The sequence below is a fragment of the Lissotriton helveticus genome, chromosome 4_1 (genome assembly GCF_964261635.1).
Source record: "Lissotriton helveticus chromosome 4_1, aLisHel1.1, whole genome shotgun sequence".
NCBI classification, from domain to species: Eukaryota; Metazoa; Chordata; class Amphibia; order Caudata; family Salamandridae; genus Lissotriton; species Lissotriton helveticus.
In genome coordinates, this window is record NC_136063.1 from 2072165367 (window position 1) to 2072309545 (window position 144179).

Here is a 144179-nt window from a genome sequence, read left to right on the forward strand (position 1 = left end):
CTCTCCCTGCCAGCCCCGCCCCCTGAGCACCGGACGACGGAAAAAGCGCACCTCTGCCGATGTGGAGTGGGATCCCTTGAGCTCTGAGCTGTTAAGCGCCTGCTGGAGTGTTTGCTGAGATTCTGGACCTTTAATCCACTTTCTTTCGACGACTCACGGTACCCGCTTCGCGGGTCCCGCTTCGTGGCAAGGACAGGGCGCCACCTTAAGAAACCTACTGGGGTGTTGAAGGGCAAAGCAGGGCTGCGAGCAGGAGCAAGGACTCGATGTTCCAGGAGTCCTTGCTGGCCAATTAAGACACCAGGCCCGCTCTCCCTGCCAGCCCCGCCCCCTGAGCACCGGACGACGGAAAAAGCACACCTTTAACTGACCTAACTGCTACTTAAGTAAGTTACTCTACCGCTGCGCGGGAGCGCCCGGGGCTAAGCCCGGGCAAAGGGCGGGCCCTCTGAGGCCCTCAGAGGCCTGAGGAGACTGGACTGGGCACTAGATGCTGGTGCTCTTGGGACTTGGGTCTCTTGATAGCCAGGTACTTTCAATGACAACTACTGTTACATATATTTAGGACAAGGGCGTAGGCGCTGAGTCCTGTAGCTTTGTTGTCTTGTTTTGATATTATTATTCATTTTAACTATTTGTAATATTGTTTCAGAATCTGTATAATTTTAAGCTAGTAAAATGTATAAAGAGAAATTAGACAAAGGGCCTATGGATAATTATCTAATTCAAAAAATTACCCAAATTAACTCTAATAGACGTGCCTCTCTTGGTCAGGGGAATCTTTCTCTGACCCAGGAGGAGGCGCTCCTAATTGATATATCTTCGCCTAAAAAACCTCCCATTCCCTGTGGTAAAGTAGTTACTGCGACAGCACAGGTCCATGTTATAAAATTATCCGATTATCCAGATATCGTGGAAAAACAAAAACATACCCCACCTGTAAGAATATTTAAAAAGACAAAAACACGAAAGAGAAGGGGGAAGCAAACGCACAAAGTACAAGTACCCAAAAAAAGCACACAAGTAGTTAATATGATAAATAAAAGTACTTGTGCGGGCTATATAGGGTTAGCCCCATCGGTATCACATATACATAGCAATGTGGAAGAAATTAGGTCTTCCAACTTAGGAGACAGGGAGGATAAAGTTGGAGTATCAGATTATTCCACAACCGAGATCTCCATTTTAACAACTCCTGTTAGTCTGAAACCACACCACATGAGTCTATGTAGTACCTATGTTGATGAAGGGCTATCAGATTCCCCCAGATTTTCTCCTGCACCACTTACTAATTCAACCCAGATGTCACAGCTGAAAACTACTACTGATATTACTAAAAAAAGAGGGGGATGTCCCATGACGACTAGGGAAGCTAAACTACAGAAGAGGAGTTTGACTCCAGTAGTGACTGATGCGGCTACCTTACCATCCCTCCCAATTTTACCTCAAACGATAACTGATCCTTGTCCTTGGGGTGAGACTGGTTTATTAGTAAAACTAGAAAGTTTGTTAAAAGGGCTAATTCAGCCCCTGTTGGAAAAAATTAATTTGTGTAATACCAGACTTGATCAGCTAGATAAAAAAGTAGGGAAAAATACGCAATTACTAGCTGATCTGATACAGGGGGTGAATCTCATGAAATCTAGTGGTTTATCGTGCCAATGACGACTGCTCCCAAACTAGCATCACCTTGCCCAGTCCCTTCTACAAAAATTGCCCAAGAAGGGATAAAATTGACTGGCCCTATATCAAAAAGCGTACCACCTGTATCTCTGCTAAAAAAGAAGCCTGACATTAAACCTGTGAATACAGTAGGCGGCCAAGGCGGGGAAAAAATGTTGGTAGAAGAAAGGCCACAGATACTCCAATCTAAGGCCAATAAGGAGAATGGTACAGCAAATTCTTATAACAGAAAACGGTACCAACCAATGTTCCCTCTAATATTTTTCCTCTGTGTGCGGCAGTGTAAGGTCTATGTGCGCTGCAACCAAGGCTATGTGCGCCAGTAACCAGACCGCACGTGTGGGTGCAGTGCCAAATATCACTCCAAACTTGCTTAAAAAAGTGAAAAGAGGGGCATTTTCTCAAGAACAGATCCAAGTGAATGTTGTTACGGCAGGTTTGAAACCGTCCCACATGTCAATTTGAAACCTTGGCAGCTATGTTGCTGCCTTTCTTTTCTTAATAGAGCTGGGCTGTGGGTTGATTGTGTGCATTTGTTCAAGTTTTCATGTTAATTTCAGCTCATGATGGGCGCTGCGATTAACATGAAAACTTTAACAAATGCAGTTTCAGGGCTGGGTTAGGGTAGGGCCGCATCAGGCTTTCGACTAACGCATTTTAATGCTAGTGTCCACATCACAGCATTAAAATGCATTAGTCCTGTATTCTAGCACCCCTCTGACAATACTGCAATTGAGGTACACTGCCAATGAAGCAGCACCAGTACGCTAAAATTGTCTAACATATATGTATGTAAGTGCGCCTTCAAATTTAGACTACTATGCATCAGAGATAGAATATTCATGAACAGCGCTGAGCAGGCCTGGCCGCTAGCAGTTTTAGGCAACAATAAAAATGTCATGATAACTCTGGTGATTAATGTTCTTCCTAAAGATAGATGGAGTTTTGTCAAGTGAAAGTTTTGACTCATGGAAAGGTAGCGCAGAGGGCTAATTTGCCTGCTGCAAATAACATGTACCATCCAGATCACAAAGTGCACATAATGTAAATGGGTCAGTGGGTCACTGCTTTTGTCAGTGAGATCCTTTCTATACGGGTAGTTTATAAGTCAAAATCAGCATTTCTGAGGCCTGCTCCGCATTCCAGGCATTCCTTTGCCGCGGTATTATGGGAGCTGGCGAGCAGGCCGCCCTTGCTGCAGTGAAGTCGCGAACAAACGGGCAATTATACACAGAAAATACAAAAAGAACTAAAACGAAATGCTTTATCCAAAGAAAGGCTCCTTGGCTTTTAATAAAAGAAGCTAGTGGTGCAAGGAAAAAAAATAAGAGCAGACAAGACGCAAGTATATAATGGTTTGCAGTTTCAAATATCCATAGCTAGCACAGATGTATGAGCTTAATTATTTATAATAAGTGTTATAAAGTTCCACATGTCGCCTAGGGCCCTCCAGATCATTTGTCAAAAGATAATACTGAAATGGTGGAATGAGAGGAGTTGAAACAGAGGGACTTGGAGCACAGCAGGGGGCCTAAGGTGTGCCCCTATCGACCAACCATTTGTTAATCCTTCTGCTGAGTTTGTGAATTTGCTTCAGAATTCGTCTGAAAAGTTCGGGTTTGAGGACTTCCTTAATTGGAAATCATTAATTACGTTTTGAAACAACCAGGATGAGTGAATGTAAGATTGCTTCCACATTGTCCCATTAACCACCACTCTTTCTGTAAATAGTCAGCAAGATGCAACATTTCAAAATTCGACATTTTAAATCTGAATGTAGTCCATAGTGCATCACATACCATAAAATTAACATGTCTCCCCCCACCATCTCAAGATCCCTCCCCTCACGATGGTCCCAAATCTCTGTTCTCAATGACCACTGTGTATTAATAGCCACGTTCATTGAGTGTGTGCCATTTAGAAATTAAGAAAATAAAATACATTATCTTGAAGCAGCGAGAAAAGCTTTGCCTCTCCAAGCAGTGGGACCAGACACACCACCATAAGAACGTAAAGCCTCTCCGGGAACTGCTATGGTGAGATGAGGCAGCTCTGAAACACGAGAGTAATGTTCCCAAATAACCATCCACAACTTCGTGACAACTGTCCTCGTGAAGACACTAAACAGAGACATTTCAATACTCAACGGCTATGTCAAACTAAAAGGTTTTCTCCTCTTCAGACACTGAAATCTTTAAAATTTACACTGGTCTCATACTGCTTTCTCACATATTCATAGCTGCAACAATGACATCCATGCTCTAATTTATTTTTTATGCGGTTGCATGTACAGCTAAAATGGCAGTCCATGATTTAGCTATCTCCTCCCTGGATTTTGGAAACTCAGTTGTGGAATGGATCACAGCTCCCATAAAACCTGCACCCATCTCCCATTCCTTTCCCTGGCATTCAATGGTGACTTTAAAGTTACATCCCATGTGAGTGGTTGAAAGTATAAACCAACCCATTCACATCTATACACATATGAAATGGGGTACAATGAGAAAAGAGATGAGAGCTAGAGGTTTTCATTGGAAAGGTTCACGTCATAAAGTTAACAAAGATTACTCATTCTGATGGGTCTAAAGATGGTGGATCGATCAGATGAAAGACTTACAAACAGCACCCAAAATGCACAGTGACATTTTCTATCCTTTCCATCTCCATTAGTGTATTGCAGCATCCCAAACACGGATCAACCAAGCATAAAATCTGTATTTGTAGATCACGGAAATTAACGATTAACTTTTATAGTGGCAATAATAAATCATTTTACCCAGCATTTCCTGTGACTAAACACGATTGGTAAGGTGGGGAAAGATCCATGTTAAACGTTTTTCATAGACTTCTCATGGGGAGAAATATTTTAATGCCTACAATTCATACATCAAATATATGCAAGTATTTAATATGGCAATCGCTGTAGTAAACTCCTGGCCACCAGCCCTAATAATGATACGAGATTTGCAATAGATTGCCGCGTGTAGCAATATGCAAATATTATGTCCAGCACTAACCAGTCTCATCAATGACCAGCACTAATTTCGCCATTTCAGGCGCTCGGCATCCACGTTTGTATTCCAACTAGATGCCAACAATTTCAAAATACCCACCCAATGGCTTCCTGCATGTCTTATTGTATGGTATGGTAATTGCATTTATATAGCGCTTACTACCCCTGACGAGGCATCAAAGTGCTTTTTCGGCGAGTAGCACGCTACTCCGGGACACATAGAGGATTAGTGTTGAATTAGTATAGTGAAACATGCAAGTACATTTTAAGTGGTTGATAGGTTAGTCAGTTATTTGGATTTGGAATGATAGCAGAAGGATAGAAGAGGACAAAGGTTTGTACTTATATAGCGCTTGTTGACGCACGCTATTCAGGAAGCCTACAAAGGATTAGTGGTGAATTAATATGGTGAAATATGAAGTCATTTCAGTGGTAGATATTAGTCAGTTACTTGGAGTGAGAAGGATAGCGGATGGATAAAAGGGGAAGAAAGATTTGCATTCTTAAAGCACTTGTTACCCCTGATGGTTGTTGAAGCGCTTTTCTGGCGAGTAGCACGCCACTTCGGAACCCATAAAGAATTAGTGTTGAAAATTAGTATAGTAAAAAATATTAAGTAATTTGACTAGTGGATATGTTATTCAGTTATCTGGGTAGTGTATTAGTATAGTTTAATATGGAATTTAAGAAGTGAACATGTTAGTCTGTTACTTTCGATTGAAAAGGATAGTGGAGGGAGAAAAGTGAAGGTTTTTTTTTTTAGGTCTTAGCAGTAGTAGGAAGAGGCTTTTGGATGAGTAAAAAGGAGTTTTGGAGGGGGGGCTCAGAGGGAAGAGATTTAGAATGGTTTGTTTTAGGGGATCGGTAAAGTAAAAGGTGTCAGCTGATGCAAGGAGGGGTAGAGCAGGAGGGAGTCTTAGAAAGGGTTATTTTGACAATCATAGCAGTGGTATGGGGTTTGGGATAAATGAGAGAGTGGATGTAGATATATTGATAGATATATAGGGTTAGAGATAGGGCAGTGCATTGGAAGGAGTAGTAGAAAGAAGTTTGTGAAGTGTCAGAAGGTTGGGCTAGAAGAAATATTGAGCAAAGTATAGGCTGAGAAATAGGACAGTGCATTGGAAATGCTACATTAGAAGAAAGTGATAAATATATAGATCCATAATTACATTGAAAGTATATAGATACATAAAGGAGGTAAGTATACGTAGATTAAATATATTGATAGAGGCACAGGATGAGAAATAGGTTAGTGTATTGGATATGCTTTTTCAGGAGAAAAGTAACAGACACATCTTCATGCCACTGTTTGTCCAAACCGAGCAGCATTTCTTCCTGGCCAAGAGTGCACAAGGAGGATTTAGCTACCACCCCTTCCTACTGGCTAGGATTTCATAATTGGTGCTTGCTTTAGTGTTCTAGGTTGCACTGAATAAAATGCATCTGCTCCTTATGTCAGCCTCACCGGAATTAATTTACGCTCCTATCCTGATGCAAGCCATTTTGAATTCCAGATTCAACACAGTCCTGAGAAGTATGTTCTGTGTACTTGCTTCCTAAAGTTACAGTCATTATGTAAGCTTGTTCCGTCTTCGTTTCAGTTCGTCACATCCTCCGTGCACTACTTGTCTATGGCGTTCTATATCTTGCAGCCATTCATACCAGAGCACTTGCTTAAAGTAATACTAAATTGAACTCTTACTACAAACTCAAATGCACAGCTGCTTTCATTTCTAAAATGTTTAACTATTTCGCTGTATTAAAAGTCTATAAAGCATAATGTGTCACTGAAGGCACCTTCAGGACTCCTGGACAGCAGAACAGAGTACATAAAACAACTGACAGCTGAAGCCATCACAGAAGAAACATACAAGTTGAAAAGTAAATAAAACAGCATAGATGGAAAGGGCACAAAGTTCAGACAATGTATAGCGTAGGAGACAAGAATTGTTTTGCAAGTTCTTTACTAAGTACATGAGTGACTTTTCGCAAACTGAAAATAATGTCATTTATTTTCTTCATTCCCGGCGATAGACGTTTCTAACAGATATATGCTGCAGACAAATTTAGGCTGGTTCTCTTTTCATTTATCTTGGCCTGGCTGCTTTCCAGGTACAGACTTTGTGTACTGTTGTTCCTCATAACAGGGTCTCCACCCGGAAGCACCCAGAAAAGAGGCGCTAAGTGGTGTGATGTGTCAGCACATCCCAGTCATCAGCCAGAGCCCAGACTGAAAGTGTGATCAGCAAAGATAAAAGGCTGGGCTCACCTAAAAGGCACCCTTTAACATGCACAGACTCTGCAGTTCCACCACCTCTACCTACCAAACGGCAGCGCTTCAGGAACTCTGATCAGCTGTCCATTGCTAACAAGGCTTTATCAAATGTTTTTTAGGAAGCCCGTCACCTCAGTTTCTGGAGCTCCAACCAGAGAAATGCAGCAACATTGCCACTGTCGGGGAAGCTGATCTCCCCCTTCACCATATCAAACCACAGACATCCTAAACAGATCCCACGGTGCTTTATAACAAACCAACACTGAGCCACGTTTGAGGACATACTATCTAGCATGTTCAGAATCTCTTTTCAAATGTTTGCATCCAGCAGTCACTTTGCACTTCCAAACCCTAAACTGATTAGCGGTGCTTTAACTGTGATCTAGCTGTAACTTAGCAGTGGACAGACACAGCGTTTGCTTTTAGGTGATTCTAAAAGCACACGCTGTGTTTGGTGCTGCATTTGTTTTGTTCTCCAGAGTGTGGCTGAAGGGCATATTGTGTGCTTTTGTTTAAATCATTTATGTTAATTGCAGCTCGTGATGGGCTCTGCAATTAACACGTATGCTTTAAACAAAAGCACACAAGGAAGCCCACAGTCACACTCTCGAAAACTAAAGGAATTTGCCGTTTTTTCGCGCTGCTTCGGTGGCGCGAATGCTCTCGGAGATGTGTGTGCGCGCCACACACAAAGCAGTGCGCGCTCGGGGGCATTGATGTGCGCGGGCGCCCAGGCGCGCGGGTTCCAGGGAACACTGGTACCAACAGAGAACTGTTGACCTACCGCCTGAAGCTGCCCCTTACACAATAGTCATGGCAGGTGTCCCCGAGTTACTTATGGACGCTAGGGAAGATCACCATGCATTAAGAAATAAAGTAATACACTGGCTATACAATAATAGACCCTTGCCAGCGCATATTAATGGAGAAATCCTGACTGTGAGGCGATCAGTTTGGGTGGGTTCTAGACCCAAAGACAAGAAAGGGGATGTTATCATTGTAAATTTCAAAGACCATAGAGCGGTCCGCCATATAGGAGATTGGTATGAGTCAAAAGGCAGCGACTCTATCAAAACTCACTATCTTAGTTACTTTTATCCGTATTGCCCAGGGCAAAACCCTGGAGATAGGGATAAAGTAAGGTATCCTGTAGATTGGTTTTCCTCAAATCAGCGTGGATATGGTATGATTCCATTATCCCAAACTGGGAGACAGTTTGGTATTAATCGGAGGCAATTTTTTCCAACAACGCCTGGATTAGATTATAGGAATAATAACCTTCTTTGGGAGAATAGGGATTTTTCCCGTCCAGCCTATAATCTACCAACCTACAATAGATTCGATGTATTTTCGGGCCTTGATTATGTCGATTGACAAAAAAAGGTTGCCGAGCGAACAAACACTCAGAGTCTAGAAGAGGTGGCTGTTCCTAAAAAGAACCCCATAACGTCCACCTTAGGGGAGGGATGTCAAACAATTCTATCTTCAGAATCGACCCTAAATATAAACTTTGGTGACGTTGATGAGCCTCCTTCTAATATTGTCATCATCCAGAAGGTAGAGGTTGGGGATAATAGTGGAAGAGTAAGTCCCCCATGTAAGGAGACAGCTTGTGATACCTCCACGGTAGAAGAGGAAGTAAGTAACAAAAAAGGGAATTCCTGTACATTCCTATCCTGGAATGTAGCAGGTTTAAAGAACAAGATAAATAATCCATCCTGGGAGTTAATTCTAAATGAGCGGGATGTCGTGGTCCTTCAAGAAACTTGGACCAAGGAACCGGTGTATTTAAGTGGGTACAGAACCTTCTTCACTTCAGCTGAAGGGGGTCAACATGGACGTGCGAAGGGAGGCCTAATAACACTTCTTTCCAATAAGCTTAAATACGAGAAAGTATGTTTTAAATCTAATTCGAATTATTACCAACTAATACCCATAAGCATAAAGGGAATTATTGTAATTTTGATTAATTTTTACAATAACATCCTGAAAGATGAAATATTGAATACCTTAACAATACTTAGGGAAAATATACAACATGAAATAGATAAATCAAATCAGGAAATGGTAATTTTATGGGGGGGAGATTTTAACTGTCCACTCTGTACAAAGGGAAAAAAGGGGATTTGTGGCCTAATGTTAGAACAAGATATAAGTCTAACACACTTTGATCACTCCTTGATCGGGGATTTACTTAATGAACTAATATTTATGTATGATTTGGGTTTTCGCAAATGAAATAGCTCAGAACCCCACTCCTTTTCAACCTACATTTATTGGCAGAGGAGCCATGTCCACTATTGACTTTATTCTTGTATCAAATAGTTATAGTCATAGGATCAATAGCTTAGAGATTTTAGAGTTACCCCTAAGTGATCACTTGCCCTTATCATTAGAGGTTGAGAATCCTTTTTATGAACATTCTGAACATACTCTCACCCCATATATAGCCTCTGATTTGATTCTGGGAAGGCAAAATGGGTATACACTAAAATGGGGCAAGGTCACGCCAGAAATGTTTCCTGCAAAGCTGTTAAATACTTGTTGAGATAGTTTCTCTATTTACCTAGGGGAGACGTCTTGCTCCAATCAGATCTTAGAGCATTTTGATAGAATAGCTCTTCATATTAAGAAAAGTCTGTGGGTGGAGCTAAAAAATAAGACTAGGCGTACTAAAAGCTGGTTTGATACCGCCTGTACCAGGGCATTAAGTGATTTGAAATATGCTATCCATAGTTCTCCCCGGGATCTCTTAGCAATAAGAGGGTTAAGGAAAACCTATAATAAGGCCTTGAAAAATAGGAAAAATGCCATAAAAAAGGAGGCCCTTGAGGCACTCTGCGAGGCTGCACAGTCTAAGGATGCATCCGCTTTTTGGAGGGCAGTTAACACCCCCTTCCTCTTTGATGGTCATAAGGCTCGTATAGAGACGGCGATTACCGAATAGGAATGGGTGGAAAATTTTTCAACTTTATATAGCTCGCAGGATGCTCCTTACTCTACAAATGCTTTTAAATCTGTGAACGGTGTAATGGGTGAGGAAAAGTTGGTGATATCCCTGGAGGAAGTTTTAATCGTGTTGACTGCAACGAAGGGTGGCAAGGCTGCTGGCCCAGATGGGATCCCTGCAGATTTATATAAAGCAAACATAGAGATTTGGGGTCCCATGTTGGTACAGCTTTTTAATGCCGCTCTTGCTAATGGCCTGCATTCATCCTGGTTTACCTCGATAATTGTGCCGATTTACAAGAAGGGTGAGAGACAAAATTGTGCTTGTTATAGGCCAATCTCCCTTCTTGATTCATCTGTAAAAATTCTCGGTAGAATAATTTTGGCAAGACTCCAGACCTGGGCAGAGTAAAATGAAATAATGAGCGACCTACAGTACGGTTTCCAGAAAGGTATGGGTACCGTCGAACAATGTTTAAATTTAATGATTATCCAACAAAAATATACTAGGGTTAAAGGGGAACGGTTATATCTTATGTTCGTTGATTTGTCTTCGGCATTTGATTGTGTATCGCATGCTAAATTGTGGGATATTTTGAAAGGACTAGGCGTCGATGATGCCATAATTCGCTTCCTGAGAGATTTATACTCAGGTGCCACAGCATCAGTTCGATACGGCCGTGGGGGAGAATGTACTAGAAGATTTGGAGTGGGACGCGGAGTACGCCAGGGCTGTGTTCTGGCCCCGTTTCTATTTCTTCTTTACATTAATGGACTTGAACATCATCTCCTGCAGGAGTGCAGGGATGTGCCTAGAGTGGGGAAGAGGTCGATCCCTGGGCTCATGTACGCGGACGATGCTGTTCTAATGGCTCGAACCCCCTTGGCCTTACAGAAATTGTTATTATCCTTTGAAAAGTTCATGTTGAGTTTAGACCTGAAAATTAACTGTGGTAAAACATACTCTGAACTGCGGTACAAAATCTGGAAAAAAGTTGAAAAGTATGTTCTTAAATAACGTTCCCTTGGAAAATATTTCGTTTTTCCCCTATTTGGGTATTTTGTTTCATGAACGGGGGGGATGGTTAAGTGCTATAAAGGCTAGAACTCTTTTGTTCCAAAAAACTATAATGGCCCTTAAGACTTTTTTGAAAAAGTTGGGAAATAAACCAATAAAAGAAATCCTGACCATATACAACGCCACATGTACATCCGTTGCCCTTTATGGTGCCGGACTTTGGGGCTTTTCTAATATTGACCCACTACAAATTGTTGAAAACAAATTCATGCGGGATCTTTTAGCTGTACCGCAGAGTGTTCCAACTTATATTTGCCATATGGAGCTGGGTAACCCCATGTATTAGACTTAATTAGAATACAGCCCATTCTCTTGTGGCACAGGGTATGGACTACTAATGAATGTGTAGTTAATGGGGCTGTGATACAGGATATATTGAATATGGAAAATACGGGCACTGTCGAATGGCTAGCATACATTAAGCAATTTATGTTTGATATTGGACACTGCGAATATTATGAGGATCCATTATCTATGGGAACTATACCCAGAAGATCTTTGAAAAAACTGAGTTTGGAATACCTCAAGGATAAAAGAAGAAGAGCAGAAGCCAGTAAAAAGACAGTTGCTTCGCATAATTTAATATTGACTGGAGTAAAAGTACAGCCCTATCTGACCCTGTTGATGTCAAATTATGATCGATTTCTTTTAACCCGCTTTAGATTGAATCTTGTTTTTAGACTTCTGTCCTTCCCAAAAATTAACTTATGGTCGCAAAATTTATCAACCTGCCCCTGTGATGATTCCTCGTCCCAATCCAATATTCACATTTTATTCTTTTGTAAATTTTATATTACTCCTCGCCGAAAATTCTTAATCCCCTTTCTTAAAGACATTAATTTAAACAGATGCCGTCTAGCTTTCCTAGAATGTCAGAGAATGGATACTGTTTTTACTGTTGTGGTACTTTTAAGCTATTTTAAACATGTTCTGAAATTACGGAAAACTATTACTGTAAATGAAATATAATGATAATGTATGTTTTAAGTTACCTTTTGTATATAGTGTATTGTTCATGTTGTTGTTACTTTCATGGTTAATGATTTTTAACCGAATAAAGTACTTTCTGATTGTGATTCTGATTCAGTGCAGATAAGTTTAAAGTGACGTTAGTAGAAACACAACCATTCTTAGCCAATGACCGGAATCTGGGATCCTTAAATTACACCAAATGCATTGGTACAGAGGTAGAGCAGATGGCGTCTATTAAATCTCGAAAGTGTGATAAAAGGAAACCCATTGCTCTTTGGTACTCTGATAAATTAGGATCTCAAAAGCAGTTTTGCCATAGACAGGAACAAAAGTGGAGAAAAAACTATGATCCTGGTGAGAGAGATATATGTAAGCAATGTGTCAGGGACTGTAACATTATGAATTTAACTTAAAAACCAACATATTAAACCAGAAAAATTGATTCAGCTAAAGATTCTGCTAGAGAACTTTTTCGAACAGTTAATACACTGGCAAATCTTATTGTCATATCTGGACTGAATCAATCTTTTTACGAGGAACTTGCCTATTACTTTCAAACAAATGTTAATGAGGATTATATTTAGTTTTCTTCTAAATCTCAAACGAATCATTCTGACAAGAAATATGAAAATAATTCCATGGTGACCACGATGCTCAATGAATTAAGGGCCATATGTATCATACCAAATTACGATCGCAAACACCGACATTAGCAGAATGTTGGCTTTTGCGATCGCAATTTGGCTCAGTGGAATGTATGAAATAAAAACTGCCTCGCAAAATAAGGAATTGCAAAATTTGAGATTCCTTATTTTGCGATTGCATTTAAGGAATCACAAATTGCTATTCCTTAAATGCAATGTAAGAAGCACAGAAAAAGTGCAATTTGGCCTCAAGGAATCGCAAATTTCCACCAACTTCAAGTCGGTGGTAATTTGCGATTTCTCTGAAAAATGCACTTTTTTGCATTTTTCAAAGTGCCATATGGCGCATATGTGTGCTACATGTGCACACATGCACATTTCAGGGATGCAACAGGGTGTCCTTTTGATCCCCTGGCACCCTTGAAATTGCATTCTCAATTTGCGATTCTCTTATTGAGAATCGCAAATTGAGAATGTATTCCAATTCATTCCTATGGGCCTCTAGGCCCATAAGAATGAATGGGGAGGTATTCCTTAATTGCGAATCACAATTCGCAATTAAGAAATATGTAGGATTTGCAAATGTATTTGCAAATTCTACATACATAGCGTTTTGCGATTCCCAAATAGCGATTCGCAAAAAATTGCTATTTGAGAATTGCAAAACCAAAGTCTCATACATATGGCCCTTACTCCTTTAGCAGTTGTGCAGGTAACACATCATATTGATTCATTCAAACCAGGTCCTCTTCAGATCCGTGTCCATATAGAGTACTTCACTTAGTACTCGAGAAAGTAGCCATGCATCTCACAATGCTCCTAAACAGAATGTTTACATCTGGATATTTTCCCAGACTCTTGACATAGGCTTCAATATTGCCTCTAGCAAAGAAACCTGTGCTGAATCCACTAGAAGTCTCAAGCTCCCATTTCCAGACTACCCATTCCAGCTAAAATAGTGCAAAGACTATGAACATGGAGCTCTCCTAATTTTTAAACACCAACAATTTACTTGACCCCGATCAATTCGGTTTCAGATGCAGTCACAGTACACAATCTGCCTCGGATGGAGTTAGAGTAGCTGTGAATAGAGGTGGCAAGGAAGCGCTCATCCTGTTAGATTTGTCGGCTGCGTTGCACATGGTTAATCACTCAGTGCTTTTAACCTGTCTTGAGGGTATAGGGATTAAGGACTCTGCTTTGCCTTTATTCAGTTTCTGTCTCTCAGATAGGGAACAGTCAGCTGCTCTTGGGGACTATAATTCTATTAGGTTCTTCGATGCCCAGATTGTGGTTTTCATTGCAAATGATCACTCTGAGGTTGCTGTAGGTTCCACAATTGCTTTTTGGAATTTGGAAGATGGATAAAAAAGAACTGCCTCAATCTTGATTTTTCGGTAATATTGAGGTTTTGTTGTTTGGTAATGATGCATCCTTTTGGTCCCCTTGATGGTGACCTCAGCATTTCGGAATTCTTCCATTCCCCTTCCAAAAAGGTCAAGTATCTAGGAGTAATGTTCGATGATAAGTTGACTTTCTCAGATCAAATCAATCATGTAACTTCATCATGTTTCTATATCCTTAGTATGCTTAAGAAAGTCTTTCCTTGTCTTCCGCTTATCCTCCACAAAACAGGTATAGTTGCCTTCGTTTTGTCACAAACTGATTACTGCAATACTCTCTATGTCAATATTAAACCTAGATTGTAAATAAACTCCAAATCCCTCAGAATGCTGCTGCACGCATTCTTTTGGGGATTCCAAAGTTTCAGTCCATCTCGAAGTCACTTCCTAAACTCCACTGGCTACCGGGTAAGAAGTGGATTGCTTGCAAAGTCCTGTGTATTGCCCATCAGGCTCTTCGTGATGGTGGTCCGAAATATGTAAAGCACAGTATTCAGTGGGCTGTCCCCACACTTTGCTCCACCTTTATGAATAATTTTATGGAAGTTTTATCTTCTCTACAGTAAATCTGTGTAATATTCTTCCACTGTATCTAATAACTCAAAACAGCCTCATTCCTTTTCAGAAATTGCTTAAAACCTGGCTTTTTTCAAATTCCAAAATTTAGTTGACAACGTGCAACAGACGTATTTCAGTCGCTTGTCGCCTACCTCCTTGTTGTCTATTAGCGCAAAGATGCCTATGGGCATTTCTGCCCATTATAAAATTTCATTAATTTCATTCACATAATATGCTTATACATGTGAGTAAATGCATGCACAAATACACACAAACGATGCTGCATCACAAGCTTAGAGAATAAAGAACAGGACGCAAACACAGGAGGCGGAGAAAATTGCAGCTTTTTAAAGAGCATGGCACAAATAGTCTTTGCACATGAGTAATTGTTTGTGTTTCCATCTGTTGGTCCATTAAACCCAGACAAATTGACTTTCACATTGCTTGTTATTCCACTGGGATCTGGTTGAATTTGTGACTATGCCCCACGTAGAGCTTACGTGGAGTGTGCCCCAATATAATTTGAAGCTAGGCTCTATTAATAACCTCAAGAACACTCAACGGAGGCCTCCCTCATACTCTGAATGGTGTGCATGGATTTGGTAAACTATAATGTTAAGCTCTATCGCACAAAAGAGGTTATAAGTAGACCCTGCATGTTGATATGTTTACCTTTATATCTACAGCAAGAGCATTGCTTTGAAACTAAGCTGTAGTTTCCTCAGTGTTGTTGCTGGAAGAAGCCAGAGTGGCTGAATGTAATTGTTAAGGCTTGTGGCCTGCTGTCAGCTATGCTCAAAATCACATCACACGGTGTGGCAAGTCAGCAGGAATTGGAAGCTGCAAATACTTAGGCTCAACTTGGGGATGCTGTAGTGCAGAGGTCTTTAAATGTTTTTGCTCTGAGGCCTCCTAAGCAAAATATTTTGAAGTTGGGCTCACCCCTCTGAAATATTGTGGCAAGGATTGGGTAGCAGAAGATGTGGGGATGGGCATATGAGATGATTTTACGGGTACATTTTCTACAGACCATAGTCCACATTAAATGTGAGACATAAAACGAACAAAAGCATCAAACAAAAACTGGCCAAAAAACACGGCCTTCCATCACTGGGGTGATATGAGCCCCTCACACTTCTGGGTCCCAATGCAACTGCACCCGGTGCACTAATGATAGCTGTGCCCCTGAGTAGCAGGCTGTCTCCTGTACCTCTTTCACTCCGACCATGTATGGCCATCACTCCAAATCTTGAAACAGTCTCTCTGTCCCTTTCAGAAAAGAAAATAGCTTCCCCATCTTGCTTCTTGAAAAACAATCATATCTGGTTTGTTAATGCAAACCATGAGGTGCTGCTGGTTGAAAATGACAAGGGTGTTGTGTCCCCTGTGCTATGAACCTGAGAGAGGGACAGAGAGGTAAAGAAACATCCTCACCAGAGTGTCTACTGCCTGAAAAAAACATAAATATGTGGAACTGGTTAATCACCAAATGCTGCTTTAGAATCTATTTACACTTTAATGTATGGAGTAATCAAAGCTTAATGATGCCAAAGATATCTTCTTCTTGAGAGGTAATGTAAGGTGGTATCAGCAATGTTTTCGTTTTAATGGACACTTATACACATGTTTGCACTAGGTACATGCTGAGTAGCTATTTCTAAAATGTATACTTTAAAATAAATTGTTGTAGCTTAAAAACTAAATCATTGTGCCACAGCCTATCCTATGCTGTGTGTAATACAGTTGAAACATGAGGACTTACAGGAACACAATGCTTTCTGTTAGAGGCTGGGACCTCGCAGCACTATAAATACATAGGGTGACCACACATCCGTAATTTTCACAGACTGTCCATAAATTAACCCTAACGTCCATTGTCCGCAATTGATGTCTTAACGGACGCCATTTGTCTGTAATCTTAGCCTCTCAGCTAAAGGTAAAAAAGTTAATTCCCTCATTTGAGATTCTCCAGCAGAAGGGTGGGAATCTTGTATGTTGCTTTTCAGAGGGAGGGGTGTAATGATGTACGTTCTCTCCCAATAAGGACATGAGCCGTTGGTGCCTTTAAGTAACTTTATTCTATTATAGGCATCAGAGAGCGCCGAGCCGCAAGTCTTGCCGGCTCCGACACTCGTGCTCTTTTTCCCTGGGCTGTGCGCGCATCCCATGCTGGCCGCGGGCGTGCCGCGTCATCACGCTGCTTGCGCCGGCTAGAGCGCCAACTCTACATATCTCCCCCTTTTCCACATACAACAAAACTAGAACTATTGTCCATCACCCATGTCATAGTCCTGGAACCTGGACGGTCTCACCACTGCTCTCCCCCCTCGGGTGCGTCTTACCGGGGTCGCGGTGTCCTCTCTCTCCTGGTTAGCTCCATTACCTTCACCTTGGTCAGGTTCAGCTGGGCTCCCCGTAAATCGCCTTGTGCTCCTCTCCGCTTCCACTTGGTGGTTGACTCTGCTGCCTTGACCCTCGTTCGTTCCTCCTGCATCTGTGTCCACCCCCGAGCTGGAGAGTTCCATATCCTGTTCACACTCCACTGTTCCTTCCTGATCATGCTCATCGGCGTCCCATCTCACTATCCTGTTGCACCTCGCCATCCTATCTTGGGACCATATGTTTCCGTCACTTAATAAGGCAGCTCTGTCGTATACCTCCTTGACTTGGAGTGGTCTGCTGTACTTGCTGTCCCCCTTTCTTTGTAACGTCGCCAGCTTGACTCTTACCCATTCGCCTTTCTCCAGTTCTGTGTCTCTCGCATTCCTTCGTGCGTTGTAGTGTTTGGCATACACAACTTGCACTCTCTCCAGGTTGGCATGCACTACAGCAGGGGACCATTGACTGGTCACTGTTTTTTCCTTCCACACTCTGTTGTCTCTCGTGAATGGGTCTCGACCCCTCAATATCTGAAAGGGGCTGTATCCTGTCCCCATGGATGTAATTCGGTAGGCCCACATCATTTTCCATATTTCCTTCTCCCAATCTTTCTCACTCATGATGGCCGCCTGCACCGACCCCATCCCCACTCTATTGAAACGTTCTACTAAGCCATTCCCAGCCGGGTGGTAAATAGACGTGTGTTTGGACAGGATTCCATTTCTCTTCATGAAGTTGGTCCACTTCTCTGACGTGAACTGAGGCCCATTGTCACTTAGTATGGTTTTGGGAATGCCTTCTCTTACGAATGTGTCGCTCAGGAACCCTACAACTGTCTCCGTGTCCATCACTTCTGCCACTTTCATTTCTGGCCACTTAGAGTACCTGTCTATGAGGACACATACGTACTTCTGGATCCCCTGTCCATCCAAAATCAGGCCTAAGACATCAATGGACAGTTCTTCCCACGGGTTCCTTGGGGACTCGAATTTTCCTAATGCTGGCCTCAAGGGTTTAAGTGTTTTGTCCGCTTCTTGGCATTGCGTACACTCCCTGACGTACCGCTCAGCTTGGGCATCCACGCCCGGCCACCAGTACCCTTGCTTGGTCCGTAATTTCATCTTTCCAATCCCCAGATGACCCTCGTGGAGTATCGCTAGTAATCTCGGGACAATTCCTGCCGGGGGGATGACCTTGTCTCCTCTGTATATGAACATTCCCTTGTCGCCAACTGATAGTTCTTCCCGGATTTCGTAATACTTCCTTAGATTTTCATCCATATGTCTTTTCTCAGGCCACCCCTTCACTATGCATTCCTTCACGTCCTGTATGTCTTTGTCCTCTTGATAGGCTTCGTGCCATTCTTGGTTACTGATGACTCTTTCCTGGTCCTCCGTCAGTGCCACCATTTCTCCTCCGACTTCTCCGTCTTCTGCTTCCGTCTCCATTGCTGCTGCTCTACTCAGATAGTCAACTACTTTGTTCCGACTGCCCGGGATATACTCCACATCATATCTGTACTCCAGCAGCTTCAACGTCATATTAGCTATCCTGGGTGTGGCGCTGGCATGACCACTTGAGGTTAATACCTTTACTAATGGTTTGTGGTCCGTTTTCAGCTGGAAGCGTGTGCCCCATAGAAATTGTCGGAATCTTGCCATTGCCCACACCATGGCCAGCATCTCCTTTTCTATGACGCTGAATTTCTTTTCTGTGTCACTCAGTGTGCGTGATGCAAAGCTCAAAGTTTCCACCACTCCTTGGCCTCTGTCCTGCATTAGCACTGCACCCAGCCCTTTGTCGCTGGCGTCTGTCGTGAGTACCGTTAGGCCTTGGGGGTCGTATCCTTGTAGGGGCACTGCCTTCACCACATCTCTCTTTACACTCGCAAACTCCTGTTGTGTTTCCTCCGTCCAGCTGAACGGCGTTTTCTCCCTTGTCAGTTGCCGCATGTGGTGGGTCTTCGTTGCGAAATGTTGGACGAACTTACTATAGTATTCCGCCATACCTAAGAAGGACCTGACATCCTCTCTGTTGGCAGGGGGCGGTGCGTCACAAATCGCTCTCACTTTTTCAGTTTTTGGTTTGATTCCTTGTACTCCTATCTCATGCCCCAGGTAGGTTACTGACTCCATGCCCAGGCGACATTTATTCCACTCTGCCGTCAGGCCCTTTTCCTCCAGTACGCTCAGTACCTTTGTCAGCTTTGCATCATGGTCTAGTCTGTCTCGCCCGATCACCAGGATATCATCCTGAAAATATTGGATGCCATCCATGTTCTTGAAAAGTTGGTGCATCAGTTTTTGGAACACCGCCGCAGCCGATGCCAGTCCGAACGGCATGCGGCAGTACTGGTAGCACCCAAAGGGGGTGATGAAGGACGTCAGTCTCTTGCTCTCAGGATGTAATGTAATCTGGTGGTAGGCGGACGTCAAGTCTATCGTGGAATACCATTTTATCCCCCGGGTCTTTGCTAGCATCTCCTCGATGCGGGGTAAGGGAAACTTTTCCACTACAATGCTCTTGTTGAGCTCGCGGAGGTCAACACACAGCCTGACCTTCCCACTGGGTTTCATTACTACCAACAGTGGTGCCAACCATTCAGTGCAGGTGATGGGTTCGATTATGCCCTTGTTCTCTAGCTCCTGTAGCTCTTCCTGGACTGCCTCTCTTATGGCCAGGGGTATGTTCCTCACCTTGTGCGATGCCGGTACCGCTCCCTCCTTGAGTACTATCTTGTGCGTAAACTTCTCAAGTCTCCCCACCTTGCCTCCGAACACCTTGGGGTACTCCTTCTTCCACTAGTCTAAGTTCGGCCAACTGTCAGGTTCGGTGAGCAGTATCTGGACCTTTCCCCCCCGGGTCTAGTTTAATACCCAGGTCCCCTTGATCCAACCAGCCCAAGACTGAGGGTCCCTTCTCCGAGACATACAATTTGCAGATGGCTGTGCGCCCCCTGAATTCGAACTTCAATGGCCTGAACCCTGCCATCGGTATGCGGTCTCCATTGTACGTGACCGGACGAATGTCTAGACGCTCCAGATCCGGGCCCAGTGACGGCCTAAATGTCTCGTTCCATACCGCCCTCTGGACTATTGTGTATGGGTAGCCTGTGTCTGCCACTATGCTGATTGGTACTCCTCCTATTGTCATATCCAGCACTGGTTTGGTTGATCTCTTGTTGTCGACGCAGAGTATCTGGTCGTAGATCACAGCACGGTGTCGTCTTCTTCATAGTTGTCTTCCCCTTGGTCTTCCTGCTCTTGTTCTACAAACCTCACCATGGTCTTGGCTGATTTCCTGCGGCACACCTTCTCATAGTGTCCTACGATCCTGCAGAACAGGCATTTGGCGCGGAATGCCGGGCACTTCCGGTCGTGAGCCTCATGCGCCATGCTCCCGCATCTATAACAGCTCCGTTTGTTGGTTCCCGCCTGTTTCCCTGGGGGTCCTGGATTGCCTTGCCATCTGTTGGGATTCTTCTGCACTGTGCCTTTGTACTTGCCTTCTTTCCGGGGCGCTTCGTCCTCTATCCTGTTCACCATTGGTCTGGCTTCCGGCTCCTTCCTTGCCGCCTCAGCACAACGTTTCACGAGTTCCGCCTTCTTGACCGTCACCATGACCTCCTTCAGCGTGGTGTCTCCGCTTGCCCATAGCTTCTCCTGCACAGCTTTGCTCGTGGTGTGCACCACAATCTGATCCTTGATGAACTCATCCTGGAACGCAGCATACCTGCACGTGGAGGCCAATTTCCTCAATGCCGCTACATATTCTTCAACTGATTCACCTGCCTCTTGTTTCCTATGTTGGAAATTGTATCTGTCGATTGAGACGCAGACCGCTGGGCGAAAGTGTTCATTTAATTCCTCGATGGCATGGGCGTAGACATCGTCGTCCGTGCTTGCCCGTTGCTTGGGTACCAAGTTCTTGAAGACCCTGAGTCCTTCTGGGCCTAAGTTAAGTAGCAGTATTCGTCTCTTCCTCTGGCTTGTGAATTTCTCCTCATTTTCATCCTCCAGGACTTCTATAAAGTTGTCTATGTATTCTCTCCAATCCTCCCACCGCATGAGGGGTTCCCCTGGTTTGGGCAGGAATGGAACCGGTGCCATAGCTGAAGACGTCTGGGCACACATCCTCTCGCGCTTTTCTGGGGGGCTGGTCCCACTGTGGTGTGTGGGGCTGCCTGGGGAGTCGTCCTCCTCCTGTTTCGTCGGTTGTCTCTGGGGGCTTTTATTGTCTTCCCCTTCGTCTTTCCCTGGGGTCGCCAGCTCTCCAGCCCTTGGGGTGTGGGGTTAGTGGGGTCCTGTGCCTTCTTGCCCCCTTCTTCCGAGCCCTCTCACCTCCTGTGGCAGCTGTGTGGCTCCTTCGCGCGTGGGTGGGCTCTGCCACGCTCTCTGATGTCCTTGTCCCGTGGTGGTGGGTGAGTTTGACGAGCACTCAGTGTCGTTCAGGTCGTGCTCCTGCCCGGGGCTCAGTGGTCGATATTGCCTGTGGTCCGTTTTTTCACCATTTTTCGATTTTTTTTTTCCATCACCTCCTCGTCGCCATTGTAATGATGTACGTTCTCTCCCAATAAGGACATGAGCCGTTGGTGCCTTTAAGTAACTTTATTCTATTATAGGCATCAGAGAGCGCCGAGCCGCAAGTCTTGCCGGCTCCGACACTCGCGCTCTTTTTCCCTGGGCTGCGCGCGCATCCCATGCTGGCCGCGGGCGTGCCGCGTCATCACGCTGCTTGCGCCGGCTAGAGCGCCAACTGTACAAGGGGCAGACAGCTGAAAAGAAATAAGTCTCCTTGTCATAGTGTCTGCTTCCCCAAAGATATGCGAATGTGTGCAATTGGTTCATCAGCAAATGTAAAGGCTGCTTGAGAGGCATTAATTAATGGAGTCACTTGAAGCTTCCTGATGACAAGATATTTTCTTTTTGAGAGGGTACTGTAAGGGTGTTCCAAGCTATTAATGGACAGTCGATGTTGAAAGACTGCCCTAGTTCTGCCTAAACCAAGGACGCTAGTTATTCCAGCACTGTGGAATATAGTGATCTATTTTTAAAGTTTTAATTGTTTTAAATTGTTTGCTCCTCACCTGCTGCTGTATTTGCACATTGCACGCCGCACTTCAAACACCTAGGCAGCTTGTCCCCAGTCACCCCGGTCCGTCACGGCAAGTGCCGGTTGTACGGAGGGTGCAGAGTGGATTGAAAGCTGTCATACTTCCGATCAGGGGCATTTCCGGGGTGGAGCGGTCTAGACGCTCAGGCTGAATTCTCCACCCCTTACTTAAGATGAGATTAGCCTACCCGTAATATATTTGGTTCTTACAATTACTAAAAGCAAAATAGATAAACACGTTTCTTCTGTTTACCATGGAAATTTAATTATCAATCCATTCATTATTTTCTTTTTTTGAAAGTGTATTCATATGTGGAAAAAGGTTAACGTTGTCATTTCAACTTTAACCCACATCGCAAAATACTGTGATTAATTAAAAATAAATTATATCAATAAAGGACATAAATCATAATCATAAACATTTTCCTACAAAAGTGAAGTGATATTTGTCAAAACACATATACAAATTGATCAAAGATTAATTCAAAAACATGACATGAAAAAAAAAACCACTGCATCGGCCACGCTACCTCCTGATTCACCCGGGTCTCCTCCATCTGGAACCCGTGGCTCTCTCCCATCTGGCGCCGTCGCGGGGCTCTCCCCTCTGCATGGGAGCTCCGCATCACTACTCATACCGGCCTCTTCCTGTTAGGTGGCAGACCCCGTCCGCGTCCCGGGCGGGCCTGCCTTACTTCCGGTTTTCGGCAAGGGCCACGTCGGTGATTCTCCCGGCTGCCAGAGGGGTAGGCTCCCTCCAAGATAAGGGTAGAAGCAGGGTGGGCACCCGTGGTAATTTAAATACATATATGGGCAAAGTCGCGGGGGGGACCCCCCCAGGCTCTCCCTTGCTGGGGGAGAATCCAAGAAATAAAGCAAAGTGCTCACAGGGTGCTAGGGCAGCCTAATGTTCATTAGGCTAGCAGAAGGGAAGCACAAAAAGGATCCAAGAAGTCCTGGAGCATCACTATGGAGCAAAACAGCTCCCAGCAAAGAAAAGCCCTACAGGCATCCAGGGGCAGGGCAGGGCCCAGGGAGGCAAGCCTTCCCCTGGGCCCCAGCAGCAGCACGCCCCTGGTAGTTTCAAGTGAAAAACAAGAACCTTTACTTGGGGGTTACAGCCCCTTATTTATACAGCTAAATCCTTTGTCTCAAAGGTGCAGGCAAGGGGAGAACCAGCTACAACTGGTTCAGGGGAACTCCTGAGCACTTTGTTTTGCTCAGCCCCTCTCTCCTATTCACAAGACAGGCCACGGACATCAGACGCACCACAGGGGGTGGAACCAGCATTGTGGAGGGAAGGCACAGCCCTATTCAGGTCCCAGGTGCAACTCTTCCCTCCCATCTACATGCAGATCTTCCTATTCACCACCGGGCAGACCCATCCTGGCTCCTGGAGCCAAGCACACCAGCCAGCCCCTGTCAATCACAAGCCAGACATACAATTCACATCAGGCAGGCAGACACTGCCCACAGAAATGCCAACTTCTAAAAGTGGCACTTCTCCAGTAGCCACAATCAATCCGTGCACACCATTGCGCAGCATTTATTCTCACGAGTTCGCACATACCAAACTCCCCCCAGCACTCCTCTCAAATCAGGAACTATCATGGACACACATATCCCCCATGCATTCCTATGGGAGGACAGGCCAGTCTCACCACACATACACAGAGAGCGCACGCACTTTACACTGGGCCACAGTGCTAAAGTGCGCAGAGGCCTAAAATCACGAACACCAGGTTACAGAATAAAAAAGGCTAGGAGAACGCAAAAAGTTTCGGGGTGAACCTGCCAAAAGGGCCAAGTCCAAAAGTGATTTTAACTTACATCTAGAAAAATGCTCAGACAGAAATATAATTACATTAACTGATGCAATGTCTAACCTTTCCATGGAGCAGATTATTAAGTAAGACACGCATGTGGCGGACACAACCTAGATGGAATCTTCACCTCAAACACTAACATCGAGTTGATGGATATACTGCCAGTCACTTGGTCAGACCATGAAGTAATAACATTTACTTTATAGCTATAGCAGGTCGCAGATACAACAGCTCCCCAGCCTAGGTACGTCACTATCCAGGACTGGTCTAAGATTGACACTCCTAAATTTCAGGAGCAACTCTCCACGACCATTCCGGAACTAGAGTTAGACAGCAATCAAGCAGTCAATCAGATTTTCAGTTGGGTGAACTCAGCAGTTAAGTTAGCAGTCCCCCTGAGAAAAATCTCTGTAAGGAGAAAAAACCCATCACAACCATATTTCTCTGACAAATTAAAGGCACAAAAACAAAATTGTAGAAGGGTGGAAAGAAAATGGAGTCAGCTATGAACAAACATGGAAAGTAGAATACAGAACCTCTCTAGCAACTTATAAAAAACTAATCTTAGAAGAAAAAAGTAAGTACTTTATAGAATATTTAATGAGGCCATGAATTCCAGCAAGGAATTATTTCCCACGGTAAAAAAACTAACAACCCTTAACTCTAACAAACAGATAGAGGGCAGCACTAAACTATGCAACAGTCTACGTCAGTTTTTCGTAGACAGTCAGCTCCGTCTAAGAGTCCTTTAAAATATCCGACAAGTCCGCGGCCCCACAATCATGCATAGACCGCAAACAGGGACCGGACACTGGGATCCGCAATCCGTGGTTCAATTTTACGCCCCCATCAGCTGAACAGATTAAACAGGCGGTAATGACTACTAGGTCTGGGGGCCTATCGGACCCGTGTCCCCCTAAGATGATGCACTTGGTTCCGGACCTACTAAGTGAACAACTAACTCTTGTCTTTACAAACATAATTAAATCTAATTGTTTCCCAGAGGCCTGGAAAACAGCCACAGTTCTGCCCGTTGCTGAAAAAGCCAAATTTAGACCCGCAGGAACTTGGAAACTACAGACCAATAGCAAAAATTCCCTTCGCAGCCAAAATACTGGAAAAGTTAATGAATAAAAAATTATCACAATTTTTAACATCTGTAAATGCACTGGATCACTCACAATATGGGTTTAGAGAGGAACATGGAACAGAAATGGCACTGCTTATGGCAGTAGAGGAACTCAGGAGTGTATTGGATCCTGGCGGGAAGGCCGCCTTGATCTTATTAGATCTCTCGGCGGCGTTCGACACAGTAAACCACGATACACTCCTGACCAGACTAGCCGAAGTAGGAGTCCATGATATGGTGCTCAAGCTGCTAGCCTCTTATCTAACCGAGAGAACCTTTATAGTCAAACTAGGTGAGGCTACATCCAAACCATTTAATTCACCTTGCGGCGTACCACAGGGGTCCTCCTTAAGCCCTACCCTTTTTAATGTCTATGTGGCCCCATTGGCAGCTATAATAAGGAACTGTGGTTTTCTGCCAGATTCCCATGCAGACGACACCCAAATAGTGGTGTTGGTACCAGACTGTTCGGAAGAAACAGCAGGCAGATTCAACAACTGTATGAGACAGATTAATCATTAGAGGCAGTGTAACTGCTTAAAACTAAACGGTGAAAAAACCCAAGATCATGCTGTAGGGGACAGACGCTAAAATCTGGTCCCTGAAATGGTGGCCAGACACTCTAGGAGACTGCCCCTCTCCTGTGAACAAAGTCAGAAATTTGGAAATAATAATGGATAACAAACTATCCTTTGACGCCCAGACTAACAAATTATCCTCCGCGGTCTGGTATGTCCTCAAAATGATAAAAAAACTACTGCCGTTTATTCCTCAGGACTCATGTAAAACTCTGGTAACAGCATTGGGCTTATCCAGGCTAGATTATGGGAATGCGCTATATGCAGGGTTACAGAGCCAATATTAGTCAAATACAACGCTTACAAATCGCCGCAGCAAGGCCGGTGTTGAACATCCCAAAATTTTAGCCAATAGCTCATATATTAGGAGCCCTCCACTCGCTACCCATTGGAACGAGAATAACGTTCAAGACAGTCTGTCTGGCCTATAAAGCCCTCCATGGTTCGGGATCCCATTTTCTAAAACCTCATCTGAAACAATACAAGCCATCTAGAAACCTGAGATAGAGCCAGGCAAATCCGATCCAGGTTCCGAAATTTAGGCAAGTTAGATGGGGAGGAAGAAGCTTCCTGCTCCAGGCGGCCAAGACCTGGAACCTTCTCCCCATTACAATTAAAAACAGTATATCTCTACTAACATTTAGGAAAGAGGTCAAAACCTGGTTGTTCACCGCTTATGTAGTGCTTGGTACCCGGCAGTCCATCGACTTAGCGCCAAGACGCCCATGTGCAATCGTGTGCTTTATAAATTCACAAATCAAATCAAATCAAGTTATCAAAAATGTTGCAATAGGCATAATCTGCATATTATTGAAATCTATACTTTAGAAGCACTTTTTATCTTTAACCTACATATATATGTGCATTTAGTGGCAGCTTATATTATACTGTGTATAACACACATTTAAAATAATGACAAACATTTACACTGCTTTCAGGGACCTCCCAGCACTAAAAAGATACAAGTTATTTTTTCTTGCTGCACCAAACAAGATTCAATTTACCTAAATCATAAATCTTAAGCAGGGCAGCTGCGATTTATCCTTTGTTCCTAATTCAACTATGTACAAATCAGAAAGGAAATGGGTATTTTTCTTTCGTTATGTTAAGGCTTTCTTCTGTGTGCATTTCTCTGCAGTTTTAATATAGTGTGAACCAGATCCAAAGGTATTGGAGCACTTTACATGAGCACCTCTTACATTACACAAGGTCACATTCATTGTTTATAGGCATGGTGAGATTAAGTGGTTTGCCCCTGAATCACAGGATATTGATTTGATGTAGAGACTTGAACTTGGTACCCCAGTTCCAAAGCCGGCAGCGCTGACCTTAATCCCACATCCTGGGTCGAGGGAAGGAGGCAGGCAGAAGCCACATGAAAACTCAGCTCTTTATGGGCTTAACCCCTTCCCGCTCATGATGAGCTCAGCTCGTCATGAGTGACAACGCTCGTACGCTCACGACGAGCTGAGCTCGTCATGTAACGCGGTTTTTAAAAAAACGCAGCGCGCAGCGGGAAAACCGCTAGCGCGCATGCGGTTAATGTTCCAACGGGACCTTAAGCTGAGCCAGGCTTCAGGCTCTGCCTGGCTCAAGCTTACAGTGGCACACCCACCTCTAGAATAAATATATAATGTCTAAAAAGTCAGTGATATTAGCATATGGTGTCCTCAATGGCATAACATAAGCCCCCGCAGCCCCCACGGTGCGGATCCTGAACTCCATGGGGCGCCTCAGCAAAAGTGGCAGGCTGTGGGCCAGGTAAGTGGGGCTTCCTCTGTGTACTTTGCAGGGGGGGCCACCTCAAGTTCCGTTATGCCACTGGACATCCTGCCTTCCCCTACCTTCATTATGGACCTTTTTTTTAGATATTGTGTCAGATTAACCTGGGATCTGTATTTTTTTAACCCAGTATACTATTTATCTTACCGAACTGTAACACTGTTTTCTGGTTTTAAAGGGGATTAAGAAAAAGCAAAGTAATCTAGTCAGTGGCATACGTGCACTATGTGTGACCAGGACAGTAAGTCTGGGTTCAAATCCCAGATTCCTGCCTGGCTAAATTGTATGATCTTAGTCAAATCAATTTACTTCATGTGTCTAATTTACTTGATAGAGATATTTGAGAGCACTTTCAAGCAAATCAGCATCCAATTACATACAACTAGAACATGCAGCTGCAGCTCCCGGGTATACTCCGTTAATTCTGGCAGATGTAAGGTAGGCTCAGTTCAGATTAATAAATTGAACATAAATTGAATATTAAATTGAATAAACTTAAAACGGGGGCTGTGGGACACTCTGTGAGGATACTTTAATATTTTAGCTCAGTCTGCATCGTGCAGAGTTTTGGCCATGTCAGTCTCCTAGTTAGTACAGAGAGAAGCCCTATAGTGGTGGCCATGTTGAAGGAAAGTGATGTACAGGACATGAAATAGGGCATTAAATAATTGTTTAAGGTGTTCGTAGGAAGAATATTTAACCAGGGTGACTAGTCTGCCATAAGGGTTTTGAAATCTAGAAACTCAACGTCAATAAACAAATACCCCAATTTAGAGAGGCGTGCAGCATACCACTGATGGACTTGCACTGAGCGAAGCTGTCTAGATAAGGTATTGCAGGAGCATAGGGTTTCTTTATGTTAGTGACTTTACGGGTTCTAGTAAGATAATAAAAGCCGGGTCGAATAACCCTGGGTGGTGTTGGTTAGGAAGGTCCATAGGAAACAATGAGTAGTGCAGTAAGCTCTCCATAAAGTCTTTACAAGTAAACCCTGTCTTATGCAGGGGGTGGCTAGAAAGACAGAACAACACTGGTTTGAGCTGTGCAGCGAAATAATGGTGGGCTAATCAACCCCCAGCCATGTGTAGGTTTAGAGGGGAAAGAGCTACCTAGCAGCTCCCCAGTCTCCAAATCAGACATGGTCCCATGTCTGATTTGGAGACTGGGGAGCTGCTGGGTAGCTCTTTCCACTCTAAAGCCCTCAGGTGGGAGAGGTCAGGTGAAGCACGACTCCGGGCTACTGCCATCTTGAGGATGGGGAGCCCCACCCACTCACAGCTAGGCTCCTGCCCCCTCCCACAGGAGAGGAGCAGGTTAGGGGGTGTACCCACCCCAGGACAGGGACCTATTGGTCCCTGCCCTCACCCTACCTGTAACTCTCCTAAATTTAGTATTTAGGGGCACCCTGAACCTTTCTACCTCAGATTCAAATTACGAAACAAGAAAGAAGAATGAGGAACAAGAAGACCTGCTGTGCAGCTCCTAAAAAGAGGAAGACACCAACTGATTTGGCCCCAACCCTTCAGGCCTGTCGACCCTCGAACCAGCTCCTGCTAAACCCTGGCGTCTCCAGTGGTCAGCAACCTCAAAAACCCCAGAGGACCTGACTGCCTTGTGACTCTGACTACTTTGGTCCCCCAGGAGCAGTGGTACTGCTCAAAGCAGGTAACAAGCCTTGGCATCCGCCAGGAACTGCGAACCCTGCACACTCTGCACCCGCCAAGCCTGGTTTGTGCATCAATACCCTGAGGACGTGCCCCTGGCGATTCTGACCTGAAATCCAGTGCCCAAGGACCCTCCTCGATGACCCCGATGACGCCTTCAGCCTCAGGACAAGGGACCCCTCCAATCGCGACCAGCAGGAGGTAAGATTTCCCAACCTCAAAAGACACCCATGCACCCGGCGCCCCATGGCCCCGTGTGCACAACTCCTGGGTGCCTACCTATCCACCAAGATCCCAACTTACCCCACAAAGTGTTGGTCACTCTGATAGAGCGTGCAGGTCACCCGACTCATTATTTACCATATATGTATCGGGCCCATAGAAATTCAATTTCACCATAATCATAAATCAGGTAACCTTAAGCTCTACTACCAGTATCCCTGTTCCTTCCTATTTTATTTCCAGTGTACCCGACTTACCACTCCACTGCTACGGGTACCTAATGACCACAATGGATCAGGGAGCTAGCTGTAAAGAAAGGCAGACACCATAATACCTATTTTATATTCTATTTGTACTTTTATAATAACCACAAACTGAGGAAGTTTTGAAAACCTTTATCTAAATTTCATCAGTTTCATTGAACATTAGGTTTACAACTAATAAACTGTCAATAACTAAGATTAAAAAGAGCACGTAACCATATAGGAAATAAATCAGGCCAACCATTTAGAATTCTAAAGGAAAGGTAAAATTGGGAATATACTATTAAACAGTTTCAGAGTTCAGACTTAATCAAGAGTGACTAAAGGACGGGAAAATAAGGAGCATGCTAGAATAACATTCATAAAGTATGACCTTTTCAAATAGCAAATGCGGAAAGCATGGAAAATCAAATATGCAAGAATATGACTTTATTAAAGCAAAAGAAAGGAAAATATAGAAGATGCAGAGTAGACTTTCAGCAATATATTTACCTAGTATGGTGTGAAGACTAACCCCAGCCACAGGTCAGTTTAGGACAGGAGGAACCCCAAGGAAGGACAGTCGCCAGTAGGCCAGCAGATGCAGATTGGACACCCCAGGACAGGACAAGACAGGAAACCCAGATTAGGATCAGGACAGGACCACCAAGGAAAGACCAGCACCCGCAGTTCAGTAGCAACGCCTGCGCTACACCCTCTCTGCAGCTATCAGTCAGAACCCCGAATGGGTTATCGAATTCTCCAGCAAAGTGCTCCGCCAGCACTTAAGGTTCTCAAAAACCCCTGCTTGGGTTTGTGGGAATTACGGACAGAGGGCTCCGCAGCTCTCTGTATCAGTCACCTATTGAGTGCTTTGGGTCAGTGACAGGTCAGCTATTCGGACAAGTCGGACACATTCTCTAGCTAAACCTAGGCTAGTTATACTGTTTTCGGGTCAGTGTACCACCCTCCAAATGTTGCAAGTGTAAGAATCCCCAATTTCGATTGGTCCACAAGTAGGATAGGTCATCACACCAACCACATTTCACTTTTACAAGACTTCATTAGCATACTCTGGGACCGCCTATTGAATTTAGGGTTCCCATGACATAAATCTTAACATTACAATAGCGCATCTATGAATTATGATACATTTAGAACAGTTCAGCTTCTTCTGCTAGGCGAAGGTGCATCTTCCCAGGCACATCTTGGCTGGGACTTCGGGTTGGCAGGGTTTCAATGCCACCGGCAGAAGACTGTCATGCGCAGAAGGGCTGTTCAATATGGAATCACGAGTGTTCCTCAGGCCCCAAAGAATGCAATACATGAAAAATAAGCGAAAACAATTTAGAAATACAGGCAAAAATGAATACACTGTATACCATGAATAGCTACTCTATACCCCTTACTTTATAATAACTATAGCGTTAGGGTGAGTGCATAACAAGTACCTTTGCAATAGCAGCTTTGCAAGCACGGAGCATATGAGGAGACAAAGCGGCCATATTAGCAGTATTGCGCATGAGCAAACTTTTCCCACCAGAACTGCAAGTGCGTCACATCACGTGAATATGACCGACGCATGCGCAGACTAAATTCCCGCGAAGCAGCGGCCATTTTAATAGCAAGCGTTATTACTGTTTAGTACACATAGGCAAGCGTCTCTGGGACACCCCGTATAGTGTAAAAGTGCAATATTAGTAAGACAAACATTTTGATTAGATTATTAACATTATTCGAGGTTCATGAGTACAAGCAAGTCGCGTAACATGCGAATCCTTGCTCCATCAATCCCCTCTTTGATGATATTTACTATCATCACTATTAATGGAACCAGATGCCAACTTCTCACAGCTTTCCGAGTTCTATTTCTTCAATCATTCGATTCAATTTCTCTTTCACTTCTTTGTTAGGGTGAGAATTCTTCACCCTTTTGTAAATTTGATTATTCAGTTCCTCCAATTCTAGTTCATCCACATTCCGTTTCACACCTCTTTTATTCATAACATATTTCTTTTTGTGTTTTCGACATTTGCAGCAGATTACGACAATTAGCGCAAATAAGCCTATACCTGCTATTGGCATCAGTATTTTACTCACAAAACTTTTACCTATGTTAGAAAACCAATGACCTACAGAGGAGAGACCATCAGTTAGTCACTTCCAGGCACTGTCAACCTCCAGTGGTTTGAGCTCTTTTTCCAAATTTGTAATGTTCCTCACATACCTTTTGATTTCAACACTTTTGTCAAGTATGTAAGTGCAACAATGTTGCGCTTTCAACATTCTACAGACTCCGCCCTCTTTTGCTAATAAGGTGTCAAGAGCAAGTCTGTTCTGCAAAACCATAGATCTGATCGCAACCATTTCGGTATTGACCATCAGGAAACCTGCAGCAGTGTCAGTAGATAACCGATCCACTACTGTTGACAATTTGCAAATTCTGAGTGTGTTCAGAGCCACTCCCACTGCTGGTATCAATGCACCAAAGATATCACCTAGTATTTCTCCTACGCTTTCTCTTTTACTACGCACTAATTCATTAGTGTTTTCATCGCTTCCAGCAATTTCATTCACATGGTATATTTTTGGGAAGACAATTCCAAAATAGCAGCTTCCATACCAGTGATCCGGCAATTTGAAATAAGCCTTTGTAGTGTAGTTCCTATAGTCCCAATAGGCTCTGCGCATTGGAATAATATATTCAGTAGTGTAGACGTAGGACTGAGGTTATCTAGGTCTTTACTGACTATATTAGGCTTACGTTTTTTGCCAGCTAGCTCAGAGTTCACTAGAAACTTTCTCGAATAAGCGAGGAGGAGTTTAACCTCCCTGGATAGACAAGAAGGGATTTAGTTTCTGACAACCATAAAACATGACTACTTTGCTCTCCCTGAATAAGAGTATATCTCTAGAGTCGTGTGAAAACAAAAGACAGCTATTTCACTCAGTCAAAGGTGCGTACTTAGTTTCACCAGATTGCAGAGAAAAAGAGAGAGACGGGCGTTTTCAATAAAAGGTGTTATTTATTGAGCAGTCTCTTTCCTCATACAAGAGAAATGAATTGCTACAATTGCAATACTTACAGTTAAGTAAAGTGCATACAGTAAAAGCAGGATTATGAAATAATACTGTAAAAGCATTGATATGGTTTCTTAGCCATATGATACTTTAAAATGGATAAAATAGATACATACATATATACATTGACTAATCGTACTAAACTGGTGCTTCTAACTACGCCTACCCCGGTGTACCTGACCTAAGCCTAATACGTGGGAGGGAGTAAGTAAGTAGCAGTTTAAGTTAAGTTTGGTTTGCCAAGAATCTGACTCAAGAATTCTCTGTAAGGGTTTAATCAGTTCAGTAGGCAGGAGGGCTGGTATCTCTCTCTCAGGACTCGGTATCCCAGTCACCCGCAAGGGTAAGCTGGAAACGCCAGAGGCTGGATTTCTCGGCAAGAGAAAAGACAGCGTCTTTCTCAGCGCATCAAAAGGGAGGGGCAGCGTCCGTGGGCTCTCGCATCAGCTGGGCTCTTCGGAAGTAGTAGCTGCTCTGCTCCAGGATTACCACTGTGTGTTTGCTTAAGGCAGCATCGGTATATTTATACCTGAAAGGTGCCGGGGTTGACGTAAGGATGGACATAAGACGTCAATAAAGATGTCACTAAGAACTGGTCGTTCTTACAGTGCTTTACAGGAGTTCTCGGACAAAATCAAAACAATAGCAGCGGGGATTTCCCCGGTTGCTGGAGGCTTGGATTTGTTTAAGAACTCGGTGTGCTTTCTAGGGGGCTGGAGGAATAGGCTTGCTTAATGTGACAGCATGCGCTATGACCGAATTATGAAAAAAGGGTTTCTATGCCGTTGCAGGGATATTATTGATTTATAACCGGACAAGGGCAAGGAATAGAATATTGATTCAGGTACCTAAATAAAACACACTACACCCACTCCACGAATTCATGTCCATAATTACTAAACTAAGCAATAGTAAACATATCTAATGGTGCATGTGTATAACGATCCACCCCAAAATACATTAATTTGCATCTGAAATGGCATATGCGAAATACACGAAAATGAGTATAGGTACTGTATGCTTTTAAGCGGTGTAATCATTCATTTAAAAAGGATGCACATATATCTCAGCATGAATGATTTGCGAAAATTACACATGAAATGGCTCTTAATACAGAAAAGAAAAGTGCGAGACAATTCCATCACATATAAATACAATCTTTTGTAAATATGCTAGAGGCTGAGGTAATATATTGTCTCTAGAGTTCCTAAAAATAGAAACTCTGTTCTCTAAGAATGGTTCTACTTTAAGCAGATGATGAGTGCCAAAAAAAAGTTAATATTTTGGAATTGGGGAAAAATTGTTTCGTTTTCAAGGGAAGAAGTCAAAACAGTTCCAAATATTTTCAGAAGCTTTTGTTTTTCAAAGCTGAAGGCCAAATTCAGAGTTCAGGGAATGCTGAGTGCTCGTTTGCTTAAAAGTTTATTCTTTCTGTTTGCGCGAGAACATCATTTCAGACAGACTTTCAAAAAAGCAGTTTACCGCTTCAGGTGAAAGTTCGACCAAGTTGGAAAATGCCGCAACTGTGCAATCGTGAGCATGATTGCTATCATTGATGACAGGATCAGCAGTGCTCACAGAGGGTCGTACCTGGTTGATGCTGCTCTCATCTTGCACTTCACTACCCTTCAATCGCAGTGGTGAAGTCTCAACGAATGCCGTCATCAGGATGGGTAACCGCTAGGGACAACACGATGCATGAGCCTTTACTGGGTTCAGCAAAGTATCTGTATCCAATGGTACTTCTGATTGTAGTGTAAGACAGACGTCTAACACGCATTCTTCTCCGCACAGCATACATCTTAACACAGGTAAGATACAGTTTTGCCAGATGGGTCTGAATGAAAGAAACCAGGTCATATTCAGATCTCTTAGCCGGGCCAATCCAAGGACTTTAGTTATGCGGTCCCGATAGCGTATAGCTAGGAACGTTTCTTCCATTGTTGCTGGAGTCTTGTCTGTGACATGGCTTGCCATAACGAAGCAGGATAGTCAAAAATAAAATGCCTGCTACGAGTCCCAACAGGAGTGGAAGGCGGCCAAAGAGTGAATGGACAAAATTAGGAAAGATGCCCAGGACTGCTTTGAAAGGTGTCAACAGTCCCGAAAAAATTGACTTAAATACACTCGTGATACCATTCGTATCAGAAATGTTTAAGATTTCATTTAGCATTTCTGCGAAGTGTAGGGGGCAATTTGTTGATAAAAGGTTATGAATCTCTGCCGTTGTCCTTGCAACTTGGAGATCATACGTTTCTTTTGATGACGTCAAGTGCACTGGCGTCTGTAGAAGAACAGACTTCATTCTGCTTAAAGTATCAATTTGAATAGAAGAGATTTTCAGACTGGGCCAAATTTTTCCCTCCCTGTCTGGAGTGTCGTTGGGATACAATACTTGCTCACAGCAAGTGACCCTGGACGTTACGCTCACGAGATAAGCTTTTCCTGGCACCAGGCCACAACATCTGTGGTCCACTATTAGAATGTAAGAACACAAAACCTGGGCACACATATAATTACTGACAGTTCACAAAGTAATACAAGAATATGGTCAACACCGGATGTATATCTTGTAGCTTTAATGCGTGTAGAAAAACATAGACAAACGCCAGCCGACACGTGTTTCGTCAAAGGACAATGCCAGTGACTCTTCAGGGCTTTACGAACGTCACGATAGGAATCGGTCGTCCGGTGATAATTCCAACCCGGATGCGGGTAAAAGAAAGTGGATGACTGGGTGTGGAAAGTGGTCAGACGGGCGGGTGGGTCCGAGACCACGGAGAAATCTGAAAAAGCAGCACTTCTCCTGTCAGCGTCTTGTCGGAACGGGTAACTCCGACTATTAGAATGTAGCTCCCGTTAGAAAGCCGTCTAAAGAATGGCTCTATTCGAGTTGCAGGTGTGCCAAGCTGGTGACATGAAAGGTTATTTGAAGTCCCCTCACAGGCCCCATGCAAATGTATGCCCTGACACAGAAGTATACCACTTAGTGATTTTTCACAATTATCACCACTAAGAAATACATTCTGTCCTTTTTCACTATAACATGTGTGAGTGTAAGGTAATTTCCATGATGACTTGATGTATCCTTTACCCAACCCTTCATACTGGCCTGCCTGTATATACTGTTGGCAGTATCGAAATTGGAAAGTCGTTATCGGAATAGTTATTATCCCGTGTATTATCCATTCAATGACAGGTCGTTCTGACATTGTCAATGGTAATCTCTCAAGTTTTTCAATGCTCAGAATTGTATATTCTGCTCCCTTTTGTGCCAAGCTGATTTGTATATCAGTAAGGTTAAAGATAGAGAATAATGACGTTGTGTTGATTAAACGCCAAGGCACGTAGCCTGAACGCAGATTTTGTAACGTCCAGCCAAGCTGTACAATAGAACGCAATTGGGACTGACCATGTTGTAACATTAGCATGTCCTGTTCTATTATATCGATTATAGATGATACAATACTGTCCAGTGAATATATTCTGGAAGACAGAGTCATTAACCCATTGTCCACAACAGAAAGTGATTTTTCCAAATTAATACGGTCAATTTCCCGTATTGTCTCTGCTGTTTTAATTTGAGTTACTTTCCAAGCTTCGTTATAAGCTGCATATATAGAGGCCGCTATGAAACGTTTTTGACGCTGTTTGCGTGGTCCCGTAATGAAATCACGCAAGTCAGCACCTTCTTTAAGTAAAGTCAAGTGTTGCTTAATTTCTGCCAGTGTGGATGTATGTAGCCATTCGAGGCATAGTTTACCCACACTGTATGTTGTTACAATCCCTGGATGTTGCCGCTGGGAGTATCTAGGGTCTGGCCTGGTCAATTTGAACCCCTGTATTTTGTTCAGGAATCTATCTTGACAGTTATTTGTGTCTGTGGGCCAGATCAACCATTTCTTCCAATCAGGATGTGTTCTGTTTTGGTTAAAAATATGGGCTACGTCTATTTCAACATCTGTAGTGTTATTGCTGTCAGGTGTTGGCTTTGGAATAGACGGTTTGTTTAAGTCTTTAATTTTGGCTAGGCCAAGACAGGTTGTTTGTTGAATTGTGTCATTCAAAAATATAATTTGTTCTGGGATCATGCAGGCTCTGAATAATGATTCTATACCTTGGACTTGCAAGTCTTTAGTACCCCAGATTGTTTTTGTTTCAATGTTATTATTCCAAAAATCAAAACCAAATGTATTCATTTTTTCATAAAATGATTCTGAATAGATTAATTTTGTATTTGTTAGCATGGTTTTCATTCCTGTCTTATTTAACAGTTTGAAATAAAATGTTTCTGCTTCACTTGTGTTAAACCCTGAGAAGTATGGAAATTTCTCATAGAATGTTTTTGAACTACCTTTTGGTGGAGTTGCACAATGTTCCCATTGATTATAATTTAAAACATTTCTAGGCTGAGCAGATTTATGCAAATAATGGTTACCATAGTGGTTGTAGCAGTACATCTGATCATAATTTGATGAACCCTGTAAATAATCATGTTCTGTAAATTTTGCTGACATAACTAAGTCTCACATCATATCATTAATACTTTCAAAGTCCCAATCATCAGAGAATGTACTCGGTTTTACAAAGTCACTTAATGAAACCTTAAATTGGTGAGGATACTTCAAGAGCTCGACCGGGCCATATATATTGTAATCTGTTTTGTCCCATGCTACCCCACCGGGTAATGGATTGGCTGTGAAGTTTACTGAGGAAAGTTCTCTTTTCTCGATGTGTGAAGACTTGTGTGGCTTTAGGACCAGGTTGATGTTCTGGCTTGCTGTGTCCATTGTAACATATTTTCCCTCAATGAAGTGTCCCAAGCATAGTACCATGATGAGCCAAAGCAGGAAGAAAAAAACACCTAGCACCACCCAAAATTCAATCCATGGGGAAATCAGATAGGTCTCCTTTAGTTGATGAAAGAGTTTTTTAGCCTTGTCTTTAAAAGTTGTTGTTGATGTTGGCTGTTCCTCAGGTTCGCTCGGATCCTCAGAAAAGTCATCGAAGTTGATGAAGTAGCCTGACGCAGTTCTGTCAATTATTGGAATTGCTTCTGGATTTTTCTTTGTTTTATTAGTATAGTCTGTGGCTACATCGTTGTAGACAGGTGTTTCTTGACGAATTGCTGTAATTTGGGTTTCAAGAGGCATAAGTTCCATGGCTTTGTTGCATAGTCCTTGTTGATTCACTGTAGGTTTATCAAATGTGATTAGTCTCTCAGTTTGAACCTCTTGATTTGTAGCAAACTTTGGTGTTCTGCTACTTCTTGGGAGTCCACTTGGCCTACTACTTATTATTGGCCACATGATTGTGGTTTAACCAGGTCGATTGATACAACTCCGTTCTCCTTTTTACCAGCAAGGGGCAGTAGTACAACTGATCTTGTTCCGTTGACAGCTAAGACAGGTACTGCTTTTCTGTAAGAAGGCCCAAATTCCTTCTTCACCGCGATTTTCTCTCTGACCAGATCCCCAATCTTTGGAATCCAGACAGGCCTTGCTGGGACAGGTGGTTTCTCTTCAGTGGCTGTTGGCTGTTGTTTCAATTTTATGTTGCTCAGGTCTTTTCTTGTTTCATTCAAGTCCTGTAAAATAGCCAAACGATCTTTGATATCAAAGCATTTTCTTTCTACCACTGAAGTTTGACTATCGAGGTCCTGGATATGCATTCTAGTCCCGAACAATAGTTCGTACGGACTGAAACCTTTTAGAGAATTTCTTGGCAGATTATTAAGACTACGTTGGACACTTATTAAATGTTTGACCCACCCAACACCCGAACCTAATACCTTTGCCGTTATAGATTGCTTTATGTCTCGTTTTTTTCTTTCCACCATCCCATTTCCCTCAGGAAGGAAGTGATAAGATTCCCGCAATGCAATGCCCATGCTGGTCACGGCCTCCTTATAAGCTCGAGAGCTAAAAGCAGGACCCTGGTCAGAATGTAGCATGCCAATTGCGTCTATGCCGCTATAGACTCGCAAATCTTTTTATAACAGTTCAGACGTCAGCCGAGTGCTGGGGTCTACATTTTTAAGTGAATTTAGTCTGAAATGATATACAATGGGACGCATGTTTCCTGTTTAATCATGCATATAGATCGCCTTATGCTTTCTATTAGGTGTTCTGGCACTATGTAGGCCGGTTCGCCACTGCGATCTCTGTTGCAGTTCTCACAATTTTTTGCAAATTTGTGATTATCCACGCTCATTTCCGGCCACCAGTATTCTGATTTTAATTCTGTCAGAGATTCCTTGATCATCTGATGCCTTAGACCTAATCCCATATGTGCTTCTTGTATTAAGAAGCCTCTCCTGTTCGTGTTTGGAATCACTCTATCCCCCACTCCAGGGATTTGAGCAAAAGGAACGGAGTTTGCATCGATTATGTATGTATAATTGAGTGGATAGTTGACGGGTAGCGCTGAACAGTCGCCTTTTGATGACGTTTTTACTGCCAGCTTCGTTTCCCCGTCTACGTATTTTCCTGAACGCTTTTTTGTAGCTACGGAAGCCGGCTTACTTGCTTCTGCTGTGGCTGTCTCAGCCAATGAATTCCCTGAAACGTGAACGCCATCACGTTCATGACTCAATTAATGTATCACGTGAGTCTTTGGTAGTTCTTTCTGTAAAAGAACTACTTGTTCCCAAAGCGATTTTTGCTTTATTGTGGCACCTGTGTCATCTTTGTAACCGTTTTGAACCCATTTCTGCAAGTTGTTATTGTATGATTTGACGCAGTAATACGAATCGCACACTATTAGTGTCGGGAATTCGCGATCGGCATTATCTAGCGACATTTTTAACGCTATTATTTCAGTTTGCTTATCTGAATTATTTTCTACAGAGTGTGATTTTGTTACCAGAGGTCTCAATTTACCTCTGCGCCACACGTATTTAACAATCTCGCATGTGGCGTTATAGGCTTGTTTTCCCCAAACTGAGGGTTGTGCATGTCCGTCTGTATATATTACACAGGCGTTCTGTCGTATGGGCAGAATGTCGATTGGCAGAGGATATTCTCTTTCATATTCTAGATTTTTTAGTTTTTTCATTTCCGGGTCAAAATAGTATTTTACTTTGTCTGTAGCAAGAGAATTTTCCCATTGTATCCATTTTGGATTTAATGCCACAGTAGGTAAATTACATGGGCTTGTTAGTGCCTCAAAGGCTGATTCTGCTGTTCTAACAGTAATCTGCCTGCCGTCAGCTAGGTCTTTTTCTTTTGCTACAGCTGTTTGAACCGCATGAACAATATTTTCCTTAATGCTGAATGTTTTTTCAGCTTCTGTGTACAAATGTGATTTGTATGCTATTGGTACTTTTTCTCCCTCATTAGAGGTCAGGTATGTGAATCCGCATCTTCCTGGGATGACCCGGATCACAAGGTTGCGAGTGTTATCGCGTGTTTGCATTTTTGTTTTAGCTAACATGTCTGTTTGCAATGATCTCAAAATTTCTGTGTGTTTTTGAGTCCAATTGATTGTTTTAAAATCTGGTTTTATTAGTTCATAGAGAGGTTTAACCCTCTCTGCATAATTTAGAATGTAAGTTCTTCCGAAATTCAGGAAGCCTAGAATTGATTGTAAGTTTTTCAGCGTTCTTGGTGCTTGGATTACAGCACATTTCTCTAAGAAATTGTCTGCCAGGCTTTTGCCTTCACTTGATAATTCATATCCTAAAAACAGGACAGTTAGATGGGCAATTCGTGACTTTTTAAAGTTGAATTTGTAACCCTCTGCTGCTAACCCAAGTATTATGGTGTTCACTCTTTTCAAGTGAGTGTCCAAGTCATCATCTGTTAGATAGATGTCATCGACATAAGATAATGCCTTATCATCATACATTTGTAGTAACTCTGTTACTCTTGCTGAGAATAATCCTGGGCTGTTCTTGAACCCCTGTGGGAGTCGACAGAATTTTTTCTGCGAGCCCATTATTGAGAAAGCGGTCAAATACCTACTTTCAGGTGCTATGTTTTGACAAAAGAATCCATTAGAGATGTCTAATGTTGTTTTGTATTTTTTGCGCACGATGTTATTCATTAGTGCTGCACTATGTGAGTTTTGTACTGCAAAAGTTTTGCAACATGAGTTAAGGTGTCTGTAGTCCAAAACTAGACGATATGAATCGTCTGGCTTGGAGACAGGAAACAAAGGGTTATTCATTTGTGAGGTGCATGTTTCAATCACCCCCTGGTATTCAAGTTGATTTAAGATCTCCCTGACCTGTTTTTTTAGCTTCTTGCTTAATTGGGTACTGCCTTTGTGCAGTTGGTTGATTTTTTAACTGTGAGGAGGAGAGTCCTCATCCCATCCAACATGGTTTTTATATAATGCAGGAGCTTGTGCTACTGCCCACTTTCTTGCAAGTGTATATTTTTTATGAATTGGAATGTGATTTGAGAAGGCAGGCATAATCATTTCTTCGCCATGAGGGCACTCCCTGACAAACTCCGGTGGCCAGTCTTTTTCAGCTAAAATGATGTCAACGCCTTTGAAGAGGTTATCCCAAAATAGACCCCTTATTTTCCTAGTCTTATCTCCCTCTATACGTAATGTTATTTCGTATATTTTATGAGGTTTGCTAACTCTGGTGTCTGCAGTTTCCACCTGAATGTATTCATTCGTGTCCACTGTCTCCAGATGATTCATTAGGATCTTGCGAGCTATGCTCACTTCTGCTGCGCTGTCTAGCATTGTCTGACCCCACTCTCCATTTTTCAACTGTGTCCTCAGGATCCTCGGCATGTTTGATTATTTTAATGCTGGCTACCTTCTTTTTTGGAAATTGTAGTTTTTTACTTTGATGAGCAGGTTCCTTGTCTTTGGACTTGACGTGCTCTTCCCTGTGTTCTGACCGTCCTCTTCTTTCTGATTTCTGCGAGGAAGTCTGAAAAGATCGAGAGCGACGTGTATCAATATCTTGATATATATCAGGTTTTTTTTAAATTATCCCTATTTCTAAGGTTGTATATTTTTTCAGAGGGCTCCCTCTGGGGAGACCTGTGTCCTTGGTCCGGAGATCTTTCTCTCCGCCGAGGAGACTTTCCTCTGGACTGGAATCTTTTTTCTTTGGGAGTGGATTGTTTATTTCCATCCCAGCTCTTTTTTGGAGTGTTTGAATTATTTTTAATAAATATTTTTTCAGTTAGTTGGGGTTTTACTGGTTTCCCACCCAAACTATCTCTTCCTAGTTCTTCATAAGATTTTCTATGATTCTGGCAAGTTCAAATGGTTGTTCTGCTATATCTGTTTCTTTCAATTTCTGGCGGATCGCCACAGATGCTGCTTCTTTTTTTATGTTAGATAATAATAAAGCTGAGACCTGCTTGAAGTCTTTCAGTAATTTCATACCCAGAGTTAAAGCAGGTTCTGGACCGTATTCATTTTGAATCTGTCTTAGCACATCGGGTATTACCGCCATGGACGGAACACCATGTGTTTTTGTGTAAATAGAAGCAAAGACTGTGCCCCAAGTGTCACAGTCCTCCACATGTGGTGTGATCCCCATTGGAAGACAGATAGTCAGAATTCTGTGTTTCTCAGTAGGGGTAGTATCCGGAAATACTGCCTCTATTTGAGTGATTTTTTGTGCTAACCAGAATGGAATTTGTTCCCGTTTTGCGGGTACTTTACCCAGACATGACTGTATGTTCTGTGGTGTTATTTTATTTGTATTCCCCTGATGAGGGGTCAGCTGTGGAATGTTAATAGCTGGTTGGATTGTTGAAGTCCGAATTACATATTGGACTAATTGTCTATGTATTTTAATCAGTTGTTTTAACTGTACCAAAAGTTCTGGTATTGACATTTTTTCAATGTCTGGATGTGGTGTGTAGCTGGCTAGAACCGGCCACGTTGCTCCTGGTCTACCTAGTGGACCGAGCCTGGTGATGTGATTATTATGTTTTAGGGCGCCTTTAAACCAGAGCAGGTGCTCTTGGTATTTTAATGGGATTTCCACCTCCTCGAAAGGGGTGTACTCTTCCGGAGGTTCCTCTGCTTTGTAATAGTGGAACTCATGTGTGACAGCGTTTGCTGCTGGAAAGTTTATCCATGAATAGAATACCTCTGTCTGCCGATATTCATGTGCCTCAATTACGAATATGACTGTACCACCTCTCGATGTTAGTCCATTCTCTATTAGTTTAAGAGTTATAGTTTTTCTCATGCTGACCGGGATGAGTATTGCATCCGGGTCTTGCTGTAGGAGACTATTGTCTTCCTCTAGGAGACGAGCTGCTATTCTAGCTGTTTCCCTATCTCCTTCACCGTCTGACATTTTACTGACAGGAAGGTTTTTTGTTGCAGATCAAGTTTTCAAGGAAACAAAGATTAGGTGCACAATATTTTGGAACACTGTATCCTTCAACGTTGAATAAACCAAAAACTATACATAGAAATCTCTTCCTACTAAGTTCCGGCGAATTTTTAACCTTTGACCCACTCCAGACGTCTTTGGAGTATTTACGGGAGAAAGGGTCTGTGTGAAAAAGTACGACTGAGTTACTCTTACATCTTGCGTTAGATTTATCGCCTTACCAAACGTTGGGCGCCATGTAGTGTAGTTCCTATAGTCCCAATAGGCTCTGCGCATTGGAATAATATATTCAGTAGTGTAGACGTAGGACTGAGGTAATCTAGGTCTTTACTGACTATATTAGACTTAAGTTTTTTGCCAGCTAGCTCAGAGTTCACTAGAAACTTTCTCGAATAAGCGAGGAGGAGTTTAACCTCCCTGGATAGACAATAAGGGATTTAGTTTCTGACAACCATAAAACATGACAACTTTGCTCTCCCTGAATAAGAGTATATCTCTAGAGTCGTGTGAAAACAAAAGACAGCTATTTCACTCAGTCAAAGGTGCGTACTTAGTTTCACCAGATTGCAGAGAAAAAGAGAGAGAGGGGCGTTTTCAATAAAAGGTGTTATTTATTGAGCAGTTTCTTTCCTCATACAAGAGAAATGAATTGCTACAATTGCAATACTTATAGTTAAGTAAAGTGCATACAGTAAAAGCAGGATTATGAAATAATACTGTAAAAGCATTGATATGGTTTCTTAGCCACATGATACTTTAAAATGGATAAAATAGATACATACATATATACATTGACTAATCGTACTCAACTGGTGCTTCTAACTACGCCTACCCCGGTGTACCTGACCTAAGCCTAATACGTGGGAGGGAGTAAGTAAGTAGCAGTTTAAGTTAAGTTTGGTTTGCCAAGAATCTGACTCAAGAATTCTCTGTAAGGGTTTAGTCAGTTCAGTACCTGGGTATTAGAAGGCAGGAGGGCTGGTATCTCTCTCTCAGGACTCGGTATCCCAGTCACCCGCAAGGGTAAGCTGGAAACGCCGGAGGCTGGATTTCTCGGCAAGAGAAAAGACAGCGTCTTCCTCAGCGCGTCAAAAGGGAGGGGCAGCGTCCGTGGGCTCTCGCATCAGCTGGGCTCTTCGGAAGTAGTAGCTGCTCTGCTCCAGGATTACCACTGTGTGTTTGCTTAAGGCAGCATCGGTATATTTATACCTGAAAGGTGCCGGGGTAGACGTAAGGATGGACATAAGACGTCAATAAAGATGTCACTAAGAACTGGTCGTTCTTACAGTGCTTTACAGGAGTTCTCGGACGAAATCAAAACAATAGCAGCGGGGATTTCCCCGGTTGCTGGAGGCTTGGATTTGTTTAAGAACTCGGTGTGCTTTCTGGGGGGCTGGAGGAATAGGCTTGCTTAATGTGACAGCATGCGCTATGACCGAATTATGAAAAAAGGGTTTCTATGCCGTTGCAGGGATATTATTGATTTATAACCGGACAAGGGCAAGGAATAGAATATTGATTCAGGTACCTAGATAAAACACACTACACCTTGTTTCCACATATGTAATAAATTCCGGGAAACACAGGTTCTGACCCATTTTTGAAACCCCAACCTCCAATTACCTTGTAATTGTGTTCACATTGACTGGAACCAATGAAAATGTTATTATAATAACTAGTCTTTTGTCTGTGAAGACAGAGTTTCCCCTTCTTTTCGAAATCCAGCAACAAAGCAGGATTAGCTCCACCATTTGAGGTGCTTCCCATGTTTTCAGCCCACTTAGGAGTTTTCTGTCTTTTATCATTCGCCTTTCTTTCGAAACTCTCTCTTCTTTTCTCTGCCATATTTAGAAACATTTTATCTTGTTCATGTAATGAACAGGTCAAGTTATCTCTATGTGCTTCACCTAAATCTATGGTACCTATTGTCAGAAAATATTCTCCCATATAACGTGTTACATCACTTTTTGTATGTACAGGGTTCAGATTTCCACGTATAGGAAGTTCAGAAAATATCATGTCTGAGTTAGAGTAATAGTACTGTAACGGTCCTCTCTTATAGAATAAGCTAGCTAAAATACTACAGGAAATTCCATATGTTAGTGGCAAGTGATGGTAAGTCACTCCCTCAGCTACAGAAGTAGGTAGCTTCATGCAAACATAACAGTCTTCTATTTCCATCGCTTCTACATAATGTACTAAAAGGTTTGCGAATACGTTTAAATGAGTCCTGTTCTTGATTCCGTGATAATGTAGTCCTTCCTCATCTGGTGCTTCTATGTCCATTTTAGTTTGTCTAATGCTAAGTGCTCTCTCATGTCCTTCTACACTTTGTGGTGTATTTTTCATTTGCAGCTCTTCTGTGTCCTTTGTCAGAGTCTTTGTAGAGTCAAAATTAGTATCTTTACTCATCATATAAGGAATAGTAATGGTTAGTCCTATCCATAGTATTAGTACTAAGGCTATAATACATACACATACTTTGCAGCATGTTTTACAACAATTACGTCTAGGTCTTCCATTCACATTATAATCAGACATTTTTGTTCAAAAGAAGCTTGCCAACCCCTCTTTGTAACTTTACACAGGTTGCTTACACAGGGCAACTTCAGGTTGGTTCTTCTTCTTCGGTAGACTCATCAGCAGTCAATTCTTCATCACTTTCGTCACTTATATCAAGATCCTCGAATTCCTCTAACACCAGGTAAGCCCATTCAGGATCCTGATACTTTTCGTTCAGTCTTTTTATTCGGGCACTTCTTCGCTTAGTGTTTTCTCCAGTTGGCTCTGTTTTACTGGAACCTTGCTTCCTTTGCTCAAGTTTCTCTTCTACTGTTTTCAGTCTTAGTCTCAGTCTTTTGATGTACCTTGGTTCTCTATTCTGTTTCTTGAATCTTTTAACTGGCACTGTTGTTTGGCTTTCTTCTAATGCTCTTTTATTTTCGTTCTGTTGTGGCACTTCTGCTTCAACGTCTTCTTCTTCCCTGTCTGTCTGACTAGTCCCAGGTCTTGTTTCAGTTCTTTTTCTGCCTGGTTGCTAAGCTTGCCTTGTTCAGGTGTATGCTGGCTTTGACTTTTGGACGTGTCAATTTCTGTGTCCTGAACACATTCGTCTATTTCTATCTGATCCTGTTCAAGCACTTCGAACCTCTGATTTTCTTCCGCTTGAACTTCTGCCCTATTTTCTATCTGTCCCTTTTCAGTCTCAGGAGTTCTTGGAGGTGTGTCGATATCCTGTTCTGTCCCTATATGACCTTCCTCCCCATCAGATTTGACATGTATTTCGATGATCTGATTATCTTTTTCTATTCTTGTCTCCTCCTCACTATCCCACTCTCTATCTGAGTATGTTTGGCTTCTGGTTCTTATTGGATCGAGGGTCAGGTCGATTACTGGGATCCATTCATCTTGACTGGTGCTCGGTTGTTCGTCTTCAGCTACTTCAGGACCAACATCAGGAGACCCCTCAGCTGGACAACCTTCAGCGTCAGTTTCTTCGTCTTCGGGTACCGTTTTTGTATGGCTGGCATGGATCCACTTTGGCACACCTGCGCACTTCACCGCTGTTTTGGTTACCAGAATTACTTGTCTTGGTTTTCCCCACTTCGGTGCAAGGCAACTCGATCGGGTGTGCTTCTTAAGTACCACCCAGTCACCTGGATTCAGATTATGGACTGGAGGTGCTGGCCTGGTGACGGCGTCTTCCCCAATCTGGTGAGAGATAGAATGCACTTGGTCACCCAGTTGCTTGCAATACTCTAGTACCAAATCATCAGAAATGCTTATCGGTTTGTGTCCTGGTACCCATGCTTGTCGCATTACTCTTCCCATCAAGATCTCATGGGGACTCAGGCCTGTCTGTCGGTCTGGAATACTTCTGATTCCCATTAGGACAAGTGGTAAAGCATCTATCCAGTTCATGCCAGTAGATTCACACATCTTTCCTAGTCTCAACTTGATAGTGCCATTCAGTTGTTCCACCACTCCAGAAGCCTCTGGGCGATAGGCACAGTGCAGTTTTTGAGTAATTTTGAATGCTTAACAGATTTGACTCATTATTTCATTCTGAAAATGCCCACCTCTGTCTGATTCAAGTGTGACTGGAAAACCATACCTAGGTATTAGTTCTTGCAATAACAATTTGGCTACAGTGATGGCATCATTTTTCTTTGCAGGATAAGCCTCTACCCATTTTGAAAATAGGCAAACAATGACAAGGACGTACTTCATTCCTTTACAAGGGGGTAACTGGATAAAGTCAATCTGTAACCTTATAAAAGGACCCTCTGCTTTCCCAATTTTCCCTAGTGAAACTACTGTTTTCTTCCCAGCATTGTATTGCTGACAGGTCAAGCACCTCTGGCAGAGTGCCTCTGCTACTTTCCTGAACTTCGAATTGAACCATGTCTGTTTGAAGACACGGACCATGGCATCCCTACCAATGTGCGTACTTCCATGTATTAGCCAGGCCATAGGAGCAAGCAAGCTATCAGGCATTACAGGCATACCATCAGGGCATACAATGACACTATCCTCGCTCCTCTGTTGACAACCAAACTTTCTCCATCTTCTCCTTTCCTTGGGTCCTGCTGCGTCCTGTAATTCTCTCAGTTCTTCCCATGTATGTACACTTTCAAACACCACATGTTGGCAGCTGTTCCCGCTTCCCCCCAATTTGATATTGACTGACATTTGATGTCTTGCACAATGTTGGGCCAGTTGGTCAGCATATCGATTACCTGCTGTCACATTATCATCGCCAGATTTGTGAGCAGCACACTTGACCACTGCCAATTCTCTTGGTAACTGGATTGCTTCCAGTAATTCCTGTACCACTTTTCCATTTCTGATAGGAGTACCCGAAGAAGTCAGGAACTCTCTTTGCAGCCACAATTGGCCGAAGTCATGCACAACTACGTAACCATACTGGCTATCAGTATATATGGTTACTCTTTTATTTTTCCCAAATTTACAGGCTTTTGTCAATGCAATCAATTCGGCTACTTGTGCAGACTTTACTCCAAATAGATAGGATGCTTCTACAGCACGTGATATTGTAACTACAGCATAGGCAGCATTTAGGCCTCCATCCTCATGTCTCAGACATGAGCCATCTACAAACAGCTCGAAATCTTCTACAGGCAGGGGCATTTCCTTGATACCGGGGCGTGGTTTGGTACTAAATTCAGTCAGGTCAATGCAGTCATGCTCGACCTCTCCCTTTACCTCTGCAATTAGTGAATCTGGTAATAGGGTAGCTGGATTCAGTATGTTACACCGAGTAATGGTTACATTTGCTGCACCCACAAGGATTCTTTCATACTTAGTCAGCCAACTAGGTGTGAGATACTGGGTTTTAGTTCTGGTCAGTAGGATTACAACTGCATGTGGAACATACACAGTTACAGGATGTCCCATAATGATGGATTCACTCTGTTCAAGATTCATGCAAGTTGCAGCTACTGCTTTCAGACATCCAGGTAATCCAGCAGCCACTGGATCCAAAGTAGCAGGGAAATATGCTACTGGACGTCTAGTCAAGCCATGCTCTTGAGTTAGGACTGACAGTGCACAATTGTCTCGTGTATCACAAAACAGTGGAAATTCTTTCGAGTAATCGGGCATTCCTAATGCTGGAGCTGTACACAGACATTCTCGTAATTTTGTAAAAGCTGTCATGCTTTCCTCATTCCATTCCACTGGGTCTTTTGCTCCTTTCTTTGTCATTTTTATCAAAGGTTTTGCTAGGACTGCAAATCCCACAATCCACTGTCTGCAGTATCCTACAACTCCAAGGAACATTCTGATCTCTTTTTGAGTATTGGGTAATTGCATGTTTCGAATTATCCTAATTCTTTCTGGAGTAACTTTACTGATACCCTTTTCTACCTGTTGCCCCAAATATTTTACAGAAGAGGTACAGAACTGTAGTTTGTCAGGCGATACTTTATGTCCTCCTTCACCTAAGTGGTTCAGCAAGGCAATGGTGTCAACAACACAGTCTTTCTGACTTTTAGACGCCACCAAGAGGTCGTCTATATATTGCACCAAAACTGATTCTCCAGGTAAAACGAAGGATTCAAGGCACTTTTTCAGAATCTTATTAAAGATTGAGGGGCTTTCTATATACCCCTGAGGGACGCGATTCCAGACGTACACGTGACTGTCGAATTCAAATGAGAAAAGAAATTTGCTGTCTGGATGCAATGGGATTGAAAAGAATGCGTGACATAAGTCAATGACGGTGAACCATTCAGCATTCCATGGAATTTGAGATAAAATCACTGCTGGGTTCGGAACAATAGGACAGCAAGGAACAACGATTTTGTTTACCTTTCGCAGGTCCTGCACTACCCTGTACTTACCACTAGGTTTCTTGATGCCAATTATCGAGGAGTTACAAGGACTACTCAATACTTCTTGTATGATGTTTGCTTCTAGCAATCTTTTTATTTCTATGGCAACTCCTGCTTTCACTTCTGCATTCATTTTGTATGGTTTAGTATTCGGATAAACGGCATCGTCTTTTATGGCTATTTTAATTGGGTCAACATTTGCCATTAATCCTACATCTTTTCCAGTAAAATCCCATACTTCTGGTTTCACTGTCTGTTGGAGTTCTTCAGGTAAGTCTTGTATTGTCAGTCTTTTAATTTCTGAGTCAGGTCTTATTAGCATTAATTTGTATATTCCATCTTCATCTGGGTTTGGATTTCAACGCCTTTTGGTGTGCAAAAGATGGTACAGTTCATTTTACACAGCAAATCACGTCCCAATAGGTTTACAGGACTGGAATCACAGACAACAAATCTATGCATTTCTTTGAAATTCCCTATTGTAATCTCCATGGGCTCGGTAACTGGGGTACTAATCAATTGATTAGATACACCCACTACTTGGATCGCTTCTCCCGAGAGGGGTAGGTTTGGAACGTCTGCTGTTCCCCCAGTGTCCAATAGAAAGGTGACATCATTTCCTTCAACCTTTCCTTCAATGTATGGCCCTGACTGGTCTACCGGCAAGGAGGCGCCAAGCACGCACTCCTCGTCCTCCCCCCTCAGGCACCGTCAGTAAGGTTCATCACAGAGGAAGGTGTCCTTCAACAAAAATTGCGAAGTTGCTGCATTTCTATCCTCCTTCCCTTCCCAAATCTCGATGTCTTCACCCTGCTGTGCTTTGCCCTTAAAATTCGGTCTAGGTGCTCGGGGCAACTGACCCTGTTTTACCTGTTGCTGAGTCTTTCTTGGTTTCTCATTCTGCGTCTGTGGATTTAAATCATTAATTTGGATATTACCATTTTGTGCATATGGACACTCGTCTCTCCAGTGCCCTACCTGTCCGCACCCGTGACAGGGGAACTTCTTTTTGGCCTCCTCTCGGCTCATTTTTACTCTGGGCATCCCTCCTCCCCCAGAACCTTGGTTTTGGGTATTACTATTCATTTTACTTAACTGCTTTTCTTGTTGTTCTGCTAATTTTACTTGTGCCCACATGACCTTTTCCTTTAAGGCCTTTCGTTTGTCAGCCATCTCATCTTCACAGTACTTGGCATACCTTAAAACTTCATCAATTTTCTTGGACTGCCAGCAGATTTTATTGTCTTTGATCCATTGGCAAATTTCAGGTCTTAAACCTGATACAAACCTATAAATGAAATGAGTCATGTCCTTCATCTCAATGTTATTTATGCCGCTGTACATTTTGAACACCTGTAACAGTCGTTCATAATAAGAATGCACAGTTTCATCTCTCTCCTAGGTAGTTCTATCTATTCGGGTCCAATCAGTTTTCTTTGCAGGCACTTTCCCCTTCAGATGTAACATTACTTGATGGTATTTTTTCATTACCTCATCAGAAGGAGCTCCTGTAATAGGGTCCCTCGGGAATTCCTCACTAGGCCAACCAATGGCAATTTTACATTCAGTCCACAAATCTACAGGAAGTACGATATCGAAAAACCCATCCAGATCTTTCCACAGGCATTTTTGTACCTTCACAAACCTTTCTACCTGTCTGTACCAATCTACAGGCTTTTCTCGTAATTTTGGGAAGTCATTGGTAAAGGACACAATATCCTGTCAGGACCATGGAACATGCACATACTTTCCACCTGACACTTCTCGCATAGGATATAATTTTTCTGTCTTGTCTGCTTCCTTTAAGACGAACTCGTAAGCCATCTGTTTTGATCTAATTTCCTCCTTTTTCTTTGCCCACCTGGCTTTCCATTTTTCTAATTCTCCCCATTTTTGCAACAGGTTCAATAATTCTTTAATCTGTACCTTTTTCCCTGACACATTCATATTTTCTAAATCTTTGTCCGAGAACTCTGCTGTGTAAGGTTTTTGCAACGATTTAGATTTCCCAATATCTATTCCCATACTAGCCGCGGTGTCCACTAATTTCTCATGGAACACTCTGGTATTACGGGTGATACTCTTACAGATAAACAGCAGTTCTTCCTCAGAAAAGGAATTTAGTCTGTCTAACCCCACATTTCCAGCCATCAGTTCTTCCAATTCTATTCTTAATTTGTAAATATCTAATGGTTTCGACTGGGGATTTGGTTTCTCTAATTCTCAACTCCATTGTGGAGAAGTGTGGCTCAGTGGTTAGAGGCGGCAGACCCGAAAGCTGAGATCGGCCGTGGACCAGGGTTCGATTCCCCGCCTCGGCGGGTCTCGGGCTCTAAAATTCCACGGACTCGATAATTCTCGCTCCGTTGCCTACTCGACTCACGGGGTCACACTCTGCGACTCTGGGCAATAGCTTGCTTAATCTCCACTACGGCCCCTCGCGGCGGGATGCCTGGCTTTCACCTTGTGGATACCCTGCCGGGGTATCTCACAGAGGAATACCAGGACGGGTTCCCTAAGCAAGCGCTTAGATACCGTGTCGGTGATTTGCGCTATATAAATACATGTACATTTACATTTACATTTACATCTCTCGATTTCTTCAGGAGTCACTACGGTGGCACTTCTAGTACCAGAAGCTGACTCAATCTGCACTTCTCCTGAACTGAAAGGAGTGTTCTTCTTTCTTGAACCCTTTTCTGGTTCCCTTATCGGGAAATCCATCAAGGAAATCACAGACTCACATTCACTTTCCTGATCATCTACAATTAGGGGTTCTTTTCTCGCCTGCACTACAGCTGGGGTAATAATTGGAGTCTTTGGACACCCCTGTTTATCCCCATACAAAGAAACAACCGGTCCAATAGTTACTGGAATTGTCAAAGCTTCAGGACTGGTATTTAGTTGGGAAATTTTCTGAATTAATTCTGTTTTCTGTTTAGCTATAGCCTCTCGTTCTCTTTCCTGCGGTACTCTTTCCAGGCTTGTTTCATGTACTATTTGCGGAGTCAGGGTCGGGGCAGTTGGATGCGTCATACTTGGTCCCTCACCATAATTAGGTTTCATAAATGGATTTCCTGTGCTTAAAGGTCTCGGCATCTCCGGATAAGGAGGTATTTGACAGCTATCTCTTACACTTACAGGTCTAGGCCCCTCCTGGTAAGGAGGTCTCAGGCAAGCATCCCCTACACTAGAGGATCGGGGTCCTTCATTATAAGGAGGTGGATTCTTCATGAACAAGTCATCCAAATAATCGTCATCTGAATCCCCACTGGTCACCCAATGTTTGGTCTTTTCTGTCTTTTTCCCTCCCACAGGTTCTTCTAGTGCCATCATAGGATACAGTCCTTCTACTATCATATTCTGTCTCCATTGTTTCATTCTGTTCTCTCGGGTTTCTTGTTTCACTTTAGGATACCATTTGGTTAGCCCTTTATCCATTCTAGGTTTGTCTCGCTCGAAAGCCTCTATCTCCCATTCTTCTAAGGCTTCGTACTGTGTCAATCTTGGTCTGGGATGCAAATCATTCATTCGGGTTCTCAAATTAAATAGAATCCTACTATTAAATGTACCATCTAACGGAAATGCCAAAACTCCGTCTTTCTTTGTGTATTCCACCCAATTTTCCAACCATACACAAGAGTGGTACCCTTTATCAAACATCATGAAAGATGCGGGAGTATTAGGAGGTGGGATGACAACTCCTTCTCTAGTTTTGATAGGCTTGTCTCTTTTGAAATAATTTTTCACCTTGCTTATTAAAGTCATTTTCCTCTTGTTTCCGTACATACTGTCGTATCTATTACTTTTCCACTTATCTTTTCCAAACCCTAGATATCTTGGATCGGGTCTAGTCTCCGGAGTATACGTATGCCACACATACCTTTCCGCAAGCGACTCTGTTTACAAAATCACTTCCAATCCAACTGCGTCTTTTTATTTTTCAACAACCAATCAACACTGTGGTTGTAACATTTTCTGACCAATGGGTGCGCGGCCTTTTCGTGAGACAAGTTCTCACGCTTCTGCGCTCACCCCTCCTTTACAATACCAGCTCCGCTGCACACCCGCTGTCTCTACCAATCCCAGCGTGGCACAGAGTGACGTCAGAGCAGCTCCGCAACTGACTCCCTCCTTCACAAGGTAATGGAAACTTGATTTCTTTCTTAAAGTGCAAGTGCTTTATTTAATTTACAACGTAAAAACATTCGCCACTGTACTCGAGTGTCTAAAAAGGAAAGATTTATTTCACTGCAAGTAAACCTCTTCTGTCTACTTTTCAAATATTACGAGTAGATCCCTTCTGCCTACTCTTCACACAAGCATTAGTGAACCTGCTACTCCTTCGACTCATCCACTGCGGGATATATACTAAGCCAAAAGTTTCACTAGTGAACTCCTTTTCTATCAATCAAGCTTAGACGAACCTGCTACTCCTTCCGTGTGACCCTTACTAGGTTATATCACAATAGAAGTTTTGCCAGCGAACTCTTTGCTACCATTTATTCAATCACACATTCAGAAAACCCTAATTAGTGCTTCCAGTTCTACCTAACCTGCACCAATTTTCCTCTAGCAAGTGACCTCTCTACGGCGTGGATTCTCCTCTCCACCCGTTATTCAATTTCCCCGGGGATTCCAGACAAACATATAACAATCACTAACGAGTAATATTAGTACATTTATCAATATAACAGCAAGAAAAACAATTAAAAACATTTCCTAATTTTCAATTCAATAAAACATTTGTAATTCGTTTAGCAGCAACATTTTCACAATTAGCAGCAAATAACCTACCCATCTATCTTAACTAGTCCCTAACCATCCTCTCTGCTACCAGAAAAATACTGATAGAGCGCGCAGGTCACCCGACTATTTATTTACCATATACGTATCGGGCCCATAGAAATTCAATTTCACCATAATAATAAATCAGGTAACCTTACGCTCTACTACCAGTATCCCTGTTCCTTCCTATTTTATTTCCAGTGTACCCGACTTACCACTCCACTGCTACGGGTACCTAATGACCACAATGGATCAGGGAGCTAGCTGTAAAGAAAGGCAGACACCATAATACCTATTTTATATTCTATTTGTACTTTTATAATAACCGCAAACTCAGGAAGTTTTGAAAACCTTTATCTAAATTTCATCAGTTTCATTGAACATTAGGTTTACAACTAATAAACTGTCAATAACTAAGATTAAAAAGAGCACGTATCCATATAGGAAATAAATCAGGCCAACCATTTAGAATTCTAAAGGAAAGGTAAAATTGGGAATATACTATTAAACAGTTTCAGAGTTCAGACTTAATCAAGAGTGACTAAAGGACGGGAAAATAAGGAGCATGCTAGAATAACATTCATAAAGTATGACCTTTTCAAATAGCAAATGCGGAAAGCATGGAAAATCAAATATGCAAGAATATGACTTTATTAAAGCAAAAGAAAGGAAAATATAGAAGATGCAGAGTAGACTTTCAGCACTATATTTACCTAGTATGGTGTGAAGACTAACCCCAGCCACAGGTCAGTTTAGGACAGGAGGAACCCCAAGGAAGGACAGTCGCCAGTAGGCCAGCAGATGCAGATTGGACACCCCAGGACAGGACAGGAAACCCAGATTAGGATCAGGACAGGACCACCAAGGAAAGACCAGCACCCGCAGTTCGGTAGCAACGCCTGTGCTACACCCTCTCTGCAGCTATCAGTCAGAACCCCGAATGGGTTATCGAATTCTCCAGCAAAGTGCTCCGCCAGCACTTAAGGTTCTCAAAACCCCCCGCTTGGGTTTGTGGGAATTACGGACAGAGTGCTCCGCAGCTCTCTGTATCAGTCACCTATTGAGTGCGTTGGGTCAGTGACAGGTCAGCTATTCGGACAATTCGGACAAATTCTCTAGCTAAACCTAGGCTAGTTATACTGTTTTCGGGTCAGTGTACCACCCTCCAAATGTTGCAAGTGTAAGAATCCCCAATTTCAATTGGTCCACAAGTAGGATAGGTCAACACACCAACCACATTTCACTTTTACAAGACTTCATTAGCATACTCTGGGACCGCCTATTGAATTTGGGGTTCCCATGACATAAATCTTAACATTACAATAGCGCATCTATGAATTATGATACATTTAGAACAGTTCAGCTTCTTCTGCTAGGCGAAGGTGCATCTTCCCAGGCACATCTTGGCTGGGACTTCGGGTTGGCAGGGTTTCAATGCCACCGGCAGAAGACTGTCATGCGCAGAAGGGCTGTTCAATATGGAATCACGAGTGTTCCTCAGGCCCCAAAGAATGCGATACATGAAAAATAAGCGAAAACAATTTAGAAATACAGGCAAAAATGAATACACTGTATACCATGAATAGCTACTCTATACCCCTTACTTTATAATAACTATAGCGTTAGGGTGAGTGCATAACAAGTACCTTTGCAATAGCAGCTTTGCAAGCACGGAGCATATGAGGAGACAAAGCGGCCATATTAGCAGTATTGCGCATGAGCAAACTTTTCCCACCAGAACTGCAAGTGTGTCACATCACGTGATTATGACCGACGCATGCGCAGACTAAATTCCCGCGAAGCAGCGGCCATTTTAATAGCAAGCGTTATTACTGTTTAGTACACATAGGCAAGCGTCTCTGGGACACCCCGTATAGTGTAAAAGTGCAATATTAGTAAGACAAACATTTAGATTAGATTATTAACATTATTCGAGGTTCATGAGTACAAGCAAGTCGCGTAACGTGCGAATCCTTGCTCCATCAACTCTGGAAGATCCTCCGTCCCCGAGCCTGCAGCCTTTATTCCCTTTTCAAGATCTCCATTGAATAACATTGAGCGCCCGACGGCTCAAAAGCACCCTGCAACCAGCAGCCCGAGTGCCCCTGGCAGCGCAACCTTTGTCCTAATCTACTTCCTCATTTGCTCTGAGCTAGTGACCAGGAGCCCAACCCCCACAGCCGCGTGACCTGCTAGCCAGCAGCCACCAACTGAAGGCCCCCTGCCTCGCATTGGATAACATTGGGCCTAACTACCTCTGCACCCGAATGCCCCTGTGCCGCTGAGGGTGTACCAACTGTACCTACTGGACCCTGGGAGACCCCTGAGTCCATGCCCAAATCCTTAACTCTGCCAGTGGGAGTACTTACCCAAAAGCCGATAACTCACTTTTCTTCCATAGGTAACATGGACTGGTTTCACTTGAAAATTCTTCTAAGTGTGGAGTTTTGAAACTTTAAAATATTCATCTAAAATCAGCCGAACAACGAAATCCGATTTAATCACCGGTTATCAGGTGAGAACCCAGTGCTGCATCTGTTAGCCCAGCACAAAGCCTGAAAAGTAATTTTAACCGTACTCACCAGTAACCTGAATTTATTTCCATAGGAAACCATTGACTGCTTTTCTGTGAAGTTTCTTCTAAGTGTCGATTTTTACAAACTACAAATATTCTTTAAAAATCGTACCAACTGCCAAAACATAATTGCTTACCTGTTTTAGATAGATGTCCGAGTGCTGAACCTAGGAGTCCAGTACTGGATTACAAAAGTAATGTGAACATACTTTACCCGCAAATTAAATTTCCTTCCATAGGATAACCTTGGTAATTTCAGCTGAAAACGTTTCTGTCAACCTTTAAAATACAATATTATTCCTTTAAAATCACTTCTATAACCAAAACGCTTTTACTTAACTGTTTACAGGACATGTCCCAGGACTGAATCTAGGATTCAGTCTTGTGGTTAGAAAAGTAATCTACAAAGTAATTAATTGGATTTAACTGAAAATTCCTATTGCGCTCAATGTTGCATTGTGTTTGAAATTGTGTTGCTTATTGCAACAAACTATAACTATTGCATTCAAAAAGTCTATTGCCTATTCGAAAAGTATTTAATCAAAGTAACTCATCCTGAGAAAATACATTTTGATACCTTGTTGGTTCTAAAATAAAACAACTATATCTTTTGATACAAAACAATTGGCCTAGAGTTCAGTTCTTGAATGTGTGAGACCATTTGTTGACTGAGTGTGTACAACAAATGCTTTACACTGTCCTCTGATACTGCCTTACTGCTCGACCAAGCTACCACTTTAGAGAGTAAGGTTATATTTAACTTTAGCCTCCGCCATACCTCTGGGGACTGTGGACTCTGTGCACACTGTACCTTACTTTGGTCCAGTATATACAGAGCCACTTTCTTACAAGACCAAAAATCAAACTGGGCTCTGAGAGACTTTCCATTCTGCAAATCAGTGGGGTAATGGTAGATATTATTTGTTTGGTATCAAAATGTTACTGATTCCTAGTTCAAACTGGGGTCTAATTGTATAAAAGGGGGAAAACACTACAATGTGTTAAAGTAACACCTCTTAAAATGTTTTTACATTTTATTTGTATAATTTACATCTTTAGTATTTTGAATATTCTGCATGTACTTTGGCAAACAGTGATAAGCCAGATCACTGGTCTGGCCTAGGCTTGATGTAGAACCATTTTAAGACATGGAAAGATTGGGAAATTGCCTTACACGACCCTCCAAGGGGTATGGCCCCTGCTCCCCCTTCAAAAGCATGACGAGTGAACCATTGTACCAGCTGAGTTAGCCAGGTTGGGTGCCGTTTGTTCAACCACATGATAGTGCCTCTTCTGTTTCTCTCCTCTCTGCTGAGATAAATCCCCATGTACACAATACTTTCCGTCACTTATGGCAGGCCCATTTTGTCTGATTTTAGGAATTGTCCCACCTCAATCTTTTCTTCCTTATTTGTCCAGTTCTTAGCAACAACTCTTTGAATCAGTTGTTTTGAATCTCCCATCTCATCTCGATTTCATCCTGCTCTTTAATTATATTTGTGTGGTATTCTGGGCTCCCAGTTCTGAAGCAAATATAGAGTCCCGGAAACACACTCTCGTGCTGTGAGGCTACAGACACGTTGTGGGTATCTCACATTCTGACATTAGGAGTGAGACTGTCGCCCACACCTTCAGCTCTGACTCATTAATGCTTTTTAGGTTTAATATTGACTGGAGGTTGAGGTGAGCCAGATGTTTTTCTTCCACTTGTCCAAACTAGCAGAATGTCACTTACTTTAATGTTTCCCAAACTGTTTGCCATAGGCTTTAAAATGTATTGAAACATAATCAAAATGTTGCTGTTGCTTTCTATCCAAGAAAGTTTGGGTTAATCTGGATAGGTGATGCCCTTAACACCATGTGCAAGTGCTTTAATTTACTATTGAACAAGGACATAATGTGCCACCTGAATGTAGCATACCTAGAGGAAATCACTTAAAGACCATAGTGAATAAACAGTGTTATGTAGAAAATAGTAACTAAATGTAGCTCCATACAGTGCATGTAGTGCGGCCTCCTAAGAGGAGGGGTTCAGTGCCACATTCTGGCACACACACCTTGTGTCACTGGCGGGGATCCCCTGCGGGAGTCCCTCTGTTCTAGCGCTCTCCCCACACAGTAGCGGCCAGTGGAGGGAGTGCCGCGGGGCGGTGGGGCGGGGCGGTAGGGGGAGGGCCTGGGTGGGGGGTGGCAACCTCCGGCTCATGGCCGACCGTAGTAATGTAAATAAATGAATAAATAAAACAAAATTAATTTTATTTATTTATTTATTGGCTTTCTTTGGTACTGTCTTTTCTACGAAAGCTAAGGTGTTTGCTTGGTTGGGGTTGCGGTGCCTGTCTGGTGGACAGGTGATCCTCGGTTTGGATCTGAGCATTGCCTGTCTTGTTAGTGCGCCTGGGGGTGGTTCAGTTGGTGGGGCGCTTTTGAAAAGTGGTTTGTTTATATGAATGCGGGGCTGAACATGAATGGTGATTTCTGATGTGTTCGTTTTGTGCCTGCCTGGTTTCCGTCCGAGGGGTCCATGGGCCTGATGGCCGGACAGTGCTGTTTTGCATTCCCAGGCCTGTGAGATCAAATTTGGGCATGCATTGTTTTATGGAAGGGGTTTCCTGGTACAGGCACTGCATGGGACATGTGCTGTTTCCTCACCTCTCAGTTAGTTGGGCGGGCCGGATGCTATTGCATGCTCACTGTAAACAGTCCCATGGTGGCCAGGCCATGTACCCTGTTAAGTGACCATTCAAATTTTAATCAATGATATCCCTACATCTCTCTCAGTGGCGTTTATTGCAGTTGATGCTTATTATGATTAATACATTGAGGTTTTTGCCAGTGCTTTTGGATTTGTAATGTAATGCGTTTTTATATAGCGCTGCTATCGCCGTACGGGCATCCTGGCACTCAGACAAAGATGTAACAGCTATAACTGCAGCTCAAGGTTGATAACAGATAGGCTAGCTCCTAGGAAACAGTAAGGTCTTCAAGCCCTTTCTGAAGTCCAGCAGGCAGTCGGCTACCCTAAGATTCTGTGGCAGCCCGTTCCATAGTTGTCCAGCTGCCACACTAAAGGCCCTGCCACCCATTCTGGACCGTTTAAATCTGGGAACCGAAATGAGGGCGGTGTTTGCGGACTGTAGATGTCTAGGGGGCTCATACCAATTAAATTTATTCTGCAAAGGTAGTGGTCCATGTCCATGAACCGCCCTAAAAACGATGCACAGTGACTAAAAGCTAATTCGTTCATTTATTGGTAACCAATGGAGATCCCTCAGTACCAAAGTTGTGGAGGAGCTCCGTGGTCTATTCAAAGCCACCTTAGCTGCTGCCGATTGCACCCTTTGCAGCCCTTGAATAATATACTGAGGTGCCCCCAAATACAGGGAATTGCAGTAATCCAACCTGCTTAACACTATACTCCACACTACCATGGCTCGAGAATCATCTGGTAGTAACGGGAGGGTCTTTTGCAGCATACTGATTAGCGCAAAACCGACTTGAATAGTTTTATTAGCCTGCGACACAATTTGAAGATTGGCGTCCATTTGCACTCCGAGATTTCGTACGGTTTGGGCCGGGCTTAGAGGGTCTTCCTCTGGAGTGAGCCTGAACTCAGTCGTAGGGTACTTTGGAATTTTTGCAGCTGAACAGTACATCACCTCCGTTTTCCCCCTTTCAGTTGAAGTGAGTTAGCCCTAAGGTAGCCGGCCGTTTTCCTCATGCACTCCTGGAAAGCCTCTAGCGATGTCTCCTGCTTGCCCTCTATAGAAAAAAATAAGTTGAGTATCATCCGCGTAATTTATGACGCTGATACCAAAAGACTTAATGATGGACAGCAAGGGTTTCAAATACACGTTAAATAGAATGGGACTAACTGATGATCCCTGTGGGACTCCATAATGGACGGGGAAAACTTCTGATGTAAACTGTCCTAGAGTCACCGTCTGTTGGCTATCCAGGCGATAGGATTGTAACCATTCAAAAGCTCTTCCTCTCACTCCGTTGTTCCACAGTCTTTGCAGCAGCACGGTATGACTCACAGTATCGAAAGCCGCCGACATGTCTAGAAGGACGAGAATTGTCACGTCCCCTCTGTCGGCACGCAGTCAAAGATTGTCCATCACTGTGGTCAATGCCGTTTCAGTACCATGCGCTGGTCGAAAACCAAACTGGAAGGCGTCCAACAGCTAGTTATCCTCAAGATGTTTTGATAGGGTTCTGCTAACTGTCTTTTCCAGAATCTTTATTGGAAAGGGGAGGAGAGAAATTGGCCTGAAACTGGCTGGTAGTGTGGAATCCAGCAATGTTTTTTTTTAGCAGCGGGGAAACCGTTGCTTGCTTCCATACAGCTGGAACCACACCTTCTTCCAGAGACTGATTGCAAATTTTATGAAGCTGTGGAAACAGAATTTTACCAAATTGTTTCCAAATTCTGTGGGGAACAGGGTCTAACGGGGATCCTGAGGTAATGCTATGAGCCATGCTGGCAAAAGAATCCTCCGTAAATAATTGAAACGAAGTTAGCAAAGAGTTGTCACTTAGCTCAATTCTTGGCTCACCCAATTCAGTATCTATGGGCTGGGTGTTATGGGAGACTAAGATCCCAAATTGTTATTAATCTTCTCCTGGAAATAACATGCAATATCATCACAAAGCTGTTGTGAGGCGGTTATCCTATTACATTGACTAGGGGGCAGAGTGATATCCTTAAAAATCTTAAAAAGAGTTTTTGTGCTATTCGTAGAGTTCAGGATTGTGGTAGCATAGTAGTTAGCTTTTGCTTTAGCAATGGCTGTTTTATAATTAATTTGAACTAGCTTAAAATGTATTTTATCTGAATCTTCATACTGTCTTCTCCAATTCCTTTCTGCCCTTCTGCGAAGGAGACGGAGTTCCTTTAGGTCCGCATTAAACCAGGGGGCTGAAAGCTTTTTCTTGTTTTTAATTTTACCCTTTGGTAGTAGGCGGTCTAGATTCCTGACCATGGTGCTACAGTACTTTTGATAGCTCTCCTGCACCGACTCAATGGAGGTCGAATGGTCATGCTCTTCGACCAGAGCTTGCGCCATATTATTGTCCAATCTGGCCCACTTCCTATCTAGTCTATATGTGTTTGCAGCCCTTTCTCCTTCCTGTTGAGCGCCTACACTAGTAGTAAAAAGGACCAGACAATGATCAGTCCTTGTTTGGGGTAAGATGTCTTGTATTGATGTTCCAGCCTCATTGGCAAATATTAAGTCTAGTATATGCCCCCCCTTGATGAGTGCTCTGATGTACCAACTGTTGCATATTCAAATTCGCACAGGTCTGTTGTAAGTCTCTCTGGTGTTTTCCCAAATTCCCATTCTCCCAGAAATTAAAGTCCCCCAGTATAATTAATCTAGCATGAGCCAGGGCAAGATTCGTAATAGTCTCATATAAATTCTGATAGTGTGTAGCTTGGCCCGGCGGCCTATAACACACTACTCCTGAGGCTAAATTTCCCTTAGTTCCCTGTATAGTGAATCCCAAAAATTCGATTCCTCTAATTTCATCTAGAGCCAAGGGAATGCAATTCCATTTCTCCTTAAAGATCATCTCCACACCTCCACCTCTGCCCGTCACTCTGGGGTTATGCAATGATTGATAACCAGGTGGACACGCCAGGCCTAGTTCAAATGAGGAATTATCATTGGTCCAAGTTTCTGTTAAAAACATCATGTCGAGATCTAAGTCTTCTACCACACAAGATATCTCAGAGTAGTGTTTAATAAGTGATCTGCAGTTAATTAGGCCACAGCTTAAATGCTTGCCGTTAACTGTTAACATATTCAGCGGCGTAATATCCCGGTAGTCTATGGCCAACAACTCTTCCCGAGAGTATGGGATCCGCCGTTGGTGAGATGTAGTTCCCCAAGTACTGGAATTTTGGGCAGCGTGACCGGCCCTAGACGCGGTCAAGTCGCGGACGGGCGCAGACGGGCTTGCCTCTGGCGCGCCTCCGGGACATAAAAGACTTCCTACTCTTCTGTTGCTGCACCTGAACTCTGCCATCTGTGAGTCAGCACTGCAAAGAGGTTCCACCCGAGATCTGCACCTTTGGAAGTGAAACTTAACTTGCTTCTTTCAATGAAACCTATGTAGTCTACTCAAAACCGGTGCCTCGGCTATACAATCAATCAGGAAATCTATCACTGCTGTCATAGTCAAAGAACGTTAAGGGTCTTGGATAGCCTTAAGAACACAACCCTTAAGATGGTTAGCTCTCAGATTTTATGGTGTGTTCTAGACACTGACCCCTAAAGTTTTGAACTGGTTTGTTGTAGCTTTTCTCTATTGCCTATAGCTCGGCAAAGAACTTTACAAAGATGTGTGTGCTGAGGTGGTGTACTAAAAAATGTTCATTTGAGAAATGCAGCAGAATTATTGTTTTAGCAACTCTAAATGTGAGGTTTGTGTTGGTGTCCTCTTAGTGAGTGGATTAGTGTTCACTCTGGTACAATTCCAAGAACACACTCTTTGTGTCGCCATATAGTCTTGATACCTGCGTAGAGCATTTTGGGGTAATTGTGTATTCCCCCATTCTATTTTGGTAACCTGCCCCCCACCCAGCGGCAATTGGGTTTACCTCTCTTCTTCAGCATTAGGGTGGCACATGGTCCTGGGGTTTGCCTGGTTGACGCTCTGACCCTAAAAAGACGTGAGTAATAATCCTTGACTTGTCGTCCACAGTATTTAAGGGAGAAAAACTCCCCAAATAAAATTGTAGCACTGAGTTGGCCCACTGTGCCGTTTGACTCATCAGGAGGGTGGGCAGCTTAGGTTACTCATCACTGCCTGCCCTTGGATCTCCTGTAAGATAACCATTGCCACTAAAGTCTACATCCTTAAAAGGATATGTGAGACTTGATGAGCCATCCTGGTAGGAAGAGAGGGAGAAGCTGAACACAGCCTCACACTTACACCTGAATAGGCTGTTTCTGTGCCCACACTAAGGGCTGCATATTTCCCCTGTAGTGAGTCTGGAACCAGGGCAGGAAGGGAGGACCTCTGTGCAATTCAAAGACCTGTCTTTGAGGTCGCCCCCACGTCAAAAGCACAACTTGGTATAAGTACTGGACCTCTGTCACCACCACTTCAGTGCACTTCTGGACCTGTGAAGACTCTGCCAGGACAAAAGGACTGCTATGCTGTTTAATGATTGCCACTCTGCTGGACTGCTGCTTTGCTAGACGTCTGCCTTGCTGTGCTGCCCAGCTGCCTGCTGTTCACCTGGCTGCATGAGATGAAGTGGACCTGCATCACTTGAACCCATAGTGACCTTAAGGGCTTGCTGACTTGTGTCCTGATCTGAATTCTCAGGGACATAAAAGACTTCCAACTCTTCTGTTGCTGCACCTGGACTCCGCCATTTGTGAGTCTGCCCTGCAAAGAGGTACCACCCGAGAGCTGCACCTTTGGAATTGAAACTTAACTTGCTTCTTTCAATGAAACTTATGTAGCCTACTCAAAACCGTTGCCTCGGCTATACAATCAATCAGGAAATCTATCACTGCTGTCATAGTCAAAGAACGTTAAGGGTCTTGGATAGCCTTAAGAACACAACCCTTAAGATGGTTAGCGCTCAGATTTTATGGTGTGTTCTAGACACTGACCCCTAAACTTTTGAACTAGTTTGTTATAGCTCTTCTCTATTGCCTATAGCTCGGCAAAGAACTTTACAAAGATGTGTGTGCTGCGGTGGTGGACTAAAAAATGTACATTTGAGAAATGCAGCAGAATAATTGCTTTAGCAAATCTAAATGTGAGGTTTGTGTTGGTGTCCTCTTAGTGAGTGGATTAGTGTTCACTCTGGTACAATTCCAAGAACACACTGTTTGTTTATGTAGGTTTGCCGGGGTGGGAGGGTCAGCATGGATGCAGTGTGGTCTTGGTTGAAGCTATATACCCACAATGGGTTTTGTTTGTTCAGGTAGTGCAGGGTTATCGGGCTTATTACTCAGTCAGCCCTTATATAGCTTTAGCTACAATTCAATTGCGGTCTAACACATGCCTTGATGAAGCAGTCAACCTCTAACTCCCAGCGGACGGCACAAGTGCAGACAAGTGGCCACTGTTCTACACTATCCTAAATGACTGGCACAATAAACACCCTTATTAACCTTAGGGGGGTGTTCATTATTCCACATTAACAATCCTTTAACGAAAGATATCAAAAGAATGGCCATCTAACAATTACTGCAGACATTTTAAACCTCAGCAAAACCCAAAATGAAAGTGGTAGGGATTCTATTCAGCATGCAGACTTTCTTTACTTTGGTATCATAAGTGACTACTGCTAAATGTCCTCCTTGAAAACCATCCAATCTATATGGCAGTAGTTTATGCTTCTAGCTCTGATCAGGAAATCTTCATCTGATATCATAAGCGACAGGCCCCTTGCTTTGGGGGGCAAATGGAATCTAAACATGGATGCACAGAGAGACAGATTCACCAGAAACAAGGGAGGTACTGCTATTTTATCCAAAGAGTGTAGGGTCGGGTTGACAGAGACAGGCATGGAAGATATATGATGGTATCTAAACCCAAACACTAGGAACTACTACCATTATTCTGAAACACATAAATACTACGCCAGGTTGAACATGATTCTGGGTGACCTCACCAGGCTTTAAGCTTAGTGATAACAGATATGAAGCAAGGGGTCATCTCCATTTTAGACCATGGCCCTGCATCGCCTAAATCTTAAATTGGTACACATTAAAGGCAAATGGGTATGCTATTGGAGGATAAGTTAGTTGCTATTGTGTTACCCTGTCAGAAACCTGAACATAATACTTCCAATTTGTTTTTTTTTATTTAACAATATTGGGGAATCCAAAATCATTTAAGTCTGGGATGTCCTTAAGGCAGTCCTCAGAGGAAAATGCATGGTTGAATCAGCTTTACACTGTCCTCTGATACTGCCTTACTGCTCGACCAAGCTACCACTTTAGAGAGTAAGGTTACATTTAACTTTAGCCTCTGCCATACCTCTGGGGACTGTGGACTCTGTGCACACTGTACCTTACTTTGGTCTAGTATATACAGAGCCACTTTCTTACAAGACCAAAAAGCAAACTGGGCTCTGAGAGACTTTCCATCCTGCAAATCAGTGGGGTAATGGTAGATATTATTCGTTTGGTATCAAAATGTAACTGATTCCTAGTTCAAACTGGGGTCTAATTGTATAAAAGGGGGAAAACACTACCATGTGTTAAAGAAACACCTCTTAAAATGTTCTTACATTTTATTTGTATAATTTACATCTTTAGTATTTTGAATATTCTGTATGTACTTTGGCAAACAGGGATAAGCCAGATCACTGGTCTGGCCTAGACTTGATGCACAACCATTTTAAGACATGGAAAGAGTGGGGAATTGCCTTGCACGACCCTCCAAGGGGTATGGCCCCTGCTCCCCCTTCAAAAGCATGACGAGTGGACCATTGTACCAGCTGAGTCAGCCAGGTTGGGTGCCGCTTTTTCAACCACATGATAATGCCTCTTCTGTTTCTCTCCTCTTTGCTGAGATAAATCCCCATGTACACAATACTTTCCGTCACTTATGGCAGGCCCATTTTGTCTGATTTTAGGAATTGTCCCACCTCGTTATTTTCTTCCTTATTTGTCCAGTTCTTAGCAACAACTCTTTGAATCAGTTGTTGTGAATCTCCCATCTCATCTCGATTTCATCCTCCTCTTTAATTATATTTGAGTGGTATTCTGGGCTCCCAGTTCTGAAGCAAATATAGAGTCCCGGAAACACACTCTAGTGCTGTGAGGCTACAGACACGTTGTGGGTATCTCACATTCTGACAATTGGTGTGATACTGTCGCCCACACCTTCAGCTCTGACTCATTAATGCTTTTTAGGTTTAATATTGACTGGAGGTTGAGGTGAGTCAGATGTTTTTCTTCCACTTGTCCAAACTAGCAGAATGTCACTTACTTTAATGTTTCCAAAACTGTTTGCCATAGGCTTTAAAATGTATTGAAACATAATCAAAATGTTGGTGTTGCTTTCTATCCAAGAAAGTTTGGGTTAATCTGGAGAGGTGATGCCCTTGACACCATGTACAAGTGCTTTAATTTACTATTGAACAAGGAAATAATGTGCCACCTGAATGTAGCATACCTAGAGGAAATCACTTAAAGACCATAGTGAATAAATAGTGTTATGTAGAAAATAGTAACTAAATGTAGCTCCATACAGTGCACGTAGTGCGGCCTCCTAAGAGGAAGGGCTCAGTGCCACATTCTGGCCCACACACCTTGTGTCACTGGCGGGGATCCCCTGCGGGAGTCCCTCTGTTCTAGCGCTCTCCCCACACAGTAGCGGCCCATGGAGGGAGTGCCGCGGGGCGGTGGGGTTGCGGGGACCGGTAGGGGGAGGGACTGGGTGGTGGGTGGTAAACTCCGGCTCATGGCCGACCGGAGTAATGTAAATAAATGAATAAATAAAACAAATATCATTGTGCGCGCTGAAACGCATTTGGCGTTTCGGCGCGCGCAATGGAATTCATTTTATTTATTTATTTATTGGCTTTCTTTGGTACTGTCTTTTCTACGGAAGCTAAGGTGTTTGCTTGGTTGGGGTGCCTGTCTGGTGGACAGGTGATCCTCGATTTGGATCTGAGCATTGCCTGTCTTGTTAGTGCGCCTGGGGGTGGTTCAGTTGGTGGTGTGCTCTTGAAAAGTGGTTTGTTTATATGAATGCGGGGCTGAACATGAATGGTGATTTCTGTTGTGTTCGTTTTGTGCCTGCCTGGTTTCCGTCTGAGGGGTCCATGGGCCTGATGGCCGGACAGTGCTGTTTTGCATTCCCAGGCCTGTGAGATCAATTTTGGGCATGCATTGTTTTATGGAAGGGGTTTCCTGGTGCAGGCACTGCACGGGACATGTGCTGTTTCCTCACCTCTCAGTTAATTGGGCGGGTCGGACGCTATTTCATGCTCACTGTAAACAGTCCCATGGTGGCCAGGCCATGTACCCTGTTAAGTGACCATTCAAATTTTAATCAATGACATCCCTACATCTCCCTCAGTGGCGTTTATTGCAGTTGATGCTTATTATGATTAATACATTGAGGTTTTTGCCAGTGCTTTTGGATGTGTGTCGTCATATAGTCTTGATACCTGCTTAGAGCAGATTGGGTACTTGTGTATTCCCCCATTCTATTTTGGTAACCTGCCCCCCACCCAGCGGCAATTGGGTTTACCTCTCTTCTTCAGTGGTAGGGTGGCACATGGTCCTGGGGTTTGCCTCGTTGACGCTCTGACCCTAAAAAGGCGTGAGTAATAATCCTTGACTTGTGGTCCACAGTATTTAAGGGAGATAAACTCCGCAAATAAAATTGTAGCACTGAATGAGTTGGTCCACTGTGCCGTTTGGCTCATCAGGAGGTTGGGCAGCTTAGGTTACTCATCACTGCCTGCCCTTGGATCTCCTGTAGAGTAACCATGGCCACTAAAATCCACATCCTTAAAAGGATATGTGAGACTTGATGAGCCATACTGGTAGGAAGAGAGGGAGAAGCTGAGCACAGCCTCACACTTACACCTGAATAGGCTGTTTCTGTGCCCACACTAAGGGCTGCATACTTCCCCTGTAGTGAGTCTGGAACCAGGGCAGGAAGGGAGGACCTCTGTGCAATTCAAAGACCTGTCTTTGAGGTCGCCCCCACGTCAAAAGCACAACTTAGTATAAGTACTGGACCTCTGTCACCACCACTTCAGTGCACTTCTGGACCTGTGAAGACTCTGCCAGGACAAAAGGACTGCTATGCTGCTTAATGATTGCCACTCTGCAGGACTGCTGCTTTGCTAGACTTCTGCCTTGCTGTGCTGCCCCGCTGCCTGCTGTTCCCCTGGCTGCATGAGATGTAGTGGACCTGCATCACTTAAACTCATAGTGACTTAAGGGCTTGCTGACTTGCGTCCTGATCTGAATTCTCAGGGACATAAAAGACTTCCAACTCTTCTGTTGCTGCACCTGGACTCTGTCATCTGTGAGTCTACCCTGCAAAGAGGTTCCACCCGAGATCTGCACCTTTGGAAGTAAAAATGTACTTGCTTCTTTCAATGAAACCTATGTAGCCTACTCAGAACCGGTGCCTCCGCTATACAATCAATCAGGAAATCTCTCACTGCTGTCATAGTCAAAGAACGTTAAGGGTCTTGGATAGCCTGAAGAACACAACCCTTAAAATGGTTAGCTCTCAGGTTTTATGGTGTGTTCTAGACACTGACCCCATAACTGTTGAACTAGTTTGTTGTAGCTCTTCTCTATTGCCTATAGCTAGGCAAAGAACTTTACAAAGATGTGTGTGCTGCGGGGGTGGACTAAAAAATGTTCATATGAGAAATGCAGCAGAATAATTGTTTTAGCAACTCTAAATGCGAGGCTTGTGTTGGTGTCCTCTTAGTGAGTTGATTAGTGTTTACTCTGGTAGAATTCCAAGAACACACTCTTTGTTTATGTAGGTTTGCCGGGGTGGGAGGGTCAGCATGGATGCAGTGTGGTCTTGGTTGGAGCTATATACCCACAATGGGTTTTCTTTGTTCAGTTAGTGCAGGGTTATTGGGGTTATTACTCAGTCAGCCCTTATATAGCTTTAGCTACAATTCAATTGCGGTCTAACACATGCCTGCCATGAAGCAGTCTAACTCTAACTCCCAGCGGACGGCACAAATGCAGACAAGTGGCCACTTTTCTACACTATCCTAAATCACTGGCACAATCAACACCCTTATTAACCTTAGGGGGGGTGTTCATTATTCCACGTGACCAATCCTTTAACGAAAGATACCAGAAGAATGGCCATCTAACAATTACTGCAGACATTTTAAACCTCAGCAAAACCCAAAATAAAAGTGGTAGGGATTCTATTCAGCATGCAGACTTTCTTTACTTTGGTATCATAAGTGACTACTGCTAAATGACCTCCTTGAAAACTATCCAATCTATATGGCAGTAGTTTATGCTTCTAGCTCTGATCAGGAAATCGTCACCTGATATCATAAGCGACAGGCCCCTTGCTTTGGGGGGCAAATGGAATCTAAACATGGATGCACAGAGAGACAGATTCACCAGAAACAAGGGAGGTACTGCTATTTTATCCAAAGAGTGTAGGGTCGGGTTTACAGAGACCGGCATGGAAGATATATGAAGGTATCTAAACCCAACCACTAGGGACTACTACCATTATTCTGAAATACATGAAAACTACGCCAGGATCAACATGATTCTGGGTGACCTCACCAGGCTTTAAGCTTAGTGATAACAGATATGAAGAAATACTACACTGACCAAATTAATTTAGACAAGACTAACCAGTTACTCCATCAATTCTGCTGGAACAACTAATCCCCCAAGAAGAATTTATTGTTTTTTTAAAATGGTTTATGCCCCAATTATTTCCTGGTCTTTAATTTAATTTAAATGGTTTCCTGATTCCTTTCCTTCCGAATGTTTTTAATGCAGTAGCTGAGCGTGGTTCGATGTAACAGTCTATAGTGGAAACTAGGATATCCCTTATTCTGAAACCATGTAAGAACCCCAAGAATGAGGATCTTACAGCACGATACTGGTACTAAATATAGACGCTAAAATCTATGCGTAAATCCTCACAAAAAGATTGGAAGTATTGACGCTGACACTAGGAAATCCAAATCCTGATGAAACAGGTTTTATATTCGAGGCGCTATTTGGCCTCATTTTAACTTCACTCAACGTCTACTTCTCTCTGGCCCCATACCCGCACCTCACCCATACGGCAGTTAGAAAAAAGATCTCTGCTAAAGAGCCCCTCTTTGAGGTGTTGCCCGTTGGGTATTGCACCGCCGACCCAACGAGGAGCACTGCCGATGATGAAGCATGACACCTGCTAGGGTGTGTGAGGCTATTATATCCAACGAAAGGGTTGCCCGTCTGTAGGACTCCACTGAGACCCTACGGCTCCACCACTTCCTTTTGACCTTTTTGCTCACCAGTTTAGGAACAGCTCAGTACCTTGTTTTCTTTCACATTCTTGCCTTTTCCCAGCACTGGCGCATAATGTGCTGCCTAGAGCCAACGCAGGCACCCTTGCACCATGGTGCATGGATGCCTCCATTGCAATCAAGAGTGTTTTTGTGTAGGAAGTAGCACCTCCCCTTAAGCATTTTCCCCTTTCTGCAGCACACATAGAAAAAGCAACTAACAAGTAGAAATAAAGCTATTTCTCCTCATTACGACTCAACTGCGAAGGTGTAGCTGTTGTGGCACATTCCCAGATCTACCACTTTTTTTTTTTTTGTAAAAATAGTTTTTATTGGCAGTCAGGTGTAGAAATTACATTACAAGGATAAAGCGATCAAGGCATTAGCCGATGAGTCCGTATATCAATACAGTTCCAACAAAATGCCATTTAGATAGAACATTCCCCCAACTAGGTTATCCCGCCCCTTATCCCTCCCCTGTAGCCAGTGTGTCATACTCCTCCCTCCTGATTGTTTACATGTCAACACATTCCCTTCCCTGGTAAGAACCTCGGTAAAGGGCAGGTGTCATCCTCCAGTGTGGTACCAGTGCCCTTGGATCTGCTATCATTAGTGTGTATAGTGTGTGCACCATGGTGGGTGTGAGGAATCCCTTAACTCGGTGTTCTTATCCCAGTGTTCCATCTTCGTCCTCGCTCATATCACCCTCTGGTTGCTGGAGCGCCACCACTAGTGCTTCCCACGCCCTAGCCACCTCTAATGCCTTGTCGTTATCTAGGCTTCTGGCCTGTCGCAGCCGCAAGGTACTCTCAGCCTTCGCCCAGCGCTCCAGAGTAGTCTTCCACCGCAAGTAGCTGGGACCCTGGTTAGATTTCCACTGCATGGTGATTTCCCGTTTGGCCAGTATCAAACCCAAGTCGTAGAATTTACTGGTGACTCGAGTGCGAGGGGTGTGGGGGAACCACAATAGTAGACATGTACCCATGTCGGGATCGATCTGCCGGTCCGTGACAGCATTCAGGCAGGACATCACCGCCTCCCAGTAACCCGCTAGCGTGTTACAGGTCCAAAACATGTGTGCGAAGTCCGCATCCGCTGTCCTACACCTGGGACATAGCGAGGATGCACCCTCGAAATATTGCGAGATTTTAATTGGCGTTAGGTATGCCCGTTGCAGAGTGAAGAACTGGACCAGTTGAAACCTGGCGTTCCTAGTGCCCTTCCATGCTCGGCGCAGCAGTTGCGGCCATGTCATCTCAGGAATAGGTCGTCCAATGTCCCCCTCCCACTTGATTCGCAGCTCGTCCAGGGGTCTCAGGGCAGCAGTCGACAGCCTTCGGTAGAGGCATGTGACGGCCTTATAGGTGCCAGCGGCCATTACCACGTATTGGCAGCATTCCGAGGTTGGCGGCTCGGTGAGCCCACTCTTCCAGTGGCGGCGAATACCAGCCACTAACGAAGCGTGCAGTAGGTAGCCCCCCCTCGGTAGGTCATAAGCGTCCCGCAGCTCTTGGAACGTGAGCAGCGAGCCATCTTTGTAGAGATCGCCGACCATCTGCAAGCCAAGCTCCTCCCAGATCGCCAGTGCCGACCAGTCGCCACCGTGCGGGAAGGCCGTGCACATCCCTAACGGGATTTCAGGTGCGTAGGGGGGAGCGGCACCAGATCGCCTGTGGCACCGAAGCCAACTGCTGCGAATCGTGCGTTCCTCTAGTGTGAGCTGGGCAAGGTCCAGTTTCTGGCCCATGATTATAAAGGAGATGATGTGTCTCGGGAACAGTTTGCCCGCAATTCCCTCTGGGCCCCGGAACTCCAATGCCACCGCCTGGGTGAGCCACTGTAGCTGTGCTGCCAAGTAGTACCATTCAAAATCCGGGGCTGCGAGGCCTCCATCTGCTCTAGGGCGCATCATCGTGGCCAGCGCTACCCGTCTTCTACCGGAACTCCAGATGAACTCTGATGTTAGGGAGCGGAGTCTGTTGAAAACCGGCGCCGGGATCCAGATCGGCAGGGTGCGAAACAGATATAACAGTCGGGGAAGTGCCACCTTTTTCAATAACGCGACTCGCCCCGCAACCGAGAGCGGTAGTGTGCGCCAGAATCCCATACAGCCCTGCAAACTCCGAATCGCTCTGTTAATGTTGCCGTCTAAGAGGGCCGAAGGTGAATGGTAGATGTGAGTACCCAGATAGGGGAGGCAATGGTGTTCCCACCGCAACACTCCTTCTGGCTGGGTGTCATCGGCCCCCGGAGTCAGCGGGAAGAGGCACGACTTCTCCCAGTTGACCTTCAGCCCTGAGAGATGACCAAAGTCCGATAGCAATCGCTTGGCTCCATGCAGAGAATCGTTCGCGTCCGCCAGAAACAGTAGGCAGTCGTCCGCATAGAGGGATATGTAGTGGGTGTCGGCCCTCAGCGGAAGCCCAGCATATGCCCGGCCCAGGCGGGCATGCGCAGCCAGTGGTTCTATAGCGAGTGCGAATAACAGGGGAGACAGGGAGCACCCCTGTCGGGTCCCCCGACCCACCGCGTAAGGGGCTGAGATGGTGGCCCCTGTTTTAACCCGGGCCGTGGCCGCGGTATAGAGCAAGGCCGTCCATTTCACGAAGCGCTCGCCCCGTCCAAAGGCCTCCAGTACGCGGAGTAGATACGGTCACTCAACACTATCGAAAGCCTTCTCGATGTCAATCGATAAGACTGCTGCCCCCGGGCGAGTGGCGGCCTCTCCCCCCATGATCCGGAGCAACCGGCGCACACAGGTGACAGTGGTGCGCTGCGGGATAAAACCCGCCTGGTCGCCATGTACCAGGGTGCGCATGTGGGTCAATAGTCGCGTCGCGAGGACCTTGCTCAGGATCTTGTAATCCGTGGTGAGCATGGAAAGCGGGCGGTACGCTGAACGGCTGCTCGCATCTCCCCCCCGCTTCAGTAAGGGTATCACCAAGGCTTTGCGGGTAGACGCCGGCAGGCATCCCAAGTCCCAGGCCTCTCGGTAAACCTCCTGTAAGCGTGGAACCAATACTTCTGCATAGGCCGCATAAAATTCCATTGGCAGCCCATCCGTGCCAGGAGTCTTGCGGCGGGCCATGTGTTTGATGGCCATTCTGATCTCTCCCCCGGAGATGTCCCCGCCCAGGTGGTTCGCATGTTCCGGGTCGAGTTTGGGGAGCTGTGCCGCTAACAGGAACTCCTCCAGCTCCGTCGGGAGATCCGGCATCCTGCTCCTATAAAGGTATGTATAATACTGGAGGAACTGGTCGTTAATGTCCGATTGCGTATAAACCATGTTCCCCTCCGGAGTGGCTAGCGTCACTATCGGGGAGCCACGGGTCTCAGAGTTGGCCAGCCATGCCAGCAGAGCGCCTACTTTGTCACGCTCGGCATGAGCCCGGACCATAAATTCCTTATAGTCAAAGCAGCGCAGTTTTTCCATTGTCGTCGCCACTACCTCCCGCGCTGCCGAAACCGCTCCGTGCGCCTCAGGGTTCGTGTGGCTGCGCCGCTCCTCTTCGCGCAAGAGGTCCTCGCTGCGTTCTACCTCCTGTAAGAGGGTCTTGCGGACTCCCGCGGTAGCCGAGATGCAGACGCCCCTAATCACCGCCTTAAAGGCGTCCCACTCAAGTGCCCTGCTGGAAGCCGTACCCATATTAGTGTCGAAGTAGCCCTCCACCCCATTGCGCACATCAGCCTTGAACACCGGGTCTTCCAGTGTAAGTGGATTCAATCGCCACGTCAGAATAGCCTGGCGTCGCCTCATCCATTGAACCGTCACCAAGCAAGGGTTATGGTCGGATACCGTCCTCGCCAAGTATTCGCTGTGGCGGACCAGACTCTGGGCGTCTAACAAACACAAGATGCTGTCTATGCGAACATGCAGATCGTGCGGGTGGGAGTAAAAGGAGAAATCCCTTTCTGCGGGGTGTTGGGTCCGCCACGCATCAACCAGGCCCCAGCTACTTTGCCACTCTCTCCTACTCTTCGCTAGCCTGTGAGCTGACGCCTGCGCCAGTGGTGGGTGAGATCTATCTAGTTCTAAGTCCAGCACAGAGTTAAAATCCCCCCCAAGCAGGACCGTATCAGCCAGGACAGTCGCCAGTTTCCCAGACAACCGTGTAAAGAAAGCAGGTTGGTCCACATTCGGGGCGTAGACACTGCAAAGCGTCACGTCCCTCCCGTCTAGGCGGCCCTGTACGGCCACAAACCTCCCCTCAGGGTCAACCACCGTTATCAAGGGCTGGAAGGGAATCCCCGCTCGCACCCAGATCAGTGCCCCCCTTGCAAAGGCAGAGTAGGTAGTGTAAAACATGTGTCCCCGCCATCTGCGCTGCAGAGCCAGCCCCTCAGCTCGATCTATGTGAGTTTCTTGTAAGAAGGCAATCTGAACACCCCTGCGGACAAGGTAGGCATGAACTTTATGACGTTTCAGCATGGAATTCAGACCCCTCACATTCCAGGTCACACACTTCAATTCAAGGAGGGTCCCCATTTCGGAAAAAAAATTACAGTCCCAATGAAGGCAATTATCGCATGCACACTGGCTACCCCCAATAACCAAAACCCCGACATCCCCCAACAACCCCATGTCCCGCCCCTCCCCAGAATAGGTCCCAAACAGTAGAAACCCATCCAAATGATTAACCCCCAAAGAGAACAGTCTCTGGCAACTACCAGAGTCCCACAAGATGTGTGAGATAACAGGGGGTGGCCTGTCGCCTCTTCCAACATACCGTGAACAGCACATTCCTCCCAGTCAGGTCTCCCCATTGTGCCCCATGTGCCCCGCATCTCCTCCCCGATTAAGGCAGCAGCCACCACAGGAGTTAGCTGCCCAGTACAAGCCTCAGACCCATCCGGATGGCCCAGCCTTCCATCCCACCCTAGATCAGGAACACATCAAGTCATACAGTACCACTTTGGGGGAGCAGTAACATCATTCGTCCAGTAAACCATCAGCAGTCCCAGGTGTGACGTGGGGTAGCATGGGGTCTCCAGCCCCTGATTCCTCCGAGGTCCCCCCGTCAGTGTCCCCTCTGGAGCCCAAATCCACAGCCGGTGTAGCACCCTTCGTTTGCGAGATGGTGGAGACTGCCCGGAGGGCATCTCTGCGCTCCAGCTCAGTTTGTGACATCGTAGGCGATTGAATGTTCGGTGGTCGTTTCTTGGGTCTCCTGCCCCGTTTAGGCCTCGGTGGTGTCCTCCGTTGTTCCCCAGATGCGTGATGCGCATCCGCGCCAGTTTTGTATAATTCTAGCCAGTCCCAGACGTCGTCAGGGGAGTCGTAGAAGGAAGATTTGCCATCTATCATGATCCGTAGCCGGGCCGGGAATAGGAGAGAGTAGCGGACGCCCTCCTCCCGAAGCGCCTTCTTGACCGCCAGGAAAGTTGACCTCTGTCTCTGGACTTCCAAGGAGTAGTCTGGATAGATGGAGACCTGGGCATTGTCTACCTTATAGGGCCCCAGAGCTCGTGCCTTTTGTAGAATGAGGTCCCGATCTCTGTAGTGCAGCAATCGCGCCACCACCGGGAGGGGTGGCCGACCCTCGGCCGGGGGGCGAGCCGGCACCCGGTGAGCCCGTTCCAGAGTGTAGAACGGCGACAGACCCTCCGGTACAACCCTGTCTCGCAGCCAGGCCTCCAGATAGCTCAGCATGTCTGTCCCCTCAATCTTCTCCGGCAGGCCCACCACGCGGATGTTGTTGCGGCGGTTGCGCCCTTCAGCATCTTCCGCCCTTTGCTCTAGTAGTCGCACCCTTTGCTGTAGCTCCCCCATCAGGGTGTCCGCCGCTTTCGTCGCGGGTTCCAGTGCGTCTATCCGGATCTCAGTCTGCTTGACCCGGTCCGCCAACTTGCCGTGGTCCGCACGCAAAAGGCCCAGGTTCGTGGACACCTGCCCGATGTCGTGATGCAGGGCCTCCCTGGTGTCGGCGATGGCCTTCAGGATCTGTTCCAGCTGTCTTTGTGGCAGTTCCGCCGCCGGACTAGCGGTCAGTGAGGGGCCCTGGGCGTTCGTCGCTCCTCCAGCAGCAGCCGGGGGGGGCTTCGGGCGTTTCTCCATGATGATGGTCCCGACTCATCACAGTGGTAGCAGGGATGGCGTCCACCTCCAGTGTCAACTTTCTAGGCCACAAGTCCTGGGGTCACTCCCCACGCTGCCCCCCTGTTGGTTCCGCCGATCCACAAAGCCAGCGACTCCCCAGTGGCACCAGGACCCCACTTTCTGCTCTGCTGGTCCCCGGTCACTAGGATCCCCTCCTGGCGCGCCGCGCCTCTGGGTTCAGAAGCGACGCCGAGTGCAGTCAGCCCCAAAATGGCGTCGGAGGGCAGCCGTCCAAGGTCCCAACCACGTGGGGGGTCGGGGATCAACTCCCTGGACAAGGGCCGGTCCCGGAGAGTGGGACCCGTCACGTCTGTAGGGTTCCAGGCCGGGCCTCAGCCTCCCACTGCTGCCTCCTCTGGCAGGGCCCTTAGAGATCCAGCCTTCCCGGGTGCCCCCAATGCCGGGTCGTCAGGCCCTCCGGTGCCAGTGGGGCCCCTCTATGACAAGCGGCTAGGGGTTAGCGCTGGGCTGTCTTCGCCTCGGCGGTCCATGCGGGGTCAGGCCCCATCCTAGTCCCGCGTCCCGCTGCTAGTTCTCAGCGGGATCCCCCACCAGTGAGCGGTCGGGGGCCAGCTTCTGTCCGCCCCCACTCTGGTGGGTCATGCAGGGTCAGGCCTTACCCCAGTCTCGCGCTCCGTCAAGGCGCTCAGCAGGACTTCAGGGCCGACGGCCGCGGCTGGTCTCTTCTCCCGCAGGCGCCCCCGCCTCGCTCCCTCACAAACGCTGCGGCAGGGCAGCCCGGGTTCCGCCGTCGTGGGAGCCCGGACCTCCGGAGCTCCGGTCTTCGTGGCCGCCGGCGGCCGACCAGCCACCACCGCGGGCCGGCTTCTCGTTCACCCGAGACCGGGGATGCGGCCGGTTGTCCAGGCCGCAAAATGGCCGTCTCCGCCCAGCAGTTCACCGGCGCGGCGCGGGCACCACGCTGTCAGGGGGCCGAGCCCACCGCCTCCGATCGGGTCCTCAGGTTAGCGGGAGGAATTGCGGGCAGAATCAGGGCTGCAGAGCCACCAGGATTAGGATTGCCAGGATAACTAGGGGAGGCCGACGCGGAGCTCAGCGCTCACCCGTCTTCCTCCATCGGCTGCCAAGCCACGCCCCCTTCCCAGATCTACCACTTGTGGTACATCTAGATATGTTTCAAATTCCATGGGTTTTGCGTGTTGTGCCTCCCTTGGGCAGAGTTACACAACACTGCAAATTTATATTGCTAGGCTAGTATAGTACATATAAATAACAGCTTCTTCCTTTTTTTTTAAGTTTCCAAAATCTTTATTGAAGCATTGTACATGGAGTACACATCTGATACATTATGTTGCATAGCATTACATTGCCGTTCATCCTTGGTCAAAGCAAAGGTTCTCCATAAACATACAACCAACAAATTCCCTCTTCCCAGCCCCCCCCTCCAAATGCAAAAAGTGTGGCTGGACAAAGTTCTGTTCATTTCGGTGCTTCGTGTGTTCATGAACTTTCCATCTGCTCTACCTCCTGAAAGTAAGGCCCACCTTCATGTCAAAAAAGGAATGTGCACGGCCCAACCCCCACTCCGAGGAACTACTGGCAGTGCATTCACTCAGTTTGCTCTCACGCCACATCTTCCTGTGGTTTCTCATCATGAACATTTCGGACGTCTTCCCCCGACTCAGCGGCTCCTCCGATCAGCTCTTCCTCCCCAGTCCCCTGCACAGCTTCATTGTTTGCATGTTGTGCAAGGAGATATGACACCAAGGGTCCCCAGATGTCTTTGGGGCGGGATTTGAAGGGGATCTGTTCCGCATAACTATGTAAGTGCTCCTGCCAAGTAGACAAGTCCTTAATCCATTCTTTAAATTTAGGGGCTCTCCTTCTTTCCCACCTACATGCCACCCTCCTTTTGGCAATCAGTAGCCCCATTGCAAGGAATTTCTTATGTATAGTCTGTACCGTGTAACTCAGTCCCAGGAGGACAGCAAGTGGGGACACCGCAACCTGTACCCCTAACATCTCGGACATCCCCTCAAAGACCTCTATCCAATATGCCTCCAGCCTAGGGCACTGCCAGGCCAAGTGTATAAAGTCTGCTCCTTCCCTGCCGCATCTATCACATTGATCGTGCTCCCGTAATCGGAAGCGTCGGAGTTTAGCTGGAGTGTGAAACAGGCGATGGAGGAATTTGTAATGTATTAACCGCAAGCGACTGTTGCCGGTGACTGCCTCTGATTGCAGGCAGCTCCGCTCCCATTGGTCATCGGTCACTGCCACCTCCAAGTCCTTGTCCCATTCCGCCCTTGCACGCAAGGGGGCCCCAACAGGAACGTGTCTAACTTGCTTGTACAGTAGGGAAATAACGTGTGTGGGTGCATCAGCCTGTAATAGTGTGTGTAATGGTATGAATATGTTAGGTTCCGCTGGGAATGTGTGGGTAACCGCTCTGATGTTCTGTCTAAGTCTAGTATACAAAAACGTGTCCATGCTTGTGGGAGTGTGTTCTCCGAAAAATTGCTCAATGGTACGAAATTGGCCTCCTATGTATAGGTCGCCCCAGGTAGTATATTTCAGAGCGCGCAACATTTTGCTGCCCAATCCTTCACATGTGACCTGCAGCAGTGAGCTGCGCAGTAGCGGCAGTCTAGTGGAGTACATAAGGGAAGTCTCCAGCTGACGCGCTATCCATTTCCAGGCCGTCACGGTGCAATCTACCGTAGATGAGTCTCTACTTCGCCCTTTAACTTGTGTAAATAATTACCCCTCAGGGGGGACTGGAGCAATATACCCATCTTCCACCACCAGGTGCGCCATGTACGCCATGTACGGAGGTGGATGCAGCCAGTACACAGCATAATGTGCCTGTGCGCAGTAGTAGTACTGCTCGAAGTTAGGGACCTCGTATCCACCCTGGTGATAAGGCAGCATGAGAGTCGCCAAGTTCAACCGAGCCTGCTTCCCACCTCAAATAAGTCTAAGCAGCTGTGTTTTAAGGGTACAGAAAAAGAAACTGCCTGGATAATAAGGTATATTGATGAATAAATAGAGAAATTTAGGTAGGATTGTCATTTTGATGAGAGATATCCGCCCTGCCATCGAGAGGGGTAGCTTCAACCAGTGGGTGATGTTGTCAGTGATTCTGTCAATGGCCCTACCATAGTTTACACGCATTAGCACGTCCTTGTTCCTGGTAACATGTATGCCCAAATACTTAAAATCCTCCACCTCCCATTGTGGCGGGAAATCTAACTGGTGTTGTTCCGTCTTATCGGTCAGTGGGAATATAGCAGATTTGGTCCAGTTAATTTGGACACCCGAAATTGCTCCAAACTTCGTAATTTCGCTCAGCACGGGGTTGAGATTTTCTTGGGGCTTGTGTACATACAATGTTATGTCATCCGCGTAGAGGGATATTAATAATTGCCTAGCGGGGTACACCAGAGCTCTATGTATGTGATGCTGTCTTATCTTCGCCGCTAGGGGCTCGATCGCCAGTACGAAGAGGACAGGGGACAAAGGGCACACCTGCCTCGTGCCTCTGGAGATGGGGAAGTTATCAGATCTGGTCCCATTCAGCAGTACTGAGGCCCGCGGGTTAGAGTATAACAGCTTCACCCAGTTAAGAAAGGAATATGGCATGCCCTTATGACCGAGCGTGCCGATGAGATAGTCCCATTCGAGGGAGTCAAAGGCTTTGGTGGCGTCAAGAAAGACTGCCACCGCCGCGCTGTTAGGATCAATGTCTTGTATGACTGATAACAACGTTCTAAGATCATGGGCAGTGGACCTGTTGGGAATGGATGTATGTCGTTACTACGCATGCTTTTACAATGCATGCCTTTACCATGCAGGTTTTACAACGCAAGCTGTTACAACGACCTGCGCTGGGAGGCGCTGGATAGTGAATAGTTTAATTTACTATTCCAACTCAAGTCCCCGTGGATAGTAGGGAAGGTTTTGGATAGTAAATTAAACTATTTCCTATCCTACAGCGCCCCCCAGCGCAAGTCGTTGTAACAACTTGCGTTGTAAAAGTTGCATGGTAAAGGGACTGCATGTTAAAAGTTGCGTTGTAAACGCTGTTCCCCGTTGGGAACAAAGCCCGCCTGGTCGGGCAGGACGAGTTTCTCCATTAGAAGGTTGAGGCGTGTCGCAAGTACTTTGGCTAAGATTTTTGTGTCGCAATTAAGAAGCAACAGCAGCTGGTAGGAGTCACAGGAGGCGGGGCACTTTCCTGGTTTCAACAGAGCAATAATCTGGGCTTCCCTCAAGGTCGCCGGCAATGTCCCTTCCTCCAGTGCCTCATAATAAACTGTCTTTAAGATGGGATCTAGAGTAGTCACAAAGGTCTTATAATACTCCACGGGCAGCCCATCGGTGCCCGGCGCCCGCCCCAACTTCATAGTCATTATGGCTTCAGTAATCTCGTCTAACTCAAGGTTATGATCCAGGAACTTCCTCTGGGTGTCTCCCAGCCATGCCAGGGCAGTATCCTCAAAGTAGGACTGCAAATCTAGGGGTGTTTCCCTCTGACATGTGTAGAGTGTCTTAAAAAAACTCACAAATGTGTGTAATTGCTCCGGCAGGTTTCTGTGTATTCGCCCCGCCTCATCACGCACTTCCACAATGTAGTTTGTGAATCTGGGAGGGCGTACTGCATTTGCCAAGGCTTTCCCCGGCCGGTCTCCCTCCCGAATACCCGTGCTCTCTGGGTTTTCCCTCAGAACTGACATTCCTTATCTGCCGCCTCTTCAAATTCAGACATTTTATCACGAAGAGCAGCCATGGTGGCCCCAGTCTCATCTCCCTCCACAAGGTCCCTCTCTAGGGATTTGAGTTCTCTTTCAAGTCTTTGTAATTGTCTATGGAGTCTTTCAGGATTCCCCCCCCCCCCTTTGGAGATGCACCAGCCACGTACAGTCACCTTAAAGGCCTCCCACACTGTTGTCAGGCTAGAGACTGAATTAACATTACGTTAAAAAAATTCCTTTATCTCTTGTTCATTTTCAGTCCTAAATACCTGGTCTTGGAGATGTTGGGCATTAAGACACCAGTGTAGATAAGGGGAGTGTTCCACTGAGGGCTGCAACCCAACCCTGACCGGCGAGTGGTCCGAATACGTACGGGCCAAGTGGGATGCCCCCTCTACCCAGTGCGCCATACCCACCGTTACCAGCACATAATCAGACCTCGCCCAGGACCCGTGCACTGCTGAGTAGTGTGTCGCCTCCCTCAGTGTAGGGTGTTTGTATCGCCAAGTGGAGGTTGTGATATCCTGCAAAGTCTTTTGCGAGTTAGCGTAGTGCATATGGTCAGGGCTGGATCTGTCGGCCCTAGGGTCTATAACAGTATTGAAGTCCCCCCCCCCATATCACATAAGTAGGGTCTATCATCTGAATCTTGCCCCACACCTCCAGAAGTGCATGTGGATCGTCCGTGTTGGGACCATAATAGTTAGCAAACAGAACGTCATGGGTATGTATCTTGCCCCATAGCAAACAATACCGCCCATTTACATCTGTCACCTCTCCTCCTTGTACAAAGGGTGTCCCCCTCTTAACCAGTATAGCCACCCCTCTAGAATAGCTCGAATAGGAGGCAAAACAGCAGTGCATGGCCCAGCGGCTCGCAAACTGGGGTTGGCCTCTCGAGCCCAAGTGGGTTTCCTGCAGCAGGGCCACATTAATGTGATATCTGTCTATATAGCTTAGCACTTGCCTCCTCTTCCGTGGGTCACTTAGGCCCCGCACATTCCATGATAATGCATTGAGTCCTCTTATGCTCAAAGCCCCTTCAACCATTGTCCCAGCAAGTATTTACGTCTAACATGTGACAATCTTGTCCATTATTCAGTCTTGCACCTAGGATTACCCCGTTACTCCCCCCACCACCCCACCCACTCGGGCTTCCCCAACCTGCCGGGCATACGACCCACCCCCCCAATAACAAGTTTGAAGTCTGATAAGGTCCTCCTCTCAGTGGAGGGAAACCTGGGGGTATGCCCAAATATGGGGAACACTAGTGGCTCACGACTCGCCCTCTCACCTCCCGTATTTCACCCACCCACACCCCTGCCCAACAGAGCAAGGTACATTAGTGGGATGGAGGCGAGTACCCGGGCAGAAGTTGAAAAGTGTGACAAAGAAAATGTACTGATAATACATCACCAATTTGGAGAAAGTCTCGTAGTAAGCACTAGACCTGTCCGTCAGCTGTGTAATGTCAGTATCCTGATATTCAGTCTTGGTTCGAAGTAGGTGAAAGAGATCTGGAGCGTCTTCTTCAACTCTGTCTCCCGGGAAGCTGATTTACGATGTCTCCTCAGGTAGTCTTCGGCTTGTTGTGGAGTGATGAAAAAGTGCTGCTTCCCCAAGTGCGTTATCTGAAGTTTCGCTGGGTATAGCATCGCATATTTAATATTATGCGTCAATAGTTTTTTCTTCACTGTAGCATACATGCGCCTCGCTTCTTGAACCGCTTGGGTGAAGTCCGGGTAGAAAGATAAGGTTGTATTCTCGAAGCGGACTTGTTTCATTTCCCGGGCTAGCCGCAGTACAGTGTAGTTTAGGAAACGGACAATTACTGGACGTGGCGGTGCCCCCGGTGGTGGGCGCAGCAAGGGAACAGTGGGCCCTCTCCACCCTAAGGTGGGCTGAGAAGGCGTCTCTGCCAAATAGTTCAACCACCAAGTTTTCCATGAAGGTCTCCATCCGGCCCGTGTTGGTGGACTCCGCCAGGCCGATGACTTGTACATTATTCCGGCGAGAGCGTGCCTCTAGATCAGTGGTTCCCAATCTGTGCGCCGCGGCACCCCAGTGCGCCATCAAAACCAGCCAGGGGTGTCGCGCAGGAAGCACACAGTTTGTGAATTTGGGAACCACTGGACCGTGAAAGACGTTCATCTCCTCCGAGGACCGTGTTCGTGCGGTCCTCTTTTTATTTCTAGACCGCAAGCGTGTTGAACAAGCTCACGGTCATTCTAAACTGAAGTTTGTCAGGTGTTAGAGGCCCCCGGGCTCGATGCAGAACAGGACGAGTATTCTGAGGCACAGACAAAAGTACAGATAATACAGGGCACAAGGAGAAGCTGGAGCTGCAAGCAAAGTTCTCTTTCTTTCACCAACAGAGAGGACTTGCTTTTAAAAACTTTGATTGGTTTTTAGAAAGTGTGTAGTTTTTAGACACGTGCAGAAATGCTGGCATCATGCTGATTATGTAGGCTGATATATTTTTATTGTTTTCAGTTATGGATGCTGCCATAACATCATGGACTCTCGCTGTATTAGCTGAAATGTTGTTATTGCTTATGATTATAGGAGCATATAATCAATATGTGAATCCATATGATGCATTTATCACCTTGTTTTTTTAGACTTGTTGATACTTTAATGTTTGCAAGTGCTGTAAGATCGCCAATCAGATATATATAAAAACCTTAGGTATCTGACCTAGGGTTCACACTAGGACTAAGCCAGAGGTCACAAGGCTTTGCAACGGCAACCAGGCTTAGTCGGAGAAGACGCTGGGAACAGTGCACCCTTCAGCTAAGCACTGCTTTTCATTCCCAGGCAAAGCCGTGATAAAGAATTACTGAGTAGCTATTTCCTAATGAAAACAGATGTGCTGTGCGATCTATCCTAATAAACTCTGACAATAGACATGCTGGTTACCGTTGCAGCTAAAACTTAGCATAGTGCCTAAAAATAGCTTTAGACTTTTAGGATGTTTGGCACTCACTAAAAATGTTAGAAATTAGTGTTTTTGCTGACTATTACATGCACTTGTGAATGCATTCTGTATTGTTACAGTTCATATTTTATGCACTCAACTAGGATTTTAAAATAAACATTTTAAAGTACCTCTCGTGTTTTTATAGCTATTTTGAGTGTGTTATTCATTGACGAAAGTGATAAAGTCATAGGCACAATTTAAATAAACTCCAAACCACTTTAATGTCTAAAATACACTGGTTTGTAGTTCACACTCTGCTACAAGTGCCAGTTAAGTGCTCCCTGGTACTTTACGCCTTCTGGGTGCAGAGGTATCGGTCTGGTCTACCGGTGGCCCCCACTCTGTCTCATTTTGAGAGTATTCTCTCTGACAGTATTGCAGGTTTCTTCAGATTGTCTCCTGTCTTGGTCAAGCTACTCCAATCCCCTTGAATTTGTCCATGGAAAAAGAGAGGTGCTGTTCTTTGTAACCCTTTAAGGACAGTTCAGTGGACCTAAATCAAAACATTGCAGTCACGATTGTGCACTTTCTGGGACTACACACTCCTGAAACCGAGCTTACACCCCACACCCTAAAAAATAATTGTAACATAGTGGGGAGCCGCGGCTGAGGGCTAATACGTCAAGGGAGCCGTGGGTTTAAAAAGTTTGGGAACCACTGCTCTAGATCCTCGTTCTTGGCAGCGATCACTTTCAACAGTTTGTCCATCAGGAGCACGTGTGCACTTGTCGATGCGGCGCTATCTTCCAAGTCCGACACCCTGGTCTCAACTTCCTTGAGCCTATGATCGTGCTGCTCAAGTCTGGTGACCACTGAGTCCATTCTAGTGTTCATAGTGTCAATCTTGGCGTCTATGGACGTGAGGCTTTGCTTCATACTCAACAGGATCGCTTTCCAATTGTCATCCTGCTGTTCCGGTGGGCCTGTAGCTGAGCAGTCAGCCGAGCCGGAGCGCTGCCCTTTTCGGGGGTCAAATGAGAGTTTGGCCTGTTTAGGTTCACTGCGCCCCATTTCTGTCGTGTTGTGAGGGGTTCCGGTCTGGGATAGTTTGTCTGTGGCCCCTGTACAGGCAATGGCTCCTCCGTAGTATCCTTCCCACGTCCAGAGCTGAACAAAACCTCTGCCCCGGCAGGTCCGGTATTATTCACGTAGCTCTCCCGCCCGAAGACAGCGCACTTCGGCCACCCAAGAGAGAAGCCACATGTGTCTGCGGGGTCTACACGCACCTCCTCCTCCCACGGCGCACTCTTCTCTCACCTCAGCAGGGGGGACAGGTAGATTGGCGGTTCCCCCCACCGATGCCTCAGCGCCAATCTATGCAGCTATGGCCAGGCTCAGCAGTTCCGCCTCGTTGTGCTCTGCATGTAAGCGGCAGTATGGATCTCCTAGGGGTAACCTGCCGGGTTTTCCCCTCAGCGTGCGTGGGCTCAAAATGGCGGCCTGCGTGCTCCTTTGCACCTCAAGTGGCAGCGTACCATGCAGGGAATGGTGTCTGAGGGCTCTTCAACTATCCAGCAAGGTCAGGCAGGCTCTACACCCCCTCAGTATCTTCTTCTCCGTGATGCGCTCGGCCCCTCCGCCACTCACCGGCAATCGGGACCCTGCACCGCGAGTCCCAGCGGTGTGTTTGGGACTGTCTGATGGCCTCGGTCGGCGGAGCACGCTCCAATCCCCAGGGTCGAACCTCCGCTGCTCGCGGCGTGCCGCTCGTCTGTGTGTTAAGGTCCGCCGCCAAGGGGGGCCACTTATGTAGCGGCCCACCGGCCCTCCTCACTACCGAGGCCCAGCAGTCCCCGAGCTCGCGTGGGTGACGTCGCCGATTTGGAGCTCCGCCGCTTCGTTCCTGCCTCGCGCCCAGATATGCGTCGCCAGATATCTCACACGGATGTCGGTTCTGGGCAATAAGAGTCGTTCCTGCTTTGATGGGGGTATAGCAGCTCTCCGTTCAGGTGCACAGAAGGCTCATTAGGCAATTCAGGATGGGGGTAATGTTAGTTTTTCCGCCCGGGCCGGCAGGAGCCTTGCTTGTGCACGGCAATGTTGGTCGTGCACCCTCTAGCGCCCCCATCTTCTTCCTTGGGTGGAAATCCAGTCACCTACATATTAGATACGTTTTTGCTGAGAGTAACAAGTCACACGACTAAGCTTTATTGACTTGTATTAATATAACCCATATATATATTTTCTATTGGGAGGCCTGGCCAATTGAAATGACAATTATCATAGATTTTTTGCTGTGCAGCCTACTATTCTGCATTAAATGCTAGTTAGACTTTAGGTTTCCCGGCATATTGTGGTTTGTTTTTAATACCGCCCCTCCAGTGAAGATGGATTGGGCATTCTTAATATTAAATGGTATTGTCAAGCTTATTATTTACAGAAGACTGCCAGGTGCTTTCACTCTGATCTTTGGTAACCCCGTTTTTACCCAAGTTCTGTATAGAGGACTCTATGCTGACTGGCTTAATGGGCCCTACAATAAACTGGGAAATCTTTTTGTTCGGTTAATTTGACATTTTTTGAAGAAAATAAAGATGACTGTGGCTTGGGAGACTTAGGGTCTGATTTCGATGGCGGTCGGTCGGATCCGGCAACTGCTTTTGCAGTGGTCAGGAGACCACCTGACAAGCAGGCGGCAGCCCAACCGCCGCATTCCAATATGACTGGTGTGTTCATGGTCGGAAATTGCTCTGTATCACAGAGCACCTCCTGCACATCCGTGGACCGTGTGCCATGCACCATGTCGTGCATGATACAGTGCATGGAGGTGAGTGGGGGTCACTACATGTGCCACCAGGGCCACTTTACAGTGGCTCACGATGGACGGTGGCCCTGCTTGGGGGCCCCATATCACTTTCCGACACCCTTTCCATGGCGGTCTTCCTGGCATGAAAAGGCTGACAGAAAGGGATATTGTAATCCCGACAGCCTGCCTGCATTTGCACTGCCGCCATTCAGGAATACGACTCCGACTGCTGCACCGTCAGGATCTCTGATCCCGGAAGAGGTGGCAGTTTTCCCTCTGACCACTGTGAGTCTGACTGTCAGTATTGTAATCCGTCAGTTGGACCAAAGGGCTGTCGGCGGTCGGGCCGCCATCGTAATCAAGCCCTTAGGGTATTTCATATACCCCCAAATCTGCCACTGGGTCTCTACTTTCGAGGTAAAACAAGCAGTCGCAAGCTCCATGAATCCTTTTGAAAAAATGGTGCAAAGAGTATCGTAAAACAAGTATCTCATCTCCAGAATATGTAAATTATCACATTGAGTGAACAGTGTATTTAATCCCAGACCCCGGGTGGAATTGGAGGGAAAGCAGGGGAAAAACTTCACAGAGTCCCAGCGGTGTGTTCGGGACTGTCTGATGGCCTCGGTCGGCGGAGCACGCTCCAATCCCCAGGGTCGAACCTCCGCTGCTCGCGGCGTGCCGCTCGTCTGTGTGTTAAGGTCCGCCGCCAAGGGGGGCCAGTTATGTAGCGGCCCACCGGCCCTCCTCACTACCGAGGCCCAGCAGTCCCCGAGCTCGCGTGGGCGACGTCGCCGATTTGGAGCTCCGCCGCTTCGTTCCTGCCTCGCGCCCAGATATGCGTCGCCAGATATCTCACACGGATGTCGGTTCTGGGCAATAAGAGTCGTTCCTGCTTTGATGGGGGTATAGCAGCTCTCCGTTCAGGTGCACAGAAGGCTCATTAGGCAATTCAGGATGGGGGTAATGTTAGTTTTTCCGCCCGGGCCGGCAGGAGCCTTGCTTGTGCACGGCAATGTTGGTCGTGCACCCTCTAGCGCCCCCATCTTCTTCCTTGGGTGGAAATCCAGTCACCTACATATTAGATACGTTTTTGCTGAGAGTAACAAGTCACACGACTAAGCTTCATTGACTTGTATTAATATAACCCATATATATATTTTCTATTGGGAGGCCTGGCCAATTGAAATGACAATTATCATAGATTTTTTGCTGTGCAGCCTACTATTCTGCATTAAATGCTAGTTAGACTTTAGGTTTCCCGGCATATTGTGGTTTGTTTTTAATACCGCCCCTCCAGTGAAGATGGATTGGGCATTCTTAATATTGAATGGTATTGTCAAGCTTATTATTTACAGAAGACTGCCAGGTGCTTTCACTCTGATCTTTGGTAACCCCGTTTTTACCCAAGTTCTGTATAGAGGACTCTATGCTGACTGGCTTAATGGGCCCTACAATAAACTGGGAAATCTTTTTGTTCGGTTAATTTGACATTTTTTGAAGAAAATAAAGATGACTGTGGCTTGGGAGACTTAGGGTCTGATTTCGATGGCGGTCGGTCGGATCCGGCAACTGCTTTTGCAGTGGTCAGGAGACCACCTGACAAGCAGGCGGCAGCCCAACCGCCGCATTCCAATATGACTGGTGTGTTCATGGTCGGAAATTGCTCTGTATCACAGAGCACCTCCTGCACATCCGTGGACCGTGTGCCATGCACCATGTCGTGCATGATACAGTGCATGGAGGTGAGTGGGGGTCACTACATGTGCCACCAGGGCCACTTTACAGTGGCGCACGATGGACGGTGGCCCTGCTTGGGGGCCCCATATCACTTTCTGACACCCTTTCCATGGCGGTCTTCCTGGCATGAAAAGGCTGACAGAAAGGGAAATTGTAATCCCGACAGCCTGCCTGCATTTGCACTGCCGCCATTCAGGAATACGACTCCGACTGCTGCACCGTCAGGATCTCTGATCCCGGAAGAGGTGGCAGTTTTCCCTCTGACCACTGTGAGTCTGACTGCCAGTATTGTAATCCGTCAGTTGGACCAAAGGGCTGTCGGCGGTCGGGCCGCCATCGTAATCAAGCCCTTAGGGTATTTCATATACCCCCAAATCTGCCACTGGGTCTCTACTTTCGAGGTAAAACAAGCAGTCGCAAGCTCCATGAATCCTTTTGAAAAAATGGTGCAAAGAGTATCGTAAAACAAGTATCTCATCTCCAGAATATGTAAATTATCACATTGAGTGAACAGTGTATTTAATCCCAGACCCCGGGTGGAATTGGAGGGAAAGCAGGGGAAAAACTTCACAGAGTCCCAGCGGTGTGTTCGGGACTGTCTGATGGCCTCGGTCGGCGGAGCACGCTCCAATCCCCAGGGTCGAACCTCCGCTGCTCGCGGCGTGCCGCTCGTCTGTGTGTTAAGGTCCGCCGCCAAGGGGGGCCAGTTATGTAGCGGCCCACCGGCCCTCCTCACTACCGAGGCCCAGCAGTCCCCGAGCTCGCGTGGGCGATGTCGCCGATTTGGAGCTCCGCCGCTTCGTTCCTGCCTCGCGCCCAGATATGCGTCGCCAGATATCTCACACGGATGTCGGTTCTGGGCAATAAGAGTCGTTCCTGCTTTGATGGGGGTATAGCAGCTCTCCGTTAAGGTGCACAGAAGGCTCATTAGGCAATTTAGGATGGGGGTAATGTTATTTTTTCCGCCCGGGCCGGCAGGAGCCTTGCTTGTGCACGGCAATGTTGGTCGTGCACCCTCTAGCGCCCCATCTTCTTCCTTGGGTGGAAATCCAGTCACCTACATATTAGATACGTTTTTGCTGAGAGTAACAAGTCACACGACTAAGCTTCATTGACTTGTATTAATATAACCCATATATATATTTTCTATTGGGAGGCCTGGCCAATTGAAATGACAATTATCATAGATTTTTTGCTGTGCAGCCTACTATTCTGCATTAAATGCTAGTTAGACTTTAGGTTTCCCGGCATATTGTGGTTTGTTTTTAATACCGCCCCTCCAGTGAAGATGGATTGGGCATTCTTAATATTGAATGGTATTGTCAAGCTTATTATTTACAGAAGACTGCCAGGTGCTTTCACTCTGATCTTTGGTAACCCCGTTTTTACCCAAGTTCTGTATAGAGGACTCTATGCTGACTGGCTTAATGGGCCCTACAATAAACTGGGAAATCTTTTTGTTCGGTTAATTTGACATTTTTTGAAGAAAATAAAGATGACTGTGGCTTGGGAGACTTAGGGTCTGATTTCGATGGCGGTCGGTCGGATCCGGCAACTGCTTTTGCAGTGGTCAGGAGACCACCTGACAAGCAGGCGGCAGCCCAACCGCCGCATTCCAATATGACTGGTGTGTTCATGGTCGGAAATTGCTCTGTATCACAGAGCACCTCCTGCACATCCGTGGACCGTGTGCCATGCACCATGTCGTGCATGATACAGTGCATGGAGGTGAGTGGGGGACCTACTTGTGCCACCAGGGCCACTTTACAGTGGCTCACGATGGACGGTGGCCCTGCTTGGGGGCCCCATATCACTTTCCGACACCCTTTCCATGGCGGTCTTCCTGGCATGAAAAGGCTGACAGAAAGGGATATTGTAATCCCGACAGCCTGCCTGCATTTGCACTGCCGCCATTCAGGGATACGACTCCGACTGCTGCACCGTGAGGTTCTCTGATCTCGGAGGAGGTTGCAGTTTTCCCTCTGACCACTGTGAGTCTGACTGCCAGTATTGTAATCCGTCAGTCGGACCAAAGGGCTGTCGGCGGTCGGGCCGCCATCGTAATCAAGCCCTTAGGGTATTTCATATACCCCCAAATCTGCCAATGGGTCTCTACCCTCGAGGTACAACAAGCAGTCGCAAGCTCCCTGAATCCTTTTGAAAAAATGGTGCAAAGAGTATCGTAAGACAAGTATCTCATCTCCAGAATATATAAATTATCACATTGAGTGGACAGTGTATTTAATCCCAGACCCCAGGTGAAATGGGAGGGATAGCTGGGGAAAAACTTCACAGATGAACAATAGAGTACTATCTTAAGATGCGCTAAGAGGGGGATAGTGCATGCCCAAAGTATTGAAACTAGCATTAAACTACTATATAGACAACACCTCTGTCCCACTAAATTACACTCTATGCATTCGAGAAAAACTAATAGTTGCAGGAGGGACTGGATTAACTATACAATAAAAGAATTTACCTTAAAAAAGAATTTTTAAAAAAGAGTCAGGGAACCATGATCCATATGTTATGGAGATGTAATATACATATGCCTTTCTGGGATCAAGTCCTGAAGGCGATCAAAGAAGCTTTGGGAATTGAGATTCCCAGTAATCCTGCATGCAAACTATTGGTAATGTACATGCTCACTTACACTAAGGGCTCTCCAAACTCTTCAGGATCTTTGAAAATGTTCGGTTTGAAAAGTAAAGGGGGTTAGGGTGGTCTGATGAAGTGTATATGTATTGGTTACATTGCTGCATATCTTTGCTAATAGGGACTGTGGGTGGAAAGGTTTAGTTATCATAAGATAGCAATATGAATACACAGCTTCTGAGAGTATGTCTAGGTTAGTACAGGGGATTGTTTACCGTATGTTTAAACCTCAATAAAAATTAATGGAAACTTAAATAGTATATTCCAAAAGCTCATTCAAAGATCACCACATGAAAACACATAACAAATCATGCATTTGACCACTCTCCATCAACATATCTATCTGTACATTACTCAATACATATACTACGAAAAACGGACGTTTGGACTTCGTCAATACACAGCTTAAAATGACCAGAGTTCTGACCTTTTCACAGTCCGAAGATTTTCCTTCATTCATTCATTCAATAAACTTTATTTCGGTTTGGTTGTAACCGTCAAAGCACATAAAAATACATTTTCATTTTCCAACAGTTCATTGATAATTGTAAGTGTTAAAATACATCATATAGGATCAGAAGGGAGAAGACAATTTGTTAAGACTATAAAAATTTAAATAGGTTTTAAAGTTTAAAAAAAATTAGGATAGCGTTTGTTGAACCAATTATTTCTCGTGTCTCTACAGTTAAAACATGAGTGTCCTCATTAGGTGAGTGATTTCCTTCTAGTAAACCACATAGAAAACAAAAACTTAGTTATGGCAGACACTATTAATGGATTTGTGTCAGACTTCAGAATCCTAAAAATTGCTAGGTAGTCCCTAATGCCCAGGTTGTTGCATAGCTGTATTATCCACTTTCTTCGTACAAGTGAATAAGCTGGACAAAAGAGGGTAACATGCAAAATCGTTTCATTTTCGGTTCTGCAGCCGGGGCAAAGATGTACAGGGCCCCCCGTCCACCTATCAGTCATGGAGTAAAGGGGAAGAGTTCCGTATCTAAACTGTAAATACAGCTTCTTTGCTAAAGTAGGCTGGATTACATCTATTTCTTGTTCGAAGCTGTAAATAGACTTATAGCTCAGGAAGGCACCGGTCTTCAATTTGTCCCACCTGTGAAACCCTTACATTAGGATCAGGGCTATGAGACCATAATAATAAAAGATTATGTGCAACACAAATCACATAACATAACATAATGTAGGGCAGGGTGAGAGCGACTGTGAGAGTTTCAGCCATCTTAAAGAAATGGCTGTAGCTGGCGCACTGCACTGAAACAACACAAACTGAGCTCTGTGTCACCGAGCCTAAAGTTAGTGAATGCTTGCTATTTTGTTTTTAATTTAGCACTAATGCAGAAAGTTTTAAAGTAAGACACATTTGACTGTAATAATTGTATTCGGCCTTTATCCGTGTAATTGTTCATTTTCCTCCTTTTTCATCTCTGCAATTTCGTCCTTCTAGGCCTCCCCCAAGAAACCACCGGAAGTGCAGATACCAATTATAACCTACCAGACGGTTATGCATCTTCCATGATTGTATCTCATTTGTCCTGAACTACCACCAGGAGCCTAGGACTGGAGGACCCCCAGCACATTTCTGTATAGAGATCTTGTCAGCAAATAAATTAGTTGCAGAGGAAATGCCCTCAAGGATTAAACCGCTGATCTTGGCAACACTTTACTATTCAGATATGTATTCACTGTATTTGCATAAACCAGAAAAATGAATTGTACTGCGTCAAGTTTCTCTTTCCATGATTTATATGATGTATTTTATTCTTTGCCGCAGACCAGCGACTTGCAGCTAACCTCGGACATTTATCACCTTGTATTTTAACCAATGCTTTCCTATTTCTTATTTGTTTAACAGACAAACTGCTGTAGATTTATGTTCACACTGAAAAACAAAAAGGGCCTTTGCCAGTCCTGCCAGCAACGAGGAAAGATCCTTCAAGTTATACAACGAGTTTTTGGCAAAAACATTCGCAAAAAAAGGCAACATTTGACAAACAGGTCTGTTTTTATCTACAAGTGAAAGTGCTAATTTGTAGACTGGCAGATTCATGGGGTGGTTGTCTGGACGAGTGACCGGTTAAATGCTAGCGCATGAATGGATAAGTGATTCAATGCGTGGATGAATAACGAGTGAGTGCATGGATGATGAATGGGTAAGTTAATGAATGAGTGCATGTATTGATGATGAATGGTCTATACATCCCACGACACTCTCCCCACACATAACCATCGCCTCAGTAACACACACACTCGTCCATTATACGCAGATCTATGTATATGCCACACCACCAACCTAACCATCAGTTTATCCATCAACACTCATGCATTCATCTAGTTATTAATGTATGCATTCATCCTCATGATCATCCACCCACACAATCATGCATTATTTATCTATCACCACCCACAGGTGTGTGAAAGCCTGCCTGTATTCATGCTCTTTGTGTTCGTTTTTGTCCCTCAGTGTGGGTGTTGATCTGGGTGCACCTAGGAAATTGTAGTGTGTTTTCTGTGTCTATTGTTGCCTGCTTGTCCATATAAATGGCACGCTGAATCAGTCTTTTCACAGATATTTGTTAAAAACTGAAAAATTGAGCCTGTCTGAGTTGACCCCAAAATTATACGAATATGAGTTTAATGTGTATTTGGAGATATACATTTACAGTGGCCCTTGTGTTCTTCTTGTGCATCGTGGCACGCGCAGAACAGAGGAAGATTTGTTGAACACGTTACATATTTCAGGTGCCTCATTTTCTCCAGTGAAATACGAATCTACTTCATTTTTTATTTCATCTCAATGCAAAAAGTATCTAGGGTGGTTTGAGAGGCCCTCTATAGTTGAATTACAGCTGTTTTTGCTCCCAAACCAAGGGTTAGGTTTGCAAGGCCATTCCCTGGCTTGCAGTAGGACCCATGGCTTCCTTACTGCGCTACTGCATACACCTTCTAAACATTGCGGTGTTCCTTCCTCATTATGTAGATTGCCCTACATGTAGGTTTTTATAATCCCTCTGCATAGCACAAGTTTCCTATTACAGATCCCCCACATGTAATCATCGCCTTTTGTCCGACCAGTCCTCATCCCTTTTGATACAAGCTCCTGTGATAGCGCCTGGAGAGCTATGGCAGCGGGGCCTGGATTGATTGCACCTCATTACATTCTCATCGGTTCACAGGAACCTGCACAGAAGGATTAAAGTAGCTCTCTAAATGCCTGCTCACAGCAATTGATTTTCCAAATAATTCTCCACATTCTTTCCTGAATGCATTGCCTGCTGAATGCATCGATCGCGACTGGCACATGTTCTTGTATAAAATGCTGCAAACTTAGAAATAGTATTCTATAAGTAAAATATATTGTATATTTAAACCCTCTATGGAATGCTGAAATAGGCTCAGGCAATCAGGACTCTTAGAATCCTTGTATTAGCTGCAATTTTGTCCTTCTTCGGAAGTTCGGAGAAAGTCTGAAAATATGAATATGAAGGAGATGACAACAGTTGCCTTTTCCTCTCTATAGGGGTGAGATTGAGAGGGCAGAGTGTGGGCTAATAGCCTTCATGGCCAACGTGCTGTAAAATAGTAACAGCTCTTAATTACACGTTAAACTTTCAGAAATAGGTAGAGGCAATAAGAACCGAAGGGTCAAGCTGCTCCGTGGTTGCCTGCCAAACAACATCGAAAGAAAACTAGACAATAAGGCTATTTTTTTCCTTCTTAGATCTAGATGATTTTTGTACCTTGCAACAACACTTTATATGGGATTCAGTGTCTATCCTTTTCTTGATATTGTAGGAAAGCTACTGTATCAATGCCCACAACCCAGTTTCCTCTCTTATTACTATTAGACTTTATGTTTGTCTTTGACCATGTACTGCGCCTTGCTGCCTTTTGGCTATGTTCATGCTATAGAAATACCATATAGATACATGAGTGCCAAAATAGATGTTTAGTAGACCAGTGCATGATAATAAAATGAGATCCATCTCCTTAGTCATTGCTATTGTATATTGAACTATAATTTGTGCTGAAACATTTAAAATCAAACTACATCTCCGAGGGTTTTCATCATTCTATCTAGTGAAAACGTTTCTCCCTTATTACCACTCCTGTCTTGTGCTTCCTCTAAGTTTTCAGTTCTATGGCTAATCAGTGGTCTATGACTATACTGAGTAAGAAAAGTGGGAGGGCAGGAGAAAGAAGAAGGACAGAAAAGTAGAGACAATGGGGCATATTATCAACAAATAGCGATATTTATCGCTAAGTAGACTTAGCGGCAATTTTTTTATCGCTGCGCATCACCGGATTTTATTGCTGAGATAACGTGCTATTAGCAATGTTTATCTCAAAACCGATAAAATTCCCGGCGATAGTGGCAAAATCCGTGAATATCGCTGAGAATACAGTGATATTCACGCATTATCACTAACAGGGTCTTAGCCATTATATCCACCTCCCATTGGATATAATGGCTAAGAACTGGTCTGAGCAGGCGTTAGTTTTTGGAGATATTCGCGCTTAGCGTGAATATTTCCATCGCTACGCCTATGTTGGTAATAGGCGATAGCGTCGCTAACAGGTTGGGTACGCCCACTTTGCATGTCATTAGCGATAAATATCGCTGACATGCAAAGCGGGCCCCAAACCGCTTGCTTTCGCCTACAAGCTGTCGCTAACTGCTGTTAGCGACAGCTTGCTAATAGGGCGATAGAATTATCGCCGCTTAGCGTCCGAAAACAGCCGCTAAAGCTGCAATAATTTCCTATCGCCCCCCCTTGATAATATGCCCCAATGTTTTAACGAGAGAGGTGAAGTAGATGGAGCAGGAGCTAGAAAAGAGGTAGAGATAAACAGATGAGGTATGGAGAATTACAAGATAAAGTGTTAATATTAAAAAAGTTAATGTTGATGTGCGGAAGTATATATGTGTATATAAAAACAAGATTGCATCGCCTGTTGTTAAAATCATCCGATATGACCTCTCCATCGACCCGAGTCAGAAATACACGGTCAGGCAGGCTTTGCGACCTAGGCCTAAGGCCGAGGTCTTCAAACGATTGTCGGCCGAGCCCTCCCATCTAAACCTTTTAAACGTCGAGCCCCCCCCCCACCACCACCACCTGACAAAAAAGTTCTGGAAGCTAGTACTCTGCATCATTGATGACCATTCCCCCCTGCAGAGCCCAGGGTGAGCGGTGGGTTGAGTGCATAGTGATCAGTGTGAGTACATTGTGATTCCTGTGTGTGCAGGGTGAGTGTTAAAGTGAAGGGCGGGTATGAGGAGTGAGTTGTCTGAATGCAGGGTGCATTTCCAGACACAGTTGGGGTAACTCAGCATGTCCTTGAGGCCTGGCACAGGGTTTCAGATATTAGTTAAACTATTGCTTTTATGGCATTATTCAGGGTCCAGGGGTCGAGGGTGGAGGAAATAAATATTGTGCTCATCCTGCAACAAACTTCCAGTCTTGCGATTAGGGTTGCCAGCTCATTATAGTGATGTCCCAGACGGTACAAAAGTAAGCAGTCCACTAAAGCTTATTTTCAGCACTTATCTGTGCATACTTGGAACAGCAAAAATAAATAGAAAACATTTTTAATTGTGTTCTAAGGCTGCCTGAATGGTCTATGACATAAATAAAAGGAACAAAGTTTGAAACATCACATTACAAATGAATACATACTATTTTATGTATAACCCTATTTAGTGTCAAGACAAGATCTTTGCAGGGTCTTTAAAAAACACATGGCTGGCATTTTTATTTTGGAAACCCTATTTTATATTCCCTGTTCATGAAATGCATTCTCACATTAAGGCAGTAAAATGTAAAGATAGGCAGAGTGGGGGCACAGGGGGTACTTGAACCAGAAAACAAACAGCCTCTGTAATCAGTTTACAAAGGTATGTAAATATGCACAGCCCCCCCCCGCATATTGTGTCAGCCCGGACTGCGACTGCCTCCAGGGCACACACAGACAGTTTTGGACCTGAGTACTTCACATGTCTTTAAAATACCATTTACGCATTAAAGAGAGGCTTTGTTGTTTTGTCGCCCCTGCATTTCCACTCTTCATTTGCTGGAAGAATTAGGCTCCCCACCCGAAATTGTTGCACCTCTGGCCTTTAAGACCTGTGACCCCAGACACTCTCATCCGGGCCCCAGGCAGCTGGAGCTGCAGCAGCCTAGCTGAGACACACGGCTCGACTCGCGCCTGGAATCAACGAAAAAAGCTGAAGGTGGGGTGAAGTGCGCGCCCCCCCTGAAGGGATGCTGCGCCCCCCCAGTGGGGCGCGCCCCACAGTTTGAAGACCGCTGGCCTAAGGCAACTGATTGACAGATCACTGGTGGGGTGCCTCCTAGCCAACAGAACAAACACATGAACAGGAAAAAAAACGGATTAATGTCACAGATAGTCAGCGACACCACAATGATCCACAGAGATTGACCCCAATAAAGCACACATGGCCGGAGAGGACCAAAACACCAAGAAGTTAGTTAGCACATGAAGTTAGGAACTGGATCAACATGTGTCTGCCATGATGTTCCAGGCATTGTTCAGGACCAGAATATTCAGTCACTCTGCTACATAAAATGTGTGCAAGCTATAATAACACTTCAATTTGAAATTGCAAATATCCTCAGGCCTATACTCTTGACCAACAATACTCAGTGGAAACTGGTTCTTGAGTGGGTCAGATAGCCCCAAAGGCAATGAATAAGGTCTGAGTATACCGTCTATTGAATCTCTCCAAACGTAGAGCTCTTGCGTGTAGACTTCCTCGCTATGGGGAAATACTGGCAGTACTACCCATACCAGACATGCAATGGGATACCTCCACACTGATGGATATCTACTGGAAGTACAGTGTATCTGTATACACCCTGCTCATCCCCATATGCTGGGACCTATGCTCCCTTGTCACCATACACACTGACACTGGTCATTCCTGTCAGAGTTGTACCAATATCCGCTACAGAAGAAGAGAACTCTGTTTCATCAGGATCGAGAGAAAAGAACTGCTTGGCTCAGTACAAAGACATTCTGGAAGAATTCAGACTGTTTTCATACACACAAGTAAATGCAGAAGGGTCCGTACCCTCTTCACCGTGCAGATGAAAGTGAATTCCACTGGCTGCAAAATAACCAGATGGGACTTGCTGAAGATGATGAAAAGTACTGAGCTCAGCTAATCAAAGAAGAACTGGGGGTCAGATGTGCGAACATTTTTTGCAGTTGCAAATGGAAAATCGGCCCGTTTGCTGCCGCAAAATAGATCTGCTGTATGTAAAAACCTTAGTTTGCGAATTGGTAATCTATTACCTAGTCACAAAATAGGGTTTGCGACTCGCTTTTAGGAACGGACGTGCCAAGGGTATCCTCTTTTGTAATAGCAAGTCATACTTCAATGTAAGATTGTTTTGCGGCTACAGTTGCAGCTGTAAAACACTGGCAGTTTACCACCCATTTGAAATGGGTGGTAAGCCACTCGCAAATGTGAATGGGTCCCCAGGGGACCACTTCCCCTTTCTGACTGGCAGTGAAAATATTTTTTTAGAGAAGTAAGTGGACCCACAGACCAATGCCTACTCTTATAAAATGTTTCATTTTCCTTTTTTTAAATGCATCCCATTTTCCTTTCATTCACGGACATGGTGGTCTGTTGACCCTAGCAGGCCACCATCCCTGGGAGGGCTTGCCATTCCCATGGGGTTTGCAAATTTCACCTGCTTCATGAATATTAATGAGATAGGCAATTTGAGACCCCGTTAGGAATCGCAAATAGTGTCTAAAACACTGTTTGCCAATTCCAATTTGGGAATCGCAAATTGCGAGTCGCAAAACGACGCAATTTGTGACTCGCAAATTGAAAGGGTCGTACATATAGCCTTAAAGGCCATCCTCTTCTTGGTGATGCAACATCGATATGCGTTGGACTTAATGATCGCAATGGAGGGAGCGGAATGTGCCAAGATTGGTGCGTACTTTTGCACTTTTATCCCGGCAATGACATGGACAATGGGACTCTGACTCATGCCATCCGAGCAAAATTTAAGTGATCAGAAAGAAAGATAAAGAGTGATAGAAAAAAAAAGGGTAAGAGCAGTTGCATGAAATGTAAGGTTTTACAGTGAGGGAGAGAGCTAGAATAAGGGAATAGGTAATGTAGAGAGTGAGAAAGATGTGGAGTACACAGAAGGGTGAGGCACAGAAAGGTAGGGGAAAAAGAGAGAGAGAGGCAGAGAGACAAAGAAATAGACATTAAGTAGTGGCAGAAGAAAAGAGAGGTGTGGTAGGTAGTTAGAGGTAAGAGGTCATATTTAAATTAGGGGTGGATGAAGAATTCTACTCCACCGGCGCAGTTCGCAGAGTCTGCCGACTCCACGTTCCGTGTGTACTTCTGCAAAACTCAGCAAAGTGACACGGAGCAGAGTTTTGTCTCTCGAGTGGCTCACCAACGTTAAGTTGGTGAGAGCTTGTGAGAAAAAATTGGATGCTAGACCTCCTCCTGGCAAGATTTCTCAATGCAGGCATTCGCCGCAGGTCGTGACCACTAGATTTAGGTTGCAACTGCTCGCGTTGAGAAATCTGTTGCTCCCGTTGAAGATGCGCTGCTGCTCGAGTTGAACATTTCCTCAATCGGCAGAATGAAGCTACGCCCTCTCGCGCTATGCATTGTGCAGCTTGTGCTGATTTTCTAATGCAAGGCAAAATCCCAGTGCTAAAAATCAGTGAGAGCAGCGTGGAACTCCACGGAGTACGGCAGCGTTTTTGTGTCACTTGGTGGAGGCCTAATTTAAATATAGGTTAGATAGACAGAGATAGAGTAGAATAGTAGAGAAAATATTAGAGACAGCGGGGTGAAGGTTAAAAAGACAGAGGAGGTAGAGAGAGAAAGGAAGTTGAGTAGAGAGACAAGGATGAGATTGAGAAAGGTGAAAATGATGCAGATGTAGGGACTGGGTGATGTGGAGTGAGGGGTAGAGACAGATGAAGAAGACAGATGTCCAAAAAGAGAGGTAAGGTTGGGAGAGTGTGTTAAAATAGAGGAGAGGGGCATGGCGAGAGATGAGGGAGTAAGCAAGAGATATGGGGTAATGATAGATGAAGAGATTTACACATAGGCTTTTAAAAGAGGGCTGATGGGAGAGCGGTATAAGTTAATGACAGAGGTGAGTTCAAGGGAACAGAGAAAGCGAGATAGAGAGAGAGCAAGAGAGAGAAAGAGAGCGAGGAGGAGAGATGAGGTAGCGAATTAATGCAAATGTATGTTGAGAGGTAGAGAGAGTTGAGGCAGTGAGATTTCACTTAGAAAAATGAGGTAGAGTCGGAGTTATGAGAGTGGTAATGTCTAGGGAAATCAGAAAATAGTCAAGAGGTATGTTGGAGAGCAGAGGTCTTCAAACTGTGGGGCGCGCCCCCCTGGGGGGGCGTGGATGTGCTCCCAGGGGGGCGCAAATGGGCCTGCAATTACATGTAAATGAATCTAGCCTGGAAGCGGGAAAGGCGCGTTTCCAGGCTGTCTTCACTTACATGAAGCAGTTACAGTGCAAAGTGAGGGCAGTGTGGTGTTCATACAGTCATTTATAGATGTCTGTTTCAATGGTGATGAGTTATTGTTGTTTTCTGTTTCACGAAGAGGGCTGTTTCCTGTAAAATAGAGGCAAAGACGGAGCATTGCAGAGTTTTCATCTTACTTGAGGAGCACATCATTAATTAGGACATGCTTAGTATATGCCTGGAAAGCGTTAGTTGCTTTGGCACAGCATTTTTAAATTGACTGCATGACGCTCTAAAGTAACCTTGTCGGTGCGGGGGTCCCGAGCTTCGAGGTTCCCCTCCGGCACTTGGCAGGCCCCTGGCCTGAGAGCTCCGGACTGGGTCTGGAGCGTTGGGGGGGGTTCGGGGGGGGCTGCTTGTAGTTTGCAGAGGGGACCCCTCAAGTTTTGTTACGCCACTGGTGCTAGCTGGGAGTAATGGTATTGGTTTTCTGGGTGCATGTGGACAAGCAGCCAAGGTCTAGTTGAAAAGTGGCTTAGAGCTGAGGCTAGATACAGTACAACAATTACTGCAAGACCGTACAGTAATATACAAAAGCAACACCTACAAATGTTATATATTGATTGTGTTCAATAACTGATCACAAACACTGAACACTTTTAAAACAAGAAAATGAAACATGAAACTAATGAGTACTACAGAATTAAATCCTGATTGGTGTTGTGAGGAATAGTGACTTGTTTACAGTGCTACGAGGTCCCAAATTGGGACAAAGCACTGTGAAAGCCATTATTTAAAATTTGTATTACACTATATAAATACACCTTTTAGCAATAAGCATTCAGATTATATCTAGTGAAAATATTTTAATAAGTGTCCATTTAAAGAGTGCACTCATTTTAACAGACACATATATTACATCTCAGAATAAATATTTGCCACCACTAAGCTGAGTGACTGCATTAAAAGCTACACTGACTCCAAAGCAGCCTTTACATGTGGTGTTTAACTGTTGCACACATTTCTTTCAGGTAGCAGGCACCTTGGTGAGAAGGCATGTTTCTTCTTTAGTTCTCTATTACATGTTTCTTAGCACGGGAGCCCTCCACACCATCTGTGAGTGGGCATCGGACACCAGTCATGGCAGTCTTCCTATGAAAAAGAACATGGGTGCAGGTTCCTTGTTAGCATTAGGGCCCAAGTCACCAGTGTTGTGCACACACTGAAAAGGGCCTAAGCAACTGGGGGGCAGAGGGAGCCAAATGTGCTTTTTTCATTGTTTTTATCACACAAGGATGCAGAAAGCCTGCGTTGGGCATCTGGCCTAAAAGTTAAAGCCCTGTTTATTAGGCAGAGAAGATTGCCTGCTTCAGAGAGCTGTGGGTATCATTGGTGCTGCAGTTGCAGGGAGTACTTGCTGGGCCAGTGTTTCTTTGAGCCGTAAAATAATGGCCCAAGGGAGGGGAAAATTAAGCATAGGAGACACCTTGATTTGGGCATCAGAGAGGGAGATGGATGATGAGACATGGGAGGGAGAGGGATGGTGTGAGATGGGAGCCCATGTTAGTAAACATAAAAGGCATCAGTAAGGCAGTACCTATAATTAATGAAACAGGCACAGTGACACTTTTACACAGGGGCCCACTCAATCATAATTATGAATGTTTTGCAATACTAAGTGGGCATGGGGGTTTATTTTCTTTCATAGCATTAGGGCAGATGGCGCCCTTGGCACTAAAAAATGGGTGGGGAGCAGTGTGCAGCAGCTCATTTTCGTCCAGAAACAAACCAGCCTTGTTTGAAGATTGAAATGATGGTCACACATGGTGGGGAAGGAGTGAAAGAAGAGGAGATAGCCTGCTTCTCAGTACCCCCCCCATCATTAGTGCAGCAGGTGGAGTACATTGCGCCCCACAGCACGGCAATTATGGGCAGTAGTGTTTTTGGTCAATTCTGTTCTTGTTTGATGCTGTTGCTTTTTTATACGCTTACATCTAGTGTGGATTACAAACTGCAGACGAGCACCCCAGAAATGATCTCATGATCGCTGTCATATACAATCATCCCTCCTCCTACTATCCAAATCTTTGCAATATAGTTTTGGAGGGCGGCCTCACTTCAAAAGATTTTGCTAAGGGGGGCTCAGAGCAAAAAAGTTTGAAGACCTCTGTTGTAGAAAAATGGGAGTAATAGAAAAGATGAGGTAACGAGAGAGATCAGGTAGAGAGAGATATGAAATAGATGAGCTGAGATTTAAGGAGGTGTGATTGATCTAGGGCTCTATTTCCACCCTTCCTTTCTTGCTTCCTCCGCTCCTCCACCTGCTCCTTACCTACTCTCCTACATGCTTCTTCTAACTCGTCTTCCTGCTAGTCCTGCCAACATCACCCCAGCACCCTTCCAACTCCCAGGACCTACTTAATGGTGGCTGCAACACAACCCAATTGAGCAGGTGCCTAGGCTCCCCACTCACCTGCCATCATTTCATAAGGGGATGGGAACACACAGCCCACACCCTCTGCCGATTTCCACTGTGGGGAACCAATCCTGCGTACACACAGGCAGACAGAGGCTGAAAGGAGAGTGAGAGAAGTTAGAGGAGAAGGCAAAAATAGGTAAACAGAAGTCAAAGTGAGATATAGAGAATACAAGAGCAAAAGGCAGCCAAAAGGCAAAGTAAGAGTTAAAGAAGTGAGAGACAACTTCACCAATTACTTCCACGGTAAGATCTCCACCATCTACAAAAACTTGGAACCTCAACCTGAGTCCACTGACTTCCTCAACCTACACAGTCTCACTACAACCCTGACTAACTACTTAGAACCAACTCATCATCCAGGAAACTGCTGGTTTTATGAGCTCAGCCCAACCAGGTACACCGAATTACCCCTGCCCACACCACATATTCAACCTCGGAAAAGACAAAGTCAAACAAAATCCACCGCCCTGCTCAATACCTCCATAGCCACAGCCAATTTCAAGAAACCATCAGCTGACCCCAGCAAACTTAAAAAAAATATCGACCCTTCTCCCTGCTCCCCTTCCCAGCCAAAGTACCGGAAAAGGCAATCAACAGAGTACTCACCATACATCTCGAGCACTTTCTCAACTCCTCCCAGTCTGGTTTCTGAAGCAACCCCACCATCGAGACCTCTCTCATTGCAGGTACAGATGACATCCAATCCCTCTTTGACCAATGAGATATGCTTGCCCTGATCCTCCTTGACCTCTTAGCAGCATGACTATCGACGTTCCATCTGCTCACCCAACTGCTGACCTGTACCAATCTCCAGCACACCATGACCCAACTTCCCCAATGTGTTTTGTGCATTACTTAGCAGTGGCTCATTTACAATCTTGTAGCAGCTCACATGCAGGCCGTGCAAAGGTCCAACACAGCCTCAAGCTATTTTGAGGTGGTAGACGCATCTTTCCCCCGAGAAAGACTAAGAGATCCTCTATTAAAGTGAAGGGCCACCCAGGTCACTAATGACCACCTCTCAGCCTTCTGTACTTAATGAAGAGTCTGTCAGACAGTAGAGAATACAAGCCAATAACTATTTATTCATATACACTCAGAGTGGAACCCCATCTGCCCAGTCGCTAGGAGTGCTGCAGAGTGAACGGAAATCGACAAGCATAAAGATACACTTTGTACGTTTCGGAACCGGGCGAAAACACCCCCACAATGGAATTTTCCAAGCAGGTGCAGTTAGACAGCGAAATACAGAAAAAACGGTTTTCAGCGCTCATGTTTACACAAAGTAACATAGTCTAAAGTCGTTCCATTCGGAGCCCACCATCAGACAAGGGGGAGAGAGTCTCTATCAAATGAAAAAGCTATGTGCTAACATGAACAGTGTGCTCATTGCTGAAACAAAACCCAAATGAAGAAACAAAACTCAGAGAGGAGCATTTCTCGGAATTGAACTAAATCAGTTTCAAACAGCCTAAAATGGCACCCAAATAGAAAATGGCGCAGTGAATGCTAACTTACATTAAAAAATACATAAGCATAAACAATTTTTATTCTAACAGACCCTCCTTTTAGCATGAGCTAAAACATTTGGTAACGGCAACAAGAGAAAACAAAATTGTGAACAGTAATTATAAATCTCATGAATAAACAGTTATGAGCACACCATACTATCAACATCAGGAAGTGAAAGAGTAAGGAGGGAGGAACTCTCGAAAACCCCTTCATCGATATTCATCAGATCCTCAATATATTTTTGAATCATTACAGCAGCATTTGTGTCATGAATTGATATCTTCTTTTTAGGGGTGAGAATAGTGGTACAATAGGAGCAGCAGAAGGGAAGACACTGAATAAGAGCACTGCAGAGAACCAATATCACAGTCAGATAAATGACTTTTTCAAGAATCCGGCCCCAGTTGCTAAAAAGTAAGGGTGGGCGGCAAATTCCGTTCCACTCCCTGAATTTGAGATATTTGGGCATTTTCCCGTTCTGCGGAGAACGCGGAAATGTCCCAATATCTGCGATCCGCGGCATAGCGGAGATTTTTTTCATGTACATGCTTTAAATATGCACTCTCGCGCGTGTGGTTGACTTACCGGGATCCCTGCGTTCGCAGATGAGTTTTCCGATCCGTTCGAGTGCGCTACGAGATGTTGGTAACCAGTCGTGCTATCCCGCCAGAATTTGCGATTGCGATCAAGTTATTCGCCATGCCATCAGACACTGCGAGAGTCTGAGATCGCGAACAAGTCATTCACCACCACGAGAGAGAGCGTGACATCGCAAACACGTCATTTGGACGGGTCATCCGACATCCGGCGGAAGTGTGGTGAAGCTCGAGATCCCGAACATGCAAAATTTTCAATCTGGAGAATAAGAATATCTCGAGTAGCATAAAACCTTCTGTGAATGATGATTTGGGTGAAAAAACTTCTCAGATTTACATTTGGCCATCCTTGTTTGTGCAAGGAGTCCTTTTTAAAAAAAAGAGTCTCCAACTTCGTGTTCCTGTCCAGCAGGCTCCTCCCAGTGCTTTATCCATCTCCTGTTCATTCTACCTTTGGAGCTAGTCATGGGTGGGTGCATGATTAAGCGACTGTTCCTTTGGTGTGTGTTGAATTTATTTCGAAACATCATTTAGGGCATGGATGGCATTGGATTGAATTGCAAAATGTGTTTTTTGGGGGTATTTCTGTTTTTGGGCGTGTGTTAAATAAATACCTTTGTTGTGTGTGGTGTGTTGTTGTGTGCCTTGCAGACCATGTTTAGCCCTGTGGATTTTAATTTTTGCATTGTTTTGCATTGAAAGGCAAAGCAGTGTGGTTTAGCATGCATCCGTTGCCTGGCAATTATAGGCCTTTTGTCAGTACATTGTTTTCCAGGCCTCCTGCTTGTTGCTTGTGATTTGTGAGTGTCCATGTGGCTGGTGGCCACTTCTGGGGGAGGTATTAGTGTGCTGCTTTTGCCATATAGGCCTGCATGGTATTCCTTTGTGGCCTAGGCTTCTTGTGGTGGGCCTGGCCATGAGGCTGGCGGCAATTTTGAAGACAGGCACTGTGCTTTTTGGGGATATTTCTGTTTTTGGGTGTGTGTTAAATAAATGCCTTTGTTGTGCTTGGTGTGTTGTTGTCTACCTTGCAGACCTTGTTTAGCCCTGTGGATTTTCGTTTTTGCATTTTATTGCATTAAAAGCCAAAGCAGTGTGGTTTAGCATGCATCCTTTGCCTGGCACTTATAGGCCTGCTAACGCGGGATTACTGGTTACTAATTTTCTTACCAAATCCCCAACTATGTCGACTGAATCGTTGGTACCTGTCTTGGAGTAAAAGGTAATCTTCGCAATAAGTCAATCAATTTAAGAACTTACACCACTCTAAATGACCACTGACCAAAATTAAGTTTTAAAGATTTAATATAAAGTCAGAGATAACTGAAGATACAAACTTCTCAAAATGAGATTTAACAGGTAAATTGGTATCACTATAAACATGAACTTCTTGAATAATCTAAGTCTGAAAAACAGAATAATAAGTACAAGCTCGAAAACCATCAGGGTTGCCAAAATGGATACAAGTTGCAACCTCAAAGTCATTACAGAAAAGAAAATTTAGGTTAGTCTGTCCCTACACTACACTAAATGACATCCCTACTTAGCAAGATCTTAACCCTCTAGGTGTCAGCTGTGGTGACTTCCTAAGAAGATCACGCACTTCTCTTTGTCTCTTCTCTGATAATGGGTCTCTCCTGATCAGCCTATCTGCCTACCCATCCGCTTCCTTAGGCTCCCAAAATCATCTGCTCTGCTCTCCTCCCGGGTCTCTTTCCCTAATACCAAATCACATTTCCAATAGAAACGCCCCTTGGGACGCCCCTCACGTGGTACATCTTTGCGCGGCAAACTCCATGATGGTACTCTTGAAGACCCTCGTTATAGTTGACCTTGGTTCCCAGGCTTCTTCTTCCGTGCGCTGATACCCCCTGAAATTCCTGGAAACTCCTACAGGCCTGCGCAAGGCGCCACTGAACAAAGTCCCTTTCATTCGAGCTGATTAGGACCCTCGCACCTGCATACAGCTCATCCTGCAGTGGGCCTCAAATTCCAGACTCCACCATATCTTTAGTCATAAAACACTCTCAAAGCTCTGTGCTGGACACCTCTCGACCTCTTCTCTAACGAGCACATGACGATTTACACGACATGACATTATCTCCTCTGGCCTACTTGATTTACATGCAGCAGGTCCCTGCACTCTTAAAACGTTAACTTGATTTAAACAGCAAACATTCTTAACTAGCATACGTTTCTAAAATAACACATCTATAAAGCATATACTTTTAACCCTAAGTTCAATAGTACATTTTGGAAGAACCATGTCAACTTTATCTCACATTAATTTAGCAGCACGTTCAGGTTTGCTGTGAATTGCCCTAAGGCCTACACATAATACTGGATTTTCAAAGTTACATTTAATTCGGACATGATTCTTTTAACATGAGAACATGAGGTTTTCACATATATTCCAACATTTCTACATTAATCTCACACCGTTATAATTATAGTTACTCTACTTAACATTCTATACATTTCACTACTGATTATAAACCACTCTGTATATTTCACTCCTGGATATAAAACACTCGTGTGCAAAACATGTTTAAACTAACTACGTGCTTGTAAATATGGCGTACTTATACATTTTTTTCCAAACTTGTGCTCTCTCAGTCCCCCCTTTGATGACCTTCAGGGGTCATCATCACCAAGACACTAAAAATGTAGAACCTTTTAAAGTGAAGACAGGGCAGTACCACTTCTTTTCATACTCTCTAATGCTTTCAGACTCTTATATTGAGTGTCCTGCATCGCTGTCAACTCGTCTTCCTGTTTCTTCATAGCTCTCTGTAACCTATTTGCTCTATAACATTGATACAAACGCACCAATCCCCACAAAGTGATTACACAAATCACAATTATGATGATGGGTTTCAATATGTACCAAACGATACCTTTTCCTAAGTTGGCAAACCAACTTCCAACTTTACCCATTCCATGGCCTACTTTTTCCCACACATTTACCTTTGCCAGGTCCTCAATTTCGTAGTGTATGGCAGTGATGTTTTGTATATATTTCTCTAGAGGCTTTGAATTGTCTGGAATGTAAGTACAGCATTCCTGGACCTTCAAGGCCTTACAGACTCCTCCCTCTTTTGCTAACAGAACATCTAGAGCAAGTCGGTTCTGAAGAACCATTGCCCTAATCGATTGCATCTCCCCTTCTATCAGCATCAAGGATCTTGCAGTACTGGCAGATAGCCTATCTACGACTGTAGCTAACCTCCTGATCTTAATGTCATTCATTATCAATCCTAAGAAAGGGAATGCAGCACCAAGTACATCTCCAACTACCTCTGCTGCACCCAGCCCTCGCTTCCATCTAGTTGATATTTCTTTCTTAGGCGTGTCTAAATTCTCAACATGATATATTTTAGGGAAGACAACAGCCAGATAGCATGATCCGTACCAATTATCTGGTAACTTCACATAAGCATATCTTCCACATACGAAATATACATTTGGTATTGCTTGCATCCCTTTCATAAAGTTCTTAGAGTAATACTCCAATTGAAAGGCATGTTCACAATGGACTTGACCTACATAAAAGTTTTCATAATATGAGTAACTCCTGTGAATGCACAGTTTTCCCCGTTTATCCTTATCTAAAGCAATTGGACCAATACTACCTTTTCTTTGATGTGCCCTCTCCTCCTTGGTCCAATCTGTTTCCCATTGTCCTGATGCTTTCAAAATCTTCTGCCTCCTGTATCTAGTATCTACCTGTGCTATAAACTTTTTCTCAACTTCTGATATTTGACAAGTAAGATTGTTCCTTCGAGCATGTGAAGTATCTAACGTTTTCCATGGAATAAACCATTTGTGTAATCTGTCTTCGCTTTTGTAGTAGTCCCATTTGTTCAAATGCTTGAAATTCGGAACCTCTGGCAATGTCGAGTCGAAATTCGAGAAATAATACTCGAATCCTTCTCGTCCATAAAACATGCTCAACAATAAACTGCACGTTATTCCATATGTCAACGGAAGATGATGGTATCTGATACCCTCCTCCACTGAAGCTGGTAATTGCATACAAACATAACAATCCTTTACTTCCATGGCATCAACATATTCATAAAGCAATTTAGCATAAGCATTTGACTTGTAATTTCCCTGTGACTCGTCGGTGTGAAGCCTTTTTATTTCTGCATCTAACAATGCTTTGTCTTTCTCATTGATGTTTCCCTTCTCTTTAATAATGGTAGTTTTCGGTGTTGATACTCCCTTATCCTCCTTAACTGCGGTTTCATCCCCTTCGTGTCCCGCTAGGAATGAAACAGTTACCACTAAAATTATAAGAGAAACCACTACTCCTAAAAGTATAACAGCTATACATTTTGCCCTGCGGTTCGGGTTGCCAGCCTCCATGTTCTCAAACAGTGTAGTTTTTGACTTTCTTCCAGCATTAACTTCCTCTCCTTTTCAAACAAAGTCTTTCTCTCCTGCAATGTCTTTCTTTGAACACTTGGAAGCTTGACAATTTGTTTCCGCAAAACAGTTCAAAGTCCAGTAAAAATAGACAACCCTAGCCCTTCTCCATCCACTAAAATGAAACCCCTATCACTTTTCTTCTTCCACTCGGCGCTAGGTTATCTTGCAACAAGTTTACAATTTCTTTTCAAAAGTCTTGTTTTCATCTAAAGTTATGTATGGCTCAAGGAGTGACACTACTTCTTCATAAATGTCCATCCGAAGTATCATTCCCTCAGGTTCTGGGCAGTTCGTACCACAACATGGAAAGTCAACTTTTTCTAGGATTATTCTCCTTATTTCGCTCAAGACAAGTGGACGGACAAAATTGAGAGTTAGCGTTTTTTCAATTTCCACTCCTGGTACTATCAGTTCTACATCCACAATTACAAAGGGGTCCGTTCTAATCAAGATCACTTTCTTCACCTTTCCAGTTCTGCGCCCCTTTGAAGACATTCACAATATGGTATTAATCCACAACAATAAGCGCTCCTAGCATTTCTACTACTCGCTCAAGCATTTCCAAACGAAGAAGAGTTCCCTCCAATATTGGATATCGTGAACAGCAAACTGGAAACTCAACTGTCTCTAAAATCAATTTTCTTATTCCACTCAGGAGAGCAGGATGAACGATGTTGAGTGTCAGCAACCTTTCGGTCTCCGCTCCTGGCAGTAGAAACCTTATTTGCACTGTGATGATCGGGTCAGTTCTGATCAGTTCCACTTCCCTGATCCTCCCTGTTCTGTGTCTCCCAGACATCTGCAACGAGGTAGGTCCAGTCGGGAGTAGAGTATCTTCTACTAGGCACTCGCACCCTCCTTGATCTTCTAAGACCCTCCTCGGCTTGATCCTGGATATCTTCTTCTGGATCTGAGTCTTCGGATATAGGAGTAAGCGTTTCTTCCTGGGCCGACCTCAAACTTAGCCTTCTTCTCCTTGTTGGCCAAGTGGCAGCTCCAAGCCTTATTCTCCTATTCCTTGTCCTCCCACTTGGTTCTTGGTCGCTCCGATACGGATCTGAGTCTGAGTCGTATTCACTTCTGCTCTCTCCTTCAGTTGCGTCTTCTGTCTCACTGTCGTCCTGCCTTCGCTCTTCTTCTGAATCCGATGCGTTCCCAACTTCTTCCGACACCTCCTCAGCTGCCTCAATCCCTTCTTGCGACTCTTCTTCCACTTCCGGGCTTTCGTCTGGGATGGGAGCTGTTCCTTCTAGAGGTGCTGGAACTCTTCTAGTATGGGATGCATGGATCCAATTTGGCAGCCCCCCGCACTTCACCGCGGTGTTCGTTATCAGGATTACCTGAAAGGGCCCACGCCAGCGAACATCTAGGCAGTTCTTCCGGACGTGTTTTTTAACTAAGACCCAGTCCCCTGGGTTCAGGTCATGACACAGGTTCCTCGCTGCTGGAACTTCAGCCGCATGCACCTGAAGGGACACAGAATGGATGGCGTCAGACAGTCCTTTACAATAATCCAAGATCAGATCATCTGTAATATTCAATAGAGCAGTAGTTGGAACTGTAGGAAGTCTCATGGCCCTCCCCATCAGGATCTCGTGGGGAGAGAGACCTGTCCTCCTATCAGGTGTGCTGCGCATGCTCATGAGCACTAAAGGAAGAGCATCTGGCCAACTCAAGGATGTGGATGCCACTACTTTAGCCAATCTATTCTTCAAAGTGCCATTCACTTGTTCCACAATTCCTGAAGCTTCTGGTCGATAACTACAATGCAGCTTTTGATCGATATTCAGTGTGGAGCACAACATCTTCACTATTTCGCTGTTAAAATGTTTTCCTCTGTCAGATTCCAAAGAGGCAGGCACCCCGAAGCGCGGTATCAACTCCCTGAGCAACAATTTAGCCACTGTGAGTGTATCGCACCTACGTGTAGGGTACGCTTCAACCCATCTGGAAAATACGCATACAATCACCAACACATACCGAAGGCGATTGACTCTTGGCATTTCGATGAAATCTAGTTGCATTCTATTGAAAGGCCCCCCCGACCTTCCAATGTGACTCAGTGTGACTGGTGTTCGTTTGCCTACGTTCAGTTGTTGGCAGGTAACACATCGTTTACATACTGATTCTGCTGCTATTCTAAATTTAGGGCAATACCAAGTTTGCCTAAACACTCTCATCATGGCATCCCTTCCTAGATGTACTGGACCATGTATTTCTCTCGCCATGGGATTAGCTAATTCTTCAGGTAACACAGCTCTCCCATCTGCTGAAACCCAAAAATCCATTTCACTTCGCACACAACCTGCTATTTCCCATGCCCTTTTCTCTGTTTCAGGTGCGTTCTCCTGCATTATTCTTAAATCCTCCCAAGTGTCTACAGTTTCTAACATCATACTTAATTCAGTCTTTTCTTCTGCACCTTCTATTTCCACCTTTGAGAAAGAATAACTTTGTTCCGCACAATAGCGTGCGACTTCATCAGCATATCTATTACCTTGTGACACAAAATCTGTATTCTTAGTATGAGCTACACACTTCACTACCGCGATGTCAACAGGACCTTGTAATGCTTCTATCAGCAATCGCACAAATTCTCCATTTCGAATGGGCGAACCAGAGGAGGTCATGTAACCCCTCTGAGACCACAACTGCCCGAAATCATGAACCACACCGAAACCATATTGGCTGTCCGTGTAGATGGTGACTCTCTTTCCATTTCCTGCTATGCAGGCACGAGTTAGGGCAATAATCTCTGCTACCTGTGCGGAATGTACTCCTTCCAGGCAAGCGGCTTCCACAACTCCCGTAATGGTACAAACAGCATAAGCTGCTCTCAACCGACCAGTATCGTCTCTTAAACATGAGCCATCAACAAAGTAAATTTCATCGGGGTCTGACAATGGCTCATCCACAATATCTGGTCTGGGTTTCGTGCATAGTTCAGTCACATCAAGGCAATCGTGGTCTTCACATCCTTCGCCTTCTATTACCGTAGGTAATGGCATCAAAGTAGCAGGATTCAAGACAGAGCATCTCCTGAGAGTCACGTTTTCTGCGGCAAGTATAACTTGCTCGTAACGCGTGAGCCTGCTATTGGTCAGATGCTGCGTCTTCGTCCTGGTCATTAACAATTCAACTGAATGTGGTACATACACTACTACTGGATGTCCCATTACAATACTCTCGCTCCTTTCAATGCTGACACCCGTTGCAGCAACGGATTTGAGACATCCGGGCAACGCTGCGGCTACTGGATCTAATGTAGCCGAAAAGTATGCAACTGGTCTACGGGCATTACCGTGGGTCTGTGCCAAGACTGACAAAGCACATCCCTCTCTCTCACAGCAATAGAGTGAAAATGACTTCTCGTAATCTGGCATTCCCAGAGCCGGAGCACGACATAAATCGTCTCTCAGCTGTAAAAACGCCACCAGACATTCTTCATCCCATGGTACCGGATCACTCACCTCCTTGTGCGTCAGTTTCTGTAAGGGCTTTGCTTTCAGTGAAAAGTTAACTATCCACTGTCGGCAGTAACCCACCATTCCTAGGAACATTCTAACTTCTCTCTGTGTTGTAGGCGCATTCATTTTCATTATCGCCTCAATCCTCTCTGGGGACACCTTACGTTTCCCTTTTTCTAACCTGTGCCCTAGATACTGTACTTCTGTCAGACAATACTGCAACTTGCTCGGAGATACCTTATGTCCATTTTCAGCTAAATGGTTCAGTAAGGCAATTGAATCTACTTTACAAGCTTCCTCTGTTTCTGACGCAACAAGTAGGTCATCTATGTACTGTACCAGAACCGAGTTCTGTGGCAGTACTAGATTCTCAAGATTCTTCTTCAGCAACTGATTAAAGATGGATGGGCTGTCGGTGAATCCTTGTGGGATTCGACACCATGTTAAAACGCGATCTTCCATTTTAAAAGCGAAAAGGTACCTGCTCTCTTCATCCAATGGGATTGAAAAGAAAGCCTGACAAAGATCTATCACTGTGAACCATTCTGCTTGACATGGTATTTGAAACAATATTACTGATGGATTCGGTACCACGGGACAACATGAAACGACTATGTTGTTAATCTTTCGTAAATCCTGAACTATCCTAAACTTCCCACTAGGTTTCTGCAAACCCATAATCGGGGAGTTACAAGGACTACCCACGATTTCTTTCAGTATTCCCTGCTGTATCATTGACTCGATCACAGGTTTTATTCCTGCAATCGTTTCCTGTGACAATTTGTATTGAGGCGTTCTTGGAAACTCAACATTTGGTTTTACCAATATTTTTACCGGTTCTACCCCTTTAATCAATCCTATATCTTCTCCTGTGAAATCCCACACCTCTGACGCTACTACATCTCTTAAATCTTGGGGAAGATCTTCTACAGTCAGAGTAGGATATAGTTCTACACAGAATTTTGAATTGGCCACCTTAAAGGTAGCATCATCGTCGGTAGTCTGTACCTCCACTCCTTGTGGGGTGCAGTATATGGTGCAATTCAATTTGCATAACAAATCCCTTCCTAACAGACATACCGGACTCGAGTCACAAACCACAAACTGATGTTCGTTCATGTGGTTTCCAATTTTCACAGACACTGGTTCTGTCAAGGGACTAGTCATTCTTTTATTTGCGACTCCTACCACCTGAATTGTTTCCCCTGACATTGGCAAGTCTGGAACTACCGCTGATCTCAGAGTCGAACGAGTAGCCCCAGTATCCACTAAGAACGTAGTGGGACACCCTGCCACTTCTGCCTCAACAAATGGCCCTCTTTGATCCACTTCTAGGACTGCCCCGAGGGTACAATCCTCTTCACTGCTCACCCGTTGTCCTGTCAATGGGTCAATGTAATAACATTCTTCTTCCTCGATAAACAGAGGCATTTGTTTAAAGACCTTTCCTCCCGCTGCTATCTTCGGTGGCTGTGGGAATTGGGCCCGTGGAGCCGAAGTCCCCCCTTTGGCCACCTTACTGCTTGAGACTGTCACCTTTTGCACTGGGTCTTCTTGGACCTGTTCTTCTACTTCTAGCTCTCCATTTTCAGGGTTAAAGGGACACTCGCGTCGCCAATGCCCCACCTGGTGACACTGATGACACTTTGTCGTTTTCTTTAAAGTGGCAAAGTCTATCCTAGGTCTCTGCCCTTCTTCATTATCTTTGCTCTGACCATTTGGTTTTCGTCCCATCCCCTGCGTCTGCTGGCCACCCTTCCCAGCGGACTGCATTTGCACCACCATCAATTTCTCCTTTAGATTCTTGGCTTTAGAATCTATCTCGTCACTGCAGTACCTCGCATATCGTAAAATCTCATCTAGTGGTTTGTTCTGCCAACAGATTAAATGTTGCTGTATCATCAAACAAATATCAGGTCTCAACCCCAAGACAAACTTTGACACAAACTGCCCTATATCTTTGGGATCCATTACATCTAGTCCACTGTATTGCTTGAATGTTTTCAGCAATCTTTCATAAAACTCGTGAACTGTCTCCTTGGGTTCCTGCCTTGTTCGGTCTATTTTTACCCAATCTATGTCCTGTGGTGGTACCTTATCTTTCAGCCATGCTATTACCCTTTCATACTTTCGCATGACAATCTCAGACGGTCCATTAGTCCGAGCATCCCTCAATGGTTCAGCATTTGGCCATTCGACACTAGTCTTACAAGGGGTCCACAAATCAGATGGGACCACGATGTCAAACAACGTGTTCAAATCAATCCACAATACCTTCGAAATTTTAACAAACCTCTCTACCTGCTTATACCATTCGACTGGATTGTCCCGCAACTTCGGAAATGAGTTGGTAAATGCAGCTAAATCTCCTCTACTCCAGGGCACATGTACATAATTTCCGTTTGATATTTCTCGCAAAGGGAATGCCTCCATCTGCATTACCCTTCCCTCAGGGGTCATCACATTTGTACTTCGCCTAACTGTGCCCTTTTTCGACCACCTTTCTTCCCATTTATCCAGTTCCCTCCACACTCGTATCCCTGTTACCAGCTCTCTTATGTGTGTTTTTAATCCAGTAGTTCTCTTCTCATCTAGATCTTGGTCTGCGTACTGTAATCTGTGGTTACTCTGTAATGCCCTTGTCCTAGACAAATCCACGGCATATCTGTCTGCCAAATCAGTCAGTTTCTCATGAAACGCTCTAGCTTTCCTAGTGATATCCTTTGCCATGAACAATAACTCATCCTGTTCATACAATTCTATCCTTTCCAAAGGCAATGTTCCATCTATTATCTCATCAACATCTGATTTTAAACTAGTAACATCAAGCCTTTTTGCCTTAATTTCAGCTTTCAAGACACTCAATTTAGCTCCTCCATCCGCATCTCTCCCATCCCAGCTCCGAGATCTCCGTTTAGGTATTGGTGAATTATAGGGAGTCCTCCCCTGTTCCCATCTCTCTAAGTCCCATGCCTTTCCATCTTCTCGGGGTGGGTGGTGAAACACTCCTTCATGCCTCCCAGCCTCTCTCTCTCCATCCTGGCTAGTTTCACGGGATGCAGGGTAAGATGTTCCATTACTCCCTCTTTCTTCCCTACTTCCCTGTGATTCCTGATTATTCGAGGCGTGGCGGGACCTATCGCTGTTCTCCTTTCTCCAATGTTGAACGTCTTCCCCAAGTGTATGATGAAGGCACCTAAACCTATTCTGAAAAGCCCGTACCGCCTCATCTCCTCCTTTCCCCCAGAGACGGGACATTTCCTCACATTCTACAATCCTAGTATTTTGTTCCGGCTGTTCTCTCTGATTTGTAGGACATGCATCCCCTCTATTCTCTTGACTTTGGCCTTCCCGGCCCTGACTGCTTTCGCTGGCCCCACAATGAGATACTGTCCCATTGCCCCTGGTATCCCACTCTGGTTCCGTCCTTGTCCTGTTACTCGGGGATATTATGGACCCGTCCCATTCCCTCAAATCAGCTCTTAACTCTGAAAAAGATCTTGGCCGTGGTCCCCTTAGATCCATTGGTCCTCTCGGACCTCCCTGTTCTGAATTGGGACCGACAGTTGTGTCTAATGGGGTGTTCCATGTTACCGATCCTGGCAATTGCTTCCATGCATTTGTCACATTATTCCTTCTTTCCATCTCAATCCTTTCCCTATCCAATTGCCTTTGTTGTTCCCCTCTATCTCTCTCAGAATTATAGATCGAAACTATGGGTCCTATGGTAACAGGCACTTGAAGAGCATCTGGTAATCCCACAGACTCAACCCTTTCTGTGGTTGGCGTTTTCTGCACCACAAACCTTCCCACTACACTCTGTACAGTGTTGTTTGGAGGTGTTTCTCCACTTTTGATAGGTGTCCATTCCGATATAGGGAGTGGTGTATATCCCTCTATGTCATTCCCATCTTCCCTTGCGAGCCCTCTATCTTCTATTAACTCCACTCTCGGAGGTGGTCTATCCATTAACAATCTGTTTATCAGATTGTCCTCCGACTCGCTTTCCTCGTCTTCTTCCATGAGGTTTCCTCCTCCTGACACCTCCCTCATCGGATACATTTTCTCCACCTCGATAGTCTGTACCCTCCAACGCTTTTCCTCCTCATCCCATTTGGAATCTCGCACTGCCCTTACCGATCGCGTCAGCCTTTGTTGACGCCTGTTCAAATTTCGGTCGTGTGCAGCCTTAATCCATGCATTAAGAGCCTCAAACTGTGTTGGTCTGGGTGAGGGTTTCAATGAGGACATGGTTGCTTTTAGCCGATGTAACACCTCTAATTTAAACGTCCCGTACCTCGGGAACTGCATTTCCTCATTCCCTTCCGTAAGCTTATTCCAAGCCCCAATCCACAATATCGTATGCAGCCCAACGTTCGTTGCCATATAATGAGCTGGCGTACCCTCTGGGGGAGCCTCTTCCCCGTAATAATGTTCACTTCGTTTACGTTTAAAAATCCCTTTCAAACACTTAAAACACTTCATGATTTCTCTTTTCTCCGCGTTTGTTTACTTCCTGATGATATTCCACCAATCTCAGCCCCGTTCTCACTAACTGGCCTATCCGTACGCGACTTTCCTCCGACGTCACTCTAGCCGCCCAACCAGAGCGCGGCTCTAGCTAACGTCACACCAACCGCTCAATCAGAGCGCGGCTCTAGCCGACGTCACCCGTCCCCCTTCGCAGCAGTTCCCCTCCTTTCTCAGCTCGTCTCCTCGGTCATGCACGCATCCCATTCATACTCTGAAAAATGATTACTTCCGTCCAAGCGATCACCTTTCTTGACTGTACGCCCACAGTCTTTCTGTAGTTGTCACCTTAACTTGGCAAAATGTCTTTCCGTTTACTTCCAGACAATCGCCTTCTCCGATAGGTTACTCACACGCAGTAACTTTCGACCAGCGTCCGTTACTCATACATTCACTCTTACACTCCCCCTATCTTGGATCCACGGCGGTCAATGGTACCTCGTGACCTCCGTACTATGGTCGACAACTACCCTGGATGTTCGATACACCCAAAACCACTTAAGCTCTGGCCTGAACTTAAGATTTCACTAGTTCACCCGTTTACCAGGTTACCAGCTTACCAGGTTGCGCGCGCTCACAACCTTCTCTCATTCACACTACAGGCATTCAACTCCGCAAGACATTACAGTACAAATACAACACAAAACACCGCAATCTATTCACGCATGACCCTTTTTATACTCACTCTCCGATACTGCTGCTTTTCTCGCACCGTCTGCACCTTTCGGCACACGATTCTTCCGCTGCTCGTCTCTCGACGTCTCGGGCCTTGGGGTAAACTAACCTCTCTAGATTACCTTCCTCAAGAAGATAACCACCCTCACTCTGCTACCAACTGCTAACGCGGGATTACTGGTTACTAATTTTCTTACCAAATCCCCAACTATGTCGACTGAATCGTTGGTACCTGTCTTGGAGTAAAAGGTAATCTTCGCAATAAGTCAATCAATTTAAGAACTTACACCACTCTAAATGACCACTGACCAAAATTAAGTTTTAAAGATTTAATATAAAGTCAGAGATAACTGAAGATACAAACTTCTCAAAATGAGATTTAACAGGTAAATTGGTATCACTATAAACATGAACTTCTTGAATAATCTAAGTCTGAAAAACAGAATAATAAGTACAAGCTCGAAAACCATCAGGGTTGCCAAAATGGATACAAGTTGCAACCTCAAAGTCATTACAGAAAAGAAAATTTAGGTTAGTCTGTCCCTACACTACACTAAATGACATCCCTACTTAGCAAGATCTTAACCCTCTAGGTGTCAGCTGTGGTGACTTCCTAAGAAGATCACGCACTTCTCTTTGTCTCTTCTCTGATAATGGGTCTCTCCTGATCAGCCTATCTGCCTACCCATCCGCTTCCTTAGGCTCCCAAAATCATCTGCTCTGCTCTCCTCCCGGGTCTCTTTCCCTAATACCAAATCACATTTCCAATAGAAACGCCCCTTGGGACGCCCCTCACGTGGTACATCTTTGCGCGGCAAACTCCATGATGGTACTCTTGAAGACCCTCGTTATAGTTGACCTTGGTTCCCAGGCTTCTTCTTCCGTGCGCTGATACCCCCTGAAATTCCTGGAAACTCCTACAGGCCTGCGCAAGGCGCCACTGAACAAAGTCCCTTTCATTCGAGCTGATTAGGACCCTCGCACCTGCATACAGCTCATCCTGCAGTGGGCCTCAAATTCCAGACTCCACCATATCTTTAGTCATAAAACACTCTCAAAGCTCTGTGCTGGACACCTCTCGACCTCTTCTCTAACGAGCACATGACGATTTACACGACATGACATTATCTCCTCTGGCCTACTTGATTTACATGCAGCAGGTCCCTGCACTCTTAAAACGTTAACTTGATTTAAACAGCAAACATTCTTAACTAGCATACGTTTCTAAAATAACACATCTATAAAGCATATACTTTTAACCCTAAGTTCAATAGTACATTTTGGAAGAACCATGTCAACTTTATCTCACATTAATTTAGCAGCACGTTCAGGTTTGCTGTGAATTGCCCTAAGGCCTACACATAATACTGGATTTTCAAAGTTACATTTAATTCGGACATGATTCTTTTAACATGAGAACATGAGGTTTTCACATATATTCCAACATTTCTACATTAATCTCACACCGTTATAATTATAGTTACTCTACTTAACATTCTATACATTTCACTACTGATTATAAACCACTCTGTATATTTCACTCCTGGATATAAAACACTCGTGTGCAAAACATGTTTAAACTAACTACGTGCTTGTAAATATGGCGTACTTATACATTTTTTTCCAAACTTGTGCTCTCTCAGGCCTTTTGTCAGTACATTGTTTTCCAGGCCTTCTGCTTGTTGCTTGTGATTTGTGAGTGTCCATGTGGCTGGTGGCCATTTCTGGTGGGAGTTATTAGTGTGCTGCTTTTGCCATATAGGCCTGCTTGGTTTTCCTCTTACTGCTGATCCAGCGGGCTATAGAAAATATATCATAAACTACGCTACCCAACTTCATAACCTATAAACAAAATTCTAAACTAAATATGGACCCATTTATAAACCTGATATATTTTGGGCCTACTGAATCAGGTGGTCAGAATAAATCTATATAGACATTATCTACAAACTATATACATATTTATACATTTGCAGAAAGAATATTGTCATTAGAATAAAACCCAACCATTTAAATGACCACCATAGGCGACGTGATCTAGCTAATAGTAACCTACACTTCTGAATAACCAAGACCAGCTTGTTTTTCAAAAGTAAGATTTTATTTACTAAATTATGGTATATAAGTTGAAAGTTTTATAAATGAAATTTATTAGCAATAATGCAAGCATGATTATAATGAAATATGAGAAAATTACTATTTAAGCAATTGAAACAATTTTAAAGAAAATATATAAAGTTTAGCATTTCTAAAACCTAATTCCCTAACTAAGCTAAATAGATAGAAATTAAAGTAAAGTTCTTTGAGGATTCTTACGTGCTCCACGCAAAGTCCAGTAGCACATCACCCTCATCGGAAAGTCAGAAAGCAGCAGCCAGCCCAACCCTAAGGGTATGACTTTTTATACCTTTCTACGCTAACTAAACTAGCAAAGGAAAGTTTTCAGAAATCCTCGACGTCCCATTGGCTGAGAGTGACAAGTGACATGTCACCCGTTTCTCAAAAAGTTCCATTAAATCATGTCTCATAAAGACCATTGTCTCTTCCACGTGAAGCCAGAAGCTTCCTGAGATTGCAACAAATGTATTAAGTCATTCTCGCAGCGTCCATAGACTTTCAATACAACTTCCGCGGATGCCAAGTTAAGGACTGACAAAATGTTCACTTTCGACCTTGGCCATGTCCGACAGAATGATGTCAGCTCATCAGTTTTTGCTTTGTGAATGCAGCTTCAATAAACGTTTTAATTCAGAATGGGCGTCTCGTGACTTTCTGCAGAATTATATGTCAGCTCTTTTTCTGCGGTTCAAATGACTAGGCCCAAAAGCAGGCAACTTATGTTTTCTAGTATAAAACAAACACAAGAAAAGTATTAATGTAAGAAATAAAGTAGATTCTGTATCCACCCCATGGTTTACTAATTAATTAACCCACCCGATTAATCAAAATGTTACCTAGCCATTGCAAACAAATAAAGCAGCGTTTATATTTACCAGTCTCCGTTTTTCCATGAGACCCATATGCACCTAGAATAGTAGAAATGACATCATACAGACAAAGAAAAGCAAAACAAGCACATGCTTCTTTTAAGTTTGCAGCAATTAGTAATGACAAAAACGAAAACAATAAATTATTTTATTATTTTGTACGAACAAAAAGATGCAACATTTATGCACGTTTATGAGCACACATGTTAGTCCCCCCACGTGTAAAGTTTAATCTAAGTTGTATTAGCATAACATATCACAAATCATTAATATTATTATTCATGTTATGGAAATGTGACTTTGCGAGTTGAAACAAAATTTTGTTTTCTATCTCGCTCCATCAACTCCCTCATCTGGTGATTAACAAATCACCACACCAGCACTCAAAATTTTGGTAAATTAAATTTTTAAGAAATCGATTCAAATTCATTTGTATCAGTAAACCTAAAAGTCTGTTTCTGCATAATCTTTGCAATTAACATGACGCTCTTTATGTAACTCCTGTAATTCGATCTCCCTTTCTTCTTCTTTTCTGAGTTTATAGATTCTTTTCTTTTCTTTCAACTGTTTCTTTCTTTTATGTAACAAACAACCTAATTTGGTCAAAATAAAAATGAATACTATTATAATCAAAGGTGCCAGAATCTTGCCAAGAATTGAACTTCCGATATTATGAAACCAGTTTTTAATTGCTTGAAGCCTTTTTGAAAGTTTCCCTGTAAAATCTTCTTCTTCTAAAGGAATTATCTCTGAATGCATTTGTGTAATATTCTTAATATACATTTCAATATTCTTACTTTCATCAGGTATATATGTACAGCAATGTTGGACATGTAAAATGCCACAGACTCCTCCCTCTTTTGCTAGGAGTATGTCTAAAGCAAGACGATCTTGAATTACCATGGATCTAATTGCAATAACTTCAACATTCACTAATTGAAACCCATCAGCAGTGTCAGTTGATAATCTATCAACTATAGTGGACAATTTTCTGATTCTCCCTGCATTTAGGGTTATACCAACAAAAGGTATTACAGCTTGAAAAATATCTCCCAGAACTTCGGTAAAAGTTTCTCTTTTAGCTCTATTTACATAATTATGAATTTTAAACAATCCTTCTGAATCTCTGTCAACATGAAACACTTTAGGAAAAACAATTCCCACATAACAAGTTCCATACCAATGGTCTGGAAGGTTGTAGTAGGCTTTGTCACCACAAACAAAATAAATCCCAGGAAAGATAGGATCTTTTCCACCTTTAAATCCCCAACCTCCCATAATCTGATAAGTATCTTCACAGTTACTTGCACCTACAAAATAATTATCAAAAAGTGTATTATCTCTTCTAATGCAAAGCTTTCCACTAACTGGTTTGTCTATGTGAATTGCAATATTTTCAAGCATTTTGCCATTTAATTTCTCATCCTCTTTTTGCCAGAAGGCTGACTTAGTCTGCTTGACTAATTCATTTCTCTTATAAATTGCTCTTCTCTCCTCAACCATATTCAAAAATTTCTTTCCTTCAGCACTTAATTTACATGTTAGATTATTCTTGTAAGCATACTCATATGTGAGTTCGTTAGTAACAAGGAAATATTCTCTCATTTGTTTTGCTTTCTTATGCTTATTTAAAGCATTATCAATCTTAATATTAGCAAAAATCTCATCATAATTTGAATAGTAATATTCTAAACGACCAGTTTGATAAAATAAACTAGTTAATACACTACATGTTACAGCATAAGTGAGAGGAAGCATATTATATGTTACTCCCTCAGAAACAGAAGCAGGTAACTTAACACAGACATAGCAGTCTTTTGCATCCATTACCTTTACATATTCACTCAATAGCTTTGTGAATGTATTACTTGAAAAATCACCTATTGATTTATCTTGATGAATGTTAGGCTGATGATCAATAACTTTTGCAGATGTACTATGTTTAGTTTGGCTAACCAGAGCTTTGCTTGTTATGTTAACTTTGTGTAATTCTCTATTCATTTCTAAAGGGATAATCACAGCTAGTACCAACCAGAGCAGAACTAAAATGAGCAGACATACCAGAGTCATCTTACAGCATCTTTTAAAAACAGAACACTTTGAAGTGCTCTCCTTAACATAAGGCATTTTTAGGTTAGTTTTAGCCTCAAAAATAAAAATAAATTTTAAAATTTATATACACCCCCCTTTTAAAATATATTTTTCTTTTATAACCCTAAACAAGATTTCTTCGACCTTATGTCATACATAAGTTTTCTTCAACTAAACAGTTTTTCTTCGACCTTGTGTCAACTAACAAATTTTCTTCAGCCTTTTGCCAATTTAATAATTCTGTACTTCAATCATTGTCACTAATTTCTTGTATTTCGTTTTCTTCTTCACTACTATCATATATGTCAATAACAGGTGGAATTACTAAGTAAGTCCACTCAGGAGACTTGTATTTCTGGTTTGGTCTTATTATTCTCTTCCCTTTTCTCGATATCACTTCAATTTTTCTTCCAACTCCAACTTCTTTTCCTGGACTCTTTTGACTACTTATTTCCGCTACTTGTTCTATTGGCTTTTTGATCAATCTGACTCTTAATCTTCCACCTGGCCAGTAGTCTGCTTTTCTCACGTACTTCTTCTTTGGTTCAGAATTATTTGATTCTGACTTCCAAGTCCTTTTCTTTCCGTTTTCACTTCCACGTCACTTTCTTCAGTTTCGTAGTCTGAAATTTCAATTGACTCAGGAACTTCTCTATTCGGCAATTTCACTCCTTCAGGAACTTCACTTTGTCTTCCATCACTGGTACTCGGTAATTCGTTCTCCTCCTCTTCCTCAATTACCTCTAACTTCCCAGATTTCGGATTTTTGTTCCTTACTTCAGAGTTTGTTCTCTGCCTTTCGATACTCTCCTGGTCTGAAACTTCTTTTGGTTCAGCTTCTTTGTCTTCAATATAGACAACCGAATCCTCAGTTATCTTTCCTTTTAACAGATTCTCTTCACCTTCAGAATCTATTTCAATTATTTCTAAGTCTTTTCTTGTCAGATTTCCATTCACTGGCACAGTTTCCAGATGTCGACTTTCTTGTCGATCTTCAGAATCTGGAATTACTTCACCTTCTGTTCTGTCTTCTGCTTCAGAATCAGAATCATCTGTGGTATCACTTTCAACATCAGAACTCTCAGGAGTTGGTACTGGAATAGTATGACTAGGATGTATCCAACGTTTCAATCCTCTGCACTTTACAGCATTAGTAGTGATCAAGATTATCTGCCTAGGTTTCTGCCATCTAGGAGCTAGACAATTCCTTCTCCGATGTACTTTCGTTCTGACCCAATCGCCAGGTCTCAGATCATGAGTCAAAACTTTTTCATTTGATTGAGCTTCAGTTCCCACCTGATTAGACACAGAAGTTACCATATCAGATAACCTTTTACAGTAATCCAAAATTGCACTGTCATTTATGCTCAACAGTTTACCTACAGGTACAAAAGCTTGCCTCATAACTCTTCCCATTAAAATTTCATGAGGACTCAAACCTGTCTTTTTATCTGGTGTACTTCTTAATGACATCAAAACAAGTGGAAGAGCATCAGTCCACTTAATACCTGTTTCAAGACACATTTTTCCAATTCTGTTTTTGATTGTTCCATTTATTTGTTCAACTACACCTGATGCCTCTGGTCTGTATGCACAGTGTATTTTCTGTTCAATGCTCAAAGCTTCACAAATTAACTTCATCAGTTTGTTATCAAAATGGCTTCCTCCATCACTCTCAATAGTGACTGGAAAACCGTACCTTGGGATGATTTCTCTGAGCAATAGTTTTGCTACTGTAATTGAATCACAATGTCGTGTAGGGAAAGCCTCTACCCATCTTGAGAATAAGCATACAATTACAAGTACATATTTCAAACAGTTGTGTAAGGGCATTTCAATGAAATCCATTTGTAATCTGGTAAAGGGACCACCCTCTCGACCAATTATTCCTGTCCCCACCACTGATTTTCTGTTTGGATTCATTTGTTGGCATGACAAACACCTTTGACAAAAAGATTCAGCAATGGTTCTAAATTTGGTATTGAACCATGTTTCTCTAAAAAGTCTGACCATAGAATCTCTTCCTAGATGTGCAGGACCATGATATAATCTGGCCATGTCAGCAATCAAGCAATTTGGTAAGACTACTCTGCCATCTTTGTAAACCCACACTCCATCTTCTTCACGTGGTCTACAATCTGATCTTAACCATAGGTCTTTTTCTTCATCATCTGCTTCGTTTTGTAAATCTCTAATCTCATGCCATGTTTCTACAACAGTTGTTAGCATTAATGAATTTGAATCAGTTTCTTTACTCCTCTCCCGATTGTAAGAATAATTTTTCCTTGCGCAGTACTTTGCTGTTTCATCTGCGAAGGCATTTCCCTTGGAAATATAATCAGTTCCTCTAGTGTGCGCTGCACATTTGACAATGGCAATTTCTTTTGGCAATTGTATTGCTTCAATTAATCTTCTAATGAAAACTGCATTTTTAATTGGTGATCCTGTTGATGTCATGTATCCTCTCTGTGACCAGAGTTGTCCATAATCATGCACAACTCCGTACCCATACTGACTATCAGTAATGATGGTAACTCTTATATCCTTTGATATTTCACATGCACGAATTAAAGCAATCAATTCAGCCACTTGTGCTGAACGAACTCCTTCAAGACATGATGCTTCTTCAACATCTACAACTGTACAAACTGAGTATGAAGCTTTCAAGACACCTCCTTCGGATCTTAAGCATGAGCCATCTACAAAGTAGACAAAATCCGATTCAGACAAAGGTCTGTCTTTGATGTCTTTTCTTGGTTTAGTGCAGAATTCCATGACATCTAAACATTCATGTTCTGTCTCAATGTCATCAACAATTTCAGAATCAGGCAGTAATGTAGAAGGATTCAGATTCAAACATCTTGAAATCGAAACATTATCTGCTCCCAGTATGATTTTCTCATACTTTGTCAATCTGCTACTTGTTAAATGTTGAGTCTTACCTCTTGTCAGTAATATTTCAACTGAATGAGGCACAAAAACTTTCACAGGAAATCCCATAATGATTCCTTCACTTTGTTCGAGGCTGATACTTGTAGCTGCAACTGCTTTCAAACAACCTGGTAATGCTTTTGCAATTGGATCAAGAACTGCAGAGAAGTATGCAATAGGTTTCTTTAAATTTCCATGTCTCTGTATTAATACAGATAATGCACATCCTTCTCTCTCACTGCAATACAGTTCAAAATCTTTCTCATAGTTTGGCATACCTAAAGCAGGAGCTTGGCATAAGCTCTTTTTCAGGTTCTCAAAAGATTCCATCTCAGCATCATTGAGAATAATTGGATCTTTTACATCTGACTTTGTCAATCTTTGTAGTGGTTTTGCAATTACTGAAAATCCACTTATCCATTGTCGACAGTAACCTACCATTCCCAAGAACATTCTGACCTGTCTTTGTGTTCTTGGCGGTAACATTGCTTGAATCATTTTTATTCTCTCTATTGTTACTTGTCTTTTTCCTTTTGCAATTCTGTGACCAAGATATTTTACTTCTTGTTTGCAAAACTGTAGTTTTGCTGGGGACACTTTATGTCCTTCTTCTGCAAGGCGATTTAACAGAATTATTGTGTCTGTTACACAATTTTCTCTTGTCTTTGCAGCTATTAACAAATCATCAATATACTGCACCAACGTAGACCTACCTGGTAAGTCTAAATCTTCTAATGATCTTTTTAACAATTCATTAAAGATTGAAGGACTTTCTGTATAGCCCTGAGGGATTCTTGTCCATCCAAGGGTCTTACCTTGGAATCTGAAAGCAAAGATTTCATAACTGTCTGGATGTAAGGGAACAGTAAAGAATGCATTGCAAAGGTCAATAACTGTGTACCATTCAGCATCATGTGGAATCTGAAATAGAATTACTGCTGGATTTGGAACCACAGGACAACATGGAATGACAATTTGATTAACCTTTCTCAAATCTTGTACGATCCTAAATGTTCCGTTAGACTTTTTAACTCCCATAATTGGTGAATTACAAGAGCTACTCTTCATTTCCTTTAATACACCTTGCTTGATTAATTTTTCAATTATAGGTGTAATACCTTCAATTGTTTCTGTTTTCATTTTATATTGTGGAGTGTTTGGAAATTCTATTCCCTGTTTCAATGCAATTTTTACAGGATCTACGTTTTTCATTAGACCCATCTCATTCCCAGTAAAATCCCATATTTCAGATTTCACTGTTTCTTTTAGCTCTTCAGGTAAATCCTTTTCTTCAAATGTAGGAAACAATTTTGTTTCTTCTGCTTCCATCATCATCATTGTCATCCTGTATAAACCATCTTCCTCCATTGTTTGTAACTCAACTCCATCAGGAGAACAATATATTCTGCAATTCATTTTACATAGGATGTCTCTGCCTAATAGATTTACTGGACTACTATTACAAACCACAAATCTGTGTTTGTCTCTGTAATTTCCAATTTCAACTGGTACTGGATCAGTTAAGTCTGTTTTAATTTGCTGATTACTTACTCCCACAACTTGGATGGTATCCCCAGAGAGAGGTAGGTTTTCAATTTCCACTGATCTAACAGTAGAACGGGTAGCACCAGTGTCCACTAGAAAAGTGATGTCTACATCATTAACTTTCCCGTTTACATAAGGACCAGACTGGTCAACCTCAAGAGTGGCTCCAACAACACACTCTTCCTCCTCTCTCGGGCACCGTCAGCAATAATCATCAGAATCACTGTCTTGACTTTCTACTAATAAAAATTGTTGTGAAGCATTTTGCATTTGAACCCTTTGCTGCTTTTGCTGTTTTTGTGGTTTTATTACCTGTTCACTTCCCTGAAATCCCACGTTTGGATTATATTTTTGAACTCCCCCACTATTCGGAAAAGGTGGTTGTGGCAATTGGTCTTGACGATTATTCACCTGTTGTTGTTGCTGTTGTTGTAACTGTCGCTGAATGTTAAATTCGTTTAACCCCTGTTGCATCTGTAGCTGTTGCTGCAGGTTAACACCATTCTGCATCTGTGGATTCAATAAGGGATTCTTTAAGTTTTTAGGAGGATGAGGACACTCGTCCCTCCAATGTCCAATTTCGCCACAATTAAAACAAGGTAATCTTTGTTTCAGCTCTTCTATCTTTGGGCTAAATTTCTTTGGGAAATTATTACCTTTAAACTTTCCTTGTATCTGGTTTGTATTTCCAGTTTGAACAAAATTAGTGTTCTTATTTCCCATGCTGGCAATCTGTTGCTCAGCCACCTTTACCTGAGCCCACATGGCTTTCTCCTTCAGCTTCTTCTGTTTTACTTCTATTTCATCGCTACAATATTTTGCTTTTCTTAGAATATCATCTACAGATAGTGATTGCCATCCGACAATACTAGTTCTGATCATTTCTCCAATTTCAGGTTTTAGTCCATAAACAAATCTATAGACAAAATGACTCATGTCCTTTTCATCTAATTTTTCATAACCACTGTATTGTTTAAAGATTAACAATAGTCTTTCATAAAAAGAATGAACTGATTCTTTTGTTTCCTGTTCTGTTCTTTCTATTTTAACCCAATCAACTTCTTTGGGTGGAATTTTGTTTTTCATCCAAACAATTACTTTCTCATAAAAATCCATTACAAGTGGATTTGGAGCGCCTGTTTCTTTGATTCGTTCAGGTTCTGCTTTTGGCCAACTAATAGATATTTTACATTCTGTCCAAAGATCAGATGGAACTACAATGTCAAAAAATCCATCTAAATCAATCCACAGAACTTTTGACACTTTGATAAATCTATCAACTTGCCTGTACCACTCGACTGGTTTTTCCCTCAATTTTGGAAAGTCATTTGTAAATAACAGAATGTCCTGTCTCGACCACGGGATATGAACATATCCTCCACCTGCAACTTCTCTCATTGGAAATTGTTTTGACAATTTATCCAATCTTTCATCTTCCTTCTTTTTCGTCCATTTTACTCTCCATTTATTCAGTTCTCCTAGCTTTTTGATATAGACAATCAAATCTTTAATGTGAACTATTCTTCCCATTGAGTTCAAACTCTCAATGTCACTTTCTGAAAAGTCTAATCTGTAATGCTTTGCAAAATTCTTTTGTTTACTCACATCGATTTCAAGTTCTGCAGCTAGATCCTCTAATTGATCATATTTATTTTTCGTTTTCCACTGAATGCTTTTGCAAATGAATAGTAGTTCATCATCCCGATAGTAATTTAAACTATCTGGGCCAATTGTTCCAATTATTAATTCTTCGATATTCGCTTTTAATTTGGCCACATCAAGTTTTGGTGTGGTTACCCTGACTTCAGGACTCCCTATATCTGACATAGCACCCATTGGTGTTTTTGGAGATAAATCCTCATTAAAAGTTAAATCAGGCATTCTTGATTTAGAAGTGTTTAATTCCGTTAAATCTGAATAAAATTTTTCAGCAGCCTTTTGAATTTCTGTATTTAAAGGAATAGTTAATCCATTTTTGTTTGTATTCTTTTGATCAAATACAGGCTGAACAGGACCAATAGTTACTGGAACTGTGACAGCTTCCATGCCTTTTGTCATTCTTTTAATTAATTCTTCTTTAGATCTTATATATTCATTATAATCAACATCTTCAACATTTCTTGTTTCTCTTGCATAATCTTTTGGAGGTTCCCTTGCTCTTGGAGTCATTGTAAAATGTCTACCTTCATTTCGAATATTCTCGAATTCTGATCTTCTAGGAGTTTCAGTGATTTCACAATTATTTGGATAAAGTTTAGGAGCTTCACTAATTGGAGGTGCACTCGGTGAAGTTTCAGTAGAAACCACCGGAGTAGACCATGATCTAGGAGGTCTCAAAGGCTGATTAGGCTGATTCTTTCTAGTAGTTGTATATATTTCTTCCATAACTGCATCCTCAGATTCACTTTCCATAGATTTCCCTGTAGGAGAACCCATTACCATTTCATGAATTAAATACAATCCTTCACTCATGTTTCCCTGTCTCCACATTCGCAATCTATCTTCATGAGTTTCTCTTTTCCAAGATGGATTTTTAGAAGGTCTTTTAATTCCACTAGCTTCTCTTTGTAACTGATACATCTCGTCTTCCCACTCAACTAAAGCTTCAAATTGAGTTGGTCTCGGTTTTGGAACAAGAGCATTCATTTTCTCTCGTAAATTTCTTAAAACTCTTACATTAAATGAACCATCATCAGGCCAAGCTAAAACACCGTCGTTTTTAGTATAGCGTTTCCAACTGTCGAACCATAAGACAGTATGATATCCGTATTCACCTTCCATGTACGCTGCAGGTGTTTTATACTTATGAAGTAGTTTACCACCTCGCGTTTCGATTTTCTTGTCAGGTGAAAATAAATTTTTGAATTTCTGAAATAATGTTGTCTTTTTCTCAACATGTTTAAAATGATAACTCATTTTTAAAAGTTAAATTTAATTCACAAAATCGTTCGTAAAATATTTCCGGGATGTTCCGCAAAACAACCAATCCGTGCGCGAAACACACCAACAAGCCAATGACAGTTGAGCTATGTCACTTTTCTGCTCAACCAATAAATTTGGAGTTTTTCCGAATAACCAATCAGTTCACAGGCCGTCAGAGACTTAAGAGCCAATCAGAATACAGCTTGTGACGTAGGTCACCCAATCCCAACGCGGCTCTGTGACGTACACAGCAGCTGCCGTTTCTCGTTTCTCACTCCTGGCGCTTACCCCTCCTTCACAAAATCTTTTCACAGCGCCATTTTAAAGACACTTTTCAGTGTAAATTAATTCTTAACAATGACTATAAAGACAACATCTGTTCGTTTCACTATTTAGGATAGTTTACATACATTCAAGTATCCACACTTCGGAATAGACGGCGCTATTCACACTAAGGATAATATTCAATTGTCAGTAGAGTAACCTTACCCCACCCTTCTAACAAGTATAATTATGAACTCGCTTTGCTCTGAACCCACCGCGAAGTGAAAGTTCTAAGAGTTCCACTTGAACATAAAATACAATTCAAACTCGCACTTTTACACGGAAAATTCCCTAATTTCAAACACACATGAAATCCGTACAGGACTCTCACCTGTTTATAGAAATCATGCACCGTTAGCAAAATAACGACGTTATCCGTACAGGGCTCTCACCTGTTTATAGATATGAAACATGTACCCGTACAGGACTCTAACCTGTTTATAGATAATCATGCACCGACGTTAATTTTACCCTTCACTCAAGCTCGGATATAACTAATACTCTCATCACAGTGAGTTTTATGGAAGGCGCTTTGTCCCTATTCTCATGCTGCTTTAATTTCTTAGAAAACCCTCACTATACAAGATTCAGACCTAGCCCTAAAACTGTGCTGCTCGGCGACAACACTATGGTACACGGCGATACCTCTTGTGATACTCGGCGATATCACTACAAACAGAACAGATGGCTTGCGTGACTAATTTCTCGCCACACAATCTATACCGGTATAGCTTACAGATAGCACGAAAAACAAACTTAACATGTGTTAAAACATCGATCCTATTTCCATACCATAATGTAACCCCTAGCAACCAACATATTACCTTGGTTACCTCTTAGCAACCATCCTCTGCTACCAGAGAATTGATCCAGCGGGCTATAGAAAATATATCATAAACTACGCTACCCAACTTCATAACCTATAAACAAAATTCTAAACTAAATATGGACCCATTTATAAACCTGATATATTTTGGGCCTACTGAATCAGGTGGTCAGAATAAATCTATATAGACATTATCTACAAACTATATACATATTTATACATTTGCAGAAAGAATATTGTCATTAGAATAAAACCCAACCATTTAAATGACCACCATAGGCGACGTGATCTAGCTAATAGTAACCTACACTTCTGAATAACCAAGACCAGCTTGTTTGTCAAAAGTAAGATTTTATTTACTAAATTATGGTATATAAGTTGAAAGTTTTATAAATGAAATTTATTAGCAATAATGCAAGCATGATTATAATGAAATATGAGAAAATTACTATTTAAGCAATTGAAACAATTTTAAAGAAAATATATAAAGTTTAGCATTTCTAAAACCTAATTCCCTAACTAAGCTAAATAGATAGAAATTAAAGTAAAGTTCTTTGAGGATTCTTACGTGCTCCACGCAAAGTCCAGTAGCACATCACCCTCATCGGAAAGTCAGAAAGCAGCAGCCAGCCCAACCCTAAGGGTATGACTTTTTATACCTTTCTACGCTAACTAAACTAGCAAAGGAAAGTTTTCAGAAATCCTCGACGTCCCATTGGCTGAGAGTGACAAGTGACATGTCACCCGTTTCTCAAAAAGTTCCATTAAATCATGTCTCATAAAGACCATTGTCTCTTCCACGTGAAGCCAGAAGCTTCCTGAGATTGCAACAAATGTATTAAGTCATTCTCGCAGCGTCCATAGACTTTCAATACAACTTCCGCGGATGCCAAGTTAAGGACTGACAAAATGTTCACTTTCGACCTTGGCCATGTCCGACAGAATGATGTCAGCTCATCAGTTTTTGCTTTGTGAATGCAGCTTCAATAAACGTTTTAATTCAGAATGGGCGTCTCGTGACTTTCTGCAGAATTATATGTCAGCTCTTTTTCTGCGGTTCAAATGACTAGGCCCAAAAGCAGGCAACTTATGTTTTCTAGTATAAAACAAACACAAGAAAAGTATTAATGTAAGAAATAAAGTAGATTCTGTATCCACCCCATGGTTTACTAATTAATTAACCCACCCGATTAATCAAAATGTTACCTAGCCATTGCAAACAAATAAAGCAGCGTTTATATTTACCAGTCTCCGTTTTTCCATGAGACCCATATGCACCTAGAATAGTAGAAATGACATCATACAGACAAAGAAAAGCAAAACAAGCACATGCTTCTTTTAAGTTTGCAGCAATTAGTAATGACAAAAACGAAAACAATAAATTATTTTATTATTTTGTACGAACAAAAAGATGCAACATTTATGCACGTTTATGAGCACACATGTTAGTCCCCCCACGTGTAAAGTTTAATCTAAGTTGTATTAGCATAACATATCACAAATCATTAATATTATTATTCATGTTATGGAAATGTGACTTTGCGAGTTTAAACAAAATTTTGTTTTCTATCTCGCTCCATCACTGCTTCCATTTGCCATTTCCATTTGCCAGCAGCAGCTCTCTGAATGATGTGATGAGCAAATAATTTAATGCCAAACAGAGTCCAGTTCCATTAAATTTGTATTTATGTTGTTGTTCTTCTTCTTTCCTATCCTTCCTGAGAGTGTAGTGTACACAGTTTACCATGAAAGCCCTTGCTGACAAAGTCTCAACAATGGCTACACTATGGGGCATGTTATCAAGACAGGCGATACAATTATCGCCGCTTTAGCGGCAGAAAACTGCCAATAAAGCGGCGATAATGGGCTTGATAATATGCTCTAAGGAATTCCAATCGAAGCCCTTGTTAGATGTCTTCACATCTAACATGGGCTTCGATTGGAATTCCATAGAAGTTTCAGAAGATCCATTGTCTTCCAGCCCCCCAGCAAGGAAAAGGAGGGTTAGTCCATCATCTTTTTCTTCAAGCCCGCTTCTGATGATCGAGATGTCACTTGGAAGCCACCAGCTCAGTCTGAGAGTGATGCACGCCACAAAACATGGCTAATGAAAAGGCAGGTTCCAGAAAGCCTTAGAGTTATGGAAGTAGATGTACAAGAGGGGAGTGATGATGATGACGAGCCTGTCACCACAAACATCACTCCCTACCCAGAGGAGATGGAGACCAACATTATTACACTATCCAAAACGGCTGCGAGGGATGTAGCACAGATACCACCAACAAAGGTAACACCACCACGACCTCCAGCTTCCATATTTGCATTTGCAAAGGCCTGGCAGAGACCTACATACAGCTCAACCACCACCTCAGTAGGTAGTGGTAGTGTAGCTGCACAGAGTCACATTCCAAGCAAACCCTCCAGTTCATCTGGTATTGAAAGTGGCACATCCTTTAGCGCCAGAAAGTTCTCATCCACAGTTTGGGACTTCTTTTCGGTTAGCAGTAAGGAGGAGAACATTGCTATATGCTCAATTTGCCGGCATGTGGTTAAGCGGGGTAAGCTTGGTACAAACTATGGCACCGGAGGCCAAACAAGTCATCTCAAAATACACCACAATAGCCAGTGGGAAGCTCACCTACTTCACTCAGAAAAAAGTAAAACTCAACCCATTGCTGTTATTGGGCTTGAAGAATCAGGGGAATATCTGATTGAGGTGGAAGGTGAACAAGAGAGAGACATTTCTAGCCCTAGCCTCAGCAGTGTGGTGGTACTGCCCACATTCTTAGCAACATCTCAGTGGCACTGCAGTAAGAGCCATACTCAGAGTAAGACTGAGCCACTAAGGCGACCGAGTACTGCAATGAAAAAAAGCGTTTGGTTGAGCCTAACTGGGTTCAAGAAAACAGCTGCACCACAAAGGAAAATAATCCAGCCTACCATTGAGAGCATGCTTAGGTTGGAGGGGCAGTACCATCGCAACCCCCCAATGGCACGGTTGTACAATGGAAAGCTGGCTAAAAAGTTAGCGCTGGACCTTCTCCCTTTTTCATTTGTGGAAGAGGTGGGTTTACTTGAATGTGTGTCAGCCATCTGCCCTAAATGGAAGATTCCCAGCCGATCCTATTTCGTCAGAGTTGCTGTTCCAGCACTACATCACGATGTGCTGGAATTGGTTGGACAAGCTTTGCAGCAGAGGGCTGTTCACAATATCCACCTGACAACAGACATGTGGACCAGTTGCCAAGCCACTGATAACATGTGCATCACTGCACACTGGGTCTCTTTTGTGGGGGTTAGAGATAAGCTATCTGAAGTAGGTGCTGTTGACACAGCTGAGATTTTTAATGCTACTCGGACACATGCAACTGTAGCCATGTTCGCCATGGAGAAATCTCATACTGCTGTAAACATTTTGGAAGAGTTTCACAGCAAGGTCTTTGAATGGCTGCGCCCAAGAGGGCTTAAGATTGGTTTTGTTTCCACAGATAATGGCAGCAGTGTACTTAAGGCCATGGCGCTTAGTTCTTAATTTAGGGTCCCGTGTTTGGCGCTCTGCATTAACATTATAGTTCAAGACTTTCTGAAAAAAGAAGCCTTAGTCAGCAAATTACTGATCACCTGCAGAAGAATATGCACTCATTTCAGCCATTCTTTTTAAGCTTGGAAGCAGCTAAGGATCATTCAATGTGACTATAGAATGCCAGTCAAAGCACTCATCCAGGAGGTGGCAACACGTTGGAACTCAACTTATAACATGCTTGACCGTCTATTTGAGCAGTGCAGACCAATCAATGAATATGTATTGCAAAGAGGGGATGCTACTGTGAAAGGTTTAACCCTTCAGATAGACCAATAGTGCCTAGTTAAATACCTGACTGAGATGCTTCGTCCTTTCGAGGTCTTCACACGTGAAGTCAGCAAGGAGGACTGTACTATGGGCCAAGCTATCCCATTGTTGCACATGCTAGAGCAACTGCTTAAGGAGGTATCTGAAGTGTACAAAGGTGTAGAGGAAAACAAAGAAGCATATGAGTTGGTGGAGAGCTTATCCCGTCGCTTAGCTGACAGTGCAAGGGTGCAAAATAAGATTTTGTGACAAGAACATTACATTTGTGCCACAATTCTGGATCCACGGTCCATATCGGCAATGAAAAGTAAGACAATAATTCCTTTTTCAGAAGTGGATGTTGCCCGGTACAAAACTTGGTTAGCTGAGGCAGCCAATAGGTTGGAAAATGAATGGCTGGTAATTAAAAGCATGCTTCATAAACCCACAACAGGTACTGCAGCAGGGCATCCGGCGTCAAGTTCAACTTTGGAGCCTGAGGGCAGTGCGTTTGGCTCAGAACACTCACCAACACTATCGACAACAGCAAGAACCGAATCATTAGCCCCAGTAAAATCGTTAAAGGATTGGTATTTACAGCAAGGGGTTGATAGGTCCAGTGCTGATGCAAAAACAAAAGAGGCCGAACAAAGTGTAGCACCCCTGAACATTGACCGGATGGTCCAGGCCTATCTGGACAACCCAACAGAGGTGTACATTGATCAAAACCCATTGCAGTATTGGTATGGAGAAAAAGTGGCCAATGGCCACTGTTCAGCAGGCTGACGATAAACTATCTGGCTTGCCCTGTCGCAAGTGTCTCTTCTTTTTTTGATAATCAACTTTATTAAGTTTATTAGGAACAAGAAAATTCATTGTTTGCAGTTCAATAATCAATAAAGGATACATGGCAGGGATGACAAGTAACACGAATGTGGTCGGTCCATCAGAGTATGACACAACAGTTCGGACTATAATCCCATTATAACATGGATTAAAGGGAAAGCAAAATATCATGGCGGCAGTGTGTTAATCCATTTACCCCACACCATGTGGAATAGGTCAGGACATCCCCTGGCCTCAAATAGGGCTTCTTCCTGGATCCCGCACCAGTCCACTCCCCTCCTCCAACTCTGCACCATAGGAGCCTTGGCCCGTGCCCAGTGCGAACCTATGTCTCTTTTGGCCACTGCCAGTGCTGTCCCCAGAAGTTGCTTGTCCATCCTAGAACCATCTAGGCCATCAAAGACCCCCAACAGCATACATAAGGCGTCATGTGGAACCTCCCATCCCAAGGCCTGTGTAAGCTCAAGTTCTAACGCAAGTGTCTCTTCTGAACGTGTTTTAAGTGCTGCTGGTTCCATTGTAACAGTGAGAAGGACCAGTATCTTGCCCAAAAATGTGGAGAGGTTAACCATGATCAAAATGAATTAGTACTTTATACCACCAAATTACACATTACATGAATCAACGGTGGTAGTTCAGGCCAGCGGATCAGGTGACGGAAGTAGTGTGTTAGATGATGATTACCTACTCCTGGTTGAACCCCCAGAGTTTGAGGACGAGCTATACTTCTCTGACAATTTGGCTAGCACTTCTTACTGTCTTCCTCTCTTATTGATTTTTTTGTGTGTCTGTCTTTCTGGTTAGAAACTTTGAATCACAACAAATCCATCACCAACATCTTCTAGTCTTTTTTTTGCCATATATGAGTTTCAGTTGTCTGCATTTCACAGTTCACTCCTCCGAATCCTGCTCCTCCATCCTCCTGAATTTCCCTAAATCCATTGCCCTCAAGTCGGATGATGATTGGATGAAGCCTAATAGAAGAAAAAAGAAAATCTTTCCTCGTTAAGTCCCTCCAAAAGAAGTGGGAGAGACTGCCCATTAACTGAAGATGAGAAGGAACAGGTAATGAATGATGCCATGCATTCAACGCTGACTGAGTGATCTGTGTTGTTGTTTGTTGTAAATTAATTTAATTCATTGTGTACTATTATCTAATCTACACACTAAAAGTAAATCAAGGCAATTTTTCCCTTCTTGTATTTTTAATAACAAATTTGTACTTCTACTGCAGGCCGATACATTGCATTTTGACGATAGAAAGGGGACTCAATCTGTACACTGCACACTGAGTTGGACAACACCAAGATGATGATGACCACAGTGACATAATATCTTCGCAGTCACTCATTAGGATCAGAGATGATTGATGGAATAAGTCAGGGCATTTCATGAGTTTCCATCTACAATTAAAGGCCGTCCCTTACCCTGTGCTATGCTTGGGAAAACAACGCACACTTACCTTACCAATGAATCTACATCTGCCAGGCAGGCAGTGGCGTCACCCAAGATTGATGGACAGAGCATCCATGGAAGGGAGAAGCAAGAGGAATGCTGAGATGCAGCTCCCCATTTTGACCAGGATAACACAATAACAGTATCAACTTTCATCATTTTTTAAATAATTTGATTCATTTTGTGTCTCTAATCATTACTACTGTGTGTTGTTGTTATTATTATTATGTTTGCTCTCTGCTTATAATTCATCCCTACAGCTATTTCTAAATTTTCTTTGCTATGTTTAAAAGTAAGCCCGGTACAACAGAACACAAACTGTATGTTATCCGGGTCTCTCTGAGGATAGACAGGCAAGGCAAATTGCATAATATTAATATACTGCTGCCCTGTACTGTCTAATTATCTAGTAGTAGTTAGTAAGTACTACTTATCATTAACCATCAAGTTATCATCATCATCATGCATGCATTTCCTTTTTCTCCCTTAACAGATTTATGGATATGGTAGTCTACAAAGATTATGTTTTGTTGTTTGTTCATGCATACTGTTTTTCTATGTCTAACCTTTCCCCAAACCCCCCTTCCCAACCATTCATCAAACCCTAACCCTCTTCCCCCGTGCTGTGTGACTTATTGAGGTGTGACTAAATTAAATTTACACCAATAACTTATCACACGCTTTCTGGGGCGGATGTGGTAAAAGCAACAGTAATTCAATTTCAAGGCAGGGCGAGGATATTCTTCTGCTTGCCCACCCATGAGCAGTATATTTGCGAGGTAATTTTTTTACCAAAGCAACCTAATCCATCAGCATTAATTGCCGGAATCAATTGAATTTATTGTCATCTTCCTACAGAGCACTAACGGTTACGCTTGTGTCGAATGTACTGTAGGCCTAGTCGAGTGATTTGCGACAAAACTAGAGTTTGTTGTAACTTTATGCACTAGGCTATCCCCGCCACCATTAGGTTTTATTGTATTTTGTCATATTATTGTTTGGCACTAAGTTCTGTACTGTACTTCGTTCAACCACTCCTCCCACAGTCTCTCTCAGGCGACTGACTGTCTCATTCTTTGTAATCTCTCAACATACCTTAGTTTGTTTCACCAACAAACATTTATTCTTTTTTTTTTTAAACCACCATCCATGCGTCCTTTCCTTCCTTGCTTGCCTTGGATTAGAGTTTGACCCAAACACCACTGAGGATTCTTGCTATCCTCCACCCATACAGTTTACCCACCCAGGCAGGCATCTTTTCTTTCACCTTCCACCCATCCTTCAACCACCCATGCACCTGATACCTATCAGCCACCTATGCATGCATCCCACGTATCCTTCTCTGCCAGTCATAAATATTACATCTCGCCCATACTTCCTCCTTCCACCCTACGTTCCATTTTCGTTCAACACACCCATCAAGGTAATCTAATCTGACTTTTAGTCTTCTCCATAAAACTTTCACAGCTGAGTTAAAGTCAGATAGAAGAGGCCATCGGTTACTCAACTCCCGCCACTACTGCTAATGCTAAGTAAAGGGTGGCTTCTTCAACCGTTGTCCACAACAATTACTTACTTACAAAGTCTCAACAGTACAGTGTACTGTACACCCTTGCAGCGAGTGTAATGTCAATAAGTAAGGATAACTTACCGCCGCCCACCACTGCTGCTGTCTCACCCCCTGCAACCCCTGCAGGTGACGCATCTCCTGCCCCCCCAGAATGGCTGCGTCGCCATCGCCGCTGGCCCCTCACTGGTGGTTGGTAATACGCCTAGACAAACATTACAAATTTTTTAGATGCCATATATACCTCCCCCTATTTATTCTTTTTCACTAGCAAGATTCAAACAAAAGTTAAATACATACATATACAACAGACATCACTAGTACAAATCTGGTACTACTAGAGTAGAGCAGACACTAGTAGTGTTGTGGTCACTAGGGTCATGCTAGTCTCTTTGCTAAGTTAGCATGAGTAGCGCAAGCATTTTAGCTTTGTGTCTTTTATTTTTGTGCACTTTACCTCGCAGCTTGTTGTGTACTAAGAACTAAGAAGCCTTTGAGCCCACATGAACTCATACTGCTACTGTCTGAGTGCTGCATACAAGTTAGAAAAACAAGCAACTTTGTTATTGAGTTCTGGTGGTCAGTCCGTATTGCTTAGCCATAACATGCTACACTTTTGGCATGACTGAGAAATGCTTACAATATACCAATGCGCACCATTTTTCTCATTACAGAAGGAAGATTCCCTTCTAAGAAACAGAGCTTTGCAGAGCTTATGATGTAACCAGTACTTCTAGGTTCTTCTAAGGTGAGGGGTCCCCCAGAATTCGCTCAGAGATCTTTATTTATAATGTTATATAAACTATATTCCTGCCAAGGGGAGGGTGGTTCTTCAACCACTGTTCAGTTATCATGATTTCCCCTTTTGTCATCTCTGGACTTGTAGTTGTAACAATGTTTATTGTTTTAATCTTATGCATTTTGCTGTTGGTGCTGGCACTTATAGTTAGTATACTGCATTTTAGAACAACATACAAAGCTTGTTATTTAAAAATAAACCTTATGAACTTACATAGACTCTGTGGTATTTGGTGTGGATTGTGGACTTAAACGAGTGAGTGAGCGCAAAAGTGTGAATTGCTTCCACTACTCTGAGAGGTCGAGAGTGTAGTGTTATGTTCTGGGTTGTCTAATCATTGGGTTTCTTTGGGGGGTTCGGTGAGACTCAGCTAATGAGACACTGTAGCTAGTCGATCAGGGGATTGTGGGTGAGGTATGAGGAAGGTCCAACTTCCTATCAACAACAAGTCCATGATCTGGCTGCAACCAGGCCGCAACAACAACTACAAGCTAGCATCACCAGCCGACACCCACGGGCCCTTCGGCTGTCACCACTGCCGGCACACTTGCAGCACTGCCAAGACCACTGACCCAGCGCAATCTGCCCACAAGAACACAACCGAACCGAAAACCCTGCAATGCATCCTCCCCAACGTCTGATCCCTCTTCAAACACACCACCGAAATCTGGGACCTCCTCGACAGCACTAACCCAGACGTAGCATATTTAACTGAAACCTGGACCAACTCCACCTCGGGACCGGACATCGCCATTGCCATTCCCCAAGTTTACAAGATCTCCAGGAAGGACCGCCACGCCCGCCCGGGAGGAGGAATCGCCATCGTCCAAAAATCCACTCTCCACCTGAGTACACTCCCCGACGAGCCCACAGCCCTGATGAAACACCTTAACTTCAAGATACTGGCTAGCCCTACCTCCACCCTCCGAGGAACCCTCATCTACTGACCCCCTGGACCCTGCAGATATTTCACCAACTCCATCACAGACATCATCTCCACTCATGCCATCGCATCCACCAACTACACCCTTCTGGGAGACCTCAACTTCCACCTCGACAACCAAATAGACACCAGCACCACATCTCTCCTGGACAACCGCCACAACATTGGACTCCGCCAGATCGTGACCGAACCCACTCACTCAGCAGGACACATGCTCGACCTCCTCTTCACAACAGGAAACTTCATCACTTTCAGCCACACCACCGAACTCCCATGGACTGACCATTGACGCGTCCACTTCACCTTCAGAACACCTACCATCTACAGACATCAGCACCTGCTCCCACGAAGAAACTGGATCAGACTCACCGACGACCAGCTAATCTCATCACTCAGCAATTCCACCCCAACCATGGCAGAAAACGATGATGCCAACATCACAGCCCAAACCCTGCACAGATGGCTCTCAGACAGCGCCAACACCATGCTCCCCTCAAGAAAAACAACAACACTCATGCCAAGAAAGCGAGATGCTTCACCACCGAACTTCAAGAGTCCAGACGCACTTGCCGCATCCTTGATAAGGCCTGGAGGAACACCAAATCCACAGAAGCCCACAACAACTTCAGAGCCGCCACCAATGCCCACCACCAACTCATCATAAAAACGAGGAATAAAGCGATTGAAGACAGAATCTCCACTCATGCACACAACAGCAAAGAACTCTTCAACATCATCAAGGCATTTGCCCAACCCACCAGCGAGTCCACCGGCATCCCTCCCTCACAAGACCTTTGCGACAAACTCAAGAGCATCTACGACAACTTCCACGAAGACAACCAACACACAGAACCCTCACCAACCACCCAGACACCCTGAAGCCAGCGATTAACAACTGGACAGCCCTCACCTCCGAAGGCACTCTGAAGACGATGAAGTCAATCCACTCCAGGGCCCCCACGGACCCCTGCCCCCACCACATTTTCAACAGAGCCGCCGACACCATCTCACCCATGCTCTGCCACACCATCAACTGTTCCCTGGCAACCGCCTCGTTCCCTGATGACTGGAAACACTCTGAGATCAACCCCCTCCTGAAGAAACCCTTAGCGGACCCCACCGACCTCAAAAACTACAGACCCATCTCCCTGCTCCCGTTCCCAGCGAAAGTCATCGAGAAAGCCATCAACAGCCAACTCACCACATTCATCGAAGAGCACAACATCCTCGACTCCTCCCAATCCGGCTTCAGAAAAAAACACAGTACGGAAACCACCCTCCTCGCCATAACAGACGACATCCGTACCTTACTGAACAAAGGAGAAACAGCAGTCCTCATCCTCCTCGACCTCTCAGCGGCATTCAACACAGTCTCTCACCGCACCCTAATACGCAGACTCCACGACGCAGGGCTCCAAGACAAGGCCCTTGACTGGATCCGCTCCTTCCTCTCCGGTAGAACGCAGCAGGTCAGACTCCCCCCTTTCTTCTCGGACCCTACACCTACCACCTGCAGAGTCCCCCAGGGGTCCTTCATCAGCCCTACGCTCTTCAAGGTCTACAGGGCTCGTCTGAACCTACGGAATCAACATTGTGTCATACGCAGCCGACACCCAACTCATCCTCTCTCTATCCAACGAACCCAACACCGCCAGACACAACTTTTAAGAAGGCATGGAAGTCGTCACCAAATGGATGAAAAATAGCTGCCTACAACTAAACACTGACAAAACGGAAGTACTCATCATGGGCCCAAACCCAACAACACAAGGTGGCCCCCCGCCCTCGGAAGCCCGCCCACCCCACAGACCACGCACGCAACCTGGGAATCATCCTGGACTCAGAGCTCAAAATGGATTGCCATATCAACTCCGTCTCATCCTCCTGCTTCCACAACCTCCGCCTCCTACGTAAGACCTTCCAATGGATCCCCCTTGAACACGGAAAGACCGTAACTCACACCCTGGTTACCAGCAGGCTTGACTACGGCAACGCACTCTATGCCGGAAACAAACAAAAACCTCACCAGCAAGGTACAGAACATCCAAAACACCGTCGCAAGACTGGTCCTCAACCTGCCAAGATGCTGCCACATCTCCCAGCACCTGCACTCACTCCACTGGCTCTCCATCGAAGCTAGAGTCACCTTTAAGATGCTAACCCACGTTCACCAGGCCCTCCACGACACCGGACCAGCATACCTGAACAGCCGACTCAAATTCCAGCTCTCCTACGCCGTGGTCCCCCGCACCAGAAAGACCAGATCGGGAGAGCGCTCCTTCTCCTTCCGCACGACCAGCGCCTGGAACGACCTTCTGCTCCACCTCAGACAGATAACAT